Source organism: Argiope bruennichi, chromosome 5 (genome assembly GCF_947563725.1).
Source record: "Argiope bruennichi chromosome 5, qqArgBrue1.1, whole genome shotgun sequence".
NCBI lineage: Eukaryota > Metazoa > Arthropoda > Arachnida > Araneae > Araneidae > Argiope > Argiope bruennichi.
This window is the reverse complement of record NC_079155.1, coordinates 136,693,324-136,837,303: the sequence shown is the minus strand read 5'-3', so window position 1 is coordinate 136,837,303 and position 143,980 is coordinate 136,693,324. Positions and strand designations below refer to the sequence as shown.

The 143,980-nt window shown below is 30.4% G+C and overlaps 1 protein-coding gene and 1 long non-coding RNA gene across 2 annotated transcripts; one reads left to right on the top strand and one right to left on the bottom strand.

Moving 5' to 3' along the window:
• Positions 1-32,254: 32,254 nt before the first annotated feature.
• Positions 32,255-60,730, bottom strand: LOC129968432 (uncharacterized). Its single transcript, XM_056082289.1, has 10 exons — positions 60,700-60,730; positions 59,517-59,569; positions 58,045-58,110; positions 52,433-52,507; positions 48,210-48,231; positions 46,530-46,571; positions 38,460-38,501; positions 38,331-38,356; positions 37,278-37,323; positions 32,255-32,339 (listed from the first exon to the last, which is right to left on the bottom strand). The coding sequence occupies exons 1-10, from the start codon at positions 60,728-60,730 to the stop codon at positions 32,266-32,268; spliced, it is 477 nt and encodes a 158-aa protein (XP_055938264.1). The 3' UTR covers positions 32,255-32,265.
• Positions 60,731-72,154: 11,424 nt separating this feature from the next.
• LOC129969579 (uncharacterized) lies at positions 72,155-141,997 on the top strand. Its single transcript, XR_008784539.1, has 3 exons — positions 72,155-72,264; positions 118,137-118,356; positions 141,789-141,997. It is a non-coding gene; the product is annotated as an uncharacterized LOC129969579 (long non-coding RNA).
• The last annotated feature ends 1,983 nt before the right edge of the window (positions 141,998-143,980 follow it).

Here is a 143,980-nt window from a genome sequence, read left to right as displayed (position 1 = left end):
TCCACATTTTGTCAGGCAACAGACAGAGTGAGTTCATTCGACATTTTGTCAGGCAACAGACAGAGTGAGTTCATTCGACATTTTGTCAGGCAACAGACAGAGATTTAAGACGACATTTTGTCAGGCAACACACAGAGTGACTTCAGACGACATTTTGTCAGGCAACATACAGAGATTTCAGACGACATTTTGTCAGGCAACAGACAAAGTGAGTTCAGTCGACATTTTGTCAGGCAACAAACAGAGATTTCAGACGACATTTTGTCAGGCAACAAACAGAGATTTCAGACGACATTTTGTCAGGCAACAAACAGAGATTTCAGACGACATTTTGTCAGGCAACAAACAGAGATTTCAGACGACATTTTGTCAGGCAACAAACAGAGATTTCAGACGACATTTTGTCAGGCAACAAACAGAGATTTCAGACGACATTTTGTCAGGCAACAAACAGAGATTTCAGACGACATTTTGTCAGGCAACAAACAGAGATTTCAGACGACATTTTGTCAGGCAACAAACAGAGATTTCAGACGACATTTTGTCAGGCAACAGAGAGACAGTTCAGTCCGCATTTTGTCAGGCAACAGAGAGACAGTTCAGTCCGCATTTTGTCAGGCAACAGAGAGACAGTTCAGTCCGCATTTTGTCAGGCAACAGAGAGACAGTTCAGTCCGCATTTTGTCAGGCAACAGAGAGACAGTTCAGACAACATTTTGTCAGGCAACAGAGAGACAGTTCAGACAACATTTTGTCAGGCAACAGAGAGACAGTTCAGACAACATTTTGTCAGGCAACAGAGAGACAGTTCAGACAACATTTTGTCAGGCAACAGAGAGACAGTTCAGTCCGCATTTTGTCAGGCAACAGAGAGACACTTCAGTCCGCATTTTGTCAGGCAACAGTGAGACACTTCAGTCCGCATTTTGTCAGGCAACAGTGAGACACTTCAGTCCGCATTTTGTCAGGCAACAGTGAGACACTTCAGTCCGCATTTTGTCAGGCAACAGTGAGACACTTCAGTCCGCATTTTGTCAGGCAACAGTGAGACACTTCAGTCCGCATTTTGTCAGGCAACAGTGAGACACTTCAGTCCGCATTTTGTCAGGCAACAGTGAGACACTTCAGTCCGCATTTTGTCAGGCAACAGTGAGACACTTCAGTCCGCATTTTGTCAGGCAACAGTGAGACACTTCAGTCCGCATTTTGTCAGGCAACAGTGAGACAGTTCAGTCCACATTTTGGCAGGCAAGACAGTAGGAAATATTTTGTCAGGCATCAGACAGAGATTTCAGTCCATTTTTTTTTTTTTTTGTTTTCTTCAGCATACGTGCAGTTCAAAGAGAAGAAAATAGTCCAATATGGTATACGCCTGAGGACACTGATCTGGATACGCAAAGTTGGTAATTTCTGTGCTGCACTCGCTGAAAGAAGGATTTTTTATTTATTTATCTATTTTTTGCTTTCTTTAGTATACGTGCAGTTTATACAGCAGAAAATAGTCCAATATGGTAAAGGACAGCAGACACTCATCTGGATATGCAAGATTCCCAATTTCTGTGTAGCACTCGCTAAAAGAAGGATCTAGAGATACAAAAACGAAATTCACTTTATAATTGTTCATGTTTTATCCAAACAAGTCAGCTATAAACCTAAAATACTGATTTCATTTTAGTTATAAAATCATTGATTTTACTGATAATTGTTCTTGCAATATAATCTTTATAATAATATTTATTTTGAATCTATTATAATATTCTGCTGTCATTAGGAAATACTATTTATATATTGCAATTTTTGAACATATCTGATAACAAACAATTCAAATTATTTTATATTTTCACAAAGAAATTTAAGTTATTTTTTATTGGAACAAAAGATGAGATCTTAAATTTAAAAATGTATTATTTTAATGGTGCATTGGCAGCTAAAAATTTTTTTTATTAAAAATAATTTTTACATACTTTTTGAAATTTATTTATTTTTTTTATATTTTATAGATCTATTTTATCCAAGAAATATATTTTTGATAAACTATTGAAAAAATAGCTTAAAATATTTTACGGTGTTAAGATGTTATACGATATTATCAGTCTCTTAAATGTTCCTTACATAATTATTCACACAGTTAATTCAATTTATTTTGCAATTTGTTTTCATCTTCATCAAGTTATAAATAATTAACTAAATATTACTAACTAACCTATTATTACTAACTAACCTAATATTAATACCTAATTAAATATTAATAACTTTCCAAAGATAAATAATTTTAAAAAATGTTCTTAATCATTTTCTAGAAATTAATGCCTAAAATTTAAGGGAAGTTTTTGTTTACAGCATTTGAAAAAAAAGCATGTCAAAATAATCAATTTCGTTAAATTTATTTTATTTAAAAGTTTTCTATAAAAAAAGTGAGCTTTCAAAGCTGCCAATGACCATATTGTCACAAAAAAAAATTAAATGCTTTAAAATTAAAAATTTACCTGAATAAAAAATAATTTCCCCCCGCTTTTTTATCGATTTTTTTTCCCAAGATGGTGACGAACAGGTAATGGTGACAGGCCTTTGGTGACGAACAGGTAATGACAAACTAATAGGTGATGAAAAGTCAAACAGACAGGTGACGCAAATCTAAATAAAGGAGGAAAGAAAAATTTCAGAACCACCATAACTTATTTGTTTTCTTGCATGACAAAAATGTAGAGCAATAAATTTTCGGTTGAAAAAGAAAGTTAAGTTGATTTCAGTAATTTAAATACAGAACAAGACAGGAAGGCATTATAGCATTTCAAAGAAAACTTATTTAAAACAAATTTCAAGTGACGGATTTCACCAGTACGTTTCCACAGGTGCTAAATTATTTGGAAGGAAGAAAAAAAAGACCATTGATGAAAAGAAAAAAATGTAAATCGAACTCATTTTTATTTTTACTTTTATGCTTATTTCCCCATATTCGCCATTAGATTTGGATGCCATTTTTAAACTATTGTTCATTGAATTCATAATGCTCGTTTTCCTTTATTTATAGCAAATTTATTTTATTATTGGAAAAATATAAAATTCTATGTAATTTTTAAAAAATGATCAGATAAACATGAAGTATTGAAGTGGATATTTTATATTAAAAGTTTATTACGGGTAAAATATTAAAAAAAAATGAATAAAATCTAATCTTTAAATGAAAAAAAATTAGATAACACGATGATTTAAGTAAAATAACACAATTTTTTTTAAATCAAAATAATGATCTCCGTTGTTGCTTGGCAACCAATGTTGCCATCTTACAAAAATTAAAATGTACAGAAATTAAAAATAAGATGAAAAGGAAAACAGAGGACTCTACACATTTCCTTCCCAGTGAAAACGATTAGGAGACAATCTTTTAAATGGGGTGAAAACTTGACGGTCCTTCCACTGCGTGTGGTATGGTTGCGATTGACCGGCGTTGAAATTTTTCCCAGCGGCTCACACTGGATGTGCAGATCTGGATAATGCATGTGCCTGTGGTTTTCAAGAGACTGCTCATCATTGTCTTTTATGGTAAAACATGGTTTTAGTCTATCAATCGAAATTCTTTTGACAGTTCCATTAATTCCAGTGTCAAAATTCTTCGGTGCTCGGTGTTTGACAGCAAAAGGTCCAAGAAACTGATTGCAAAGATAAAGTGGTCGCGTTATTGTAGACGAAAGCATGCGAGCCATTCAAAAGGTGTTTTGAAACGAATACGATTGTATTGCGATGGGTAGGAGGTTTTGCAGAAGGTTTCGTGATACGGATAATATTTTGTAGCTTTTGCACGAATTCTGAGTGTATGATATTAGGGATCGGGGTGACAAATTCTCTGGGTAAACAGAGGGGACTTTCGTAAAGAAGCTCAGCTGAAGAGTATCCTATATCTTCTTTCAGTGCCGAACGTAATCCGAGAAGAATCAAAGGTAAAGCGTCTATCCAAGATTTGTTTTGTTGTAAGTGACATTTCAAACTTACCTTTATAATCCTGTGTTGTCCCCCAATCAATCCGCTCGATTGCGAATGATATGCTGCTATTCTGAATTTTTGAAAACCAAAGTATTTGCTCAAAGATGAGAAGAGTTTACTTTCAAACTGACCTCCTTGATCAGACGTTATACGCTGTGGTATTCCAAAACGAGAAGTCCAGGTTAAAAATGTGCCCTTTGCAACTGTTTCAGATGATTGATCCGTCATGGGAAGTGCTTCACGTATCTTGAAAAACGATCAGTCATCGTTAGTAATTATCTGAAATCTTGACATGAAGACAAGGGACCAACGATATCAATGTGAACGTTGTGAAAATGTTCTGGTGGGGCCTTGAAGTCTATAAGAGCCGACTTTGTATGTCTTTGAAATTCAGTTGGCATTCAATGCATTCCCTACACCATAACTGACGATCTTTATTGATATTTGGCCATATTAAACTTTTCGTGATTAACTTTTTTTTTTGCGCTTCTAATTCCGGTATGAGATAAGGTATGAATAGAAGAAAATATCTGTCGGCGAAATTTCAAGGGGATGTGTGGGAGGTTACTGTTTGCAGACATCACAATAAATCGATTTGTCGGTGTATGGAATGGGAATCTGAACCATTCTCAACCTTGGGTTGTTTTTTAAAATTGGTAAATCTTTATCTTGAAATTCTGCAATAGTTACGTAATCAATTGGAGATGGTGTAGAAATGGTATGAATTCTGAAAATAGCGTTGATATTATTAAGGGCCCTGTAATCTCCACATGATCTCCAATCAGCTGATTTCTTAAGTGTGAGTTGTAGGGGACTGACAAAGTTTTGATGGTCTACAAAGACCTTGTTGCAACAGAAACTAAAATACAGCTTTTGCTGCTTTTAATTTTTCGGCTGAGAGTCTTCTGACCCTGGCCGCAACTGGGGACCCTTTAGTTTCAATGAGAGGCTCAATATTATGACTTTATTTTATTATTGACGAGTGTTGGCGGCAAAAGATCTGGAAATTGTTTGAGGATTCCTTCGTAAGGACTCTGCACTGCATGAAGCATTAGTGAAACGACACCAATAGAGGACAATGAAGTGAGGACATTAATCAATTTACGATTTTTGCTGTCAACCAAAAAGTGAAAGTGAGACAAGAAGTCAATAAATATTACTGGTTTATTGACATCAGCTATCACAAAAGGCCAATCAAATGATCTTCTCAGTCCCAAATCCAATTTTAGCAACCTTTGCCCATAAGTTTTAATTTTGGTTCCCTTTGCAGTGACGAGTTCCAGCTTTGCAACAGTAATTTTTCTATCGATAATGGTGGATTTATCGGTAATGGAAATTTCTGCACCAGTATCGATTAAAAATTGGCAGACGCTCCCCTCCTCACGAATAAAAAGACAACACATCTCAACCCCTTGGCCCTCTGTCATCTGCGAGCGTCGGGGATTTAGTTTTCCTGTGAGTGAACGTTGGTTTTGTTAGACCAATTGCAAGGATTATTGCATTGGAAAGCCTTATTGCCAAACCTTGAATGACAAAATATACTTTCATTTCCGCTACTACGCCTTTTAATAGAATTACTTCTAGAGAGGGATCTGGACTGTTGACGCCTAGAATAATGTCTTTTATTCAGTTCATTAACTTGTGTGTATGTCTCTGAAATCTGTTCTTGTAGTTAACTAAAACCTTGTTATCTCTTCAGCAAACTACAGCGGTATTCTGATGAAACGTGGATTTTATCTCCCACATTTTAGCGGCCATTGTCGCCAATTTGACTAAATCGTCGCAACTGATGTATAAAATGCTCGAGATTTCCGTGGGTAATCTTTGAAGCCAGAGAGTTTTCAAATATCTTTACTTATTTATCTGAAGCTAAATTCTTCATTTCACATAACTGCGAAGGTTTTCTATCGCCGAATTACACCTCAGTTAATAACTTTTGGGTCTTGCGTTTCGGTTTCAGTGAAGATAATAATCACTAATAATAGTCACGTACTTGTCGTCCCTTGTGGATTGGTCAGAATGTCCGACACTTGTGATAATATTTCAGCGTCAATCGAACTCGCGACATAATCGTATTTCGTTTGATCCGTCGCAATTGCAGCATTTCGAAATTGAGCTTCCAACTGAAGAAACCATATCTTTGGGTTTGGTTTCCAAAACGCTGGGACTTTAATACTAACTCGAGCGATCAATGTTTCGTCTACCATTTTCTATTCTTGAGTTTACGTCAGTTGAGTTTACACGATGACTTAGAAAAAGAACACAATTGATTTTTTTTATCAAAACAATTATCTCCGTTGTTGCTGGGCAACCAATGTTGCCATCTTACAAAAATTTAAATGTACAAAAATTAAAAATAAGATAAAAGAAAACAGAGAACACTACACATATAACACAGTTTTAAATTATTTTTTTATGTGTACTGTTCTGAATATTTTCTATAATTTTTAATGTTTCCATTTGTTAAATCTGGGAAAAATCTTATGACAATTGTTTTTGGAAAAACATTTAAAAGCACTATTCACGACGTGTAGCTTGGAATATCAGAAAATGCAGAGAGGTGAGCCTTAGCACTTTCAATTGAATAATGATCATACAGAAAGCATTTAAAATTGGGAAGCAACATTAAAGTTTTTTCGCTCCAACAATTTAAATAAAATATTTATAACCTATTCGACAAGCCTCCTGCCTACCGTTTTTCAAGAATCGGTTTACGAAAAACAATGCTGATATCTTTCTGTAATTTTTACCCGATATTCAATCCAGAATATCATGTACTATTGAAAAAAAATTTATTTTTAAAATCTTTGCTCAAAGGAAAAAGAAAAAAAAACTTCTGTTGATAAAAAGATATAGCCCAAATTTCAGACATTTCACTCGAAGCTCTCCCGAGTTTTCATGCTCATATGCGCATGAACGACAAGTAAATAAATTTTCCGTTCACGAATTTCGCTTGAATTTAAAAATACAACTCGTTGCGTTTACTTTTGTCATTGCTGTTGCATTTACTTTTGCGAGAGAAGAAGGACTAAAACGTGGAGAAAATCTAATTGTAGATTTTTTTTTTTATGATTACCCTACTTTTCTTCTTCATAGGAGAAAAATAGGCATTCAGTGTTGGACTTCTTAAAAGCTTCATATAATCTGCTGGACAATATTATAGAAGTCAATGAGAGATGTTGATTTCCTATAGCTTACATGTTCGAAATATGAGAAACACATAATGGCCGAGCATGGTTAAAAACGCTGTTTAGTTTGTTTTTTTCGATCGATCTTCATTGCCGAATTTCCATTCAACTTCATCGGTGAAAGTTGTCCAGTCCCTTTGTAACGTTTTCCTCAATGGCAATTGGCATTCCGACCAGCTGTAGAATCACCCGTTTTCAAACACATAGTTAAGTGCATACGAACCGCCAATGGATCCTTTTCATGTCAAGATATCCAGATACTAAACGTTTTTTTTTATGAGCCAGAGGGGTCAGCCACAAAGATGGACCCTTAACAGACACTTCCACAATCAAGTGGACACCATTGAGGAAGCATTGCTGATCAGCTGTTGAGTGATAGGTAACTCAAGTTCACCAATGAGGAAATCTGAGGTGGATATCTCACAGCAATAAAATGCGGTATATGTATTGTTAAGACAGAGATGAGAACAGTGAGAGACTTCGAATAGAATTCGGAGAAATGTCGGTGTCCCGAGAAATTGTTCCTTAATTTGTGAGAAGGTCCGTATGATTGGGTTTATTGTGTTTGGATCCAACCCGATAAAGATCGGTGGATTTCCGGAATGGCCCCTGGAATAGCCGTTTAGAGCTAACAGCCTGTTACCGGTTTTTCTTTTCTCTTTCTTTTGGCGACTTATTTTTCGATTTGATCAAGGAGCTATTTCGTGATTGAACTGTTATTTGATATTTTTAAATAATATTGATCTAGATGAAAACAAATTGCTTTTTTTGAAAATACATACGGCTGTTAATAAATGAATGGTTGTTTCACCTAATACAATGAGGCACCTGTTTAAAAAATTTTTCATTTGATTCGATCACATCAGAGAAAATTTTTACTTTTTCTCCTGGCTTCTTGAAGGTTAGTTTTCGGTTGCTTTTAAGTAACTGAATGTGTGTATACTTCTCCAAATTTCGTTTGATTTGTATACTGATTCGTATATGTTGATGCGACATACTAGTAGTATACCGCAAGAGCAAAGTACAGCAGACTGCCAACTGCTTGTATGTACGGAATATTTATTATTTGGAAATAGCGATCAAGAAAATGGTATTTCATGCCAGAATCCAACATAGTTGATACTACTTTAGTATTTTTCCCATTCTAAATTTGTTTAGTATTTCTTCGGCATAGGATGATTGATCTGATGTTAACGACCCCTTCAATTTTTTTTTTATCAAGTCTAATGGACAATATCCACATCGCCTAATCTCTAAAAATAAACGTTTCGATAAATCAAAACGTTTTTTTTTATTTTTGAAGTCTTTAATTTTTGCCTTCTTTCCAAGGATCGGGAAGTCGTCTTCATGTACTCCAGTCCCCTTTCTTAATTACAATAAATATATGGATCTGCCATGGAACCTTTCAATCCAAATTGTTTTCACCCAAATATTCCAGACTCGATTCTCGTAATATCTTCAAACGACAAATAAGAAGGGCTTCTTTCATTCTCTTTTCAGAACTACCTTCAGGCTGAGTAATATATCTTCAGAGTACCAAGAATCTGTGAAGCAGTAATGTCCATCTGATGCAGCTCAATCTAATTCAATAGCAAATACCATCAGAATTCGAAAAGATTTGATTCGATTTTCATGGCTGTTGAAAATTCATTAAAATAAGTACCAGGAATCTGGAAATAGTCCTTAGTAAATAGTATTGCATTTAAGAAGCTTTCTGCCTCGTCATATTTCCTTCGAAACACCCAGCTACAGCCGACGATTTTGGTGTTTGGGATTAGTTGCCAGGTTTGAATTCGCTTCAAGCTGTCTATTTCCTCATTAATAGTTTCTTTCCAATTTTTAGCATAGAAGGAATCCATAGCTACTTTCAAAAATATAGAATCCTCTTAATTTAATATAGAGGTGTGTTTTTTTTTATTTATTTTTACGATCTCTTTTATATCGTACAATATGTAATCGTCTCAATGCTTTGGCGATTTACGGATTTTATTATTTTATCTAACTTTATTTGTAGCAGTTATACTAGGGAGTCTAATCCATTTCTTCTCCGATTTGATCAACAAGACTCATTGCCTCGTAATATTTCAATTCTTTCTTAATCACTTTCAGAGAGTTCATGTTAGGGGTCTAAAAAGGGATACTCCTTTCATAGACAGGTAGCATAAAACTATTTTTTAGTTTAGTACCCAAGAAGAGTTTTCTTTGTATTTAAAACATGTTATTGAAAATTCACACTTCTGCTGGTAAGAACTTAACTCTTCTCACATTCAACGGCTAAAATCTGTATCCTTTCACGCCTTCCACATACACAATCATCACACATTATTCGGCTTTGGGAACTAATTTCTCCTTAATTTGTGTTCTATTTTGCCTGGAATGTACTTTGTAACCAAATGCTCTTAAGTGCTCAATATCTGATGTTTTAATAATATAAATATTATTAGATTACGATTCAATGCTGTGGTTGGTCATATGTATCTAGCTGTGTTTGTTGCATCAGCTCAGAGATTGTATGGAGCTTCTGACAGAGTGTCATATAGAGAATTCTGTTAATCCTATCGATGTTATTTTGTGTGCAATTCTTGGTACCGTCTTTTGACGAGAAAGACTATGATTTTTCAAATAGTCAGCAAATATTCTAATTATGTACTTTCCGCCGTTGTCACAGTAATAGTTTAATTTTGTTAATATTTTTTTACATTTATTCTGTATAAATCAAATCTTTCTGTCATTTGCCTTTTACATTCCATTCGTTTCACATTTAACATTGGTACGTGCCGACAGTAATCGGCACATCTTGCATGTTCAATTGCCAAAGCATGATAAGTAATCTTATCTGTAACTGTTCTTGTTGTAATATCTCTTCTGTTCTCAGCCTCCATTAAATATATTTATGTATCTCCCCTATGTTAATTTAAATTAAAAGGGATAAAAGAAATTGATTCTTTTTTTTATAGCAGGATAATTTGCCATAAAATAAAGCGTCAAATTTTATGCACTAAAAAAGTAAACAAACTTGTTTTAATAACGCGTGGGAAGCATTTTTTTAATTATAATTTGTACGAAAAATCTAAAAATCCATTTGCAAATCTAAATAGGATGCTTAAACATTTAACAAATATTCAAACAACTAGCATTTGCTTTATAATACCATTTTCTTCACTTGAACTAGACTTATTGTATTTTAAAGCAAAAATGGATGCATCGATATGTTTATTTTAAATTTAAGGTTGTCATTTATATATCAGCAAAAATAAAGTGCAAAAAGAAAAAAAAAATGCTATTTTAGTACAGTTCATATTACCTTTGTTTGATAAAAAAAAAAAAAAAGAAATGTCTCATTTCAACATAACGTTAAAATGTATAGTAAGTGTTGTGGTTAGCAGTTTGTGGATAGGTTCAAGTATTTCTTAATTTCAACTATTTTGCATTACTTGATAAACAATTATATGTAGAGTTATATGCTTCTTTCAAAATATTTGTGCTCATTGTAATTTAAATCTATTTGAATTTTTTCAGAATAAACAATTTTTTTAACAATATATGTTTAAGGGATGACAGTTTGCCTTTTTTTTAGGAAAGACATTATCGCTAGAGAGGGCGCTGATAAGGTGAAATCATCCACATAAGATAAAGATGTTGCACTCACTTCAGCGACGTCCACCCATGGCATCCTGCAAGCTGGCGAGGAGGTCAAAATCTTCCCTCCGGACCGTCACTCGTCCGGCTTGCAGGGCTAAGCTCGATGCGCTGGCGAAGTGCTGGCCAATGTGATCTTCGCCAGCATACTGCATCAACTCAATAGCGTCATTTTCGATTCGCAACTCAGCATTTAGCTCTCCAAGCATTTCTCTTATAATGCGCCTAAATGTAGCTCGTGGAATGTCAAGTCTCTCCCTCACTTCCGGCTCCTAAGATTGAAAAAGGCAGAGTCAAAACTAACTTAATAATTAGCAGAGAATTATAAAAAGGATGTGTTCATGTGTTAGAAGAAACTGAAGAGAGGCAAGTGCCTTCTTACAGAGATATATTTAGTGTATATTTCAGCACACTAAAAAACCATTACATCAGAAGAAAAAAAACTTGGAATATAGCTGTTTAATCATGCCAAAAGATTCAATTTTAAATTATTATTTATGTTTCATTTGTTGTTTTTAATAACCTACATTTTTTAAATCTAGTTCTCACTTGCATATAATTTTAGTTTAATACATATATATAAAAAAATTCTGTATAAAAAAGTTCTCAATTCAGAATATCATATATAACAAAATGCGTTAAAAAAAGTTTTTGAAAATAAATTTTTGTCGCTATTATCAATTTTTTTTCAAAATGTATTATTTGTCAGTAAGGTTATGAATCAATCTACAGTTTTTCTACTATTAAGAGACGACAGAAGTGAACTTAATATATTAATCTTTTAATTAATTTAATTCTATTTTAATAACCTAACCCATTAAATGAATTCATTAAACTCCGAAACTATTTAAGGTAGATTGTCATGAGAAAATGAAAATGGATTTTAGATATTCCCAAATTCTAGTGCACCTGAAAGTAAGCGAATACTCGGTTCTGAAATCCCACATCCCGAAATAATAAAACAGCCTGAATACAAAATCTATGTAAAACCGTAAAACTTCAGTCTGGAATCACAAAAGGGATTCGTATGAATGGGTTTTATTCAAATTGAAAAAACGCCTCCAATGAATTGTTATTGCTGCGCAATCATTGCAGAATTTTTAATCGGGAAGAGGATAATTTAAAAAATGTATAGAACAATGAATTTCTACCAAAATAATGAGATTAACAATCGGAAATTGCCCGTATTTAAAGGTCTTCTCTTTAATTATAATTGCATTTATGCACTAGGTTTTGACAGAAAAGAAAAATCCTTCCATTTCAATATTCCAAATATCATTCATATAGAATAATGAATGACATGAAATTTGCACTTTTCCCGTTAACAGGAAGGGAAACAGGATTTTATTTTTGAAAAGAATGCTACATGTGATGAACATATGAACGAAATAAAGAAAGCGAACTTTTAAATATACCTTGATTTCAATATAAAGTATGCTGCGCTTTGAAACAATGGGTATGAAAGTACTAAAAGCGTTTAAAATATTAAAATTTTGAAACGAATTGCATTTCACTTACTTCTTCGATTTCCAGGCACCTTCTGATGTTTATTCGTGCCTGCCTGGCAGCTGCTCTGGTGGCCTGAAGGAATAATTATCTTCATCAGCAAGATTCAAACATGAGCGCCAAATTTTTAATAAATACCTATTTTTGTGTGTGTGTGTGTGTGTGTGCTTTAGTATGCCCTTATCCTATACTATCCGGCTTAAAAGAGATTAAAATATCAAACAAATTATATGATCCTGTTAATACTGGCATCTAATATGTACTATTTATTATCCGGCATCTAATATGCATTCTAACATTCTCTTTGCTCATTATCTATTGAATTTTTATGCCGTATTTTTAAAAAAAAATACAAGAAGAGTTTCAGTACGAAAACTGCATAAGCAAGAATTCACGAAAACAGCCCACAGACTGAGAATTCCTGATTATGTTTGTTTCGCGCAACCAGATGGCAATAATTTTTGAATAACAGCTTTGAGCAATGTCTCAAAATCATGTTTTTCCAATATTTAACTGCTTGTCGAGAAATGGGTGGATTGTACAGTGACACATTATAAAGACCAATGGAAAATTTCTTCAACATTTCTCAAAACGTAATCCACTGGAAATAATAGGAGTTGAAGTTAGAGTCTTGATTGTACAGGGTGCGGAACAAAAACTCGGACAAAGTTATTACATCATAGAATAGAAATTAATTTTTTTTTAAATTTTTGTTCACATCTTTTTATTTTAGTGGGACAGATGCGTACGGGTCTTAAAAGGCCAATAAAGTATGCGTAGCTCTTTCAAAAAAAGAGGATAGGGAAAGATTAGTCTAGGTTTGATAAAAGGCGAGAAAATGTATTGGTATTTTAACTGAATTTGATGCTTAAACACAAGGAAAAAACTTTTGTCTCAATGTGTGTATGCTGGCTCTGTACACACCAGGCCATCTGCCTATCACATTTGGCAAATATATACTTTGGAGTGTAGGAAAGTGATTTTTTGAATTTTTAATTATAATTTTAATTAATCAAAAATTAAGACAAATATTGACTTTTTTCCGTGATAACTTTCTAAAACTTTACAGTAAAAAAATAGTTTTTACTGGTAAATCATATCAATTTCCTGCATTATTCATTCACAGTCAAAGTATGTTAAATATAGTTCTCAAATGAAAATCAATAAACTTTATAAAGAAAATCCGAAATAGAGATTCCATTCTAAAAAAGGACACCTGAACTTAACTATTACCATCTCAAACGATGCCAACTGTTTTAACCCTTTCTAGGGCCGTGGGAAGTATGCTTCCAACCAAATTTATCAATCTTTGTATGAAATTATGTAGGTTGGTATAAGTTCTGACAAATTTTTTTTAGTAAGTCAGAAACTTAGATGCTTCAGTTCTTTATCTCAGACAAAATGATGTACCTTGATTTGTTACTTAATTATTAATTAACCAAATTAATTAATTGATCAAATTAAATTTATCTAATAAGCTAAATGAATCCCTTTTCTTATTCTAATTTCAAGCCTAAAAATATTTTAACATAATATGACTAGAAAAAAATGGCCCTTTAAAGGGTTAAGATAAGTGGATCATTTAAATGTGCATTTCAGCTAATTAATAGCACACAAGTCAATAAGAGAATTTAACGGTTGATAAATTTCCTATTTTTTGAAATTAAATCTGTTCAAAGCTTTTAAATTTCTGGTAATCAAATAAATAATTCATACACACATGAAATAATAAGCCTGGTATAGTTATAAAAATACATCTTATCTTATATTTAAAAATCTAGTATTCTCGTTTATATGAAAACTTTATATCTTTTCGTTAGTTTAAGTCAGACATAACATTTTTTTGTATTAATATTTTTAAATGTACTGAATTGCATATTCCCTTCACCCAAATATACGTGTGTTACTAGAGAACCAAATAGCTGTATTTTTATTTGCACAAAAGTTGTTTTTAAGTTCAGAAATATATATATATATTTAAAAGAAAGCTCGTTCTCTAAAAACATATTTTAGAGTTAACAGCTCTATCTGAAATTTTATTTGTAAACTTTTCCAAACAAGCAAATTAGATTCATGCAATTTTCTAGCGTAGATTTAGTATAGCATCTATGCGAGTTTTCTGCATTGCAGAAAGCCTATAAAATTAAAAAAAAAAAGTATATTCAAAAGAGATGAAGATTCTGTGAAACATTGTAAAATTACAATTAAGCCCTTTTTTTCAAATATGTTTTCTTTAATAAATCCAAGATTGTTTGGAACAAATTTTTAAAAAAGTATATCTTAGTGAAAATAATATACATTTACGTAAATACAAATTAAAATGATTTCTCTAGAATATATTATGAAAATTAAAACTCGCTGATATACCATGTTTCATGAACTATCAACATTAAATAAAAAGTTATTCTATGTTAAAAGAAATACATTAAATACTAAATGACCTTTAGCTACTACATGTGTTACAAACGGAGTTTATTTTGCTTTTCTTCATTTTGTATCCTTTATCTTCAAATTGTATTTTGTTGTTGTTGTTGTTGTTGTTGTTTGCATTAGGAAAAAGGGGAAGCATTTCTTTGCGCAAATGATATTTAATATTAGCCATGTATAAATTTCATAATAAATGAATGCTGAACAATGGTAAAAATATTTTTATACTTTAAGTATTTAGAACATTTCTGGTGCGAGGTTATTTCGGTAATTTTTAAATATAAAAGTGACACAAGAAATAATTTAAATTATTTTTTTGTGGATAGTAGAAGGAAAACTAAAGAATAATTCTCTGTTAAATATTCCTTCAAATCCAATAGAAAACCACCAAACTTTTAGCCTATGTTGAGAATTAAATTATAACTGTTACATAAGTATTATAATGCAATTCTTTTATTTAGCAATATATAAGTAAGAATTTATTCATTTCATTTTAATAAAACGATTACAAATTTCTATAATGGAAATAGACTTAATATTTAATCAAAGTTTAATGAATTATGAATGAAAGTAAATTACAGTGAATGTACACTTATATAGTTACTTATACACTTATATAGTTATAGAAGTGAATGTACACTTATATAGTTAAGAAATAAAATATTTCTTTAAAAACTTCTTTATGTTACAGCAAGAATTTCTCATGCAATGCAATAACAGAAATCTGACTTTATTTCTTTTAATAAAGAAACTAACGTTCTAAATTCCTTTGCTCTTGAAATCTTATATTGATCTCGACTGGACTTCTGAAAACTATGGGCTCATTTTGAGATAACCAGACTTTTGCCCATAGCAAAATACCTGCAACTTCTGCATTGTTTCCCCGAAAAAAAATCGCTTAAGAACATCCTAATCAATGGGCACATCGAAACATGCCCTTGAAGCCATTTTTATTAAATATGATTAAATTCACAAGAAATTTGAATCTACTATACAGAAGCTGTATTGCCAACAGTCCAAAAAATTATTTAATTAATTCTAATCAAGGGGGGGGGCAAGATTTTTTAAATAGGTAAAGTTGGCAATTGTCAGCTCTTGATAATTTTTAATATTTGTAGAAAGGTATTTAGTTTTATACTTTCATTTAATGATAGAGGGCCCTGCAATCAAATTTATTCAAGTTATAATCAAGTATTGATTAAATTAAATTTAGAACTTTATTCTAGTAATATTCCTAATTACCATTTACAAGTTATTCGTTATGCTATTTTCTAATTCTAAAAAATTGGAAGCTTTACAGTTTAAAAAAATATATTCTCTTCTTTTACAAAATTGTTTAGAGTGTTTACAAAGTTGTCTTTTGTTTTCAATATTTTGCTTAAAATTAATTTTACATTTTAACTGTGCCCTTTTTTTTTTATTTGTACAATATTGATATGGACTTTTTAGAAAGGGACTTTCAACTTCAGTTTTAAAAATGTACTACTTAAAATTGCTGAATTAAAATTAAATTGAAGTCAGTAAAAAAAATTTGGAGGGAAAGGAGGGCTTTGAGATTTTGAGTCAGAGCCCCTGGAAGGTTTAAAACGGCCATGAATTCTTCTGAAATTCGAAATATTTACATTGCTTAAAATATGAGAAAAAACGCATAGTTAAGCATTTCAATAAAGGGGTATTTGTATATTGTTGAAGAGTATTATCAGAACTTTATTCAACACTATTTTTAATGACTTATTGTACATATAAGAACGATCTTTAATAAAATTAAAGTTTCTAAAGAACATATACTACATATATTAATAAAAAAATAATTTTTATTAATTCTGTTTCATTTTTTAATAGTAGATTTGGATTATGATTTAATAAATAGTGCAACTAGAAGAAAATTAAATTTGAATTCAGCTAATATCCCCTAAAAATTTTCGCAGATACAAATGATCAGTTAACCAGCTATTAATATACTTCTGATTTAGTAAGCTGCTTATTTTACGCACCGTATACTTACAATATTTTATATACAAAATGCAAAGACATATAATGAACAAATAATTTATCTTCATAAGAGTACAGATTTAAAAAAATGTAACAACATTTAAATTAAATCCACGATGAATAAACAGAAACGTTTAAATTTGTAATGGCGTTCCACTCTGGAAACTGATTTTTTTTAAAAACTGATATAGCATAGAAACTTAACATCCGCAGTTGGAAGGTTTTCTTACTACGTACGGCATTTCAATAATTGCTTTTGCAACTTTTCCCTCCTTACAAATCATTCCAATACCACTAACCACATTTAATTGTACTTTAAATTTAAGAAATAACTTTTTTAAATGCCTATATTTAAATAACATATATTTTAAAGTTCGAACTTATTGAATTAAATAAACGAATCAAGAAGAAATAAAGCAAAAGCTAATGAAACACAAACTCTTATTTATTTATGTAAAGTAATGCATTTATATCTAAAATCTAGAAGAAATAGCTATTTCGAAGCGGATACACTATTTATATGAAAAGAAATATCATTCCTGAATGATTTTTATCATACATATTTTGAATAAATGCATTGAAAAGAAATTCATCTTTCATAAAAAACAAAGTGGAAATTATTCATATAGAATTAAAACACACGAAATTGATTAATGGACGTATCGTTAAGTATTCGAAATTGTGTCAAACATCATGCTAACTCTTGCCAAATATGACACTTTTAGATAACGTTTAAAATGTTGTAACCTCTTCTAGAACTGACCTCATCAGTGACGCAACCGCATTGTAAACAAGACTATTGATTGACAATTTCATGACTGGTATGCAAAGTGTACTGCACGCAAAAATCATACAACCACCACTTCAGTTGTAACATTTTATAATGTATCTTTTAGTTTATGTACTGATTTTTGGTCTTTTTACAATGCCAAGCAAAAGATATGCTATTTTAAAGTTGGGAAAACGAACAGTATGAAGTCATTCATTTGCTTAATGTGCCTCGGCAAACAGTGTCTGATGCAATCTATCGTTTCAAATAGCTTGGCAATGATGGTAAAAGTACAGGAAGTGAACTAAAACATATGGTGAACAATTTCAGTAGCCGTAGGTTATCAAAAAGCGAGTTCAATGAAATTCGAAGGTTTCTATGAGAAAGATCGCTCTGAACTGAAAAAAAGAGACAGAGCAGAGCAACGAATGGCAAAATCAGAACTTGGTTTGAAGCCTTACTAAGTCCAGAAAGTTCAGCTTCTCACTGAAGAAAACAAACTCGTGCGGCTCGAAAGACGCCGAAAACTTTTGAAACGGGCCGCTTATCAGAACTGAGAGATTCTTTTTTACTAATGAGAAGCTGTTTACCGTCCAAAAAATAATTCTCCAAGAACTATAGGATCTGGTCTATAGACGCACCAAGCACTTCAGCAGTTGGTGAACATCGCAAAAATCCAAAGTCGGTCATGGTCTGGGGTGGAATTTGCGAAAATTGCAAAATCTCTCTGGTTTTTGTAGATGAGGAATCTAAAAAAATTCAAAAAGTGTACCAGTGGGACATTCTAAAAGATATTTCCGTGAGCCGAAACACAAATGTAAAATGTGAGTTTCAACAAAACTCTGCATCAGCTCACAAGGCTAAAGACAGAAGAGTGATGGAAAGAACATTTCTGGACGTGATAACATCTGGAAAATGGGCACAACAAACACAGAATCTCAATACCATGATTAAAGTGTATGGACCATTTTGAAGTCTAAGGCTTTCACTAAAGGACTTAAAAATTTGGTCTCTATAAAGAAATGTCTTCTACCTTTAATCTATCCCGTTTCCTCAGACTTGCGGCCCATTTCTGAAAATTTCAATAAACGTTTGCGCCTCTGCATCACTGCAAAAGCAGGCCACTTTGAAACCAATTAAATTTATTTATCAGTAAAAGTCTACTCATTATCATTTGTTATATTTTGTTAACTTATTAATTTTTATTCAAGTTATATTAAAATTTGTTCGGGTTTTTCTACCACATCCTGTCTACGAGATGCAACTGTATCAATGAGCGTAATCTACCTTTAACAGCCAATTCAAATAAGAAAAAGACAGCCGCTTATATGCAAAGAATCTTTTTATGACGGTAACACGATACAAGGAAACAAAAATGAGAGATTTGTGCTTTAAAAGGTTTAAAAAAGATTCTTGTCCGATGACTTGAATTGAAAAGAGCCCAGGCAAATGCTCAAATATAAGAAATGTCGTGAACAGCATGTCCTTCTAACATGAAAATACTGAAACATTTGCGAGACATTCTTATGAAGAAGGGTTGCTGCTTGATCAAGAACTCTTCAAACCGCTCGGGAGCTTTCAAGGTAAACGAGAATGACAGTCACAGAATTTATAAATGTCATATCAAGTTTTTATTTCCGGAGAGACCACGTGCTCAATTGAAAGCACATAAAATTGCAAAGGAGAAACGTTTCGACTGTCTGCTTTATAATAATGAAAATATTGAAATCTCCACAAGTATAGAAAACTAAGATGAAACTAGCATGTAGTACAAGTGTTTAGATTATTATTTTTATAACATTTATATTTGGAATTCTTTCATACCTAAGATTATTCCTTTTGAATGCTCAATGAATATTTTAAAAGTAGATCAGAACAGCAAATACTGAAAAAGAAATGGAAAAACATTTTTCTGAAGGCAAATAATTAGATTTAGCCTAGGAATATGTTTACCTTTAAAAATGATCATAACATGGAAGAATCTTAAAATTTTACTACTTCAATGAGGAAAAGATGGCATAATGATTGTAAGCCCATTAAGTAATATTTGAATAATATTATGAATATCTGGGAATACCGAACACTGCAAGAAAGATATTGTAAAATATCTGACCAAAGTTTTAAAATCCTAGATTTTCAAAAATATTTTAAGGACTTGTACATAAATATTGATTTTCACGCCAGCTATTATTTGATTTGAAGTATTACATAAAAGAATTCATGTAAAAAAACTATTCTTTACAGTGCTGATTACACTTCTTACTGTAAAATACATGTAATACGGTAAAAACGATATATGAATTCAACGTCTATCGACGTTGCATAAAATGTGTTTGATAATATAATGAAATAAATATACGAGTGCATTAGAAACTAAAATTTGACTTTCAATATTGTAAAAATACATATTTTAAAGACTCCTCAAAATACACAGAAAAAGAAGGAAAGATGAAAAATTTTTAATAAATAAGACAAGGTTATAGTTAAAATGCAATTTTTCAAAATCAAATAATTCTGAAATGAATTTATTCTTTCTTCCAAAAGATAACAGTATACCCCGTTAGAAAAAAAAAAAAAATCTCCACAATATCTTCCACGTTATTCGAAATGCCATAAACTATCACGAAGCATTATTCCGCATCTTGTGCTAAATGGAATCCAAGTATGTGGCACAAAACTATGAAAAAAAATAAATAAATTCTATGTTTATGGAACTTCATGTATGTGTTGAATAACGTACCGAAGTGAATGAGACATTTTAAATATTAAAAGTGCCGCTTAATGCACTGAAAAAGAAATAAATAGTCAAATTAATCTGTGCATTCTGTTATGTTGAATATTCCATTATTCCAAACTAAATTCTAGTAACATTTTTAGTTTTCAAGTTACCGACTCCGAAAATTATTCTGTTCAGTTAAAGCAACAAGACTCCGTTTCACTGAGAACAATTTCATCTCTTATAATTAATACTGAAATTTCCCTGTTTATAAAATAAATCAAAAGTAAAAAAGTACATATTACATAACGCTTTTAATAATTTTTAATGTAACATCCATAATTTGTTATAATAAGCTGAGAAATTCTCTTTTCTTCCCCCCAAAATTTCCAAATTAACAAGAGATCATTACGGAATTAAAATGTCTACTTAAAATTCGATCGGGAAGCGCAGACATTCCCTAAACTTCCGAATTCGGTAACTGATATCATAATCTTGGCCTTTCCAAATCTCAATAATAGGATGTCTAAGATGCTGATTAGCTTGTCCAATTTCGATACTCTAAATAAACTTTTCTATTATAATAAGAATAGCGGCAGGATAAACGAAAAGAATTATAAGGAAATATTACGAGTGTATAAATTTTTTTCTTTTAATTTACATAAAGGAAAATTAAAAATTTTCATTATTATACAAGATTTAATGCAGTATAACATTACCCTATATTTAAAAATTTTACAGCATTAACATTTTACAAGCTCAAAATACTATATAATATACACTGAAGAGCCATAAAAACAGTGTAGCAGGTCGTATGCAAATAATGGAGATGTTCCCCCAATCAGTTTAACGCGATGCGGTCAACAGTGCATATATAAGACAACAGGTATCTGAGGAAGCTATTGCATCGATTCTTGCTGTTACAATGGCAAATTATCAAGATTTAAGTGATTTTCAAACGGGATTAATCGTCGGCGCAAGAGAGATGGGGTACAGCATTTCCGAAGTAGCGATGAAATTTCAATTTTGGCACACGGCTATTTCAACGGTATGCCGCGAATATCAGGCTTCCGGTAAAACTTCAAATCTCCGACAGCGGTGCGGCCGGAAATAGATCTTGACAGAACGAGATCAGCGACGGCTGAAAAGCATCGTTACACGAGATAGACGTTCAACACTTCCTCAGATTGCTGTGGATTTGAATGCAGGCTCATCAAGTGTCAGTGCATGTACTGTGCAACATACGCTAATTGATATCCGTTTTCGCAGACGCAGACCATCTCGTGTATCATTGTTGTTGACTCGGCGGCATAAAGCTCTGCGCCTTGCCTGGGCTCGCCAACATCGTCATTGGACTCTCAATGATTGAAGAAACGTTGTCTGACGAGTCACGTTTCCAATTGTATCGGGCTGACGACCGTGTATGATTATGGGGAAAACCCAATGAATTCTTGGATCCCTTTTGCCTACAATGAACTGTTCAAGCTGGAGGAGGCTCTGTGATGGAATGGGGCGTGTGCAGTTAGCATGAAATGGGACCGTTGATACGTCTACACTCGATCATGACAAGTCAGAGGTACGTGAACGTCTTTTCTGACCACCCGCATCCATTCGTATCATGTGTGCATTCCGTGCATATCATGTGTGGACAATTCCAACAGGATAATGCACCACCCCACCGGTCTACAGTAGCTATCGAATAGTTCTCTTCTAAATTTCATTCCTCTCTTGGCCACCTAATTCCCCTGACATGAACATTATCGAGAATACCTGGGATGTTTTGCAACGTGCTGTCCTTGGGAGACCTCGCGCTCCCATGTCTTTGTGAACTGTTCTGTAGGTGCCTGTTCTGCAGCAGACCTCATGGTGCTACAGAATATCTTCAGAAATTAATTGAATCAATGCCGCGTGCTCGTGGGGCTTCTACACGATATTAGATTGGTGTGCCAGTTTTTCTGGCACTTCAGTGTATACAAGTCTTATATTTAACATTGATTCAATATTGGGGAAAATATGCGACATATTTGCTATTTCTAAAATTATTATTATTATTACTGCACATCTCATTTTTACTGTTGCTTGCTGATAACCTAGAAGCATCAAATACGTCAGCACTAAAACCTTTCAGGAACAAGCGATGCAAATTCAACTCAATTATTCGAAGCAGTTATTTCCTTCTAATGAATCGAAAAGAGACAGAGAAAAAAAAAGAAAAAGAGAGTGTGTAATGAATCCTTGAATTAACGAGGATTTTGATTAGTTTTATTTTTCATCATAGAACTTCCTTGCTATGAAAAAACAATGATTTGTTTGGTTAATTTTTCATAACAAGGATCTTCCTTTCCGAGGCATATAATAGTCCGCAAAGCGAGTCACGAGATTAGAAGGCGCAATAGACAATTGAAAAATGACATCAATACAAGCGGAATTGTTCTTGTTTTAATCCTACGGGGCCAGTTCAATGCACTCCATCCATTGTAGCATAAAGAAAAGTTGATTCATGCATTTCAGAAGTTTGTCTTTGGTCCGATTCTGCACCAAATGTTTCGACATGACTGGTCATTTGCTCAGATTCAGTATCCAAAGTATCAAAATTCCAATGATCTGAATCATGTAATTTCGAGTTATAATTATCAATAGCAGATGTTCGCTAACACCCCTCCCCTTAATATTTACATCTAATTTTAAATCAGTATTAAAAATGGAAATAGAATATGAAACCTAACAACTCATTAATTTGTACAACATTGCCTATTTGCCTATTTATTATAAGTTTTAAGCACTTTTTCTTCTCTACTCTGGTTTACCCTCGATTTTCAGCATTTTTAAGGGTTTTCTTTTCTTTATTCACACACACACACACACACTAGTTTTCTTAAATTTTAAATTAAAAAAAAAGGGATTATAAATTATGAAATTTTGAAACTACATTTTTATTTAAATGTACTACCAAGTTTCAACACTAGTATAGAATTGAAATTCAGGTATCGAATTGGGATTAAAATAGTTACTAGTTTCATAAATTGATTAATAATTATAATCAAAATATTTTGAAAGAGTATTGCTATTGGTAATATGCAAATGTACAAAGTTCCATCCTTATTAAAACGAAACTAATCAAATTAAAAATGTATAATAAAAACTACTCTTACTGTTTGTCGAAGACGCCTAGGTGAAGGTTGCGCTGCTTGTGGACTAGCAGGAAAGAGCTGCCTGCGTGGCCGGGGGGGTGACGCTCTTGGTGATGGAGGCGGAACACTTGTGGGAGACATTTCCGCTGTGAACACACTTTCCGGTGTCCCTACCGGCGTGGATACCCTCAAAGGTTCTGGTTCTGAAACCAGCAACGGTTGTGGTGTTGCTGGGCGTGTCACAATCGGCGGTTGCACAGCCGATTTTTGTTCCAGCTGCAGGATGGTTTGCTAGAATTAATGAGAACAAATTAAAATTTCAGAATTATTATGAAACAGAAGAAATAGAATAGAAGCAATTTAATCTTCAGAGATGAATACTGTCGTAAAGAAACCAACTGCTTTTGCTTAATTAAATGAGTAGGTATGACTATTCGATTAGTTCTGTTTGTTTCTCAGAAATTAGAACTGGATTTCGATTTCATTTCTGTGTTATTCGATTGCAGTTCACAATTAAGCACTCATTAATTCCCTAAAACTAGAAATATGTCCTAGCATAAAATATACTTTAAATGATATATAAATGATTGTGTTTCATGTTTTAATGAATAAATGCATTGATGAAAAATTTGGTGAATTTTACTCGGTCGACTCTTGTTGGAATTTAGTAAAATAACACGGTAACAATTTAATCAAAAATGTATCACTCTTCTATTAAAACTGCACGAAATATCATGATTTGAATTTCATTTTTGAACAATTTAACAATCGCCTGAAGGAAGAGCTTTGAAATGATTGCGGATATTTCTTAAGTCTTTTAAGGTCTCTTTTCCAGATATATTCAAAAGTTCATTATTAGAGAAATTTAGTCTCAATAATGAATCTTTTTTTGATCCAAATGCAAGTTGAACAAGAAATTATATAAATTAAAAACAACAGCGGACAGAAACAAATTTAGACTGCCAGATTTTTTTCAACATTGCCTTTAATGATTTTACGATATAATTGTTTATTTCTCTTAGAGTAATTTTTTCAAACTAGAAGTATACGCTTTATCAACTATGAGATTGGAATTATTTGAAACTAAATTAGAGAAACAGTGCTTGACCACTTGAATGATTTGTCTCCCTCCCACCCCTACCCCCCAATCGGTAAACATCTGTCACCACTTCAGAAGATACATTTTCAAATAAAAAAAATTATTAAACTATGATACGAAACTAAGTACTTTTTTTGTGCATGGCTATATGACAGCACGTAAAATATCAAAGAAAGCTAATCTGAGAACATGTATGAAAAGGATGAAATGATATATTTAATTTGTCGCACTATAATTTAGTATCTACAAGTAAACAAACCAACATAAAAATGAATATTATATTTTAAATGTATAACTAGTCAATACACCAAAAATAAACACACCTAAAAATAATATATCCCATTCTAATAACTTCTCACGATTATTTTATGTAGACGCGTAAGTAAAGAAAACATTTAAGTTTTCATTGTCAGTACCTTCCAAATTTCGTTGTCTGCAATAATTTTCCTTGGAAGTGTTTTTATACATATCTGAACACTTTATTAAAATGTTTAGTCATTATTCCTTTCACTGGAAGTTACCAAGGTTCAATAGACTTTTACAATTCTTTTGGAAAAATGAGTGTCTAAGATATTGTACTATGATATTTTATCAACGATCCAACTAATTCTGGGAATACGATATTCTCCCCATTTGAAATGAATGTCTCTTTGCAGAGACACGAGTTCATCAGAATAAGTCGAGACCGGCACCACATCGGTGCTTATAACTTCGAATCCAGAAGTTGAGTCGCAATCGCTTCACTAGAAGCTTTCAGATTCTAAATACATTCTGTATCTGATGAAATTTCAACTTGAAGAAAATATGCATTCGAAATTCCAATCGTGAAACTTTTCCTGTATAAGAATAGTATGACGTACGAGCTTATCAAACGAGATATAATAAAACCAATTTGATAAGGTTTGAACGAATTCTATAAAAAGACTGTGCGAGGTGCTGAACACGTCAAATATCTTGAAATGACTGACAAACAAGTGACATCAGTTGCGAATTATTCATGAAAGGAAGAATAACCCCCATGAAAGGGATTAAAAGAAATGCATTTCGTTTGCGATAGGAAGAACGAAGAATCCTTCGCGTTTGGTTTCAGATTAAAGTGTGGTCTTTCGTATAATTTGTCAGAATGACTTCAAAAAGATTTAAAAACAAACTGGTGTGAAATTTCCTCACAAAAGCGCAACACGATTTTTTAGGTTACGGCTGGGCTCCCTTCGTTACGTTCTTTCCTGGACTTACGAGTACTAAACTCCATCTTGAAATTATTTTATTTTTATTCATGAAATGATATACATGTTCTCGGTTTTAAATTATGTAAATTATGCAGGAAAAGTGCAGAATGTTTTGCGGCGAAAAGAAGTCAATGGTGGAAATTGTAATTTTCATTTTTCTTATTACATAATTTTATTTAAAAAGTTTGTTGTCATCGAATAGATGCAACAGATAGCTCCTAAATAAAATGTGTGTTCAAAATTTAAATTTGAAGACTGAAACCCATTTATGCATTTTGTAATTTTCTAAATATTGAAATTGTTTAATTCTAAATTTAGACATTGTTTGAAAGCAAGGATTTCATCAATGTATGATTTAAATAAAAGGTTGCATAGCGCATAATTTATCACAAGATTAAACTTGCTTCAGGAGACTTTGCTACACTCATTCACGATACATTGAAGGTAAGAATAACAAATACTGATCTAATGTTGTGGTAATTAGAATACCACACTCACATTTTTAAAGGTATAAAAATATACACTGAAATTTACTAACCTATGTTTTGCACCATAAAATCGATCACGGTAATTACGATTTGCAAAAATAATACCGTATAAAATAAGTACCGTTAAGCACAAAAAAGTACAATACAAATACCGTTACAAAATAAGTACTGTTAAGTACAAAATAAGCACAATACAAATAATATCTCTTAATCTAATAATTTTTTTTTAATTTGTCCATATTACTTTATTCTACAATTCTCTTATTTTTTGATCCAAATCTCACTTTTCTTTTTATTTCTAACATGTACTCTAATAAATTGCTAACTAATTCTCAGACTTCAAGCAAATAAATAAAAATCCCTAATGCCTACGGAATTCCTTTGAAAGATATCCAAGATTCCCTATAATGAATTGACATGTGTTAAAAGGAAACCATATAAATCTCCTAGCAAAAGCACCAATGTAATTTCTCATTTTTAGATTAGGTTCTGAGGTGAACAAACGTATGTCATTGCTTCTGCCCGAGTACAAACCAGGCCCTCTCATGCAAAAATAAATTGAAGTTAAATCCCAAATTTGGTTCTTGTCCGCCACTTATATTAAATCAATACGCAGAGTGTTATTCAAAAACAGAGGGTATAAATGCGAGATTTTAAATTAAAGAGAAGAAATAGAAATGCAGTGCATAACTATATATAAAAATTCGAATATTTATGTAAAATAAAAAATAAATAAATAAAATGTAATGTTTTCTTTAATAATCAAAGGATTTATCGACTGTTGCACTGCAGCATGCATTTCATTGTTATGCTAATATCCGCATCTTTATAAACAGAATTACATCCGATGCAAGAAATTCGTAGAAGATGGTTGAATGTGGAAAGAGATGGTTTCATTCTTGTCATCCTTGCATGCCAGATGGAACTGGCAAGCTTATCGGAACTGCTTTCGAACATACAATGCACAAAAACATACAAAAGCAGAGAAAACACGAGATTTCGAATCTACAGATACGGGGTGTATTTGAAATTTATCTAATCTGCAAAATTAAACTGTTACAACAGTGAATTCAATAATCAGGGACCAGCAATATTTCATCAGGAGAAAAAAAATGGATTTCCGATTTCACTTTGCCGTATAATAAATTGAATTCAGGTTAAATGCATACAATAAAACTTCAAAATCCCCTTTATTCAGTAATGTAACTCATGAGGTTATCTATCAGTTATTGTTAATTAAAAATAAATATTTTAAGTCTATTCCTTTTTTAATAACCCTGTATATTATATATGCATTTTATTTTATTTGAAAGATTGAAGTGAAAAACTTTGTAACTCAAAGCTTAGGGTGGGTGAAAAGTCATGCTGCATTTACTGATACTCGACCCTCCATTTTTACCATTTACCCCCTTAGGGAGATGAGATGATTTAATAGAATTAAAACTTTTTAAATCCTCCGAATATTGTTAATTCATATTGAATTTTATATCTTATATTTTATGTATGAGTATGATAGGATGTTTTTTGAAAATAGTATGTCATTTCTTTATCCCACTTTCAATAAATAATAGATTTTAAGAAAAACTGAGGAGTATTTAGGATTTTAGTAGATGTTTCTTTTCGTTGGCGACACCAGAAAGATTTGAAGAGCATGAAGGAATTTATTATTTGTCATAAATAAGGCGATATCTTATAGTAATAATGTTAATCATTTTTTTTTATCGGTTTCCTTTCGCTTTTCATCAACTGCTCGTGTAAACTTCTGTATCTATTTTTTTCTGTCCTCACATCATCATTTCTAATTTTAACTTTTGAAGTTAAGAAATTCTTTAATGCTTTTTGTAAATAATTAAAAAAATAGAAATAGTCGAATTTAAATATATTATTATACAGTATTAAGTAGGGTTTGACGGTTTTCAAACCCGGTTTTAAAAAACCAGTTTTTTAAAGAAAATTTATCACATTCGAAAACCGGTTTTTAAATTAAGAAAACCGGTTTTAAAAATTCGTATTATTATGTAAAAATTAATTTTGAACTTATTTGATTTGCTATTCATTCTATGTAACGGACAGCAAACATTTTTTCAACGTTGCAAGTTGCGTTGGCCAGTGCTTGTGCACTGCCCAGTTGCGCCTCGAATTCGTCAGTTTATGTTTTTCATGAACATCCCTTTTCACTTTTTTTTCTAGGTGAAACAAAAGTTTGATAAAGTTCATCTCACTTCTCATCGGATGTTTTGTCTATCGGTATGAAGTCGGTGCCAATAGAAACGTCAGCAATTTGACTGGCTCGTTTCGAAGAACGTGTGAATGGAATAAATAATTCCCCGTTTTCTGCTTCCTGATCACAATATTTAATGATATCATTTAAAATTTTCTTCGTACCACTCCTGAAAGCTTTTTTACTACACCAATTGAACTAGCCATATCAATAAGAAATATTCAATTAAAATAAAATTGGAATTTTAAATAAAACACAGGGCGTTAAAATATTCCATATTTTCTTTCGCAACGTTTTAACATAAATTATGTCTTTAGCAAGCATCGGAATTAGATTAAAAAGTGTTTATTTTTTTAAAATTCCTAGAAAATGTATAGATTAGATTATTTTAAATTGCATTAATATTAATAGTTAAAATAATAAAATTGTAAAATAAACTTCGAAAATATTTATTCAATAACTTTAATTTGATTTTTAAATAAAGTTTGAGAAGTTAGTTGGAAGTTCGGGATAATTTCAAAATGTTCGGGATAGACAAGGCAATCTGAAATCATTGTAATAAAATGTTGAGTTGCAAAGGATCATCTACGAGCAATCTACATAATCATTTGAAAGCAGTTCATAAAATAATTGACGGATATAATATAACTGTCTATCCCAAAATAGGGAAAAATATTTTTCCCTATTCAATTTTTTTGGGCAAAAATTCGGAAACCGGCTAAAACCGGTTTTTTTAGAAATATCGAATTTGAAAACCGGTTTTTCAAAAGTCGGTTTTTGTATAAACCCTAGTATTAAGTTATTATTAGAATGTTTTTTTTATTCTCTAGAATTAAAAATGAAATTAAATAACAGTAAAATGATTGTCAATTAAAATTAAACTAAATAACAGTTCAAGAATAGGGATTTCGCAGTGGCCACGTCACGTATTTTTAATGATCACGTATTTTAAATAAGTCTATAAGTAAATGCAGCATTTCTTTACCATAGATTGTATGTTAACTAATTAAACAAATACAAAAATTAGATTACCGAGAGGTGCGATTGAAAGTTTTAAATGGTGAGTGAATGGTTACGAAAGCTCTGGAAGAAGAGTGAGCGAAAGTAACCGAGACTTAAAAGCGCCATGAAAGCAAAACAAGCGAAAATTAAGGAGAGTACCGAAATAAGTGCTTGAAAATTCTATACAGAAATCCGATGGCTTTTAAATGCAGCATGACTTCGTAAAACAGTTGTATATGCTTTTTAATCTTATCGAATTTAATTTTATTCTATAAAATGTAAAAAATGCATATACAAAGGTAATTAAACATTGTTTCGTCATTTGATCTTAATAATCATTAAAACGTTTTCTATTTCAGTTATAATAAAATGGTTAAAAAATTGTGAGCAAACTATATTTTCTGTTATAAATATTATTAAAAACTAGAATTCTGTGAAAATTTTTCATTCGTTAAAAAACGATTTCAAATTTCGACAGTTTATCTTTTTAATAATTCAGGATTGCTCTACGGAAATCTAAAAAAAGTTCTCATTTTTCTGGTTTTCCATTAAATTTTTCAAAAGTTGAATAAAATGAGTATTTTTTTTGTCAGAATTAGCACAGCATGAGATACATGAGTATGAGTTCGGCGCTTACACATTGGACAGTACTCAATGCTTCGAACCCTGAAGTGTAAGTAATTGTCATTTGACTGACGGTATACCGATTCTATTACACAGTCAATTTTTTAAAATGCGGTATTAATATAAGTTTTCATCTACCAATTTAAAGCAGCTTACTTGCAGCGTTGCTATTGTGCCTTGGACATCCTGGTATTTGTGCTTCCAGAATGAAGCCTCGATTTCCAAGGCTTGGATCCTCTAGAATAGCAAAAGATAAGACATCAGAAACATATTAATTTTAAAAAAAATTACAAAGTTTTAAAAATAATTCGTAAATTTCTGGAAATATATCAATTTCAAATTTACATTTAAAATAAAAATTACTACATCTTGTAAAAATGTATGGAAATGGTTCGATATTTCATACTGCTAGAAATCCACAGGAATTAAATTTGCATTCATGCGCAGTTTCATGCAATTGTCTTTTTCATTCAATGAGAGCCGTTTCATTTCTTCTGCAAAGGAGTTTAATAATAATTATTTCAATTCAGAGGAGCGATTCTCGTTGCAGGAAGAATTCAAGAAGTTTTAATCATTCATTAATATCAAATGCATTTTTGTATATGGTTTCACAGTAAACATAAAACTTTTATATTTTTTATTTTATTTATTTTTAGAGATCACACAAATGGCCTCGAGTTTAGTATTTAATCATAATAGTTTCAAATTTAAAAAAAGTTTGAGAGCTTTGCAGAACAGATATAGTGACCTAACTTTCTTTCCAAACTTTCGTATTCGCCATTGGAAGAATATTTGCTCCACGAAATCGGATTTAACTTGCATCAAGTGAACTCTTCAGATCATAATTCAAGTAAAATGAGAATTCCATTTTTATAATGAATTAGAAAATTTTAAGATGACAGAAAATGCTGTTAGCAATTAAAACATCGTCTCGCACTTCCCGTTGCGGTCACTGACGGTTTAATGGACGGGACGATTGAAATTTAAAACGAGAATTTTTTAAATAACAATAAAGAAAATTGTAAACAATGGCTACAATTTTCTTTGCAAAATGGAAAAAGAATTATCTATGAATTGTGAATTTTAAAAAAGTCAGTGGCCCAGTGCTTAATTCGATTGTTACCATATTGAGGCAGGTAAAAATCGGTAAAAGAACCCATTATAAATTAGAAAAAGAATTTCAACGATAGCTACTAAGAAAATAAATTTCTTTTATAATGATAATAAAGATGAAAATGAATATGGAAGATGTAGTGCAGTTTCTTTCCTTTATTACAGAGTGCGAGACATTGGGCGTTCAAGACCAAAGAGACAGGAAGCGATCCATTTTTAGAGATAAATGATCCTATGATTTTTCTTTCCGCGAGAAGTTGATGAAAAATTTTCTCAGCAACTCTTTTTCGAATTTAAGTTATGGGCATTTGATTCGTTATTTGGCTGCAAGAACGTAATATGGAGAAGTGCCATAACAGTCCGATCACAGTTACATTGGTCATTGTCCTTAACAATCCTGATATCAGAAAAAATGTAAATATTTAATATGAAATAACATTTCTTCATCAAAATTAATTTAAAAGTAGTTTAAAAATGATAATTTTAAAGATTAAAACTGCATAAACTAAAATGAGATACGTTATCTACGAAATATATTTAAAATAGTTTTCAACCAAAATAGAAAAAAGGTAAATATCAATGCCATGACAAAATTTTCAAGTACTTTTTTAATAAAAAAATAGCAAATATGAAAGTAAATTAACATATCATTAAATTTCCCATAAATTTTTAAAGATGACAATATATTAAAACCTAATGCCAAAATTTATACCATTTATAGATTTCAATTTTTTTTTTTCATATCTTTACCTTAATCGTTTTTCTTACAGTTCTGTTTATTCTTTTTCGTTTATTCAATTTTCATTTTATGAATACAGGGCTCTTCTTTCTTTCGAATACTAATGAAATTGAATCGATTTGTGGAATTAATTTCTCGTTTTCTCCCTTCTTGAATTATTCGGGAAAATAAAAAATAATCGTCAAATCTGTATTATTATTTGTCTAAAATAATATTTAAAAGTCTGCCGTTTGAGAAAAATTTAGCAAGTATGAATTTTAATAAGATGTGCACGAACCATAACCATATTTTTAAATACTGTTTCTCCAGATCAACAGAAAAAGCTACATTTTATTATGTGATAATCATCCGCTCTAATTACACAAAGAATTCATTTACTTTATTGACGGAATGAAAAAATTTTAGTAAGCAAATTTTAGTGTAAAAAGTTTTATTGCAACATTTATACATACCTGCAACAAATCCGAGTCACCCCCTGGAAAATAAACAAACATTTATAAGTATTTTTTTTAAAAAGCTTTTGAAAATTAAAGAATGACACTAATATACTGGAATTATATAAATATAGGAAAACAATTTCTAAAAGTCAGTAAATGAATGTATTTCCATTAAATGATTTCAGTGAATATTAAATTCCGATAACAAAATTAAAATTATAATTATGTTTTACAACATGCTTTCATCAGTGTACTAAAAAGTACCAAGTACACTAATGAAATTACTCTTATTTTCTGCTTTTAATTTTTTACTTTGTAATTAAATGTTATAAATATTTCGGAATCTTCATTATCAAGTGGCTGATGCATTACATGAAATTTTAATTTGCTAAATTAATTGGTAAATTCTGTAAATTTTAGATAGAATACTGCCATGAAAAATACAAAATTATTACAGATTATAAATATCAGATTTGTAAACCCCAACTCATCAGGAGGCTAAAAAAAATAGAGATTCCAAAATTCTATTGTTATAATCAGAAAAAGGAGAGTTCATTAAAAATAAAGGAGTACAATTTTTCGAATACGTATAATGAATGAGTCATTTTTCTAGGTAAAACTTCTGCACAAACCAACGCCTTGTTCTTAGACTTGAAAAAATTTTACTTATCATTGATTACAAATATTCCGTCTTACCTATGGGATTTGTAAAACGAAAAAGGTGTATTGAATTTATTTCATACTTTTCATTTATAATATATATATATATATATATTCATCGATAAGATGCATATATTCTCTACTCTCTATGTAAGTGCAGCAGTAGCACTTAACATGATTGTAGTGTAGGCTGGTTAAAGTGGCTGCCCGGTAATTCCAGAGCCATCTCGAAGCGACATTAGGAACCAGTGTTCACTCTAAAAACAAGGAAAACTCCATTTCGAAATTGTAAAGTATCATTCATTTAATAAGAAATTTGTGAGCACACTATTGCTTGGAAGACAACGCATGAAATGCGCATTAACACCGTTTTCTTTCACAAGAATTATTGGAATCATTCAGAAATTCAGAGGAACTGACTCGAGACTTTAACGAAAAAATCATGCATTTGAATATTAAAATTAGAATATAAAATAACAATGGTATTCGAATGCGTAACTTTGTGTAATAAGATACTAAGTGCTGAAATAATATCGAAATTGGGCCACAAATAAGCTTTTGCAGTATGTTCCCCTTTGTATTTCCTGTAAAGCTTAAAATAAAAAAAAAATCTACAGGAATGGACATCTTCAACCATCCTGCGTTATTAGAACAGAACTATCAAAATAAAGAGATTCTTGCTGAATGGCATTTTATATTACAGATAAACGTTCAATAATGTTATTATATTCCTGAAGAAACCGCTGTGTTTAAAGAAAGAAAGATTTAGAGAAGAAGTTTTGAAACTTCTTAATTCGTCTTGGCCTATTACTAAATCTAATATTTTTCCAAGTCCCCGGAGTAAAACTTCAATAAATTTTTGATTTCATAAAAACAGTTAATTATTGTCATTTAGGTTAGATTAAACAATAAATATTTCAGGTGGCACAAAAATTTACCGAACAAACTTTAATAAATATGATTAGTTCTGTTTGAGGGTAATCAATGTTTAGGATAGATGAACCATTGATTCCTATTTATTTTCTTAAGGTGTAGAATTAAGATGACATAGTCTCTGCAGTTCTTTTTCTTTATTGATTTTCGAGTGAGACAGCAGCTGCCTATAATTCCACTTGGCGCAACCAAAAAGTAGAAAATTCTCTAAAATTTGACTTTCTATCATTTCTTAAATGACTTGCAAGCGAGCAAGTCAACCCTATTAGTAGAAAATGCCCAACGACGTTATTATGATATCTATGCGATACTGGCGAGTATTCAAAATGTTGGATAACATTGTAAAGATATCGTACAATATCTTCTGCTAATAGGGGAGATCTCCTAGTCCTTTATTATCTCATAATACATTACAACGTTAACTTCAATAAATTTTAAAATCTCTATTCAAATTTTATAATTAAAAGAATGCCAATGAAAGAAGTGTGCTCAACAACAGTTGTATTAACAAGATGTAAATGAGAATCGAAAATAATCCTCATCAACATTGAAATTCATACTCAATTCGAGAGATATACTGTTCGATTAAGACTAGGTTTACTTTACACTGTTTGCAATGTGCTTTTATTCTATCATTTCCTAAAATATTTTTAAATAATTCAAATGAAATTTCGGCCAAATTTACTTTTTTTTTTGTACATATTTTATTTGATATACAGGATGTTCATAGTTAAACGGTCCTATTACAAAGCATACTACAACTATTGTTCAGGAAGTTACGAAATTTAATAGGACCAATGAAAGGATGGGAATTTTATTGATCTAATAATAATTTAGTTCAAAATGTCGTCACCAGAGGACGCTTTAAAATTGCACATTTAGCATTTACGATCAATTCTGAAGTTCTTTACTATAGAAAATGTTTCAAGACGGCAGGCAGCATTTTCATCTACTAATAGAGATCGTAAAATAGTGTTCCACCAGCAATGAGCTCTGGGGATAGAGGTGTCACTTCCACTGCCCTAACAACACCAGGGTTGGCAAGTCTGCTCTATAGAAATGCTAAGAACAAGTCGTGAAATGTCATTTTAACGATTAGATAAAGATGTTTCAAATGCTCCCATAGTCAAAAGCCGCATGGATTGCAATCTAGAGATCAGGGAGGCCACAGATCGCAAAACTGGTGGCTGATGACACGCCTTCAAAAATTACAAAAGAACATCCTAAATCCTACTATCATCCGGCTCAAAAAATCTTTGCGCACTTTTTTCTCCATTCCTAGTTCCAGAATGTCACAACGAAGGTCGCTTATAATCGACATACCCAAGATTTCCCAGTTACCACACGACTCCGTTGCATTTGAGGATTGCAATGAAATCTACAAGATTGAACATGGAGATTCTCAAATTCGGCAGTTGCCAACAGTCATCGAACCCTCCAAATGAAAGCAGGCTTCTTCAATCCAGATGATATTTCAAGGTCATTCTGAAACAACCTCAAAGACAAAAAGAAACTGAAGTATGAACTGATGTCGAGACTTGAAATCGTATGGATGTACCCTGCCGCGCAACATAGCAGTAGAAAAGGCTATCCAATCCTTTTGAAACACGATGGACTTCGTGCTAGCCTGTACTTCAGAAATTGTGCTCTTGCTTTTGGAACATCGAAATAAGCGAACTTCGATATGGTTTCTGCAGGAAAAGGTCCCCCCCCCCTTCTCCAAAATAAACATTAAACGAACTTTTTTCTTTTCAAATTTCAACTCCATTAAAGAATGATTTTCAATGGACATTTTTCGCATCCTATTCCGATTCAGATATTTCAGTAAAGCAACTACTGCTGAATTATCGCTTTGATAAAACAATTCAACTATAAAAAAGAACGTTTATAAATATTTCGGATGAAAATTAATAATCGAAAAGGTTTTCGATCAAGTGAAATTACGATACTTCATTAAAAGACCTAATGCTTCACAGTTGCTTTTGCACGCGAAGATAAATTTCTCAGTGGAAACTCACCTTTTAAGCGAAATCCTCAAAGACACTTTGCTTCTCAAATGTCTTTTTTTTTTCTTGTTAACTATCAAAGTGACTGTATTTTTTAATATAAATTTTATTCGAGAGCAACGAGTTCGATGGCAGTTGCTATCAAAGGTGTACCCTGGGGGGGGGGTTAAGTGTTTATTTATATTCCCTTTAGAGTTTGTATAATTCAATGAATATGAACTCGAGTGACCTATGGATTAAAAAAAGTGGCGAGATCTAATTGAATAATGGATCTTAAATGTGTAATTCCTAAAATAATACCGTCTGGCTGCTAAATTGATTTTTTTTATTCGATCAAATAAATTACCGTCTCTTTCATGTAATGCACAACAGTTTATTATTTTCTTTAAAAAAAAACTTCGTTTGTAGTCAATAACAAAATCTTGTCACTTAATTAAAGACACTTGCTATTTCATATATTTGCAGAGATAGAATTTTATAATAGATGTTCCACTTATTTGTGTAGATCTAGCGATCTGAAATTTTACACGCTTGTGCATTTACGAGAACTATGATAATTACCTTAAGACTAAGAAGTAGAAGATAGGAAAACTTTTAACCGCATTAAAATAAATATGTTTAAAAGATAAAATCAAATTTATTTATATTGCAGTTTTTCTGCAGGTCATTCTATAAACAAGACGTCACATAAAATCTTGCAAATCCCAAAAAACAGGTTAGAAACGAAGCAGAAAATCAAAGCACGCCTTATTATTGTGGAGACATACAATTTTGTTTGGAAAAAAACTGGTCTTGAGTGTGTTTGGTATCACGATAACTCGTTATACCAAAATTATATTTTAATAAATTTTTTGCTTAAAAATTTTTGTTCGTTTCATTTATTATATCGCTGGAAAGTTGTCTGCCTGCCCAACGACTTGATAATTAAATATTCCTATAAAAGATAAGTTTCAAACTTGGCATATGGTTTAAAAAAAAAAAAAACCAAATTTATGAATCAGTGTTAGTTTTTGAAATGTAATGCCAAAGAGTCAACTGTCTACACTGTTGCGCACGTAAAGCTTTTAATAAAAATGTACATAAATGGATCTTGATACGTGGCCTTGACACCCAAATCCTATCTATCGGAGTTCCCACAAGATGAGCGAAAAGATGGGGATAGGAAATACATATTTTATTTCCGTCTCGAAATGGAATGCAAAGCATGCGACGAAGTCGACAAGAAATATTCCCACTATTTTGCTTCCTTTTAAGCAACTGGCGAACGTTACAAGACGTTTTTGCAGTTTTAACTACTTTGCAATAAAAAATTAAACCATTTCTGAAATAAAGGACATCTAGTTGAAACTTTGTATCGCTAAAAACAAGGACACTTACGCAGAGGTGGCCGTTGCTCTGGAACAGCAGAAATGGGATCTGGCAGCTGAAAAAAAAATAAAGATTTAGTTGATTGAAATTAACACATGAACACAAATCTATACATAGTATACGATGAACTCTCCTGAAAGCGTCTGTATGTTTGAACTCGAAAAACAGTTAACTGATATTGGAGATATTTGTACCATTTTGTAGGGCATTTATTGGGGAAGGTTTTAGTATATTGAAGTCCATGGGAAACTAACTTTATGTGGCACTTTCTAGATTACATCCAATTACGTTATATTCAATGATTTCTTTTTAAAAATAAATTTTATGACGACATCCATACTTTGAAACGACCCCTGTGCATCAAGTTTCAATTATTATAAAATTTTTCACACAAATCATTCATTACTTTTTATATCGATTAAAAAATGAAAAATTGCAATTTTAGTTTGTGCAATATTTTACATACTTTTCAAGAACTAAAAGGAATTAAGGAAATAAATATTTATAAAATATCAAAATGTAATGTTCATGGATTAATTGAAACATATTTATTCATTTCCTATATAAAATACTAAACATTTGCCTTTTTTTTTTTTTTTTTTTTTGCAGTAGCAGCACGATATTTTTTTTTTAAATCCAAGATTCATGGCAGTGGCTCAAAAATTAAGAAACTTTGCTCCGAATGTTCACTGCACCCATGAATTTCGAATAAAAGAATTAAAGGAATGCTTCTCCATGATGCATTCCCTTTCTCAAAGGGATTTCTCCCTTTTGCTTATTATGAGTTAGTTCATTGTGTTTTATGCGTCATCCTTTGAACTCTGTTATTAAATTCCATGTATAAAAGCAGTTTATCCTTTTTCTATGTAACAAGACAAAGCAAGCAACGTTTCAGATTTCTTTTTAATTATTTTGATTGTTTTCCATTAGCAGTACCGATCTTAGAAGCTGAACAAGCTCGAATTTAAAAAATACTGTATGTATAAGATATTTTGCAAACTGCCTTTTCATTTTATAAATGGCTGAAACAAAAATATACGGAAGAAAATAAAGCATAGTTACCTGGTCCAGAATCTCCTGTAGTGTTCCTGCAAAAGAGGACAATTTTTAAAAATCGTACTCGCTAAATTTGAGAACAAAAATGAATTGACAATAAAACAAATGAATTGACAAACAAATGAATATGCTTACTTGTGGCTCCCACTACAGGAGGTGACTCTGTGGCTGGGGCATCTAAAATAACAAAATCTTTGAGAATATGCAACAACTACAACAAAAAAAGAATTTTCACAGGAGAATTCTCCCTTAAGAAAGTAGTTATCTTATTAGAAAATAAAGTAGCATCAATAAAGAATCCGATTCAAATTGTAAAGGGACACTAAAAAACGTTTTCTGAAAATTTATTCTGATCGTTCACGTCCATTTATAATATTTATACAAATTATTCGTAAAAATATTTGGTTTTTCAGAATTGAAAAGGAAGTTTTTTGATACACTAACTGGTATTTTCAAAGATAGTAATGGCGTTTATACATTAATAAAATAATAGGATCAGACATTTACTGCTAAAGAAAAAGAATCTTATCAAACAATTACTTATACGCTCGATAAAAAAAAAAATTGTTAATTGTTAAGTTTGAAAGCTTATTTAATCCATGGTTCATTTTTGCTGTGCAACTGTATGAAAAGAAAGAGCTTCATAGGATAGTCCTGTATCATTTCACAGTTATGCACAATAGACATATACTATTTATATCCATTTGATTTTAAATCAATTTAAAATTTGCAACTTGGATCACTCGGTGATTTTGATGTTATAACTGAATGATATTTCATACCTCTATTTGTATATTATTTGTATTTAATTTAATTAACTTGTTACTAAGCTTCATTTAAACTGATATAACTGCATTATATTTTGATGCTTTATTTTAATCTCAAATCTGTTGCATGAGCATAGCTGCAAGCTTGGGGTGATTATTTTTTCCACTAATACATATGTACATATAAACCATATTGACTGATTATTTGTATTAAAATAATTACACAATTATTAAATTTCCTTATTATTTCTAATATGTAGTTCTGTTTTACTATAAATATCCAATTTTTTTATGCCGTGAATAACATTAAATAATCATTGTTAATGAAATAGTGAAACTAAAACGTATGTTTTATTGAAAATGTTAAAATTTTATAAATGTTCAAGTAATAATTGCACGTTTTTATATATTTTAATTTAAATCTAAAAAGAAACTAACATATAATGTAAAAATCAGTAAATGTTAAAGGAAAAAAGATGTTATCTTGACATTCAGACAAAAGTTTCATCCATAAACATTTATTAATGATTTACAATGTGCTCATAACCTAAAAAATAACGTTTTCGTAAAAATTTCGAATATTTGTATTAATTTGTATTAAAGCCAATACATTTAAGATTCCAAAACGGTTTAACTTTTGTTTCTGCAATTTTTAGAAGCAAAGTTACTGGCAGAATTAAAACCAAAAACAAAATTTTTAAAAACTGATTTTAAGTTATAGAAATATTAAAAATGTGACCAAACAGCAGTTTGAGTTATTTATGCTAAAGAACTGTCATTTAACCTTAATTTACTTTGCAATTATCCTGTTACGTTACAATCAGTATCTTACTTTTGCAAAACAATGTTTACCATACAGGACAGTTTTCCTTTACGATGCTCCTCTAAAGAAAAAACTTGCAATCTCACTACTTAATTACAGATTATATATATATAATTGGCATACAGATTGGTAGTTTTTGTACATTTTTGTAGATTCATACAATTTTTCTTATTAATATAACTTTATATCATAATACATTCTTTTTTCTTATCAAAGTATTTGAACATGTACTGGAAAATTAAGAGTTTTTAGATAAATAATTAAAATGTTACTTAAAGAAGTATAACCATTTTTAATTAATGCAAAAAACAAAGTAAAAAACTAAACACGATTTAAAATCAACACATTCAGTTACTGATGTTAAGAAAAAGAAACCATTATGTACGAAGCCAGTATGCTTAGTCTTCAAAGAATGATAATCTAAAAACAAGAAGAAAAAAATTCAGGAAATGAGCGGACCCAATATCGGGAAGCAAAATGGTGCTCAACAGTTTTTGAGTATGCTAAGATTTGCGATATGGAACCAAGAAAGGTATTCTTTCTTTAAAATTCTCCCCAGTCATACGACTCATGTTGGGTACGATTATTTCTAGAAACTAGAAACTAGAGATTAGCTCCCTCCATTTATACCCCTCAGGGGCTCACCTACTAAAGGTGAGTACGGGTGTCCCAATCCCGAGGTGCCCAGGGATCTTTACTCCCTTTACGTTTTATTCTGCACTACGTCTTCTGCTGTCTCCTTTTTTCTTCTTTCCCTCGAGGGTAGGCGAGGGAGCTCTCCACGAGAAGCTGTCGCCGCTCTGTTTGCTTCTTGCTTCTCATGGACAGCAAATACCCCCACGTGTTTGACGTGCGTGGCGACCCATTAGACGGGTGATGCACTGTGGTCCCCGGTGTATCAATCGGCTGGTTGCTGGCCACCTGAGTGGTTAGTTAGCTAGGGATCAAGCGAAGGGGCTACTCCTTGGGCTTGGCGTTAAGGGTGGTCACTGTCCCCGGGGGTAGCTCCCAGCGTATAGGTACCGATTAGCACTAGGGTAAGTACCGAGGTTGGAAATATCCAGAGCCGGTGGCTGCCTTCCCTTGTTGGGCCCCGTGGTGGGCGGTGCCGTCGGGCCCGAATCTTTAGCAATGTCATATGGGCAAACCTAAATCTGCTCCCTTCGGTGGGCAACAAAAGTCAGTAAACTCTTTCATCGCACATTTCGATAAATTTTTCATAATCAAACGTAAATCTACAAATGATGAAACATTTCACAATGTGTCACCATTCCTTGTTGAAAAGGCCATTTCAGGAGCTCTTGGTTCAGTCACTTCAACACGTAAACTTCGTTCTGGAGACTTGCTTGTGGAGGTCGATTCCCGCAAGCAGGCTCAGGAGATACTCAAATTGACATCTCTTTCAACAATTGCTGTCAGTGTTAGTCCTCACACAACACTAAATACCTCAAAGGGTGTTATAACATGCGGCGAATTATTTAACGATACATTAGAAAAAATCACTCATGAATTGAAGCCCGAAGGAGTGACACATGTGCGCCGTATATCTATTCGGCGAGATGGGCAACTTCTTCCGACTAAACATTTTATCCTCACTTTTAACAGACCTAAATTGCCAGAACGCGTCAAAGTCGGCTATATGAAATTGGCCGTAAGACCATACATTCCAAATCCTCTCCGCTGTTTCCAGTGTCAACGATTTGGACACTCGAAATCTAACTGCCGCGGGACACTCACTTGCGCCCGCTGTGCAGAGAAAGGTCACGATAGCCAGCAATGCTCCGCTGAAGAAAAATGCGTGAACTGCAAGGGCAATCATTCATCCTTTTCTCGATCTTGCGAACGATGGATATTGGAGAAACAAATCGTCTCTGTGAAATTTAAAGAGGATATACCATAGCCTGAGGCTAGACGTAAAGTCATTGCTCAGACACCCACACCTGGATTAACCTATGCTTCAGCTGCAAAAAAACAATTTTGCATAAATTGTTCCTGTACCAATTGTGCAAAGAATTCTGGTCAGACCAAACTCCCCGAAAACCCATCCGATTCTGATTCTGAGAATTCAATAACAAATGTCGAAGAATCTGGAAAAAAAGATACATCCAGACCTAAATCAAAAGCTAACAATTCTCTGAAACTGAGGCTTTCCAAACGTGGCCTTTCTGAAAAAGATATACCACCAGTCTTAAAAAAATCATCTTTGAATAGCTCTGTCGCTCTGGGACTTGCGAGTCAGGGCATTGTCCATAAGGATTTGTCATCCATTTTTGGTGGCAGGCCCAAAAGTCCCGACCTCATTGCATTGCATCCATCAGAAGAAGAGGATGAAGATGTGAAAATGAGTTGTGATTTATCATCAACTCAACCTAACGTTCCTACAACTTCTCAAGCGGCAAACTTTTCTTAATGGGTTTTATCCTGTCTTGGAACTGTCGTGGCATTCGGTCGAAATTATTTGAAATCAGAACCATTCTGAATGAATTTCATCCTGCTTGTTTCTGTCTTCAAGAAACTTTCTTGAGGCCAAATATCCCCCTAAAATTACGAGGTTACAATACTGTGCGGAAAGACGCCGATAACCAATCCCATAATTCTGGGGGCGTCTGCATTTTAACGTCCAATTCCGTTCCTAGCACACCTCTCACACTTCATACTGATTTACAGGCTGTGGCAGTTCAAGTGCATCTACGAACACTTGTTACAGTTTGTTGTATTTATTTGCCACCCAATGCTTCAGTCAGACAGCAAGATCTTGATAAGTTAGTGGATCAACTCCCTGCACCATTTATTTTACTCGGGGATTTTAATGGCCATAGTACCTTGTGGGGTTCTGTTAGTACAAATTCCCGTGGGCTACAAATCGAACGGTTTATCACAAATAATTGCCTATGCCTGCTCAATAATGAAGAAAAAACGTACTTTCACCAACCCAAGCGTACTTTCCATAGTTTAGATCTTGCCATATGTTCGCCAGTGCTTTTGCCGGTTCTAAATTTTGCAGTTAAAAATGATCTGCATGATAGTGATCATTTTCCAATTGTAGTTTCCCAAGCTGATAGTGGTAGTGTTATTCAAAGTCCACCTCAATTTTTATTCCAGCGAGCGGATTGGACTGGTTTCACTCAACGAGCAAAAATTACTGAAACTATGATTAACAATGCAGATATCTCGACAGCAGTACAGTGCGTCGTCGACTGCATTATTAAAGCCGCAAACAAAAGTATCCCTAAGTGTTCACCCCGTATACGGAAATTCCGCAGAGCATGGTGGAATCAATCTTGCCATGACAGTTACAAGAAACAGAAGCATCTTTGGAATAAATTTCGCAGGTATCCCACTACGGAAAACCTTGTCGCATTTAAGAGAGCTAAAGCTTATGCACGCCGAATTCGACGGATTAGTCAGAGGGAATCATGGATGAAATACGTTTCATCTATCACATATTCTACGTCTAGTAAAAAATTATGGAGAAAAGTCAAAGCAGCCAATGGAATTTACCCTGAATTTTCACTTCCTGTGTTGAAATCAGGAAATGTAATATCTTCCTCACCTCTGGAAGTTGCTAATATGCTCGGGCGAGCATTTGAAAAAGTCTCCGCTTTTGATTCTTATAGTCCTACATTTCTAGCGACTAAGAATCGAGCGGAAGAAAATTGTTTGAATTTCACGACCCGCAGATATCTTGCATATAATAGTCCTTTTAGGCTGCTTGAGTTAAAAAAAGCTTTGTCTCAGACCCATGATACTAGCCCAGGTCCTGATGGAATCACTTATAATATGCTTCGCCATCTGGATGAAGTCTCACTGTTCAATTTGTTAAAACTGTTTAACAGAATATGGATTGAACAAAAGTTTCCATCAAAATGGCATGAGGCTATAGTGATTCCAATCCTTAAACCCGGAAAAGATCCTGCCAACCCTCTGAATTATAGGCCAATCGTTCTGACTAGTTGTATGTGCAAAACTCTCGAGCGTATGGTCAATGCCCGACTAATGTTTGAATTGGAGAAACATGGATATATTTCGCCGTTACAGAGTGGCTTCCGACGAGGACGCTCAACTTTTGATAACATCGTCCTTCTGGAAACAGAAATTCGAAATGCCTTTGTTCGCAGGAACCACCTTGTGTCTATCTTTTTCGACATTGAAAAGGCCTATGACCGAACGTGGCGTTATGGTATTCTTCATAAACTTTTTAATTTGGATTTTAGAGGAAATCTTCCAATTTTTATTCGGAACTTTTTAACATCTCGAATTTTTCGTGTACGTGTCGGTAATTTTTATTCTGAACCTTTTATACAAGCGGAAGGAGTACCTCAAGGAAGTGTCCTCAGCGTCACACTATTCATCACTCATTTCAGTGAAATTATTTGTCAGCTTCCTCCATCTGTTCAAGGGACGCTTTATGTGGACGATCTGCAGATTTCAGCTCAAGGCTGTAATATGCGTTTTATTGAACGGCAGTTGCAGAATGCCGTGAACAAATTAGTTTCCTGGTGTGAAAAGAACGGGCACACTCTTTCTCCAGAAAAGAGTCGTTGTGTACATTTCTGCCGGAAGCGAAGCATGCATCCAGACCCTGTAATTAATATTCGAGGAAACACCATTCCCGTTGTTGATGATGTGCGATTTTTGGGAATAATTTTTGATAGGAAGCTCACTTTCCTTCCACATGTTCTTCATATTCGGAAGAAGTGTGAAAAATCCTTGAATATCCTAAAAGTTTTGTCTAATACTTCTTGGGGTGCTGATCGCCCATCACTTCTCCGAATTTATCAGGCCGTCATTTTATCCCGCATTGATTACGGGTGCATGGTGTATGGTTCTGCACGCCCTTCTGTTCTGCTCAGGCTTGACACGGTGCATCATTCTGCACTGAGAATTTGCTCTGGGGCTTTCCGCACATCACCCATAGAAAGCTTATATGCTATCTGCAATCAAATGCCTCTAGGTCTGCGACGTCAGAAATTAACAGCACAATATTATTTCCGAATACAATCGGTTCCGAAACATCCTGTTAGTCACTTGTCTCTCCCGAGTGGTCTTCGGAGACTATATGATGCACGGCCCTCTCACATTCTTCCGTTTAGTGAGAGTAAAACTTCTACTGAATGATTCGGGACTTACTGATACTACAATTCAACCTATTAATTTCTTTTATTTCCCACCTTGGGATACTCCAAATTTCTCATTTTTGAACCCATTTACGGGATTTGACAAATCCGCAACAGCCCCTATTATCTTTCAGAAGCTTTTTAAAGATCATCGCAGCCAGTATTATTCGTACACAGAAGTATTTACTGATGGGTCAAAATCTAATAGTCATGTTGGTAGTGGTGTTGTTTTACCTACTCAGACATACAGCTATAATTTACCCACATCATTCTCTGTTTTGACTGCTGAATTGGTTGCAATAATATACGCCCTTGAAGTGATTTCAACTTCTTGTACACGCACCTTTTGCATCTACACTGACAGCAAGAGTGCTTTGGAATCTCTTTCCAATTTTAGTTATTTAATGCATCCGGTTGCTTTGGAAATCCTGGTTTTTCTTCAATCCCTTGAAAACAAAGGGTTCAAAATTCTATTCTGCTGGGTTCCGAGCCATGTAGGAATACCGGGAAATGAGAGGGCTGATGCTGCAGCAAAAGCGGCAAGCTCTCTTCTTCAGCGAGAACTTCCACATAGCGATGCAAAGACATTTTTTGCACGCCATGTCAGCATGTTGTGGCAACGATCTTGGGATCAGCAGATTTCCAATAAGCTATATTCTATCCAACCAATGATTCGCTTATGGTCTACCATCCCTGTGCGTGGGCTTGATGTAAAATTAATTCGGCTCCGCATCGGTCATACCCGCTTCAGTCACAAACACCTTTTATTTGGTGAACCACATCCAACATGTACGACATGCCAGACAGTCTTAAGTGTACGTCATATTTTAATCGATTGTCCTGCTTTTAATCATCATCGGTTACGGTTTTTTAATGCAGTTTCTATAGACATGCGTGATCTACTGGGTGAGAAACCTCACTCTAATATTTTTAAATTTCTACAGACAATTGGTTTGTTGCATTTTATTTAAGTTTTGTACAGTTTGTAATCTTTATTTCGAGTGTCGGTAATTAATGAAATTCTACTTTTTTCTTGAATGTTTATTAAAAACTTTTTTAATGCAACGGCTTGCGATTAGAATTTTTAATCTTGTCTAGTTTTTAATCATAATAACTTTCTTTGAAATCTTCGCAATGCTTCTTACCATTTGATTGGCGCAGCATAACCAAAATTGGGTTTTGCGCCATAAAACCTCAAACACTCACTCACCCTCCATTTATATCTCAATTCTATGGTGCCTTATACCTTCTGCTTTTAAAGGAGTTCCAGTTTTGACTGTGCAAATTTGAGCGAATTTTACTACAGGGAAACGGTAAAATGAGAGAGTTTTGTGTTATAGAAGAATTACGTTTAAAAAACATTTAAAACCTGCGCAATTCTTTTGCATCTTGCTTTGAGGAACTCAATAGTAGAGTCACTTAACAAATCTTGAAAGGGGAAAATAATCTTTGGAAATTAATTATTTGCAAGAAAAATATATTGGATAATCAAACTTACCTGATACCCAGGGCCCCTGAAAGACCGCGCTGGCGGACGGTCCTAGATCAAGAAAAGAATTATTACTCACACTGAAAATAACAGAAAAATATAGATTACGCTACAGCAAATGCGATTATGCAGAGTAACAATAATCGCCGCTTTATTACATTTGCCATAACAGATATATTTAATGTATAAAAAATGCGTAGGGTTTCTTTTCGTTAAAATAATATATAGCATCTCAAAATTTACAACTACTATAGGTGATTTGGAATGTAATTAGGAATTCTGAACAGGTATTTTGATCAAAGTAACAAATGCTAAATGAATAATGTTGGTCATTTTTTATTAAAAGCCATATTTACCTTGTGACTGTGCAGAAGTATTATTTTCATTTAATTTAACTTCCTGGCCATGAAAAAAAATATACATTTGTAAAATATTGATATTTATTGAATTAAATACTTTCACGTATGAAAACTCTTTTCGGCATAACTAGCCGAAATATGTAGGTTCGATTACAAATATTTTGCATTCGTAAATAACACTGTTATTTCTAAAACAGATTTTTTTTTATTGCGTCTTATGTTGATTTTCATTTCTCTCTCTCTCTGTAACAAGCTAAGATATTCCTTTTTTCCCGCTCTCTATCATTTCTAGAGCGATAACAAGAATGCCTTCTTATGGCTGTTTATTACTATTGAGTCCCATTTCTATTTACCAAAGTATCATTCTCTTTTTTTTTTTTTTTTTTTTTCCCTTTCCAAAATTCTTAGTGACCAAAAACTTCAATAATTTTGGAAAAAAAAAAAAAAAAAAAAAAAATCAAAGGAACTCCACATGAAGAATTATTTAATTAATGTCATTGACTGTTATGCATACAGAATAAAAAATGTGCATTCCTCTAAATAAAGGAGGAAGTTTTTTTTAAAAATGTTCAAAGAAAAAAAAAGAGATTTATTCTTAATTTTATAAGTGGAAAAAACACGCGAATGCGGGTTTTAACGAAACAAAACTGGTTTGAGTTCGATAGAAAATATTACTGGAAATTGCGCTTAGCATTAATTTTTATAAACTTTTCAAAATTAAAAAATTTTTTTAGGTAATTAAGTTATTTTTTAAAAAAAGAACTCTTATCTTTATGATAATATATAAATATATTTTGTGCAATAATTATTTCAGATTTCTTTTTTGGATGAAATTCTACTAAATGCAAAAATTTTTATCGTTTCATTAAATGTCTTAAAAAATTTGTAATATTTTACCGTTGAAACTAGTTGATAGAGAGCGATATATAAATTAAGCGTTGATATAGAAGTGGACAGCAGTAGGGCACACACAAATACCATACTGCAGCCCATTTAGAAAGATATGTTATAATAGACAAATAGACGTTTATTTATCGCATTATTTGCAAATAGGTTTTATATATGGAAAAAAATGGGCTAAAAAAGGAAGGAAACTGAAAAATTTATGGAAAAACCGATGAAAACATTTCTTACACTTATTTCAATATGTGTCCAAAATATAATTTAATTATTTATGGGTGCGGAAAATAAATATGGAGATATTAAAAGCAATTTTTTTTAAATTAGCAAAATTGATAACAGGATAACTTGTCAAATTTATATTCGATTCAACTCTGCGTGTGTTCCGAAAAGGGCTGAAAAACCTAACAAAGCAAGATGGGGATCTTACCTAGCTGTCCCAACACGGGAGGCTGCAACAAAAAAGAAAAAAATTATCAGATACTCAAAAACAAAACATATGAATTATAAAATTAAACTCTTATATGAATTATATTCCGAGCTAAAAATTTAAATAGATTATTCATCTGTTTAATAATGAAAAAATATTTTATAGATCATTTTGAAAGCTGCACAAAAAAAAAAAAGAATTGCTTCAAATAAAAACCTAATTGCAATCAAGAATTGCAAATTGCATTTATAGGATTGCAACTATTTTTATAAACATTCTGCAAAAATTATTTCACTTTACAATTGATACACAAAGGGCTCATATTTTGCAATCAAAGAAAAGGCTATTTATTTAAACTTGTTTATGTGCTAAAAATTTTTTTATAAAAGTCCCCATGAAATGAAACTGCCGTATTTCCGATTATTATAATATTGTATATAATCGTAAATAGAATAGAAAAATTCAGGCATTCGATTGGCTATTTCGTATTTTTTAGATGCACAAGTCCGATACGAATTCCTAGCACGTGCAAAAACGAAGAACTCCAAATAATTTGCGAAATATTTATTGGCGTTCCCTTTTATGAGTGAAATCACTTTTTACTTAATCTATACTTATAATAAAGCTCAATGTGTGTGTGTGTGTGTGTGTGTGTGTGTTGGCGCTCTACAGGCCAGACCGTTTGACATACAGCTACCAAATTTGGTACATGTATACCTTGGAGGTTGGGAATGTGCACCTGGGGTTTCTTTTTTCGAATTTTTAATTCGAATTTTAATTATTAATTAAAAACTAACTTTCCCGCCAAAAAAATCTTCCATTTTCCCCACCGCCAACTTTTTCGCCAAAAAAATCTTCCATTATCCCCAGCGCCAAACGAGAAAGGCTTCAGTTTTTTTTCTCCCAACAGTAATGAGGCTAGGGTTAAAATTTTTCGGCGGATTATTTCAATCGGTTCTGTTTATTTTCTTAATGTTTGATGCATGTAAAATTAAACATTGTTAATGAATCAATCTTTCAGATTCATTCTGAAGTACTTTTGAATTAAAATAAAACAGAATAAAGGAAATTAAAAATTTCTAATCCGCATAGCCTTACCCCAACTGGCGTAGAAAAAATCACGTATTAGCGTTACGTAACCGGCGAAGAAAATACACGCATGCGCATTCTGTTCTGATTGTTGCCATGACAACGTTATCAATGGATGATTTAAATTATTTTAGGGTTAGTTGCATGCTTTAGTAAGTAAATTGTATTTATGTTAGTTATATATTTTTTGTATATGCTTATAGTTTTAAGTACATCGTTTTTTAAGTAGTTTTTTTAAAACCTGTTTTCAACCGTTTATTTTAAACGATTCGTTTTATTTTCTTAGTGTTTGATGCATTTAAATTTAAACATTGTTAATTAATCGATCATAATGAATCTAAGAAAATTTTGTTGACCAACTCTTGAGATATTACATAAATTTAAAAAGATATTCTTTAGTGCCCATAAAGTTTAAACGCTGAGTGACTCTATTTTCAGTAATCAGATTATAAAAAAATGCTTTGTTTCAGTAAAAAATATTATTATATTAATTGAAGATAAATTCTTTCCACTTTAATTTAAAGCATAAATTCTACAGGTGCTAACAGAAAATGAGAGAGATACATATTACGTTATGACTGAAGGCCTTTATAATATTATGAATGAATTATATGATAATCAAAATTTGAAGTTTTAAAATATTTTGATGAAGAAGCTATTAAAGTAGAAATTGCATAAAATATTTAATTATTAAAATTTTAACGAACATTAAGATTGGCGAACCGGCTGGTCGCCAAAGGCGGCTAGTATGTAAATAAATGATGGAACAGATCAAATAAAAATAAAATAAAAGTGTACTTGAATGTCAAAATAAACTTCTTGGAAAACAAACCTTTGTTAGAATTTCTTTTGGTAAACAAATGTTTTATTACAAGATAAAAATGAATTTCATTCGAATGTTTGAGTGTGTGTTATTACTTTTTTTAAAGATTTAATGTTTACAGAGCAGGCAGGATTAAAAATGACTTTAAATACTTGCGTTTAATTTGTTTTATCTCAGTTATATAATTAATACCGATTTATAAATTTGTTCTTGTATCTTTTGAAAAATTACGGACTTTTAAGAGCGAATATAAAAATTAAAGCAACATTTATTTTTAGACTTTTAAGTATAAATTATTATGTTTTTGATAACTTGCATTTGGTCGTATTATTACGATTTATATGTTTTACTGATTTTGTTACTCCATTTATACATTTGCTTGATGAATGCTACATTTCAATGCCTAGTTAATTTAATCAAAAAGTTTCTATTTAATAATGGAAAAATCCTTAAAGCTAGTTACTTCTGAAAGGACTTTCTCTGAAATAATTATCCTCGTAAATATACATCGTAATATTATACCTATACTAATATATGTATACTTATTATTTCCTGCGTTCAAATTTCTATTCATTTATTAGAAGCAGCAAAATAAGTGATGAATCGCTATCTTAACTACACATTGATGTAAATTAAAGATGTATATATGTGGTATATTAACTCCACGAGAGGGCGCTCTGCGTTCTTCCGGTGATAGCCAGCAGTCGGAGGGCAGAGTTCAGAGTTCACTGGACAGGGGGAGAGAACTGACGTCCGCCGAGAAAGGTGCGACCGGAAATCGAGAAGACGTGAAACTCTGAAAAAGGGCCGAAACTGGAATTCTTGCGAAGAAGAATTCCTCTGCAAATGCCTGTGTACCACACATAGGTGGGAAAGGTCCTTTAAACAATATCAACTGTCCATCTTCATGTAATATAAATTCCTTCTTTATTATCAGATTCTCATTTGTAAAATTCATCATTTGTTAATCAAGAATAAAAAGATTAAGCTAATCCAAGTGGACTGATGCATTAAAACACACATATACAACTGGGTGATGTTATGCAATTTGAATTCCGTGTTTATAGCATGCTTATATAATGCATAAAGGTCTTCATGTACTGAAATCTTTTGCAATTAAGAAGCAGTGTTCTACACAAAATGGTCGTCAAAGCATAGAAGAATACCGATTTTCTATTTATCGTCGAATGAAATGCTCTAATTTTTTTTCTACTCATAAAATCAAGAAGTTAATTGTTTAACGTCTGTTTTTGAGTGGTAAGCATTGAGGTTAGGAATAGCACATACGATAAAGAAATACAAAATTACAGCTCAAAAAGAATTTTTTCCCCTCTATTTCTCAATTACTTCACTCATGAATGATACTTTACATTTTACTATTTTGAGCGTAATGGTGACTCGGACTCGGTGTGATTTAAACAACATTTTCAGTACTCTTTAATAATTCTTTGGGAAAAAGAATCCAACTTCTCTCAGCAATGTTCATAGGTAATATTCTCATTCTATTGTCATGCATTCTGTAGGAATTGATTTCAACATGTAAATTGCAACATTACAGATACTTTTGAAGTGTCACAAGGAAAAGACCCGAGGTCAGGAGAATGCTAAACTTTGCCCTTATAAATATGGAAAATATTCCTTAACGAAAAATATTCAATACTTCCCTTTTTAATCAAGGTATATTAACTAAAATAGATACTCACGGGGAATTTATTCATAACGACGCTTAAGGGTTTAACCCTTTGGGTACATTTGACGTATCAGAATGTTCCGTATTTTTTTTTTCTTTCTATAATTCTAATTAGCTTAAGTCAACTCAGTATCAAGCATAAGTATATATTCTGAATAAGAAAAAAAAAAACGAATCCTTACGTAAAAGCCACTGCCTTCACGTGTTGAAATAATTAAATGCGCTTCAAATAAGTGTGTAGTCAAAGAATTAGAGTTATACGAACTCTGCTGACGATCTTTTACGAGTATCTTAGAACGCGTTGTCTTTTAGTATATATTTTTATTCACTTTAAAACAATATTTTTAGTTTTCACATACGATGTTCTACAGATAAAGTTCTATGGCTCTTTTTTTCCGCCCACGATTGTGCAATAAATATTTTAAAAAATAGCCATGAATGTAAAGTACGAATTAAAATTCACTTAGAAAAAGAAACATCGATATATTCTGGTCCCAAGAAGTAATGCAGTAAGAGACATTCTCATGAATTAATGAAAAACAAAGGACGAAATAGCAATATGCAGAAACTGAAAAGCAAAAGATCTAGCATGGTTACTTAGGAGAAGGCGGAAAGTCTTACCTCAGCTCGAACCTCCTCACGTGTGGTTCTTCTCTGCTCCTCAAATCCAATTGGTGGAGCCTCTCTTTGTGCTCCCTGTAAGAATAATATGCCATTTAGTGATAATTTCCTCAATTTTTTAACCCACCATGAAGTGAGTACATGAAAATCCGTATCCCACTTTCTTTCCAATTTCGGTTATCCCATTTGTTATTTTTTTTTATTATTTTGCTCAAGATTCCCCAAAAAATTCGGGATATCCAATTTTTATTTTGAAATTTATAAAAATGCATACTATTAAATCCATTGCTTCTATATTACATAATTAATCGTAAAACAAAGTACAGCAGTGCCATTCTCATCAAGTATGGAACACAAAATATTACTGAAAGGATTTGACCTTTTCATTCAGTGGCAATAATTATTGCCCCTTATGCATTGCATTGATTTATGTGTCACTAAATATTTCGCTGTTTACACAAAAAGCGTAAAGCGTTTGCATAACCTTTTTCCTGAGAAAGAATATTTCTTTCATTTACCATTTCAAATTGGTAAACGTTGCCTGTATACACATTATAAAAGTTGCATTCTTAATAATTTAATTTTACAAAATTTGAAGAAACTTGGCAACTCGGACTGACTGAGGGAGAACAAACTTTTGATGTTGATACTTAGATTAGTATACATGATTTTCTAAACAAGAATTTAAATATGCGTCGCCTTTAATTTTCAGAAACGTTTCAGATTTTAGCTTATAACCTCAGCAAACAGTCGTCAGCAATAAATGTCTGAAAAATGTATTTGAAAATCGGATTTCAAAACTCATTAAATCCGGTTCTTTCGCAATTTATTGTGGCAAAATTATTATATAATAAATATTTATTGTGGCAGTAAAAGTGAATATTTGAGAGAAAAAAAAAGTACTTCAGTTTTCTTTTACTCCTCTTTCGAAAGTTTTAAAACTTTTTCATTCTTTTTATTGTGCCGTGGTAATCCAAACAGCAATATTCAGCAATCTTTCCATTTAACCTTAAGATGCATTTAAACTTAAAGCTCAAGATGCAGCTGAATTTAAAATTGAATTGAATTTTGATAAACGACACTAAATACCATTTCATTAGATGAATAGAATGGATACGGTCGCAAAAAATAATCTCATTTTTATTCAGAATCACATTTTCACAAAATTGCGAATCTAACCAGCAGCACAATGCGACGAGTTATAAAGCTCACAGATTACGTGCGTGGTTCGAAGAGCACCGGGACGAGTTTACCGTACTCCCTTGGCCAGCAAATTCCCCGGACTTGAACCCAATCGAGTATCTGTGGTATCATCGCGATAGGCTTGTTCGCTCCATGGATCCTCACCGCGTAACCTAGAGCAGCTGGCCACGGCAAGGAACTGGCATGGTTCAACATCTCAGTGAACACCTTGAGGAATCTAAGTGACTTTCTGCACGTTTCGTAGCTGTCTTGCGAATCATTAATGTGACTGGACCATGTAGATATAATTTTTGTACATTTACAAAAAGCAAAAAATGCATTCTTCGGTTTTATTCCATCGATATTCCAAAAAATTGAACAAATTCATATAAGTCAGATCTTTAACATGGATATTCATTTTCAAATAATATAGAAAGTTGCAATTGGAAATTTAAGCATAGTTTTCAAAGCTTAAGCATAAATTAAACATAAGTTTTCAAAATATTTTTTGAATTCGCTTCAATTTTAGACATTTTAATGACACTCAGAAATTTTAATTGTGAACTAGCTAGTACCCGGTGTGTTCCTGCCGCAGAAGAAATAATTTTGAAATCGTTTGAATCATTATCTTATTTGATTAGGAAAGATAGAAATAATGATATTTCTTTTCTTTTCGACAGTGAATACATTTATAGAAATTGAATGATATATAAAGGAGAAGTATAAATAATATTTATTCCATTTTTTAAACTTTATTTTCCGAGTGTCTTAAGATAAACAGTATTTATTTTTCCCCATCTTCAGCTAAAAAAAATAAATTTTGTGGCCGTCCGACTCGTGAGCATGCAACATACAACTTGCCATGTGAAAAACATGGATTTTCTAGGGTTAAAGCAGGTGAAATTTTTCAAGTGAAATTTTACTTCATTGGTAGAAAAATAATTCGCATAATGGCATTTTACGCCAATGAATTTATCAGCCTTTATTTAAAAGAAGATATTTTGTTTTCAGGTATGAGCGATTGTGAATCAGATAGAAAATTCATTAAGATAAGAAGTACTTTTGATTTTCAATTGATTTCAACAATATGTTTATAAGATCAATAGAATAAGCAAGTTTAGGATTTGAAATTACAGAATACCTTAGGTATTGAGGTTGGAATAAAGGTTGATTCACAAAAGGAAATTCAATTGACTTCCGGTTTTAAAAAACGCATACGGAAGATATTTATGGCGCTGAAGCCATTCACTGAAATTTTATATATAATTTTTTTTATTCGCTAGAATTAAATTCTTATTTTGTCGTATGCGAAATATACAACACTATGCATTGTAATGGGCTAATAATTTGTCTCCGTGAATTAAGAGAATCTTCATGTTTTGGAATTCCAAGAAGCAAAAAACTTATTTGGAACTATATCCGCTTGTCTGTGAAAACGGAAATTCAAAAATAGTACTGGTTAGAGTTGTGAAAATTAGTATTATGTCTTATATATGACATCTGATATATGGTTTTATCATAAAACTTAAAGATCTGTTTCAAATTTTGGGTCACTTCATTGGCCAATGGTTGACTACCTGTCTGTCAATTCCCGAGCGTTCAAATGAGATTGCTCAGAAATGCAACAATCGAGACGCATGAAATTTGGCATGCAGTTTTGGCACTAAAATGGTACTCCTGCGTCGATTTTCTAATCCAAGAGTTAATGTCTAAAAGCAATAAGAAATTCATTTTTACTTCATAAAGTAACTAAAATATCAATTTTTGAATATTTTCAATAAGAATATTCATCTGCAATATAGTCACAATTTGAATACGGCCACGGAAGGTAATCACTTGTAGAAAGCATTAAAGGGAAAAAAAAGAAACAAAGTAACTATTAATTTGCATACGGGCTTTGTTATATTGCATCTCCCAGTTTGAATTCTATTACTGGAACCAAAACCCACAGAAAGAAGTGCGGGTACTCAAATAGCAGAACTGTATGATATATAAACTACGAATTATCAGATTTTAAGAAAAAATATATACTTCTTTTACGGCTGTATAATTTTCGTCCTTTTTAAAAATTTTATTTTAATCATCATTACGCAATGAGATGTGTTAAAACAAGGTATTGAATGTCTAGTTTACACGAGAATGATATTTGCATTACTATTTCTAATCACACATTAAATTAACGTAAAAGAATAAGGGTGCAGATTTTTAGCTATATAAAATGATAGATTCATTAATAGATCGCTGATTCAGCCTTGAGAGGAATACAAAAACTAATGCATTTGAAAGAGGAAAAAAAATCCACGTCCGAGTCGGATTAGAGGAAAATTCTAAAACCGGTTTAATGGACTCCACTTATAATTTGCATGAGAATCTTTACTTGTTTATCTATATTCCAAATTTATAAAACGAAACTGTTTAAAAATGTGGTTATCAGTCGAAAGCACGCGGTCTTGTTACTGCGACGGAAAAAAGTAAAGATAAAAATTCTTTTATTTCAATCTTTGTGATAATTGTTTGACTACCATTTCACTTAGATTTAATGATTTAATTCCTTAAAGTTAAACTTTCTTAATTTGCGTATTTCCGAAAAAATTATATAATCAACTTTAAAGTCTGATAAGATTGTGATTACAATCAATAGAGTACCTTAATCATAAAACGGCATTCTCTTTCATTTACGGTTAGTATTACTTTACTATTTGGAAAACAGAAACTTGTAACAATCTTTGAGGGCTTTTTATAAACAAGACAACTTTTATCGGCCTTATTTCAAATCCTTATGTTAACTGAAATCGGAAGTATATAGATTATATGATTAATGCTTAAATTCTACATAAAAATTCTTAAATTTACATTACTTGCCCAATTATTTATTGATTATCAATATTTAGAAAAATTAAATATGAATGATTCGATAAAATTCACTATCTAGCAACATTAGTAGTTTTCCTTCGAATAAGAATTTCTTGTAAACATTTCACACCTTTTACATCAACTTATGAAATATATTTACTTTTGATAAAAGTAAATTCAATTTTATATAAAATCATCCGATTTGGAAATTATCTAGTGATTTTGTAATACGTAAAATTCCCCATTATGATATGCAGATCTATAGAAAATTAGAAATAACAGCCCTACAACAAGCAGCATGTCACATTGTTGTTACCAATCAACGATGGGAAGTTTGCAGTTGCATTTTTTGAAAATGTTTCAAAAACTTTTACAGATATGCATGTAATTTTAGGAATTCGATGTTTAAATATTCCAGCTTTGCTTTCCCATAAAATGAATTGTAACGTCAGAAAATTTACCACAATAGTGTTTAAAATTTTTTTAAAAATAGTAATTTTTTTTAATTTGTAAATTTTATTCACTCATTAATGAATAAAATTATGCTCTTTAAATGAGCCACCCTTCCATAAAAAAATCAGAAATAATTTCCAAGGTATATGCGATATTTTTTTTTTATTCATTTTAAATTAGACGTGTCATTTTTCGAAACTTCGTAACTCCAGAAAGTTTCAGCAGATGCTGGTGAGAATCTGTGGTGACAAACTTCGTGACAAGTTATTGATTGAGTTAAAATGATTGGTAGGCGCAATGGGAAAATTTCGAGATATTAACCATTTTAATTAGTCAATGTGTCAATCCAAACAAATTTGTCAACTTGGGCCAATTTCATCGAAACCAGTTTTATGAAGATGCGATAATAAAGAGCAAAGTTACAGATGTTTCCCATTATTTTTTTTATTGGCCACTATATATTGGACTATATACCACTATATATTCTTCCATCATGGTGAGAATTAAGAGAAATTACGAATTTAGAGATTTAATGAAATCATAGCAGAATTACTTTTTAAGATTCTCAATGTTTATATCTTTATGCAGTTTGTGTAGATGTCTTCTAACGCTTAAATTATTCCCCATAAAGTTCCCGAAAGATGCAGTAAAATATTTAAGCATTAAATCCAGAGACACGGAACGAAATTTAAAATAGCACTACAGTAACTTTTAATCCATACAAGATAATGTTCCATACTTACACACTTTCATTCTTGCCAATTATTGTAAATTTTAATTTATTCAAGATTAATTAATTCGAGATTTTTCAATACGAGGTTGTTTTACTTTATAGTTAAATTAACACATTATTTTGAATCATAATTTACAGCCTTAGTAAAATACTAGGCTGCAATATTTTTATGATCATGAACTTCTTGTGAACAATTTTAATTCGAGCTGATGCATACAAAGAAAGCAAATTTTAGAGTGCCAAATTTTATTTAATTTTCTGGTATTGTAAAACTTCTTCCAGCACTTTCAACAGGAAAATGACAAAGCTATTCATGTAGAGAAATCCGCTTTAGTATTTTTATGTCCGTTTATAGGATCAAGAATAAAAAGTACGAGAGCAAGAAACATACCCGGGCTGGTCTTGGTCGACCACCTGTGCCCGTTCGCCTCCTCAAAAATCGCCTGATGTCATAAGGCTGAAAATAAAAAGATAAATATATTATTACAGTTTTAAACATTCGAATTAAGCAAATCACAACAACACACGAAGAAAACTACAATCTGATTAAATGTTAATCGATTGGTGATCGATTTAAAAAAATGGTAATTGTTTTTTTGAACTGGTAATTAGTTCAAAAAATTGCTTCTCTATGGTTTTTGAATGACAGGATGCTTACCAAAATTCAGGTATAAAGACAAAGGGAAATAAAGGACCAACTACATGAATTGAAAAATTAAAAGCGTTCAACTTGTATTTGTTATTGAAGGGAATTCATCCTAAATTCATGGCTAATAAAGTTTAGAATTGCAAGATTTATTAAACTGAAAAAGTTGAAGAAAAAGATTTTCAAGCGATTTCATACTTAAATTATAGGCCACAAAACATTCAAGGAAAGGACTCAAATATTATTTTGGCACACTAGATGTTTTGGAAAGATACATTGTGACATAAATTAAAGTTTGAAAGAATTTGTTTTTCAATTTTGGAAATTAAGGCATTTAGTTAAGCAAAGGAAAAAAAAAATTAACCAATCGGATGTGTTGCGAATATTTAAAATCGATCAGCAAGAAACTATCGAAATTTCTTGAAAATTAAAATAGGTCACACTGTACAATCCGGTGACACTACGTTGGTGACCTCCAAAAAAACTATCTGATCTAAACATAACCAAAACGATCTACCGAAGCCAAACAAAAGAATCCCGATTAGACATGTGAACAGAATAGTGTTAAAATTTGGTTTCTATGGACCATTTTTGTAAGCATTCATAAAACTCCATTCAGCAACTAGCTTATTCGCCCAGATTACTGACTTTTTTAGGCCTTTAAATGGTTTCTGAAATGCGATTAAAGACATTTCTTCTTGTTATTTGTTAATACTGAAAAGCATGTATTCAATTGAATCACTTTACTGCAAAGCTATAAGTGTATATATAAGTATATCAATCTGATAATATATAACCCGATTATAAATTCATATATAAATCTGATGATCTGTCCCGACTATCATGAATTGCAAATATTTTTAACGAGTTCTCTTAACCCTTTCTAGGGCCATGGAAAGTAAGCTTCCCACCAAATTTATCAATCTTTGTATGAAATTATGTAGGTTGGAAGTTCTGACACATTTTTTTAGTAGGACAGAATTTTAGATGCTTCAGTTCTTTATCTCAGACAAAATGGTGCGCCTTTATTTGTTACTTTATTAATGAACCAAATTAATTAATGAAATTAAATTTATCTAATAAGCTAAATGAATCCCTTTTCTTATTCTAATTTCAAGCCTAAAAATATTTTAACATAATATGACTAGAAAAAAATGGCCCTTTAAAGGGTTCAAGTGGAGAAGGGGATAAGCATAATAAAATTGGCTTCGACTTACCGCATGTCTGGACCGTTGTGGATCTTCTTCGGAAGATTCTCTTCTGTCCCCCTCTGCAAAGACAAGAATTCTATAAGGAATACCAGAAATATTAACACAAATTTTTAATCGTGTCTGTTAAATTACTAAATCAAAAGTTCTTTTATTCTTCAGTTTACTATTGTTTATCTCGAATCAGATGGAAAGGTTCTCATGCCACACTCGATTCACTTTCTCATTATGGTGCGACGCCACTAATGGTTCGATTCATTTAATTAACGATTTCTTAGTGAAAGCCCATATGAACCGAGTCTACCAAGATGTGTGCAAGGTCTGAAACTAGCCATCGGTGATAAAGCCAAACTTTTGACTGTTGAAACCCTATGGAGCAACCGCTCCCAAAAGAGAACGCTTAAACACGATGCCATTCCCGTGCGATCCCTGATACACAGAGGTGCTCCGCTCATCCGAGAGTAATTTAAAACCCTTGTTTAAATACACACAAAAGCTAGTAAAGGGTGAAAATATCGCCCGATCTCCTGAATGGGCCATCCTGTTCATAGGAGGAGCGTGGTTGAATTTTCATCTCCTTACAACTTATTATTGAAGAGTGAACGATGATTCAAATTAGAGCTATCATTTCGTCATATTAAACAATTTCAGATGGCAATTTTTTTGGACTTCTTTTTATCCCTTAGGAGAGAAAACCGCTTCGAACGATTTTGATTGTTATCAATTACAGACACCTCAAGAAAATCTAGGAATCACAGGATTGAGAAAAGGTGAAAATTCATTTAATTTTATCTTTCATGATGTGACGTTTTTATTTTTGATGAGGTTTTGATGAGGGTTTTTATTTTTTTAAGTATTGTTTTTATTAGAAGATTTTATCCCCCAAAAACTTAAAAATTAATAATAGTTTTTTTCTTTTTCAAAGCTACGCAGACAGAACTTGCTTCAAGACATTCCATTGTTCAGATTTTGATAACGCATCAATACTTATTTTTGCTAAACCGATATAGCAGATCGTCAATAGAATTTAAATGAATTTGTGGAAAGATTTCACAGCGTAAGACAAGAAAAAAAAACTGTGGTAGATAATTATATATAATAACGCAAGACAACTTTCAGAAGTGAAAAAAAAATCATGCAAAAATATTTAAAAAAATGAGAAGTGAAATTGAAAGAAATGAAGGTGACTTACGTCCATTTCCATCATTTTTGTCGGAACTCATCTGAAAGACAAAATATTTTGTTTAAGGAATAAATATATATTCAGTCAGATACATTAAGTTCGAAATATCTTAGTTTATTAGAAACTAAATTTATGATAAACAGAAATGGAGAAGAATAATTATAATGATATTTTGCATTCAAAATTTGCATTACACTTTTTTTTCCTGCCAAATTTTGTGCCCGATAAACGTTTTCGAATTTCATAAGCACAATTCACCAGTCTCTGAACCAGAAATATTTAGATTTTGCTTTCAAATATTTGAACGAAAAATATTTTAAATTAATTCAACTGAAGGAATAAAAATTTGTTTTACATTAAAGCATACCTGCAAATATTTCTTTAGTAATTTCTACTTCACCTAACTTTCAATTCAGTTGAGGCATTTAGTCTGGCTTATTCATTAGGAATTCGTGTTTCAGATATTAAAATAAAATTCTATCACAGATAACCAGGGCAGTGATATCCTCGAAACCTTCTCGCATACTCCCTAAAGAAGGTATTATGCCTATCATAACGCATACCCTGTGAAAGGGCGTAAAAGAAAGGGCGAGTGCTCAAATATTGAATCCCATATACGTCAGTTGTGAGCTTCGTGCTAGAGTATCGGTACTTGTATAATAATTAAATGGCGAAAGAATAATTTCAGAGTACTGACATTTGGCTTGCATCTAGAATGCGATGACTGGACATTTTAGTGACGATTAATCATTAGCAATACAATACAAGTGCCAGAAAGCTGAATGTTTCCGAACCGATTGAAACCAAAACTTGGCACAGAGCTAAAATTGTAGTCGCACGATCACACAAATTTCCTTTAAGTAATTGCGTTAGCATACAGACGAATGAAAAGAAAGATGGATGGATTTCTTTCAAAGTTTTATACCTCCCAACATTTTATATTTAACTTGGATACCAAATTTTATCTATCTAGCTCTTTACCCTTTCCTAAATATCACATTCATTTGCAATCGGACAGCTGGTCAAACAGACTTTGAATGAATTTCATTATAAATTTTTCAGAAATCTACAAATGTGACGAACATTCAATGATGATATTCATCTTCACCGAATGCTTTTCATCACAAATTTCATCCATATAGCTCATTCATTTTGAATTATAGTGTTTACCGGTACTTGTATAGATATATTTTACAATTTCAAATTAAGGACAATTCAAATATGCGCTTTCTCAATTCTTGCAAGTCTGAATATTGAGTTCGAATATTTGTAATGATTACAGTATTTTCAAAAATTGTATATTTCACATGCGAGAAAGTAAAAATGAACTTCACTAAAATAAATAGGTTTATTTCGGTATAGTTGAGGTCCTAATATTTTTTTCTATAACTGTCAATTTCGAATCGTTTGAATACGTAAATGTATGAATTTAAATGAGCAAATATGTTTACATGAAGATGGTATTGTAAAATCTCGGTTCTCTAAAATGGCCTATACATTGAGTACAAATATGTTCGTATTCACATAGAATCTATTTCAAAAAGGTCCTCCATAAAGTTGTTAGCAAATTTAAAAGGCAGGTCATACTTGAAGAAGCACATCATTTTTGCTATTGAACATGAAAGGATAAAATGTACAATGCATATTTTAATACAATGAAAATTTCCAATGTCGCAACAACAATTAATCTCTATAAAAAATTTGAAACCTAGACAGTTTCAAGTCTTTGAACACTCCGGAGACTGCTTTCCTACTTGCCATTGTAAAAGACATGCTGTAATGCCATTATTTATCGATTTTGAAATGCTCTTGTGCATGTATGTTCGGTTAAACATGGATTGCATCATTTACCTGCCATTTTTTTCTATTACAATTCAGTTAGAAAGAGGCCCCTCCCTCGCAGCGTAGCAACCACCTTTTGCATTTAATCTCAAGCTATATTTTAAAATTATTCCAATACAGCTTGTTTTTGTAAATTGTGGTTGCTTACACATGTAAATGACTTGTTGGGGTACTGGCTAGTTAAAAGCTATAACATTTGTTGGAAACATGTGGCAAGTCGGATTGCAAAAGATACAGCCAAGTCGAAAATTCAGAACCAGTTTGAATTTTTGGCGAAATAATATACTTCCTAGAAGATTTAACAATTGAAAACTTATCATTGCGATTTTATTCTGCAGAATTTGTGTGCTCGTTCTCGATACCTTAATGACGGCGAGATGTTCTAGTGATCTGTGAATCACGGTACAAGGGAAAAATTCTGTCTTTCGTCAATTTTGAATCTTATCCTTTACAATTTTTCACTCTTCAGAATTCTGTATAAAGAGGAATTCTTTAACTTACAAACTAGGAATTTTTTTTTTGGGGGGGGGGGGAGGCATGTTGCACACTTTTTTCAAATTAAGTCGTATATATCCAACATTTACGAATTTCGTGATATTATATATAATTTAAAAAATTGATTGTGGGTAGTTTTCGTTAATTTAGAAGGAAAAGCAGTTTTTCTACTTATACACGAAATTACGTTTCACGTATAAACATTCAGATTTTTTTTTTAAAAATTTTCTATTTAATTCTTGATTGTAATAAAAATAATAAAATTTCCAATATCAAAGTTTTGAAAAAATTGTTATAATATATTAAAGTTCTGAAATTTTTTCCCATCTTAAGTATTGTCGAATTCGACAAATGCGTCATTATTATCTAAACGATATTGAAGCAATGTAAGGAACGGCAAATAGATTTACCGCTTCATGTCCTCCGATTTATTTTGCGTCCTAAGAACCTGATTCTATGAATCGTGAAGTATTTGTAAAATGCAATATAATGCGTCATTTTTATGCCTTCTAATACGAGTTTTCCATTAAAAGATGCGTGATCCTTTCTTTTGAAAGAGAACGTGTTAACTCGTTTTCGTAAACGATCTGTTAATATAAGTGATGTGCAAAACCTATTGTCCTTTAACGTGTAGAAAACAGTTTACATTGATGATCAAATTTTTGGGAATATCTTCAATTTCGTATAATATTATTTTTATCATAAAACGGAAAAAGCAATCACTTCAAAGGAGAACTTCAATTTTATTGTCAAAAAAATCCTTAAATTTCGAACCACTGAAAATTCCTTTGATTTTCGGCTAATTCAATCCTTGATTCAATCAGCCGTTGCATTTTGAGAACATCGTTTTTTTTTTTATATAAATCAGGAAATTCGCAGAAAGAATAACGGCCAAAAAATATTGAATTAATAAAATACGACGACATTTAACCGTTTGCATTCAAATGTCTTCTCTCAGTCCTCATTCAAGATGGCGCATCATTGACATTTTATTTAATTAGAATTGTTATAAATACCTACAGAATGTTAAAAAGATGAGTTTCCCTAAAAATTAAATCTACAATAAAACATTTGTATGTATTTATTTTTTGGTCTAATAAACAGATCCATGAATTAAATGAATAATTATGCATCAAATTATCTTACCGAATGCAAAGGGTTAAAGGTATTAGAATGCTCAGTTTCGAAGCCCTTTTTGAAAGGGCAAAACAACCATCCTTCGATACTTTAGCTTACTTACACAAAATAACACTTTACAAAGAGTGAATTTTCTCAGTGGTATCAGCGGAGGACGGGGCGCAGGGTGGGGGGGGGGAGTAATAAAGCCTGCAAATCAACTATCAGCTTAAAAATATTTCATTACTTCCCAATATTATTCGTGTATAATGCTGCTACTAATACATTTTTACTATGTAATATAATATGGAAAATCCGAGTATCATCCTTTTCAGTGCAATTCTCTGAGTCATTTTAAGTAGGAACACTTCAGAATTAAAAATTTGTAATTCTTAAGCATAGATCTCACTTTTATGATGAAATTGTATAACAAATTTCACTTATACAGAGAGATGCGTCTTTGAATTACGTTCGCATACACACGACTTCTCTTAGACGCATTTTGTATAAACAGCATATCGAATTTCATTAGTATAACTGAAAATACATCGGTTCATTTTCATACACATAATTAAAAAATGCAATTTTTGAGCTCGTGTGGGGGAGGGAGAATGATATAAACGTCGTATACTTATCGAAATATGGAAGTCGATATTTTCGCCATAACAATATTTTCCTTTTTTGTTTTTGAAAATGAAAACATCGTTTGAAATGCATATAAACCAACATGTACCAAGCATTGCTCGGAGAATTCCACGTGTTAAAGCTCGATGATTTTGTGTAAGGACTTGGTAAAAAAATGCATTCAAATGGCAATCAAAGAACAAAAATATTTCAGGAAATTCTAAAATTCCTCTGAATTCATTATCAATAATTAAACTAAAATATTTTAGAGAGCGATTTAAAAATTATTAGAATTATTGTTTTATTTTTAATTTTAAAATAACACAAAAATTCTCTTAATTATTCTATTTCATTCGATTGCACTTTTTAGACGAATACACCGAAACAACGCGCAACTCTTAATGGAGTTAATCCCTGCATTAGATAAACTAGTTTTGTAAACTTGAAAATTTTACCAGAGTAGTTGTTATGGTCGATATCTTCCAAACTATTGGGAATTTTCACAAGTGTGCAAGTGTTGGTCCTTAGTAAAATCGAATTTAATTCCTGCACAGATTTAAAAAGGAAACGCCGCAATGCACTTCGGGGTATTTTGAACTTTTTGCACTGACAGAGGTGCAAATGAAGAGTTATTTTTCAGCCTTTAGTACAAAAGTGTTGCGCAGACGCATATTTCCTTTGACGTAAGGGCTCACTGCAAAGCTTTATATAAAAATATTTTTTTCTTTTAAATCGTAAAGTGATTTATTTATTTATTTTGAAAAAAAATTTGCTGTAATTTTTTGCAATATTATATGCGCTTGCTTTTAACTATCAAGATTATAAATTAACTTTAGTGCAGTGAAAATGGATGTTGACTGAGAATGTTTGAGTTGCCTTTACGTAACAGGCTTTTTAATGTACGTACATATCCGATTTTCAAAAAAAATTTTTTAAAAAAAAATAGAAAGTTTAAGTTGCATAATTACTCTGATTATAATGAGTTCTAGCATGGTATCTTAAATGATCCTTTCGAGTACAAAACATAATTAGTTGTGGGGAAAAAAGTCAAAAATTGTCGGTTTTGTATTAACGCGACTTTGTTTGCAGGTGAATATGAAATTTTCGACTTTGTTTCGATCTCAATTTAGTATTATTGAGATTTTTCTCAATTTAACATTCTGTTGGAGGAGTTTTTCGAACCTCAAACTAAGAATTGTTTCCCATCCACAGAGAACGAGGCGGTTCTCTGGTTTAGCCACTTCATTGTTTGAAAAAAGCGTAGCTAGAAGAATCGAATTTGATGACCTAATTCAAAATTTGCTGAATGAAAAGACAAAAAATACAGGTGGATAGAGCCTTGAAGACGAAAGGTAGGCAAATGAGTTTTCATTAAACTATATAATAACGGTAATCATAAACTTGGTCATTAACTATTATTCTGAAAATAGATTTGACATTGAACATTTAATCTGGCTTATTAATAAAAAGACGTTATTCTTATTCATAAAAAATTTGTTTCACAAAATAATTAACACTATATCCTCTAATTAATTGCATAAAAAATAGTTTCTTCTATAAATTTTATTTTATACTAGTCCAGAACCTACAGCTATGTCATTGCTTTATTTGCAAGAAGGAAAAAAAAAAGATTTTCCTTTAACAGTTTTTGTATCTTCAGTATAAAGTCTCCATGCAAGCACTTAGCAATTATTCAATAATAAAAAAGACATGCTATAACGGTAATTTTTAAAATTTATTATAGTCCTTACACAATTCATTGTATTTTAATAGCAATTTCAGAATTGTAAGAATAGAAAAAAATTGCATACAAATGTGATACAAATTTGTACAAATAAAAGGATATTTCAAGCTAAACAGTTTTCTTGCAAACACTTATCTATATACTTATAATAAAGCTCTATGTGTGTGCGCGCGCCCTCGCTCTACAGGTCAGACCGTTCGACCAACAGCCACCAAATTTGGCATGTGTATGCTTTGAAGGCTGGGAATGGGAAACCTCGGAGCAATTTTTGAATTTTTAATTAGAATTTTAATTAAACATTAAGCGCAATTTCAGTGTTTTTCTGCAATAATGTCCGAAAATATTACAGCACAAAATTTTTGCATCAAATTAATGTTCAAAAGATTATCTTTGTAATAATACCAATAAATTAATAAATAAATAATAAAATAAATACCAACTTATAAATTAAGTTTCGATTTTCAACGAATTTTTTTAATATATTTCTCACGAAATAATAATAAAACTTAATCTGGAAAGGGAATGGGAAAAAATAAGGGGAAAATTCTTAAGGGTAAAATTAGCTTTTATCAACGTGTTGCTATCACATTGAGAAATAAATCCACAATTATTGCAAATTAAACATACAAAAGTGCAATTTTCAGCACATATCTGTATGAAGTGAAAAAAATTTGAATTATAATATTTTCTAAAAAATAAAAATGGAGGAAAAGTTTTTTTATGATCTTTTACAACATCTAGATTATTAATTCAATTGAAACCGTTTAATTTAAGGTAAACATAGTTCAATGTATAAATAATAATAACAATAATCATCGCCCATCAGCTAATTTGGGGCATACATCTATTAACAAAATGGTCTAAATCGACTAATTTTTGCAACTTGAGTCAATAAATGCTTCGATGGATTACAAATTTTAAATTTTTACATAGGCCATCTGCCCTTTGAATCATATTTAACAAAATATACTTTAGATACCAATATTTTAAATAAAAATTATTGAACTCCAATCAACTAAATAAATCACTTTTCGATAAAAATTTGCAATTTCAGGCCACTTCATCGACCGTCTTAAAGAAGAAACACTAATCTTCTGCCAGTGTTTCTCAACAGTGATTGGCCTATGATTATGAAAATGTTGATTGTTCTAAAATTGATATATAGAAATTTCATAAATCAGTCAAATTTGATAGCAGAAGATAGAAATGTTTATTTATCTATTTAAACGTCAAAGTGTAAAGAATACTTGGCAGAATATAATTTCTTAATACAAAAGGACTGTAAAATTTAAACGTATTTATGAAAAAATTATAAAGTTTATTGAAAGAAATAAAATATATTTTTATTTATATCATTTAAATATTTTGAAAGTAGAATTTTACGGTGAATCAGAAATTTTTGTTGAATAACTCTTTAAAATACATAAATTACGAAAACTATTCTGCAGTGACGACTTCAATGCCGAAAGGCTCTGCTTTCATATAAAAAAAAAATACAAGGTTTCAGTAAAAAAAAAAAAAAGGTTTTATATATTACAGTAATCCCGATTAAATATAGATATTCAGACCACTAGCTCGTTCATTATGTTTTGTCACTTTTACAATTTTATTATTTTTAAGTAATGAAATGAGCAATGAATAATTTAATACATCTACATTCTGAAATTCTCAATCTAAATTCAATAATTCTAAAACTTTCATTGCATCTAATTACCTTCCAACTGCAAATAATCTAATAAAAGAAGGAATGGAATATCAATGGCTGTAGAACTATTTATAAACTTCCATTTAAACAGTCAACAAAATAAATCTTGAATGAGGAGACTCATTGAGAGCATAAGTAGAGTTGCGTCACATTGATGACGCGGAATACAACTAATGAAGCGTTGGGAAGAAGATACTGGAATTATAAATCATTCAATACTATAATTTAAAAGTGAATTATTGTGGCAAATACGAAATTACTTTTCGGGGGCCAAATCGCGAAATTGGAAATGTTAATCATCGACTGATACAGATAAAATAAAATGCCTTAAATTTCTTGACATAGTCAAGTTTAAATTACTTTCTGATAATCTGAAGCTTTTCTGTATTATATATATAACATATAAACGAGTAATAATATATATAAAAGAGTAATAATATAAACGATAAATATATAAAACATAATAAACGAGCTATATATAGAATCTTTGAAGTTTTTCGGTTTTTATACGAAATGGAACTATTTATACATTAAGGAAAAAATTTTAAACAAAATTAATGCAAGAAACCTTTTTGTTTTTAAAGCAGAAAATTCCAATAAGCAAAAAGACACAAATATCAACAAATATTTAAAACAGATACGCAAATCGCAGTAGTCTAAAGGACTCAATAAAGTTTATTAAAAATTAAGAACACCAAGAAACACCAAATAAGTTAATATCCATATATATCTTAACTAATATTTATTTCGTGCAGTTTCTCGGTGCTTTATTGTTTTTAGTTCAAAAACGCGTGTCGATCTCGCATTAAACAGAGGTCGGAGGAGCTTTTTAATATGCCATCAGATATGAATGAAGGGAAATTATTTTACAAGAGAGAGCACTAATTTACTAGAAATCTAAGAGCAAGTTGACCGGAGGGATGTAGTGCATTGATTTGACTGGAATTACCATTTGAAATCAAAACACATAACCGATTATACGGTAATACCGATAAATAAGAATCGGACTGCGGTTTGTTATATCAATAAAAATTATAAACCTACGATTCCGCACGATGCTAAAAAATGCAAAATATCCTTTTAATCAATTGGCACTTAATGGCATGCATCATCATATAAAAACTGGAAATCGAGGAATACTACATTTCAAATATTACATTAACATGAAAAAATGAACTACTTAAAATTGTAAGTTCGAATCAGTTAAAAGCCTTTTAGCTAAACATAGTTGTTCTGAATTACGAAATGGAAAGTAACAAAAATCTACAAAACTATCATTCAGATATAAATATGGAGTATGGATAGCTAATTTCATATCTTGATGAAACTTATTTTGTGAATGAAGGGTGGTTAAATTTTACTTACTTTTACAAATTTTCAAAAATGATGGAATTCGAATTAATTCAAAAATAGCATTAATATAGCACAAAGAATTATAGTAAGAGCACAAACGAACAAAGTCGATTTGCAATAACGAGAATCTTCAAAGTATAAACTTTTTATTCGATTAGAGTAACCCTAACATGAGTAGGGGCATCTTTATTTAATTTTCATCGCCTTGGCTATGATCACATGGCGATAAGAATATGTTTGGAAAAGGCTTTGTTTTCATAGTCTTCGATGGAACTGCACAATCATCAAAATTTGTGATTCATCTGTCTATGAATTCAATAGATTAACACCTGCTTTCTACTATTTCTTTTCGGTTATCAAAGTAAGAAACGTTTGCTAAAATAAATGTTTTATAAATTTTCATCTGCTCTCTTTCATTTCGGAGACATAGTACACGGTTGAACAGTAAATAATTTCTGACTCACAAAATCCAACAATTACAACTTTCGACGATTTTAAAATGGCTACAGTAATTTAAATTTATCAGCTTTAAAATTGCATTTATAATTGTTTCACATGTTAAAAATTAAATTGTCTTTATCATTCAAGTATTAGTTGAATGCACATTTATTTTTGTATAAAAAACGTATAACTTAAATTAGATACATTTGCAAATTGATAGTTTGAAATTAAAAAAAATATCCGAGGTTGAATCCTGACTTCCCGATTTCTAAACGACTACTTCAGCTACAATTCTGATTAGCCACTGAATTGTTAATTTAAGTAATTTTGAAAAATACCCAATCATATTTGTTATTTTCCTACTTAAAAGCCAACCTTCAAATTTTGGGAGAATAAATATTTGTTTTTGCATAAAAAGAAGAGTTAACGAATTACAAATAATTTTGCAAAAAAAAAAAAAAAGTTTTTTTGGTTTTTTTTAAATTTACCGGCGATACAGACCTCTTGGCGACTACTGTACTAATCGGCTGCTCAGCGTTGGCGACGATTTAATTGTATGTAAGCTAATACAAAAGTTTGCAGTTTATTTTCTAAAAATCGTTTCGCTATTGCGCTTTAATATTTTTATCCTTATATTACAGCTCATCCCGAACTCAATTTTTCAGCCCATGCCCTCCCCTTGTTAGATGTGCAACTCAACATTGGAGATCCAGCTTGGACCGATAGAGTTCGGAATGCTAACCATGCTATAACCATACAAAACCGCCTTGTTTTGAATACGATCAAAAGAAGCAATTAGGAAATAAAAAATATTACAACTTTTTTCAATCAAAGCAAAGTAGTAAATGCTAACCAAATTAATCTTCTTTCCTCAATTGATGTGTCAGAGGTAAGAGGCCGCGGTGGCCTGGTGGTAAGGTCTCGGCTTGTGAAAAGTAGGGTTTCAGGTTCGAGACCCGATTCTACCAAAGAACCGTTGTATGAGGGGGTCTGTTTCACGTTAAATCCGTCATGCCAAACTTCCTCCCACTGGTGTGGTGTGGTGTGGAGAGGGGGGGGGTGCTAGCTCAGGAGTCGTCCTCGTCATTTGACCATGGTTCAAAATTACGAGATCCGTCCCAAAATAGCCCTAGTGTTGCTTTACAACGGGACGTTAATATAACTAAACTAAAGTGTCAGAGGTAAGGAGTTGAACAGTTTCGGGCAGACAACAGGATTTTTGGCTATTTCATGTACTATTTCGAAAAGTCGATCGTGAAACTTGAAATAGTTGATCCGAGAAAATTGTTTATGATGTTTACCAACGTTTGAAAAATTCTAGTTCTTGAATAAAAAGTATTGGAATTCGCTAAAGGCAATAATTTCAAAAGGGAAGAAAAAAGGATATGTTAGAATTTTCGTGATTTTATTTTAAATTGCTTAAAATTGTAAAGGTCAACATTTTCTATATAAATTGCTACTTTAAAAGATAGTGTATTTAAGTGTTGATTTTTTTTTTTTTTTTCGAAAGAGAAAAATCTTTGTTTTGAGTGTTTTTCTGAAAAGTACGCAATTTGAACCGGAATTTAAGTTTATTAATTTCAAACATCATTATCTCACATTCACATGCAAATTTCCATCCAAAATACGAAAAATACAGGCAAAAGAAATCGCTGCTACTACATAGAAACGAAGTCTTTTCGGTGGTTCGAATCCAATTCATAATTGCAGTATTTTCTGCGTTCTTCAACCGTCATGCCCGAACCGGGATTCGAACCCGGGACGCCCAGATCAGGGGGAAGATGCATTATCCCTATGCCAGGACGCCGGCTTTTGAAAACTTAAAATTCCAAAATAAATGTTCCATCGAATTATCTTTTAACAGAAAAACTTTCTAAACGGATTAAAAAAAATCGGAGTTTTCATTGTTTTCCAATTCATTTACGAATAATAACTTTCAGGATTAAAAAATAAATAAAAAAAGAGAGGGAGAGAGGGCAATTCCGATCTGAGATCCACTTTGTTTAGCATTTTTCAAACCACCTGCTTGTTTTTAGTCTTCTTTGCTTTCTATTTCCCAGAGTCGGCGTCAAAAATTATCATAAATGCGCGCGCATCACATGGGCAGTTGAATCTTGAAACTTTTTTTTAGTTCGTCGTTCGATGGGAAAGCAAACTGTCAGCGATTCTGTGTTTTATAAAATGGATTATACATTTCAACTTAATAATTTCGTATATAGGCTGACGTTGCTGTTATTTTAACAAAATTCATTCGGTAAGTTTCTTTGCTTTTTTTATGCGTCGGTACTTTTTTGTTTCTTGATTCACTCTTAAAAAAATTATCGTTACGAGCTGTATATTTGTTTCTATGAGCATTTGTTGTAAGTTAAAATTTGAATTGATGTAGTTTATTTTAGTTAAGTTTGATACGTTACTAGTTGTTTGCAGAATGTGTTTTTTTTTTTGCATATAAAGTGTCTACATTGATTTCGATTATTATTTGCCTGATTTAAAGGATTGCATGTAATTCGTAATTAGAATGTTTTAATGACCTAAAAATTTTGGATTGATAATAATGGTCTGAGGAAAATGATTAATATTTCTTGCAGAATTTGTTGAAAGTATTGAGATTAAATGAAACGCATAACGCTTTATCGCTTCGCGCTTTTTTAAGAATTTTATAATTTTTTGGCCTGAGTGAAGATTAGTGTGCACCAGCCGATTGTCGCCAATATTGCAACCCATCGGATCCCTCTTATAGCAACCGTACTGCTGTTTTGTTTACTACTTTTTGCAATGGTTGAGTTGTACTTAAACTACAATTAAATTATGAAAAATGTTAAATTAAAAATATTAAAAAAATATCGATTAAAGATTTTACTTTTGTTCTTTATTATAATTAAAATTTATTAAATAAAGAAATTTAAGCTTATAATTAAAAGTTATTTTCTTCTTTCTTTTTTGAATGTGAATACGAACAGAAAATATTTATTCTTTTGCAATTTTTAATTGTCAGTATTCGCTTTAAAAAAATCGTCTGCATTCTCACTTTCAAAGACAGCTGCAAATGGAATTCTTCGCAGTTCTCGTAATTCTTTTGGTGTTATAACGGTTGGTTCCCTTCATAATTTGTTATGTCGGGATTATTTTGAACCTGTAGAATGGATGAAGGGCGAGTTAAATATGCATACATATATATTTTACGAGTTAATGAAATTAGGAAAGGATGCTTGTTTGAAATTTTGTATTGAGAATGGTTTGATATCGAACCGGCAGAATGGATGGAAGCTGAGTGGAATATATTTTTTTACAAGTTGATGAAGGTGGAGAAAGTATGTTTGTTTGAAATTTTGTATGGAGAATGTTCCGATTGCTTATTTCTCCTTTTTTCTTTTCTCTTGGTTATGTACTGTTTCTGTTTTCCACACAGTCTTTATGTTCAATGTGCTAGCGAAGCTACTAGGTTCCCGCTCCCGCTGCTAGTGAAGCCGTAGGATGTTTTTTTAAGTTAAAAAATCCTGCCCGGTGCCTTCAACAGATGCCGAAGGCACCGGGCAGGATTCCCTCTGAAATCCGTTCGTACAACATCCTTCATTCTTTCTTTTCAATTGATTATGTACAGTTCATGTTTTCCACACAGTCCTTATGTTCAATGTGCTAGCGAAGCTACTAGGTTCCCGCTCCCGCTGCTAGCGAAGCCGTAGGATGTTTTTTTAAGTTAAAAAATTCTGCCCGGTGCCATCTACAGATGCCTTCGGCATCTGTAGATGGCACCGGGCAGTATGAAAAAAAAAAAAAAATGCTTATCAGTAAAAAGTTCTAATTAGATGGCGGGAAATAGTAACCGTAACTGTTCTGAGGAAGTATTTGTTTATTTTGTCCGCCATCTTTATTGGCGACTTGGCATTGTTGGCGCAGCTGTGTGCACACTAAAATTCACTTTTACCAATTTTTTTTTTTTTGATATTTTGATATTTTGAAAATGTTAAAAAATCTGATTTCAAATTTTGATGATGTATTTGAAGCTTCCATATCAGATTTATTTATTTCATGTTCGTAAAGATGACATTTTCGTAATAAATCTTGACCTTAATCCTACAGGTGTGAAATTTCGAATCCACATTTCTATTGATGAATTGCACTACAATTACAGTTACTAGCATTTACAGAATTTTATTTTGGACTTAAGAAAATAACCTTCTGCTGTAAATTGGTGTTAAAGTTCATAGGATCACATTTTTTTTTATGTCATTGTTTTCGAGACTTGGGAATGATCGAAAATTTATAGCTTTAATGCATGGAGCTCTTTTTAAAGAATTATCGCGTAAGTTTTTAAGTTAACTAAATAATTAATAAGTTAATAACATTTTTGCATTTGGTCTTTCAATCACTTTTTTTATCGGTATAGTTTGGTGAACACACAGTTTCAAATTTTACTTAAAATCAATCAAAAGCTCGGCTAATCAGTGTGAATTTACCGTCTTATTTAAAAACAGAAATAAAATTATATTCAACGAATTTTGATAATTTTTATAAAAGATTATGAAAAGAAATTGATTGAAATTTGTTTATGTATGTAAATTTTATTTATACTAATTTAATATATTATAAAATATTTGAAATGCCAGCCATGCTGTTTGAAGAAAAACGACTTATTAATTATTAAAGCACTTTTTATCAAATATAATTAGTAAAATAAAAGGTCATTAATCCTGGAGCATTAATAGTAAATGAATTGATTACTAGCATTTACAGAATTATTTTTCAATCACAACAATAATATCCAATAAGAAAATCTAGACTCAGTTTTTAAAAGAATATATTTCACTATACTAATTACCGACTTATAACAAGGTAACTATTTTAGTAAATGCTACTCTTATTAGGTTATGTGCTTTTATTTTTAAATTGTTTTAGACTCGTGAGAGGCTATTGTAATTCTTGTATTGAATATGTTATCAATTCTTATTAAATGTTTATTTTTAATTAAATTCAACGTAATTTTTAAAAACTTTTGCTTTATTGGTAAACGACACCATACGAGATTAGCCTCTAAAACTACCTAATTTTACAAATATTTTTGAATAGTATGTGCTCATTCGGAAGAGCCGTTTTAATATTTTAATTATTTTTAATTAAAATTATCTTCAATTTTATCATTATTCCACAATATTTCTAAAGATTATATTGACACAAACTTTTTAAAGTTTTAAAAATTAGTTTTTTTGTGATATAAATTTCTGAGCATTTTTTCCTGTAATTTTAATACATGTATTTTTTTAAATAATTACGTGCATTAAAATAGATTAATTGGTAGATTCCGAATTGCATAATTGCTGCGGCAATAAACTCAAATCGTGTCGAAATGAATAAAAATCTCTAGTCGATTTAGAATGCAAATTTGAAACAAAATCAGAGTAAAAAAATCAGTTGGTTGTAGATAATTAACAAAATTCATATGAAATTCAGATTTAAACGAATAAATAAAAATATTTAATAAATCGTTTCTTTAGTGTGGTCATATTAGTGTGACTGTCTTCTTACGTACTGTGGAAGTTGGAGAAATTGAGAGAGAATAAACTTTACCATTCATCAAAAACTTAAGAAAATTACTATAATGTTCTTTTAAAAGTAAATCATGTAAATCATTTACGAAATATTTTAGTAATGAACTTCTCCAGAATTTAATACCGTTTTTTGAAATAGTGGCAATACAAATTCAGGCAGATTGCAAAATATGAATGCGCTCTTTCAATGAAAGTGAAATGATAAATGAAAGAAGCAGTTAATATCGTAAGCTAATATAAACGATTTTTTTTTCCTAAATATTTATAAACAGGAATTTTATATATAAATTTAAAATCGCAGCTAGTGAATCCATCAAGTTCATTGAATAATGGAACAACGAAACAGGCAATTTATATTCGAACAGTGAATGGAATAATAGGCAAGTTAATTCGAACAATGCGATCAAATGGAATAATAGGCAATTTAATGGCATCCAAAAATATTCTCAAAAAGTTGTTAAAATTGGAAACATTGTTCAACTATCTATCATTGAAGAGAACTTTTTTGTCACACTATCTTTAAATTAAAAAAAAGAAAAAATGTTACACTGTTATTTTTGTGTAGTAATGTTTTCAGAAGTTCAGAAGTCTAAGACAAGAGATTTCTATTAATTTGATTCATTAAAACTGAAATTAAAAAAAATTGCTTTAAGGTGTAACTTCCTGCCATCCAAAATCGATTAGTGTCAAGTTTGATTAAATTTGGTCAAATAGTTGGATCTAATATGCCAGTGGATTGACATATACAGTTTCTCCTTTAGTATTAAGATAAATTATATACTAAATATGGATTGCGTTTCATCTAAAAGACATGATAGTGATATCACATTAAAATGTTTAATTTTTTTAAAATTATGCCAAAAATTTATGAAATTTTGTTAAAAATGTCTAAGAAATGTTTATATTAATTCTTTAAATCACTTAAAAAGGGCTTGAATAATAAATTCGAACTGTTTTATCTCTGAAAGTTTTGAACTGTGCTAATATTTTTAGAAGCATTTTTTTAAAAGAATCTAAGAATCTCTAAACTGAATCGAATATTTTTTTCTGTCAGTGATTTAAAATTTCGATTTCTCAGAATATTCATTATTGGAGCTTCGCGACTAGGTTTGAAACTCCATTCCACTGAAGAACTGTCGTGTAAGTCTGGTCTGTATTCAAATAAGCGGAATCAAATGCCACACCGCTGAAGTGACGCGGAAGTTTGGAGAAACGAGTGCATTCTCAGAATCCATTCTAGTCATTTGACCACGGTTTGAATTTATGAGGTCCATCTCAAAATGATGCTCAAATTCATTTAAAACGAGTGTAAATATCTGTAAAACCCAACTAGATCTCTTTATTCATCCTATGTATCGTATCTATTAAATAGAAAATATGGTCGTAGACTCCATGTACTGCCATTGATAAGATGTGGGAAGTTATGATATAATATTTGACTGCAATTTCCGATAAAGCATTTAATAATTATATTGCACAAAAGTAGCATTTAAAATTTGTGAATGCATCAAAACGAGATTCAGGGATTTTGTATCGACTACAATTTTGTACCTCTAGTTAATAAGTTAATTTTGTATCTTGTGATAAATTCAATTTAGTTGGTTTTAAGGTTTTTACTTATTTCCTGATCACATTTCTTACAGAAATAAAAAATAAAAAATGTTGTCAAAAATTGAGTTAGAAAAAAATAGGATGCGATGCATGACCCTTTAGAATTTCTTTGGGCTTCTCTTGTAAAATGTTCTAATTGCCTTTTCGGTAGTTTATATACAATTTTACAAATTGTACATCAATATGTGACTGTTTACAATCAATAATTTGATTTTAGAAGCAGTTTGGAGTATTAATGCTTGTGTATTTTAATTGTTCTGATATTTTTTATTCGGTTCTTGCAACTGATTCGTGTTAATAGAAAGCTTCAAGCGATCACTAGTTCTTAATAATCAGCAACATTTATCATAAACGTGTGAATTATATTAGATGAATTTTCATTTTTAGTAATCGTTCCGAGAACATCAAATATAAAATATATCGAATAATCAAATAGACTAAATCTTTTCATTTTATTTTCTTGATTTCAGATTTCAGTGTAACTTAAATATTTGTTCATTTGTATAAGTTTTGTTTATTTAGTACGAATGAATTTTTCAAACTAACTATGACAGAAGGTTGGAACCTATTCTAAGTAACATTCATGAAGTTATAAACAAAGGCTGACATAAATTTGACTGGAAAAGCAGTCACCTTTATGGTAAATGTGTTTTTTATGTATTTCTAGTTTCATGGACTTCCTTGAGAGAATTGCATCTGTAAATTTATTTCTTATTTGTGGAGTTTTTTTTTCTTAGTGCATAGTTGGATAATAGCACATATCAAGTCATTAAAAGTAGTTCATTTGGATTGCATTTTAACAGCTTTGAAAGTTTTCAAGAATAAGTGCAAAATTGCTATCTTGCTCGTGTATTTTTTAATCATGAAAAAAATTGGGGGGGGGGGGGGAGGTGAGAACAAATGAACATTTTTAGCACCTTAAGGTATTTTTTCTAGCTTTCTTTTTCCAGGTATTGTTTTTAAAATAACTAACCAATAATCAAGTTGAAATCATTATTTATTATAATTGTTAAAGATTAATTCTAATAATGGTAAGTAACCCTTAATGGTTAATATTTTTTTAGATATTTAGGTAAGTATCCTTGTTTTTACAAACTTTATAATGTACTTTTAAACACCTGTGCATTTTGAAGGCCCAATTCTTGACGGCTCAGTATAAAATATTTAGCAAACATGAATGTCCGTTCATTTTCGAAGAATAATTTTAACTCCACTTTTTTAACAGTAGCGGATCTTGAATATTGTATTAGAGCAACAAATTTTAACATAAACTGCAAATCCCTAGCGTCAAAATTTACATCTGTACAGTTAAACGTTTTAAACATTTTATAAATTCCTGTTTGGAAAATTATTTGGAAGATTTAAAAAATCCATTTTCATGAGTTTTCACTTCTCGACATTTTTTAAATAAAGATTTAAAAAAATCTTTTAGTATACGAAATGAAAAATATTAAATTGTCAGATCTTTTTAAACAGCAATTATATTATTAGGTGTAAGTGGAAAAATGAAATATTTTATAGCTGCTCTTGTAAAACACCAGGAGTTTATTAAGTTTCTTTTATGTCTTTCACATGGGGTTGTCGCTTAAAGTGTGTTCACAAAATTATGGTGTGTTTTTCTTGGGCTTTTCGCAACTTAACGTCTTCGACTGGCATCCATATATTTTCTTTTAAGTGAATGAAGTAACTTTTCCTGTTCACTTTTCAATCCTTTCTTTTATGATACTTTTTCTATTTCTCCGCGATAGCTTATTTGAGCTTAAATTAAATGAAAATTCTATTAACATAGCATATCAAATATGACCATTTGATTAATGTTTTAAAACTCTGAAATTTTGTAAAATATTTTTATTAAATCTTGATAAAAGCAGTCTTCAGTATAACGTGTCAATCTCAAACGCGGTTCAAATTTGTAATTGCGTAAGTTGTTAATAAAATGTTTTTAATTGTGTAAATAAGAACAATGAAGATGACCAGAGATAAATATTTTACATTGCAGACAATATAAGAGAAAGTGCTAAATTTGTGCGTAATGAACGTTTGCTTATCTCTTTGTAATGGAATTGGTGGCTCTCAAATTTATTAATCGAACTTTCAAGTTACCAGAGAGTAGGTAATTCCAATATAAAAGAATTGAATTCGGTATTACCCATAAATTATTGGTATTTTATATCACAGCTTGTCTAAAAGTAATGAGTTAGATTCTAAATTTTAATCATTTTTAGTCATTGTCTGAATCTATGCATTAATCCAAATACTCCTAGTGTTGCTTTAAAACGGGACGTTAATATAATTAAACAAACCATGTCTTAATCTAATAATAAAACTATTGGGTTAAATATAATAAATAATAATAAAATCCAATAATAAAACTATTGGATTATTGGAAAAAATTAGTAATTGATATTAAATATTATTTGTTACTTACGTTTTAACTTGAACATATATTTATTTATATTTTATTAAAATGCTGAAATTTTAATAATGATTGAATAGTAGAAGTTTTAAATGTTTTATTTGATATATAACTAAAGCATTTAAAATGCATTCGTTTTTGATTTGAAAATATTTTTATGATGCTATTAATTATGTAGTACAAAATGTAAAGATTGGAAAAAACCTAGCATTGTAAACTAATATTAAAACTGGTTCTGGCTATGCGAAAACAGTTTTTTTTTTTTTTTTTTTTGCTTCTTATGAGAATCCTGCTATTTACTTTACAGTATAATACATTGATTTTATTAGAAACTTAAATTTAAAAATATCAACTAAACACTCTATTCTAACAATTTTTATAAATTCTAAATGCTGGTATGGATATAATATATGTACCTTTTTTTTTTTTTTTTTTTTTTGCAAGTTGCTTGTGAGTTATGTTGTCGATATCTAGACTCGGAAGTTTGCAAATTCGTGCCATCGGTATATTCTAAAATGCTATACAATATTTTAAATCAATTCTGCAATATCATATGAGAATCTTGAATCTGTAGATTTTTTTGATCTAATACGATTGTTTAGGAAGTCTTAAGATATTTTAATGCTTATTTTAGGTATAATATATATGCATATGCTTTTTATTTCATTTTAGCACGTTCATAAAATTATTTTCTACATTGTTAAATTCAAACTTAAAAATATTTAACCTCTTAATGCACTGGAATTACTTTATGAATCTTGGAATGCAATAGCAGTAACTGTTAAAACGTCGCGAAACTTGATTTTTGTCCTTTTAACTTCATATTCATAGAATCGAAGATACGCCACATATTTCCTCAATGGTCATGGCTCGGACTCTGACAGTTTAGAAAACCAAATTTAAGGTTCGCCCTTTAACTCTTTAAAATCCAAGCACTTTTCAAGTGGCACTCCCTTTAACATCCAGACTTTCTCAGCGGGTCTCTGAAAGACATGGACTCTTCCTAGCTGAGGGGCAGTTACCCCCCGCACTCTGAAGTAATAAAACTGTCGACGCTCTACCTTGAATAATTGCCTTGCGGTTTTCGGCAACGAGATTCATTTTCCATCAGCTTAAGAGTTTTATTCTAATGTATTTATATTTTTTAGTGTGAAATGTTTCGCTCATCATCTTTGTGGAGTATTTTTTTTTTTTTTTTACAAAAAATTTGAAATTTATTCTATAATTTAGAAAATAGTTTTTTTGTTTTTTTTTTGTAAGTTTCATGTTAGGCTTCCAAACCATTTAAATAAAAACTGGCTTTACTAGCAATTTCAAAAACCTCTTTATGTTTCATTTACTTCTCAATAGGCTTTTACATTTTTTGTTGCCAAAATTAAATATGTCATATATTACCATGTAAAAAATTTTTACATAGTAATGTAAAACATACATTATACATATATCAATGCAATTAGTACATTTTTTTACATAGTATAGATGTCAATGCTTTTCAGTGATAAACAAGATAATGTTTTAAATCTTCATTTAATACCGAAATAAAAACAATCGTTGGATAAAAAAAATGTTATTGCTCTTTTTGAAAGATGTTTCGAAAATATGTTCTTTCGCCACTCAGCTAAGATTTTTTTTTTTTTTTTTTTATTGTCTTTGGCATTTTTTTTAGTATAAACGATTATCTTTATTGAATTTTTAAATTTAAAATATTATTTTTCATTTTCGATAGTGATACTAAGAGAAAAGTTTTAGAACTTTAATTAAATTTTTAAAGAAGTTTTCACATTTTTTTCCCCCAAAACCTTACGCATTCTTGCTTTTACATTAAATAATCGAAAAAGAATGTAGGGTGAATATAAATTCCAAAAATATCTTTATTTTGCCACTCATTTTTACTAATCTTTTAAAATATAACTATTAAAAATTTTTTCTTACCAAGGGAATATATTACGTCAAACGTTATATATCTCATCTATCGAATTGTTTCGATAGATGAGATAACATATTTTTAAAACTTCATTTAATAATGAAATACAAAAATTTATGAAATAAAATTCGGGGGAAAAATTACTCAGTGAAATATATTTCGAAAATACATTCCTTCAGTTTTCAGCCAGAACATTTTACTAAAACATTATTCTTCATAAACTAAATATGAAGATTTAACACATTTAAAATTACATTAATCATAAATATTACTTTTTTAGTATGAACTGTCATGTTGAATTTTTCAAGCTGAATTTCTGATTTTAAAATGTTATGTGAAGTTTTCTATAGTATTGTTAAGACAAGATAAATTTTTGAACGAAAGCTTCATATTAAACTTCCACAAATTTACACACGAGGGAATCATTTGCAAATTTTTGATAATATATACATTATATAACATTTTTTACTCCTCATCTCTATCTCTCTCGTTCACCTGACACTCGTTAGTTTCTTCTGCTTCTTTGCTTAGAATAAATGAGAGATCAGCTAAAGTATCATTTTTTGGCCAACCATCATCTTCGCTAATAGATCACTGTCACTTTCATCAGAATCAAGTAAAATTGCTTTAATTTCTTCAGTGTGTTCACGATTTCTTTTACTCATAATGAAGAAATAATAAGCGTTTCAACAGAAAAATTACTTTGATAATCCTAACACCCGATTCACAGTACATAAAATAAAGAGTAGAAATTCTCAACTGAAGAGAAATTTTCAGAATGGCATTCTAAAAAGGAACTCAGTATTTATATAACTTATCTCACTCTTTGAAGAGGGCGATAAAGAATACTCCCAATCTTTTTTTTTTTTTTTGTCTTTTAATTCTATTTTAAAAGCGGTAGTTTGTACACGGCCTCAGAATTTCCGACAGTCCTTTGATGAAAGAATAAGATGCTTGGAGTGTAAAACGACTTCCTTTCATAGTAACAAGTGTCGCTACCCATTTTGTGAGAAAACTACGATGTGAATAGGCCGCATTGACAATGCAATGGTTTGTCTTTATATCATTACAATAGTCTTACTACTGAAAAGGGCTTCTGATGCTTGTCCGAAAAATAAACAACGTGTCGGTATCCTTATATAACATTCATCGTTACCAGAGAACTTCAGTGGAACATTTCTTTTATAAATGGCTATAAAATCTTTCCAATTTTGAGCTAACAACACGTGAAAATAGAAACTAAAACCCTTTCAAAATACAAAATGTACGCCAACAACCTATTTAGTGAATTCCTCCTCAACCCCTACCACCCTAAGGCAGAGGGGAAACTACTGTGAAAAAGCCGCGATTGTCGAAGATAACGAGGACCTCATTGAGTGTTCAGTAGAGTAGCCTCTTTTAATACACATCTCCCCTAAAACGGCTAACAGCCGCTCCAAACCGCCCCGCTGGAATCGAGAGGGTTAATCTCTCAAAATCAAAGTAGTTACGGTTTGAAATCTACTGTGCATTATCTATTTATCATATTGTTTATATTTGCAAGAATATCAACCATATTCATTAATTCAAATAGAATGAGTAATTGTGATTTTAAATTTTGAAACAACCTATTTTTAGATTGTAATTTTTGGAAAAATTTATTTTGTTTCAATATTGCTTTTAAAAAAACTTAGTTAAAAGAATATTAATTTAAACACTATGTATTTTTTTTTTCATCTAAACGATTTAAAAGAAAATGAACGAACAACAGTTATTGTTATAGATTATGAATCACCTGTATTGAATATGGAATGCATTTGTTAAAAACAATCTATTTAAAATTTAAGTCAAATATGACGTTAACTGCGACATTTGTAAGATATTAGACCAAAAGAAATTGCCTTCAAAATGCAAAGGTTTTTGAATTCTGAATTTTGTAATTATAGCTTTGTATGTTTTTATAATGAAATTATATTTATAAATATACATTTATGCACTCGTGAATGTTTTAATGCAATTGCTTAACTGTGCATGTTCAATGTTGAGGGAGTTCTATCCCTCTGATTCATGTCTCGATTCGACTTCTGACTCCGCCCCATCACTATCGTTCTTCGAGCGTTTCGGGGGATTCACCCACCACGACATTCCTTGTGACTGGGAACGAATCCTACAATGCTCGGCAGACCACAGTTTCTGTTCTTGCATCTCCGCTCAGCAAATGAAATGTGATGAATATTCATTGCATACATTTGCAGGGAATTGAACGGTATAGATTATTTCTCCCCTGCAGTCTTGGCCAAGAGTGGTGAAACATACACGATGGGGGGGGGGGTAACTCAGAGGCGGCGGCAGAAGATAGTCTACGGTGGGGGGGGGGCACGTAAATCCAACAAGAGGGCAAGCCTATTTTCTCTTATTTCTCTTTAAAATAATTCATAATAATTCAATTTAGTTAAAGGACATTAAATATTATTTGGCATTTTTTTTTTAAATTCAGATACTCAGATTCTTTTCTGCGGAAAATCTGCGGACCTGACGTCGTTGTCCAAAAAACGCCAACCAAAAATTATCGGTGATATCAAACGTCCAACCAAAGATTATCGATAAAAGCGACATCCTATTGATTTGCCAGCTTATCAATTTGCCAAATGTAGTCTAACCTCTTAAACCTTATTCGGATGTTTCGATTGTATACAGTATATTAACTTTAAGATGGTTTTTAAATTGTTATAATCGTTAATACTCAGCTCTCCATAACCATTCTGAAATGATGGAACTCTTAAATTTCTCGCAGACGGGGAGAGGGAAGTGGTTGCCAACAGAGTAAATGCCCCCTTGCTAATGCCGCCTCTATGTTAACTTAAAGCCAGTTTAACTTAATAATAATGGGATCGGGTTTAACTACTGTTTAACAATGAAATGTGTATCATAGGCGATAAATATGCAATCGCCCGAATTGTTTAAAATCGTGGGGGGGGGGGGGCGGATGCAGGCATTTTGTTGTTCCAATAATAATTATAACCCCCTCATTAAAAACTAGCAAATTTAGTGAGATATTTAGCAGAACTTTTGACTTATCATTGTTAATTTTTTAAATAGCTTCGTGGCAATACATAGATTAATTTTTTGCCATCCAAACAACTCAGCTTTCACTAATTTTCGTGTTCAATTCAGAAGTCAATAGCTCAGTTTTATATGCATATTTTCTTAAAATTTCAGAACTGAATTATTCTAAAGACAGATATTTTGTTGAATAAAAAATATTTCGAGTTATTTTCTTTCAAAGGTTATATTTTAGATATTGACCCTCATCATTCGGATGCTTATCCCTCATTTTCGCAGGTTGTAATGTAATTCAGTCAGTATTTTACTGCATCCCGTTATTTTTTATCTTCATGTGCTTATCTTTTTTACTGTTACAGATTTGAATCGTATCATATCATTATCGGGTGCCATATAACAGCAGTTCCATTCTTTAAAAAATTGAATTTGTTAGCAAACGCAGCATTTAAATAGTGATTTTAAAAATGCGGCAGTAAGAAGGTTAAAGCTATATCAGATCAAAAGAACGAACTTTTATTATGAAGAAATAATAAATTTCAAACAAATGTAATTTAAAAAATTATTTTATAAGACTTGTAAAATTGAATATGCCATAACCAATTAATAATTAAGATTCAAATAATTATTCTCAACTTTATTTTATGATTTTAGGGATTTAGTGTTAACAAACATTATAGCCCTAATATTTTATAGTTCATGGAATTTATTCTTTTGACGAATTTATTTACAATGATGTATATTTTTAATAGACCTACCTGCATTCTGCCCCCCCCCCCCCATCATTCCTGAAACTCAGCAATTCTAATCATTTGCCTAATTGAAAATCCGAATACTCGAAAAGGTATTGTACTAGAGCTTTAGAAAATTTATGACTTAGTATCAGAAGCTCTACTTCATTCATTTGTTATAAATAGTACATATCAGATTGCACCCTATTTAAAATAGCCTTCAACGTATTGGATAATTGTGGCTTTAATTAATATGATTTCAAAATGAATTCGGATTCAAAATTAATATTATAAAAGAACAAATTTTTGAATTTTAAACCGGCAGTTAATATTATCATTGATAAAAATGCGATGTCTTTCATCTTTAAGTACACAAGTCTTACTAGTGTACGAATGTGAATCACTTAATTAAGCTTTTATGTAGTTAAAGCACAATATTTGCCTGAAGAGGTCGGTAAACATGAAGCATATCAAATCTTATCACGCTTGTGTAAGAATGAAATGCTCACAAAAGTTTCCAGCTCTGGATTAAACACTTGATTATAAAATGGATTCAGATGTGGTTTTCATAGGTTGTGGAAAGGCTGCACCAACAGATTTTCGTTCTTTTAGAGGGAATGGAGTGTTAAAAATTCACCATCTTGCCAAGACTGTAGTTCCTGCATATGCTTTTTTTAGTGCTTGAATAAAATTTATATATTTTAAACAGATACAGTCTTCAGAAATTTTTTGTTGTACAATGAAGTTATGAAGCCAATTAAACTATAAAAAGCCTGAAAACTCGCATCTCATTTCCATTCGTACTTGAAATGTTGTGAATTTTATTGTGTTCCATATTTCGAGTAGCAAAAATTTTGAGTGATGAGAAAAAAAATGAGTTGAAGCTTTTTCAGTAAAAAAAAAGTTTGAAAAGACGAATAAATAGGAATGTCATTGCGTTTCTTAATCTGTCTCAGAACTAGCATTAGTTAAGCACTGGTTTTTACTTGTAAAATTTGGAGTTATTGCCTTTAAATAATACATCCTAATTAATACAATGCTCATGTTAGGGATAGCAATGACTCATCTCGATCGAATAAACGAATAACTTTTAAAAGAAATTGATTTTAGCGTATTGGGCGAGTCAGTATTGGAATTTCAATAACAGAAAGTTGCTGTAATGTGTATCAACAAAATATTATAGCCAACAGCTAGAGAGGTTGAAATATTTTATAGTAAATATTATAATCATTTGTAAAGAATTTTTGGGAAGTCTGAATTAAAATGAACCAAATCATTCGGTTTGAAATGAAGCATTGGAATTTTTCGGAAATTCATTCCATTCAGGTATTTGCGCTTGATATAATATGTACACATAGTTATTTCGTGGGAATTTGATAGTTGAATGATGTTTTCTCATGACATCTAAAATACCATAATCGAGTCACATCGTGCAGTTTGAAATTAATAGAATACGGAAAATGGATGCCAACTATTTTATTCACTTTTTAAATATTCATTTCAATCAGTTTTGAATAAAAACTTAAAATCTTCAAGTTACAAAGCAAAAAATGAGATTATAAAATATCGTTCTTTACGTTTGCCATTTATGTTATCTCATAGCAGTTCTGATTCATTTGTTACCATTCTAACAATGTATTTCGTATTGACGATTCAAAGCTTCATTTATACGTTTTCCTTTTTATAAATTTTCAGCTTTAATCTTGCTTCTCCTCGACTACTAAAGGAGAAATCTTTAATTCAATAATCGTAGACCAAATTGTCTAGTATTAATGTAAAAGATAATAAAGAAAAATGTAAAATTGCACCACTTTTATTCTAAGGACACTGCAGAATCTACTGAAAAACCTGGAACTCATTTTGTTTATCAGAACTCCAGTAAAAAAATATTAAATGCATTTATTCGATTTATTCTATTCAGTTTTACTTCTAAACACGGTATTAATATAAACATATTATTCTTAATACTTAGTAAGAATGTCAGACGATTAAGTTTTTTAAATCAAACGCTTATTTGTATGCATTTAAATCTCATGCAATAAGAACATAATAATTAATAAGCAAGATAAGCAATTTAAGTATGAATTTTCACTTTTATTAGCTTAACTATTTAATTTTAAAACCTATTCTCAATGCCAACTTGTAACATATTAGTATTATCTTAAAAATTCTTTATAATATATTAGAGTATCTTTATATATCAAAATATATTAGTAGTTAGTCTTTGTATTAATAAAATTAAATGCTTAATAATCAAAGTTAATTAAGCGTTTTAGTTTATACCAATCCGTTAAACGATGTACAGTATTTTATTGAAATTAGAAAACTGGTTTTCTTTCTGAAATTTAGAACATGGTAAAAAACAAACTTTATTTATTTTTTAATTAACGATTTGTTTGATTTTAAATAACGTAATTTGAAAAAATGTTTCTGGAAATAGCACAGAATTGAAATAACTAATCTCTCTCAGGTAACAATGCTAAGCTTTTTGAGCAATAATGTTTTAATCTATACTTATAATGAAGCTCAATGTGTGTGTGTGTGTGTTGGCGCTCTACAGGCCAGACCGTTTGACATACAGCTACCAAATTTGGTACATGTATACCTTGGAGGTTGGGAATGTGCACCTGGGGTTTCTTTTTTCGAATTTTTAATTAGAATTTTAATTATTAATTAAAAACTAACTTTCCCGCCAAAAAAATTTTCCATTTTCCCCACCGCCAACTTTTTCGCCAAAAAAAATCTTCCATTATCCCCAGCGCCAAACGTGAAAGGCTTCAGTTTTTTTTCTCCCAACAGTAATGAGGCTAGGGTTAAAATTTTTCGGCGGATTATTTCAATCGGTTCTGTTTATTTTCTTAATGTTTGATGCATTTAAAATTAAACATTGTTAATGAATCAATCTTTCAGATTCATTCTGAAGTACTTTTGAATTAAAATAAAACAGAATAAAGGAAATTAACAATTTCTAATCCGCATAGCGTTACCCCAACTGGCGTAGAAAAAATCACGTATTTGCGTTACGTAACCGGCGAAGAAAATTCACGCATGCGCATTCTGTTCTGATTGTTGCCATGACAACGTTATCAATGGATGATTTAAATTATTTTTGGGTTAGTTGCATGCGTTTGTAAGTAAATTGTATTTATGTTAGTTATATATTTTTTGTATATGCTTATAGTTTTAAGTACATCGTTTTTTAAGTAGTTTTTTTAAAACCTGTTTTCAACCGTTTATTTTAAACGATTCGTTTTATTTTCTTAGTGTTTGATGCATTTAAATTTAAACATTGTTAATTAATCGATCTGCTCATAATGAATCTAAGAAAATTTTGTTGACCAACTCTTGAGATATTACATAAATTAAAAAAGATATTCTTTAGTGCCCATAAAGTTTAAACGCTGAGTGACTCTATTTTCAGTAATCAGATTATAAAAAAAGGCTTTGTTTCAGTAAAAAATATTATTATATTAATTGAAGATAAATTCTTTCCACTTTAATTTAAAGCATAAATTCTACGGGTGCTAACAGAAAATGAGAGAGATACATATTACGTTATGACTGAAGGCCTTTATAATATTATGAATGAATTATATGATAATCAAAATTTGAAGTTTTAAAATATTTTGATGAAGAAGCTATTAAAGTAGAAATTGCATAAAATATTTAATTATTAAAATTTTAACGAACATTAAGATTGGTGAACCGGCTGGTCGCCAAAGGCGGCTAGTAATAAATAAAATAAAATGATAAAAACTGAATATTATTAATTATCAATATGCTTCAAAATTTAATAGATGTAAGACCATCACTGGTCATTAATTAAATTAATCAAAATTATATAACAGTTAAATTATCAATGAGAATGCACAATATTTTTGATCATTCATGCTTATTATTAAATTAGGTGATGATATGTCTAATATACAATGTTTATTAGTGTCTTGTAAATTTTTTTTAATAAGATTATGAAAGCACTCAGTTCAAATAAAATGTATTAAATGAGATCTTATAGCAGGAATATTAATCGTTTTCTGCTTATTTAATGTAACACGTAGATTTTTTAAAGTAAAATTTTCTAAATTATATAAATTAGAAATTAACTAAATTTAAAATGATAGTGTGAAAAAAAATTAAATTACGAAAAATTTTGAAATTTTTTTCAAAAATATTGAAAAATCATTTAAAACTCTTTTAAATATATGTAGGATTTTTTTTAATATGGTGAAATATTGAAAAATAAAATTCCTTGCATTATTTCAAAAAATATAAATTTTTGAAGTGGCTGTGCATTGACTTCTCAATCTAACGAATAGTCAAATATGTGCCAGCTGACAAGTTAGAAATATATATATTGACTTCGAAAGTATTCCAATATTTTCACTTTTTTCAGTTACGACAGTAAAATACATTATTAACCTTCTGACGTTGTACTAAATATTGATTTACATTTAGAATCACTGTTATCTACAACTAAATTTTTTCAAGCCTCGTGTAATATTTTAGATGATATCATTAAATTGAGTCTTTAAAAAATCTTTAAAATTATTGTCTATATTCTTACACAAAAACTTGGTCTAAATTCTTAGTTTAAAATAGTGGGCGATGTTTATTTGTTTTATTTATGTACAGAACCTGCCTATTCGAAGTTATATTAGAGAAAAATCGAATCAAATTCATGAAAATCATGGCGGAATGGTTTAATTAATGAATATGACAAAGTTTTAATCAAAATGCATTATTTGGATTCTTATTTTTTGATACGTTTATATGTTTTTAATTCTTTGATATAGAGGTTATTCTCTCTGATCTGAAGTTTGAGATTAAAACAAAATCTTACCTCGTTTCGGAAACTCTTACATGCATTGCAATTTTGAATTCGTATTTTTTATAGCCTGCATAGCTCCTGTTTTTTGTGCTATCTCCTCGGGGTATAATAATTTAGACATGTTCATTGGATGGATACGTGAAATAATGTGTTGTGTAGAAGATAAAATATATAAATTTTATTTATATATTTTAAGCTTTGTTTCCATTCTGATAAATTAATATTTTGATGCTTTAGTTGACGAGCTTCAAAAATTTTCGTATTTCTTCAATCGATAAAATCCTTCTGCGTTAGATGGAAATTTAAATCTGTCCGGAATAAAACGAATAAATTATAATTTTTTGGTTAAAGTTCAGTAAAGTAAATTCAGTTTTTCTGCCCCACTGAATCTTTTGATGTTAAATAAAAATATTGAAGAGAAATAAACGTTGCTTCTTGTTTTCTTGAAAATGTAAATCTAAGGGATCTTCTGTTCTCTTTAGTAGATGCTTTAAACTGGAGTTTGAAATGGGAATTGTTTTAGATTTTGTTTTAGATGTTATGCCTTCGTGAAAATTGTTTTTCTTTGGTGTATAATTGTCAGGCATCGAGATGATGATTTGTAAGGCCTTGTCACTTAATGATAATGTTTTATTCCTTTGCTTGAATTATGTGCACATTTTTCGAAATGATGTCGTTGCAAAGTTTAAACATGCAACCATAATCACTTTGGTTTTTTAAATTTTATTTTTGATTTAATTCATTTCTTGCGTTTACTTCAGTTCTTTTTTGCCATTGAACAACATGAGCTCGAAAGTAATGCTCCGTTCATTTACAATTCGATTTGCTGTTCAACAGAAAATGTTCTTGTAGTGATCTAGATTCTTTTTCCATTTCAGAATATTTATCAAAGTGAACATTTTGTATTTCCCAAAATTGTAGGGATAAAATTTCAAACATTTTCAGAAGTATTGAAATGTATGGCACTTGAATGGAATAGGTTATACTGATATGAGGTTAAAACCCACGATGAAAACGATTATGGAAAAGTATAATTCTTTCATAAGATTTTTTACATAATATCTTATTCCAGATGTTAATATATTTTTGTAGTTCAAAAACTATGACAATAACTTCTGTTCTAGCTTCGAAATTTAAGTCTTTCAAAAATGCTTCAATTAGGTATGATGCAATGCGAAACTTTCAAAAGAATTTCTTATACAACGTTCGTTTCTTATCTAAACTAATTTTTAGTATGGATATATAGGCGAATTTCTGAGATTATTCTCAAGAGTAATTTGATTTTTCTGGAAATAGATTAATTGTGTATGCTGCCATTTTTGTTATTAATCTTTCCAGATGTTATGCTGTGAAAATTAGATAAAGATGTTTTAAAAATAACTGTTACCCCCAATTTAAAAAAAAATGCGATACTATTTTTCTTTGTGACATATCTATTGTTACCACCCACCTTCATTTTTAAGATAATTTTAAAGGTCGAATTCTACCTTTAAATTTGAAAGCATTAATGTGATGTCTTTTTAAAAATGTTATAATTATTCATGTTTAACTAGTCGAAAATCAGAATCGGTTTTATTTTTAAAAAACTGAAGGAACTCACACATGAATGTTACTAAATGATGTGCAAAATGATCAATGAGTTATAAATATCAGTTATTATGCGCAACTAAATTTAAGTGCAAAGAAAAACCCCTAAAATTGGTAACGTCCGATATTAAAATGCATGAATCATCAATTTAAATATATAAATAGTTAAAATGGGTCGTTCACGTTTTTATAGCAAATCCTTGAAAAAATTCTTTCCGTTTTTCGCAGTTTTAAAGTAACGCCTTACACGCTCACTGATATGTACCATACAGGCTTTGATCTGCGATTCGTTTTTGCACTTGCATGCATATAAATGATACCTTATAATGTCATAAACGAAAAAAAAAATTAGATCTCTAAATAATTTTCAGCGGACTATAAAGATAGATATTCTTTACAGGGTGAATTAGACGCCGAAAGTATTAAATGCATTTAAAACTAATTTATTGTTTCAGAAACAAAAAGAAGTTTCACATTGAGGGGGAATTAAAATCCTAAATTTTTTTAAATACCTAGATATGTGCAAAAGCAGATATTTGCGATTTCTTGACATTTTCGCTTCTGGCACTTCTTACATTTATCATCCTTAATGAATAAAATGAATTAAGCCACTAATATTTAATTTTTAATTTAAAAATATAATTTTTAAAATTATTTTACCTGGATATCTTACTTTTATTCATTTGAATTACTGTTAACTGGAAAGCACCATTTAGTGGAGTATTTTTGTATCCAGTAGAATGTCCATCAGTAATGCGTTTGGAAAATCTTATTTCTGTCTGTATTCAAACCTCTCATTGTCCCAGATTAGCTGAGAGAGTTCCGTTTTCCGATTCAATCTCTGCTTTTCCTTATTTTCCCTTATATCTAGAGTTTCCCCCTAATGATATTGAAAAGATCTTACCGTTTTATAGTGTAAATAACCCGAATAACAGTAGAAAATTCGAAAAGATAATTTTCAAGCATAGCCATTAACAGATATAAAAGCGTATTTTGACTAAGTGGAAAACTAAATAGATAACATGGTTCGCCTGAAATCCGACAAAGATTGAATACCTAACAAAATTCAAATAAAATGTACAGTTTTTCAATTTTATTATGGAAATTAAGATCATAATGAATAATTTAGGTCTCAAGTTCATCACTAAAGACTCGGTCCATTCCAAACCAAAATTTCGCGATCTTTAAAAAGAAAATTCTAAGAAAAGGTGTTTTCTGTTTTATTCCAAGAAACCTTTCTCAACATTTCCTTGGGAGTCTCTTGGGGGGAGAAGAAACTAGTTTTAGCTTCAATATTCATTTCATATATAAACCGGGTAAAAACGATATCGGATAGCAAAATATTAAGGATTGCGCATTGATAACAAAAATAAGTATTGAACTTAATAGAAATAGACTAGTACATTATCGACTTTCATAAGTCCTAGGTCCGAAATCTAATTTCTGACATATGTGGACATGGTGACCTTGGACGTCAGGTTTAACATCCACACCTACCTTCAAATCGTTGTGTTTGGAGGGGAATTTGCTCAGGTATCGTCCACGGCATCTGTTCACGATGTAGAATTACGAAATTTATTTCAAAATAATCCTTGTGTTCTTATGTAGGATATTATTATAAAGAAGAGCAGCAATTTCTCACTCCATCAAGACAATTTAAAAAAAATGCTAATAGTTCAATGATGAATGGTAGCATTGTTTCCCTTGAATTCAAGCGTATCTTTAAAAAGAAATAAACGTGCCTAAATGATCGGAACCGCTATATAATTATAATATATTTACTCAAAAAGACTTGCGAGCAACCTTTATTTTTCTTCATAGCTTTAATCTAAAAATGAAGAATCTTGTCAATACTGCAACCAATTACTAAAAGTCATGATTACTGTATAAAATATGGCGCATCTATATTTACTTTTAATTTTTATGGCTTCTTTTTCAACCATAAAATATATTTTAATCAAATTTTATTAGAACAATTTCCCAACTACCGACCGATCGAAGTTATTGACTTCACGATACATGTTTTCCGTGAAACAGATAAAAAAAATAAGTCGAAGGCTATTCTAAGCAAGGAAATCTTACAAGGCTGCCAATGAATCTAAATATGTAATAGCAATTGCCTCCGTTGTGATTTTAGTGCAAAACTAAAACATTTCCATATTTGAAAAAAAAATACGCAATTTAGTTTCTCATTAGTATGTTAATTCCATCACTTGATCGAACAAAGGTAATTCTCTTCTAATATCTAAATGACATCTTTTCAATTTGCCGTGTTTTCAAATCGCATTAGCAACGAAATCTTAAAAATATCAAATGTCGATGGGTTAATCATGAAAATACTGTAACTATTAGTTAACATGACTCATTTGTTAATTAAAGAAACGGTTCTGTTGTAAGTTTCGTCATATTTTCTTCAGTACATTAATGATTCTGCTCATGTGTATGTCAACCATTGATCAAATTTCTACAAATATAATTCTGCGATTTTCTAGCATCATATTTTTTTACAAGAAACTTAGATGACAGGATTTATACAACTAGAAAGGACGTATTATTTCATTGTAGTTTTAACGATTCTTGCCTGTCTAAATTCCTTTTCTGGTTTACTCATCAAGCATAGTAATGTTTTCTTAAAATTTTAATGCTAAGATGAATCTCGATATAGAAATTATTTTTTAACAGAACATTTTTTCGTCAATTGTTAATTTATAAAAATTTAAAGTCTAAAAAATCTGGATGGGACTCAATGATTTATATTATTACAATGATATATATTTAATATTTGGATGAATCTCAAAAATGAAATATGTGTAAATAATATACTTAAAGTATTCCTTTGTTAGTGATTTCATCTTCCCGAAATTTTATAGGCTGAAGTAATTCGCTGATGTGGATTATAAGAATTATTAACATTCATTTCCATGAAAATATCTCATTGAACGTATAATGGAACGTATTCGTATTTGATTTAAGAAAACGTTCGAAATTGTGGGAAATCTTATCATTATCAAGTTAACTAATGATAATCTTGAGCAATTTTTTTTGTACTTCTATTAGTTTTTCTATTTTAATTTGTGATCCTTACAAAATTTGGCTTAACTTCCAACAATTTATTCAATTTAGAATGTTCATCTGTTTTGTAACATTTTTGCAGTGAACTTCAGTATTTAATGCTAAACAAAGGCTATTTTACTATAATGGACTGTCTTCAAATTCATGTAATAGAATTGAAATTTTCTATGCTTATAAAATTTTTGACTGCCTTATTTTGAATTTGTGAGCAATTTTGTCGAGATGGATATAACGGAAATGTCTTGAAAATTAAATATGGTACATTTAATGCTGATGATAAATAGATCTCTTCAGTCATTACAGCAATAGGAAATACAATTTTAAGTCACAGGAGACATCCTTAAATATAGGAATATAAAATTGCGGAAATGAATAGTGTGACAAAAATATGATTAGTAAGCTTAGGTGAGATTTTATTTTTGGTTTAAAATATCGGTTTCGAATTTATTGCAAAAAAAATGTGTTATCCTGAAAATTTTTCTCTATGATCACAATTTCATTTTTATGGATTATGGGAATGAATTAGCTCAAATATGAAATCTAAATTGCTAAAGAAAACAAATGTTTATTTGTTTGCTGCATTATTTCATTTTATAAGTACAAGCAGGTATGTTAAGACTTCATGAAATTGATTAAATATTCTTACAGCACATTAAAGAAGTTATTGATTGCTATTTATTATTATTAATTATGACTCGGTTAATAATAATTATAAATAATTCTATGCATTTTTAAAATTAATAATTGAAATTAGGACATTTGTCTCATGAAATGAATGCTAGTTTGCTCATGAAGTAGTAATAATTACGAAAGTTTACTTTTAAGAACTTTAAAAAGTGATTTTAGATATTAATATTTAAAATTAGTAATTGGATATAAAAATGCTAAAGAAACTTCTGATCTAATTTTTTAATTTTTTTTATTAAATGTTTTCTTGTATCTAATATTTTTTATTTGAAATTATTTTTTACTTAATGTACTTTGCACTATTAAATGTATATTGCACCAATTAAATGCATATTGTAAATGTATATTCCATAATTATTTGATCTAGAAATGCAAACTTATTGTAAATTTGAAAGTGGAAAAAATTATCAAAGTGTTTGTATCGATGAATGATATAAATTATATGTGTATGTTATGTGCGAAGCTTTACGTTTATAGTTTCTGCAATATTTTATGTTCGTTGAATTAGAGAATGTTATATGTATTAATTATATTACTGATTATATAATTATATTATGTGTAATTATTTTTCCTCGTACCATTGAGACTCCAAAAATATTATTTATAAAGGAAATTAAATTTACATTATAGTTTTTTTTGCACCAGTGCATTAAGCATTTCTATGAAGTTTCCGAAACATTGTCTTGAAATAAAAACTATTGTTTATCATAATTATACAAATAATATACAAAGGATATTTATCAAATGTGATTATTCCCCAGTAAAAAAAGATGTTTTTTTTGGAAATTATGTTTATTTTATAGAAGGTGTTTGGTGATAAATAATTTTTTAAAATAAAAATGGCATTTCTAATAATTCAGATAACCAAATTTTAAGTTAAATACATGTGAAATGAATATAGTACTTTATATTTCTCTTTTAAAAATTGCAGCATCAAAATTGTTTCTGTATATTTCAAATGTTCAATTAAATGTACAAATTAGTTTCTGTTCTGCAATTGTATATATAACACTAAACTTATGATTTTTGCAAGTAGTAGTAAAACGATTATTGGAAAAGAACTCTCATTACTGTAAAGTTCTTCTTTGACTGCATCAGTGTACCTTACCAGTTATTCACCTACGGTAATGGAAATAAATTTGTCATGGTTACCAGTTAATTGTGACATGAACTGAACCTACGCCGCTAATGTTTTGTATTGATGCGTAGAAGTGATGCGCATGAGCATAATGTTTCAAAATTACCAGCTTTTCCACAAGTGAGCACGAACGAATATGCAACTAAGAAGAGAAGGAAGGAAAAAACAAACACGATTTCGAATGTTATTCAGTACCACAAATACTACTTTCTTTACTTTCTTGTCTTCTCTTCAACTTATAATGCATTATGTGAGAAGGTTAGTGATATCAGATATATGAATTGGTGAAGGCTTTATTGGTTAATGGAATGTCCCCCCATTATAAACTATATATCGAATATGTCGTGATCAAGTGATGATGGCTGTTGCAAGGGGAAAAAACCTCTTCCTTCGATTAACCATTGCAAGTAAAAAAAAAAAAAACTTGCCTTTGATGAACTGTTGCAAATAAAAAAAAAACTTGCCTTTGATGAACTGTTGCAAATAAAAAAAAAAACTTGCCTTTGATGAACTGTTGCAAATAAAAAAAAAAAAACTTGCCTTTGAGTTGTTGCAAGTGAAAAAAAAAAAAAAAAAACCTCTTGCCTTCGATGAACTGTTTTAAGTGAAAAAAAAAAAAAAAAAAAAAAACCTCTTGCCTTCGATGAACTGTTTTAAGTGAAAAAAAAAAAAAAAAAAAAAAAACCTCTTGCCTTCGATGAACTGTTGCAAGTGAAAAAAAAAAAAAAAAAAAACAACCCTCTTGCCTTCGATGAATTGTTGCAAGTGAAGAAAAAAAAAACCTCTTGCCTTCGATGAATTGTTGCAAGAGAAAAAAAAAAACCCTCTTGCCTTCAATGAATTGTTGCAACTGAAAAAGAAAAAAAAACTCTTGCCTTCGCTGAACTGTTGCAAGTGAAAAACTGTTGGCTCTAATAAACTGTTGCAAATAAAAAAAAATCTTGCAAGAAGAAACTAAAAAAAAAAAAAAATCTTGCAAGAAGAAACTAAAAAAAAAAAAAAATCTTGCAAGAAGAAACTAAAAAAAAAAAAAAAAAATTTTGCGAGAAGAAACTAAAAAAAAAAAAAAATCTTGCAAGAAGAAACTAAAAAATCTTTGTCTACAATTAAAAATAAATCCTCTTGTACAGCTGCAAAAAAAAAAAAAAAAAAAAAAAAAAAGTAAGATTACTTTAATGTAAAGGAAAGAAACTGCTGCATGAATAAAATCTACTGCAGATAAGTTTCCAGGCTCAAGACTGATTCTTCACAGTTAAATCTTCTCTTAATTCATCTGGGAACTCTAAAAGCCATCCTCTCAGGTCAACATCCATAATCTATTTCTACGTGTATGTAGAAATAAATCGGCCTTCTTTCACCAGCAGATGATCAGTCTTAAAATTACAAGTTTGAACTTCTCAACTAGTTGACGAAATTGCCTGTAAATTAGAATCCTTTAAGCGGAAACGGCGAGAAAAAACTATTCTTGAAAAGAAAGACGGGCAATTTGGTGGGAGGCAACTGTTAATGCCACATCTTTCTGCTATTCATTAGTCGAATGCATTGTATCGACCACTGAACGTTTGTGAAGTGAAATGATTCTGAACGCTTAAAATTGCGTTATCAAAACGAAAGCGTTGCATCGAAAATTTATTTATGCATCCGTTGAAAATGCTATTTTTCAATCTCTTCAAAAAATATATGTTCCATCATTACGGACAAATTAATCGCACTTTTCCATGCTTGTGGAGTGGACTTGGCACACTAGCAGTCTCATAAAGTAGTTCTTCTTTTTGCATTATTTAGTTGAATGCTGCAGTGTTCAACCTAGTATTGTAGACTGTAAAAGATGTTTTCTGTGAACATTGCTTCTTCGAATAATTTTGCTCTGCTTGTATAAATATTGCTGATTTATGTGCTATAATGACCATATCATATATTCATAGTATTTATACTTGTTGACCATATTATATATTTATGATGTTGCAATTTCGGATGAATACTATGTGTAATAGCGTAATAATGATTTTTATAAAATAATTTGCTATAAACTCGTAATAAAAAAAATATTTTTAGCATAGAATTAGTATGAAATTGAAAGAAAATGTTCGTTAAAATATTCTTAATATTGGGAGATAATACTTGAAAAATGCAGTTGTATTGCGCTGGTGCAACAAATAACTCCGATGTCTGTTTAATTCGAAAAGAATCTGTTTTACATAATGAACATTTCAGCAAATGTTTTTCTTAAAATGAAAAAAAAAAATCATTTTATGATACTTTCTTTGATAAATTTTATATATTTTTAAGTAATCATTTAAAAAAATCTAGTATGTAATATTAAAATCATTAATTAAATATTTTTTTAACTGTTCACAAAGTTAACCGACTTTTTACTACGTATATCTGCTCAAGTCATAATCTATAAAACCTATTCCAGCCGATTTATACTTTGGAATTTTAATTCGTTTCCAAAACTTACCATTTAGGGGAAATGCAAGATATTAAGAATCTTTGCATGTTTTGGAGTCTCAGTCTCAAATCAACATTAATTTCAAACATGTGCAAGTGACATGAACATCTTTTAATGTTGCCTGTTCAAACGGACTGCATGGGACAGGCCAGAATTTTAGGCTTGTTTATAATCTTGCATTTAAAATATTTCCTTTTAATAAAACAGGAAATACTTTAATTGATATCGAAGTTTATTCTATTCGAATTATATTGAAATTTATTAATTCTATTAACATTCATTTTCATAGAAGGCTTCTAATAAAATTAAAAAAAGAAACTTCTAGATATTTCAGAAAATTTCTCTTTTCCTGAATTTCATTGTTTTTTCATTATGTATTTCCTGCAAGTCAGAAATACGTTTAGAAATCTATAAAAATATTTGAATGAAAAGTTGCATTGAAAATTAAAATCATGCAGGACAGCTAAACTAAAATAAAAACATTATTCCTAGAAATCTGACCACATTATTTCCCATTTTATTGTAAATGGTAATGATTTGTGTTCAGATTAATGAAATATTATTTATTAAAATTCATATATTAACCCTATATTGCATAATTATTTACATTATTTAAAATTTTTCATTCATTTATATTTTTATTATGATTTAAAAAATTTGTTACATTTTAAATTAGGTGTAGGGAATCTTATATATAAAGAAATCTTAGTTTAATTTATAAGAATTTAAGTTCGTTTTGATTTAAAAAATTAATTTTAAATAACTAAGCCGACAAGTTAATATTTGCAATGTATTCTAACTATCCATTTACATTTGTTTACACAGTTGTGATTGAAAAAATAAATTGTGCAATATGGGGTAAAACTTTGCCACGTTACTTGTGGAAGAATCTAATATAAATGTAGTTATTTCGTAGCTGTTATTGTGCATTTCTAACTTGTATTTATGATGTTTAAGGGGGAAATGAGAAATATTCAAAAAATATAAAAAAAAGAAAGAAAAAAATTTAAAAAAAGAGAAAAAAAAAGAAAGAAAATTAAAAAAAAAATGGAAGAAAAAAAAGAAAGAATTTAAAAAAAATGAAAGAAAAAAAAAAGAAATTGAAAGAAAAGAAAAGAAAGAAAAAAGAAATTTAAAAAAATGCAAAAGAAAAAAAAATGCAAAAAAAAAAATGATCATTAGAAAAAGAAAATAAAAAATGAAAAAGAAAATTCCATTCCCTCTTCTTTAAAATGCTTATACTTGTAACCAGTGTATTTTGATATTTCCTTTATGTTTCATAAATCTTGTGCTTAGTTTATAAAACATACTATATATTTATATTCTTTTTATAACAATTTTAAGTTCATGACGCTTGTAGCACATTGACTGCCACGCAAATTTTGCGGAAATGGATGTAAAAATATTGAATCACTCTTTATAATTACTATAATCTGAAGACTATGATAAGACTATTATAATCGAATCGGAAGACTATGTATTTCAACATGTTCAAATGATCTAATGTATGGAAACCTGACTTACAATGTTTTTTATGCTAAAATTGTGATATTTTTTTTTATTGCTATTTGAAATGATAATTCTTTGTTTAATGAAATGGTGCAAATATACAAGTATTCATTGTTGGATTTTGAGGTATTAAGGGCAATCAATCTATTAATTGTTTGAACCAAAAATCAATCATTTCAGTTTTCAATAATTAATGCGATTTTTACAATTTAAACTGTCTAAACAGTGATTCGGGAAAAAATTGCCTTTATTGCATATTTTTAATGTTTTGTTATATAGCGTTATTTTTTTGCACATGATGCAGTGTGTGCACTTTCTTTAAATATATAAATTTTATTATTAGTAATACTTTTACAATAATTAAAAACTGAAAAAATACTGATGTGCTAAATTTTATTAAACGAAATAATTTAACTTTTAAAGGCATCACTATTATAAAAATGTCTAGTTTGGAATGATAGGAAGTTTTTTGTTACTAAATTTTATTATCAATATGACATTAAGCTTTCAGAACTTTTTGAGCAAACTGGATTTTCTGTAAATTAACAATATTTATTAAATTATTATATATGTGACACGAATCTATTATTTTTGTTTGATAATGTGCTGTAAGTAATAATAAACTGTTCTCTTCAGTCTTATTTGACAAAGATAAGGCTGAATTGTATTACTGTTCGTTTCAGTATTCTGAGACGACTATTATTCGATGATTCTATCTCACTAAGGGGTTAGACGCAAAATGATGTGCGCATTTGCAGAATTTACTTTGTTAAATATCATCCTCCTTTCTTTTCACCTCTATTTTGTCGAATTAAACCCATCCTAACGCATGCGCAAAAGCACGGAGGATTTTAGAATTCGTTGGTAAACAATGTTTTTATCTGAAAGGCGACTTAAAACAAACTAGCTGTTTATAATCATAAATTTAAAGAAGTTTATCGATCATAATTGTAGAAAAAATCTCATGAATTTAATAATATTCAGGATTTTTCAAAGCTTGGATAAATCTATTTTCTAATAAAATTTAAAAACCTTCGAACGTCAAATATTTAATCTATTGTTTTAAATATCGCAGGAATTTTTCAGTTTAATTCACTGCAAAAATGTGATATGTGTGCCAATTGCTTGAGACTACCGTTAATACAACTAACCTTCTTTCTGTTTTTTAAATTCATATTGCGAAATTATTAGTCACTAATTAACCAAATTTTCCATCGAAATATTATTTTGCTATAGTAGATTTGAATGATAGAATAATACTTAAAATGAGTCCCATCTTAATATTTGCGATTACTTCTTGTTCTATTTTAATCAGTTTCTTTCGCGCTGTATATTGAAGAGCAAAATTTGCGAAAAAATCATTATTCATCTTTTTTAATGCAAGACCAGGTGCGAATCAATTGTGAATTAGACAAATAATTGACTTGAAACTTCTTAATAATCTTCAAAATTTAAAAAACCCACAAAAAAAACCTTGAAAATTCCTTTAAAGGTTTAAAAAAAGTTTTTTTTAATAATATAAATTACCTGTCTGTAGTTGAATACACAACCGGATAAGTGATATGAATTTTTGTAATTGAATTGTCGAAATGTGGTTTTTACCGTATTTGCATAGTTGAAAGTTTACATCTTAGATTACTAAAGCATTGACTTCCATACTATTCTTGTACATGACTATATTGATTAAGTTGCCAAGATTTGCGTAATTGAGAATTTTATTTTAGTATTTTCCTGATTAGCCCATGGAATAATTTCAGAATTTGGATATTCTATTGCCAATTTAATCCACTACTTATTGTGCATTATGTTATATACCTAACAATGTTTTATCGCATGAAAGCTGAAGCCAGTTAAATTTGTTTTTGTTCTTTGATCGCATACATCTCTTTTGCAATATAATACAGTGCCTAATTAAAAAAAAAATGTTGTTCTGATTCAAACAATTTTCTTCAGATTACTCGCAATAAAAATATTTAATCGAAAATCTTTATTGTTCGGAATGGTTTTTTTTATTTTAATTGGATCACAACTGAATTGCAGTTGATGATTTAATTATTCATTGGCAGACGATTTGGTTTTTTTATTCGACTTCGTTGCAGGAACTAAATGATAGTTTCGCACTTAAATGGTGCTCACAAATTTAAATTAATAAATAGTTTTTCATTAGTCGAAATGGATGCTCTTTTAGTTGCTTAAAGCATTTGCGACTCCATTTATAATATGAAATGCTTAAATTAGAATAGGAAGATATTTTAAAACATGTAATTGTGCTAAACTTGTAGTATCGAAGTTGGACATAAGGAAAAAAATTGAGTAAATACAACGAAGATATATTTTTGGGGGGATGTTTCAGCGAAACGTTAATTATTAGGCCTAAATATGCACGAGTCTGCCTATAATTGTGCGGAAATTTTTTAAGAGAATGATACATTTCGAAATAAGGCTGTTTTTAGTATTTTTATCTTAAAATTCTTCGGAAATTCTGAACTATTTCATATTATCCTTTCTACAGATTACGAGTGTTCAATATTCAACATTAATAGTACTTAAATTTAGCAAAGTAATTCATATATATTTTTAAAAGTTTTTTCTGTTGCTGCCTTGTATGAACTTAACGAAAAAAGTCAATTTTTTTAGATTTACAATATACTTAAAAAGTACAAGTTGGTTTCTTGTTCTAAAAACTTTTTCATCTCATGAATTTTAGAAATGAAATTTCAGTTATTAAATCATTGATAATTTGCAGAAATTTACATTCAAAATAGTGTTTAAAAATTTTACAGAATCCTAAATATAAAATTTGTAATAGAATAGTTTATATCTATTATAATAACCTGTATTCTCTCATACATGAAATTTGAATCCAGTAAAAACAATAAACCGTGAATGTAGCTTTTGAATTCCGAATGCTTCGATGTATTGCAGTTCCACAATTCATATATTGAAGTGTTTTAACGTATAAATTTAACCGTTAATTTATTTTTTGCTCATAATTTTTAAATCTATCAATAATAAAGAGAGCATGGGGGAAGCAGTTTCTCTTCAAATAGGTAAACGTATTTTATTTTGCTGTCCTAACTTCTATCTACTTGGCATGCTAACAATACGAAGACTTGCTCCCCATCATATGGTTTGAAATAATTTTCGAAATGCACTGCACCATATACATGAGGCTGCTAGTATGTTTTCTCGAACAATTCGAAAATAGTGAAGGCGATAAAAGTTGATCAATGATAAATATTTTTAATGTTATTGTATAAATAAAATTCTTGCTAATATATACGAAAATTTTCCTACGCGAACATTATAATTCTATTTTTTTTTTTGTTCAATCCCAGTTCTGCTATTGAGTGAAAACGAATAAGAAACGCAGGAGAAATAATCCAGAAAATTTATTTTAATGATTTTTTTAGGTTAAAAATTATTGATTTCTTAATTAAAACACCTCAAAGAAAGACTTGAGTGTATCGGATTCAAAATCTAATTTCCATTAGTTTATTGCTAAATTATTCAAAATTGAGAGGTAAGCTCATGTTATATAAAAATGAAGAACTAAGCAATGCTGTTTAAGTTATGAATATAAAAAAATGAATTATCCAGCAAGATAAAAATATTTTATTTATTGAAATTTTTAAAAACTATAATCCATAATTTTTTGTTTCTGTGAGAATATTTGATCAAATTATGGAAATACGAGACACGTATCAAAGTTACTAATTGTACCCAAAATTAGTAAAGATATTTACCAATTTTTGTGTTTTCCGCGGCTTTTCATCATTCATTTCGAGGAAATTTTCCTCAAATAACTCATTCTCCTTCATTCAAAATTAAAGATTGCATATTTTAGGAAAATAAAATGCTGTTAAAAGCCACAAAAAAGACTGACTTCACAAAATATGAAACGACCTCGTGATTAAATTTGAACTTCTCTTAATGTTTAAAATAAAATTCAAATTCTTGTTTGAATATCACTTACGAAATTCCACTGCTTGGCAAGAGCTATGCAAAGTATCTTATTTTCTAAATATTTTTAAAAATAGAATAATAAAAATAGTTTACACTCGCTTTAAATGATATACGATTATTATTTTTTTTTCATTTTGAAATCTTATTAAAATCTGAAGATCTGAACTGAAGTATTTGAACTTATGTTCATGGTTTAGTTTAGCATTTTATCTATAGGGAAATGCGAGGAAGTGCCAATTTATTTTGGAGGATGAAACACAAACAATTTGGATATTTGGATGAATTATTCGGCTTGAGACAGAAGATAACCAAAGGTTATTCCTGAGTGCCTGATCAAGTGTGGTTTTAGGTTACCAGCACTACAAAAGTAAAGATTCAACAATTTCTGTCTGTGCCTTTTTGAGAAAACTGTTGTTTTTCTATAGTTTTGGAAAATAAATAAGACATTGAATGTATGTTAGAGAAAGTTTCTTGCTTCATATTTCCATGTTCAATGTTTACACGTTTGAAGTCCTGCATTTATCTAGAGAATTTCATCAATGACAAATTGTTTCTGTCATTCTTCTTTCAACCAACTAAAATTCAGCTAGACAATTGTCACTTAACGCAATATAGAAGAACCATTTATTTAGCATGTAAATCAAATGGAAGAATTTTTTTCAAGTGTGACTTGCTCACTCAAAATTGAAATTTCTTTTGAAAATGGTATGACGAATGCTTTCCAAAAACATTTCTCATCTTATAAACTTGGGTAACTTTTTTAGTTATTCAAATACTTTCTCTTGAGTTGTTATATTCTATTTAATATTTGTCAGGTTACAATCAAGCAGCAATCTGAAGTCTGCATCATTGCTAATAGTTAAGAAAATTTTTTATTCCCACATATGGAAAGAAATTCTGTTTCTCAGGCTCTTCTGTGTTGTTTATAAATGCATCCATTCATAATTTAGATTCAATATTTATGTGAATACTTTTTTTGATTCACAATGGTAGAACAGGTAATGGTTCTCTTATTCTATTAACTGCTTTCGAGCTCATGTTTTCAAATGCGATAGATTTTTCTCTCGTTTTCTTGGTCGATTTAGACTTTGTCACTATTTTTTCACATTGATATTAGTACAAAATGCCTGTTTACAAAAAAAAAAAAAAAAAAATGTTTGTAGATTTTCTGTGTTGGATAATTTACTTTAGCTCGGAATATGATCCATTTTAGAGGTCAGATGACATTTTTCAGGTACTTCAATTATTCATTTACCATATGCGTAGAATTCCAAAAGGAATATTCATTTTGCAGTGCTTAGGAAATAATTGCCTTCTATCAAAACTTTGTTTTGTTATTTTCAAATATTTGCTCCATTGTTAATGTTTTCCGTAATGTATATTTTTATATTTATACGTTTTACAGTAATTTAAAATAAAGGAAACACCTCTATTTCTAGGTTGTGGAGAACCGTCTCATAGAATGTGTCATTTAATTAGAATTATCTCAAAGAAATAATTCTGATCATCGATTTGAGATAAAATGACTGAAAATTAAATAGCATTTATGATTTTCTGAATGGCTTAGGAAAATAAAAAATTTCATTTCTACAGAAATAAAATATTTTTTCTTTCAATATTTCGCTCTCGCTTTAGCGTTGTCATTAAAATCATGAGCTCGAAATACCGTTTCTCTAAATATCCGTCTTACATATGTGCCAGATGCATGTTCATAACGTAATTTTGAAGGATTAGATGTATTTTTTTTTTCGACTGTTAAAATTTGTTAGTGCCCTCATAATGAATTATTTTACGTTTTGACTGTTTCTTATTTAACATCTGAGTTTTACAGTTATTAACTGAATTGCGTGCGTGAAAGTTCGTCTTTTGTGGATTTTACTGACTGTTCGTTCTTCTCTTTTCTCCATCTATATCCCATCGAAAAACAAAAGGAACTTTTACTGTGAAATTAACTTCTCACAAATCGCCGCTTCGGATTTGGACGTATGAAAATACTGGAAAATTGGGCTGTACATTTAACATGCTTCGAGGGAAAATTAACTAGCGTTTCAGGTGCACTTGATTTGTTTCCTAGTCAGTCGAATCCATTAAGATATTTTACCACTCTGAAAATGGGTTTTTAATTAATCTGAGATTTAATATTAAATTTTCATGTAACTGTACCCGACGCGTATGAATTAAATAATTTTTCTGTTAATATTGTTCGCAAAATATAATTGTTAGCTTGTGTTTATTTTTATTTCAAGCTTTTTAGAAAGTTGAATTACCGAGTGCTTTCATAATTAAATATTATTGATTTATAAATATTGTAATAATTTTATTTTGGGAGATTAAATTGTAATAAATGTGAAAAACAATTATTCAATTTTCAATTTCTCTTGAAAACCGATAATGGAATGTTTACTTGGTAATGGAATGTTTTATCGATAATGAAATGAATACTCCTGAAATGTTAAGTTTCGTTGAAAATTTAACCAGCACTCTCAAATGAGGAATAATTTTCCTCATTATAATAAAATATCCTCATAATAATAATCATGCTTTTATTTCCCTATTAAAATACGTATGACATTTACAGTTTAAATTTTTTTTCCGTATATATTAATCGTATACTAAGAAACAATTTAAAATTTCTGTGGTAAAAACCAGCACAGAATGTTAAATATAAATCAAAATAATTTTGTATTGTATGTTAGTGTAATTCACATTGTGATAGTGGGTACCATGGTTATTTTTGAATAAAGAGATATTTTTAATATCTTATCCTTCTGATCTCAAAAATAATCTGGAGATAAAAATTTCGAAAATTCTTTTAAAGCTTAAATTTTACATAGAAACAGAAACTGTTTCTAACCTTTTAATATTAATCTTGATCTTAATATTATACGTTTTCGGTTTCCTTCGTCATACTTTGGGATGTACAGTAGAAAAAGGTAATAAAACAATCTAACGGGCAATTGGTTTATAGATTTTAATTCCGAATGAAAATGATAAGTTGAAGAAGCATAAATTTCTGAGTAATGCAGGATTATACGCTAAGAATAATATCTCTCAATAATAAGCTGTAAAGAAAATGTTGAATTAATTTTTTTCTGTATAAAGATTTAGAAAGTTTACATAAAATGATTAATGGTTATAAATTTATTATATTGATACAAAAAAAAAAAAACCCTTTTCATAGTTCTGTAACATTAGTTCAATTTTCACTTCTTGGATATCTGACCTGCCAATATCTGATTACACTAAAAAACGCAAACATTAGTTCTGTGGAGCAACAATTAAATAAGGTATTTAATTCGTTTTTTATTAGTCTAGCACTAGGAATACTGATGCCGGTTTATTTTAAAAAGAAATCCTGATTTAAAAAAAAATAATACATGCTAGCAACATCTTAAAATAGAAAGTTAAATATGATTTTTATTTTATTTTCACTTCAGGTCAGTTAAAAAGAAGCTTGGTCTAAAATCAAATCAAATCAAATTAGATATTTATGAATGATGTTTCGCCATATTCAAAATATCCATAGACCGCAATGGCCTGGTGGTAAGATCTTGTTTTCGGGACTAAAGGGTTCCAGGTTCGAGACCCGATTACACCTAAGTGCAGTCATATAACTGAGTTTGGACAATAGTTCTCCCGCTGGTTTGGAAATTTCTAGATGTGGGGTGCCAGATCAAGTGTAAACCTCATCATCTCGCCTTGATTTAAAATGACGAGGTACGTCCCATAATAGCCCTAGTGTTGCTTTAAAACGAGACGTTAATATATGTAAACCAAACCAAACTCAAAGTACCCATTGGCTTCTTTTCGAATTTGTGAAATGAAACAAAATTCTAAAATCATAGGTATACCCAAGTGATAAACTTATGCTTAATATTCTGAAGAGGAATTTTGCTGCTTAAATCCTATTTACTTCTCATAATAGATTTTATTGCAATATTTTATTTATTGATGCCTTGTATTGTTATCTCTGGTGTGGCGACACATTTTCAATGTAGGCCCAAAGCTCAAGCGGAATTCTCCACAACAATTTAGCAAATGAATGAAAATAATACTTTAGCGTCTTGTCAAAGTAGCCTCGATTGGAGCTGAATTCCTAACATCGCCACGCCTGGGAATATCATTATCTTTTGTTAAATCAATGTGAATTTATCAAGCACTAAAGCAAGCCATAATAATCTGTTAAATAATTTTGGAATTGGTTTGTGTAGTTGTCAGTGGCGTAGAGAGTCGACTATTATCTTTTTGCCCCTTCCCTTTTCATATTTGCCTTGGCTCAATTAATGTAATGAGCGGAATGATCTGCACAGTTCACCATGAATGTTCAATCATTACCAGGCAGGGAATAATATGCTCTCGCTTAATGTCAACTGCCGTTACACATTCCTTGAGCATATTACGAAAAATGTCCCAAGATTTAGGGCCAAAACGATTATCGTACTAATTAAATAGATCATATTTTTGAGTATAGTTCGACCTTTTGCCTTATTATTATACAGAATTTATAAAACCATTAAAAAAGAATGGGAGAAAAGAACTGTTATACAGCAAAACTCGCCGATACATGCCATTTATTTAATGAACATCCTTAATGAATAAAGTTTGAAACATAGTCGTGTCTGACGCAATAGTAAATATACTATAGTCAGTGGCAACTCAAGCTCTCAGTGCAGTGAAAAGTCGCATCTCATTACGCTCCGGTAAATATCCGGCACATATAGTATCCTCTCCTCTGTCCATCTTGCAGAATTGCAAAATCCATCACTAATAGTTTTATAGTCATTAAATTGGTTATCTATAAACGTTTTTCAGTAATCTCAAATATATCAGATCAGTGAAGGATTAGTGATGCTTTTTATGCGAAATATTATGTAGAAAAATTTACTATATTTGATGAGTATTACAAAATATAATACAAGTACGTTATTGGCTTCGTTACAAGACCACTGAAATTTGTATGCAATGACTAGTTTTCCATTTATAGCTTTCCATTTGTGTTTTTGAAAGCCCGAGAGGGACCTGGTTATAAGAAATAACAATATTTATAATTTGTCGAAACTACATCACACTTTATCCGGGTCTCTCTATTCTGGATTGAACATTCGGTTATGTCTCATGCAAACAACGGAATCGTAATAACCCTATTTAAATTTGATATATTTAAAATATAATAGAATCATATACTGAACCATTTAATTGAAATTTAGAACCTTTAATTTCACTCAACAGGAGTGCATAGAAAGTATAATAATGGAATTTTATATGAATTAGTTGTAAAAAATGGATATTGGTTTTCAGGCTGAAATGTGGGGATATATAAGCACAATTAGCATTTTAATATTTTTGTACAATTTTTCTATTATTGCACTTCATGATGCTAAAGGGATAATTTCGCTATAAATGATCATATATCTCTCAAATAATATTCTCAGTCGAAATCTCAGCAGTATGTAGAAACGCCACATCAGTCACACAATATTATGAAATACAAAGAGATGAAAAATATTAAACTAATGACCAACAAGGACAACTATTGAAATAATTAAACGTGACAACTATTGAAATAATTAAACGTCAATCACCATTGACCCTTTTAAGACTAATGTATTAAGCCTTAAATGATTCATTAACTGCTTTCATAATTGAAGACTAAAAGGGATGAAGTAATAAAAGCTAAAAAGTTGGGGATCGCAACACGTAAGCAAATCACATTAGTGACGTCTGTATAATTAGTTTAACTAAATTTAAATGAAGAAGACTATCATTTACTGTTCACGTTTACAAACACAAGAACGACGTCAGTACTTTACTTTATTCGTTTTATTTTTTTCTTCTTGAGAAATGTTTAGAATAATTTTATTCATTTATTATTTTTAATTCTCAGCTCTTTGCCACTGACTATAAATTGTCTTCACGACGCTTTTTTAAACAAATGCACCATTCAGATACAACCGGGCAGTAATCCTTCCTTTCTCTCTACGGCACTGACCGTTAGCCTAAAAAAAATATCGTTCAAATACAATCCATTTGTACGCAATAAACATTCATCACATTTCATTTGATAAGCGGGGATGCACGAACAGAAACTGTGGCTTGCCGAACATTGTGGGATTCGTTCCCGGTCGCAAGGAATGTCGTGTCGGGTGAATCCCTCGAAACGCTCGAAGAACGATGGTGATGAGGCGGAGCCAGAAGTCGAATCGAGACGCTGATCAAAGGGGGTGGAACCTCTCAGCATTCTACATGTACAGTTCGGTAACTGTGTTAAAAATTCATCGCTTGCATATGTATATTTAGAATATAATTTTATTATAAACATTTGAATTGTGATTACAAGATTTTGTCAATAATGTACAGTAGACTCTCCTACAACGAGATTAACAAACCGCGTATTAATGACTACACGTTATGAGCAACTTGGTACTCTTTTTGTAAATGAATTTGTCTGACAGGGCGGTTCCTTGTAATGAAACTTCTTAACTTCGTTGTAGAAGAGTCTACTATATAATGTACGATTCATAAATTTAGAAGGTAGGTTTTGTAATAGGAAATCAACTATCATTTAGCTTAGTTCCTTATTTCAAAGCTACCTTAGATGAAAAAAATTAATACTGTTATAATGAAAATGTTCAAGGTACATTTTCTCGGTAAGTTTGATTATATTTTCTTTAATCCATCGTGCCCTACTTTCATTAAACATTCTCATAGTGCTTTCCTTTCTATATCCTTTCCGTTTACAATAAAAATCAAGAAAACTGCTCTGGCTTAAAATATTTCATTAAAATTAACGGATGAACTTTATTTAAACTGAATTACTTTTTAAGTTGTTAATTAATGTTTTTGCATTTTTAATTTTTCGCATTTGTTATTGGGACTAAATTTTCGGGTTAAAACAATAAGGCTTGTGATAAGTTCAGAGAAGCCTGATCTAATGTTTTAAATGAAAACTATTTTATTTAGCCAATAACAATAATGGAAGTAGCTCAATAGGTAAATAAAAGTATATTTATTAATGAATTTGATTGACTAATATTTCATCAAGGCCAAATGTGTGAGTTTAAAGTGTCATTTTCTTTAAGAAATATATGGCTATAAAATTAAGTCATAATGTTGAGAGAGTTTTTATGTTGTGAGAACGCCGTTACTGTTACCTTCAACTTTTTAATTTTCTACTTAATTTATTTTTAATTAAAATATCTATAATCCTATCCATAAATCCGTCATTTTCTACTAGTGTTATTTAATGTAAGAGAATATTTTTGCTGTTACCCTTTTTAGACTGAATATAATGAATTTTCATAATGTTTTGAATAATCAATTATAATTTGCAAAATTCCTAATGATGCGTAATCGTTATTCAAATCACCACATCCACGCATCAATCGTCACGTAGAAATATCAGATGAAAGTTCACGGGGGAAAAAAATGCGGACAAATCGGAACTGGATTATCAAAATGGTAAACTACTGCTTAGGAGCCCCCCCCCCCCCTGACTTTCGGGAGGCTGAAAACCTCAGATTTTTTCTTTAGTATTTTCAGAGTATTCTAATTATGTACCGTAATTTATGTTATGAGAATCGCGCATCACTCTCATAATCATGCATCATCTTTTAAGAATCTGCCCCCCCCCCCAAAAAAAAATCATTTACAGACTTGTGCGAATTTAGTTTTTTCCGTATTTGGTTCACTTACAAACAACAGAATATATTTTGTTGTAGAATATATAAATTTTCAAATATTTAATTATTTCACTATTTTGTTTAAAATTATTTCTACATTTTTTATACGGGGTTAATTGAATCTCATTATATTGAAAATGAGTTCTGAAGTTAAAGGATTTATTTCGTTTAGTCAAATTTGTTAAACTTGTAGGCTATAATGGCGTTTCTGATATGTACATCGAATGATTGAATTTTTAGTAAATAAATCAATGTGTTACGTCATTTAAAACGCCAAAATCGCTTATTAATGTGTCTCAATATCTCAAGTGTCCTTCTTTATTATGGAGATTTAAATAACAATGTCTCAAATATGTATCATCTAATTAGGAGGTCAAATAAATACATAAATGCAAAGTTTAATGGCTGTTTATAATATTAAATTTAAAATCAATAATAAAATAAAATCTGATTTTGGTTCTTTGGAAGGAAACTTGCATTGTCTAAGGGCTCCTACACATTTGAATTCGGCCCTGTTACGAGTATATAATCTAAGTTAAAATAATTAGTATAAAAAATGTGTGGGATTGCGATTTTTTTCTAAATGCCAGTAAGAAAGAATTCGAAGTTGTCATTATTTGATGATACCGGCGAACAATGAAAGAATGAGAATTTTATTGTATTAAAAGATTCAAAGAAAATGGTTTTATAAACCAATTCAATGGAAGCATTGCTCGCAAACTTTAATTAGGTGATTAATTAAATGGTGATGATTAGGTGATTAAATGATGATGAATGATGATTAGGTGATTTAATTACTCAATAAATATAGAATGGGTAATTTTCTTCTACAAATAGTGAATGCGAATACATTGTGCAGATTCGAATTGATAACATAATTCGAGGAATTTAAAGCGCCTAATTTTCATAAGTATTTCCACTCAGATTTAGAAGTACGCAGAAATTCGAGTACGTAGGTTTTTGTTCTTTTTATTTGGCATCACTAATTTGCTATAAGTTATCATATTTATGAAAAAAATTCATATTTCAATATTTCTTTTATAGTTTGCGTTTGTTTTTAAATGACATTACAAATAAATTAATAGTAGACACATGACTGCTAGCAAATATCAAATTGGAAATTCTTTCCTTTCTATTTATAATTAGTTTTTATAATGTATAGTAAAAAAGCATAATATTTTTGTTATACTAAGTATAGAAAAAGTAATGTTATTGTGGCGAGTTGGTATAAGCGGGGATAGAACCTGGGACCTTGTGGTTCGCAGCCCAGTAACATAACCGCAATACAAAAACAACTGCTCGTGTAGCGTAGCTGTTAACTGGCTTATAAGCTATTCACTACATTATTTTAAATTATCCCGAGTTTTTGATGCATCTCCACGTTTTATTTTGACTTCCTTGTGGCCTAATATATCATTTTTGGAATGTTATTTGTCTGTGAACAAAATCACTCAAAACTTCATCGAGCAAAGTGAATGAAATTAGACATCTAAGTTCTATCAAGAGAGTTTAAATACTAATCCAGTTTTGGATCAAATCTGTCTGGGATTGGTAGTCTATCGATCTGTGTATTTGTGGATGTAATAATTCAAAAACATACGAGAGTAATTTTGTTTGGTTTATGAACTTATTCAAAATTGTAAATGTTGGTAAAATTTTGGGGCCAGTCAATCAAAAGGAAAGAGTCCAAATGCGCTCTCAATGAAGATAAACACAAAATGCATCATATTTTTTACGTGTAATAGACAGTGTTCCAGCTTTGTATTCCCATAGAAAATTATAATCTTTATTTGGGTATCCTATCTACTAATGAATTTGATATGCCAAAGGGAAAAGGAATTACTGAAAAATTGAAAATTTCTACAGCCATAAATTACGCAAGTATTGGGAATGTTGAATATCTAGGATGTGACAATAGGCACCTGGTCTACCCAACGACCAGCCTACCCGAAAGAGTGTAAGACCTTGAAGGTTGCAGGGGAGAGAACCATTATTTATTGAAGGGCTTACAGTCAATGTCAAAACATTTAGAAGGCAATGATTTCGCTGACATTATAGAAGCAATGAAAGAACTTAAAAAGGTAACGACCGAGTACACTTTACTCTTCTCACAGCTTAAAAAAACTAAAAACCACAAACACTGTTATGGAAAAACTGGACATACTCATGAAAGCATTCGATAACCCAAGTCAACCTGTCATTAACTAGTTTTCTCCTGCAATAGCCTTCGCATAGTCTACTGGAATGCAAATGGCATTAACAATAAAATAATTGACCTTCGTCATTTTGTAAATAAGTATAACCCTGATGTAATCCTACTGCAAGAAACCCACCTTAGGCCACAAAGAAAAATTTTCCTGGCAAACTGTTTCTCATATTACAGTTACAGAGCTAACCAGGCTGGCGGCGGTACTGCAATTTTATTTAAAAACGGTTTATCTCACAGTGAGGTAGGTCCCCCCACCTTTACTACAACATGCAGAAGCAAGCTTGGTAAAATTAAATTTCAAAAATCAAGATCCAATAACCCTAATCTCTATTTATATCCCCCCTAGTGCAGATAATTAAAATTTTATTTTCGCCATTGCAAACCTGATGCAAACAGGACCTAATCAAATAATTTGCGGAGACTTTCAAGCTCACCACGTTAGTTGGGATTGTAAGCATAACTGCCCAAAAGGTAATTCCCTAAAATCATTCGCCCTTCAGGCCGGATTAGACATTATAGCACCCCCCCCCCCACACACACACACACTAGATTTAGACACCAGTCAGCCAATACAATAGACCTCACCTTCAAGACTTCCTGTACCCATATGAAATTCACTCCTTACCTGAACTTAGCTCTGATCATAATCCCATCTTACTAATTTTTTTTCATTAAATATTCCCTGCCCAATAATCTTACTAAACAAACTGGAATAATTTTAAATTAAGCATCAGTCAATCAGAAACCCCAAACATCGATGAATTTACAAACCCAGATAAACTTGATTATTTTGTTAACATCTTCGAATCGCAAATTATTAACAAAAAAAAATCTACCGTCACGCCCCATTATAAATAGTCAAAATTTAATTCACCCCAAAATTAGAGACCTTATTAGGGATAGAAACTTTGCCAGGAAAAATTTTTAAAAAATCAGAGACCCAGTCTTCAAGAGACTAATGAACCAACTTAATAAGGAAATTTAAAAACTTAACAATAAAACCCAAAACAATGAATTTATAAACACAGATGACGGATCAATCTGGAAACTTGTCAAAACTTTTAAACGTAAAATACAAAAAATTCCGGCCCTTAAAGGCCCTGCTAGTATTGCAATAACTGATAAAGAAAAAGCAAACTGCTTGGCGGCTAGCCTTGAAAAACAATTTAAACTTAATGAATTGAGCGATTTCACCACACAACATAATGTAAATAATATAGTCAAAAGTTTTCTCGACTCACTGCCACAAAAATTTATTGATAAACCCCTTCTCTCAACTGATGAATTAAAAGATCATATTAAAAAAAATCTTAATATCAAAAACGCCCCTGGCCTTGACAATATTAACAACAAAATGTTAAAAACACTTCCGGACAATTACTTAAAATTTTTAATATAATTCATTGTATTCTCAAATTAGGACATTTTCCCATGTTATGGAAAACAGCTGCAGTTATCCCCATATTGAAATCTGGAAAAGACCCAACTGATCCCTGCAGTTATAGACCCATATCCCTACTCCCCTCTGTCAGCAAAATTGCTGAACAGATAATTCTCAATAGATTAAATAATTACCTAGAAGAACATAATATACTAACACCAGAACAATTTGGATTTCGTCGTAACCTATCTACAACCCACCAATTAATTAGAGCAGTAGAATTCATTGAGGAAGGTTTTGAAAATAAACAAAAAACGGCAGCATTTTCCCTTGACATTCAGAAAGCTTCTGACAGAGTGTGGCAAGATTGCCTTATTTACAAGCTAAATAATTACAACATACCCCCACACCTTATCAAAATTATAATTTCTTACCTTAGTGATAGATCCTTCAAAATCAAAATAAACAATGAATTTTTTATGTAATACCTATTCTTGCAGGTGTACCTGAAGAATCTAATATAGGGCCAATTTTATTTTCCTTGTTTATTAATGATATCCCCAAGCAATTTAACACTATGCTGTGTATGTACGCCGATAACACTGCAATACTAGGTAGAAACAAAAATCCAAATTTCATCACCATAGCTTTAAACAGACATATTAAATCTTTTGAGGACTGGTTCGTTTAATGGGAAATTGAAATAAATGCTAGTAAAACTGAAGCTATAGTTTTTAATAAAAGTAACTGTAAAAAGAATCCCCCACCCTCAGTCAAAATTAAAAATCAAATTGCCCCGTGGTCTAATGAATGCAAATATTTAGGCGTTATCCTAGATAGGAAATTAAGTTGGAATCCCCACTTTATTTACACAGCTAAAAAGTTTCGAGACCTAACTCGTAAATTTTATCCATTAATTTCTCGAAACTCCAAAATGAGTAGACAAAATACACTGCCTACTTAAGTCCAGTATTAACTTATGGATGCCCTGTGTAAGGATATGCTGCCAAGGCTAATTTTAGACTTATTGAACGCCAGCAAAATAACTTAATTAGAAATTTCTGCAATAAGAAATACTTCATGCCCAATACAAATATGTACAGATGCCTAGACTGTCCCCTTCTTAAAAAATTTATTAAAAAACTAGCTACTAACTTCTTTAAAAACATAGATAAGAATGAAAATGCCTACATATAAACCAACTGCAAACTCTAGAAGACCTCGTAATATACTACTTTAATTTATCTCACCCCTCTAGTTTTTTCTTCCTAACTTTTATTATTTCAAACTCAAATTAAACTGTATCTCAATAGCCAATTCTAGCTCACACGCAGTAAAAACTCACTAAGCCCAACGGCAGCGTACCCCGGCACACTCATCCTTTCACCAGAAAATCACGAGTCCCGACACTCGCCATCTCCAAATCTCCAAATCTCGTGGAAGACGGCCACGGCAAAATATTGATTATAAAGCTCTGTGAAGTTTCTCCTTACCGGGGATAATCCCCTGCCGGGCTAGGAAATCCGTCACCCAACCATTGCCAAAACATGGGCGATAAATAAGGGTTCGTATATTTTATAGTTCATTTGACTAAAATGGAATATTTAAACTAAATAGTTAGCAAACCAATTCTGGGTTCAGGAGACTAAGTTCAAAAGTACGTACAGAAAGCAATAACACACATAAGCATTAAAAAAATCACAATGCTTCCAAAAGATGGAAGACGCAGTATCAAACAAGCACCTGGTGGTCACTAGTGGATTGATTAGCATTTTAGAAATCTATGTGGAAGCAATGATAATCCAATTTTTTTTAGTAAGTCTAATAATCAGTGCCATATATTTATAGATACATTAATACATGATTTATAATAGCTATTTATTTTCTGGACGCTTTCGAAAGTTTTATTTAACTTAGCTTTCTTTTTGGAGATGGTGAGCTTCATTATGCTTATTTCTTTCATTATTTCTTGTTATAATTTGATTTTTGAAATCCTGGACATTTTTTTAATATAAGAAATAAATTGAATGTATAAAAATCACGAGTATTATAAGCATTTTCATTATTTGCTAATCTGTAATACCAATTTCAACGTTTTTTTTCCCAAAATATTTCACGGATGTATACTTGAGCTAAACTCGCCTCAAAATACCAATAAAGAAAAACATGCGGTATGCATTTATTTTGTCACTCCAAAGAACTGATAACTGATTAGTCGTGCAAAAGCTTTAAGATATTATATATTTTTGAATTATTAAACTTTTTTTATCTTGTACGAGAAATATTGGTGCAGGTGAATGATAATGTTACTAATTCTTCCTTTTCAATTCTAAAATATGGTTTGTACGGAGGTTTGTATGCTGGAAGTTGGAGGCTGACTCAAGACTAAGAACACCTAAGTTAACCAACAATTCCTCGGAAAAGTATTCTCAGTGCGCATATGTTTCATCATGGTGGAAAATATCTGGCTGCCTTAATTTCCTGTTGATGCCACATTAAACCTTAACTTTCATCTTGCTACATCATTGGACAAACTTTCTTCGTCTACGAATGAGCCGAAAAAGTTCCAAGGTAAAGAATTTTCATAATTCTAAATTTTTTCTCTTTTTTATTTTTAATTTTAAATTATTGGTGTTCTACGATGGGTTCTTGTATAACTCGCATACTGATAAATATGTGAAAAAATTTGATTCTCATACAGTAGAATAAATTGTCCTATATTAAGCTTAAAATTTATCACATTTTTTTAGGTTTTATTGTTTTACCTATCATATTTAACGTTTTAATTTGTACTTTTATAAATAAATTTTTATTAAAATTGGCAGTTACAAATACATTAGTCACCTTTAAAGAACAATTGGTTCGCGAAAAGTAATGCTTCTGATATTTTCAAATAAATATTTATGTGCCGTTGTCTCTTAATAAACTTTAGTAAAATACTTTTAAGCTTCAAAGTTCTATTCATATAACTCGTACTATTATAGAAGTCTTACGATATTTAGAACATTGTACTATATATTATCTCTCTAATTTTCTGTTGACTTACGCAAGATTTAAATTTAAAATGGAAGAGATAAAACCTCAATAAATACTTACTTTTCCCCTGAATTGAAATATATTTTTTTTAAACATAACAGAAAATGTAATCTTTCAGCGCTATAATCTTATGTGTACCACACAATATTTTTTAAAAAAATGTATGAATATTTCCAAGAATTATTCAAAAAAATCTTTTCTGATTCAATTTAAAATTCACTTTTATCTTCAATCAATAAATGTATTTCTGAAAATAATTATGATGTCCAAATTTTGTACAGTTCTTTTTTCCTATAAATCCTATTCAATAAAATTATCTTGGTAGTCTAATGTTTCAATTATCTGAGATTAAATCTTAACGAGTTACAGAATTTTTATTATCAGTATTTTAGAACAATCAACGATGAAATTTTTTAGGCAATCAGTCTTGGTGAAAGTTCAAACCCTGAATGGTGTATTTTTTATCAAGACTGTGGAGGGAGAGATCTTAAATCACGCGTTTTTATAGAATAGACATTCAAATTTTCATAACTCAATACGTTTTAATTGCAAAAGCGTGAAACTTTTTTTAAGACTAGCCGCCTTTGGCGACCAGCCGGTTCACCAATCTCAATGTTCGTTAATATTTTAATAATTAAATATTTTATGCAATTCCTATTTTAATAGCTTCTTCATCAAAATATTTTAAAACTTCAAATTTTGATAGTCATATAATTTACTCATAATATTATAAAGGCCTTCTGTCATAACGTAACATGTATCTCTTTAATTTTCTGTTAGCTCCCGTAGAATTTATGCTTTAAATTAAGGTGAAAAGAATTAATCTGCAGTTAATATCATATTTTTTACTAAAACAAAGCATTTTTTTATAATATGATTACTGATAACAGAGTCACTGAGCGTTTAAACTTTATGGGCACTAAAGAATATCTTTCTTAATTTATGTAATATCTCAAGAATTTGTCAACAAAATTTTCTGAAATTCATCATGAGCAGATCTAATAATTAACAATGTTTCATTTTAAATGCATCAAATACTAAGAAAATAAAACGAATCGTTTAAAATAATCGGTCGAAAACATGTTAAAAAACTACTTAAATATGATGTACTTAAAACTATAAGCATATACAAAATATATACATATGTATAACTAACATAAATACAATTTAATTACAAAATCATACAACTAACCTAAAAATAATTTAAATCAAGTCCACATCCGTTGATAATAGTTGTCAACAATCGGAACACAATGCGCATGCGTGAATTTTCATCGCCAGTTATGGTAACGCAAATGTGTGAATTTTTCGACGCCAGTTGGGGGGGGGGCTTAACACTATGCAGATTCGACATATTTAATTTCCTTTATTCTGTTTTATTTTAATTCAAAAGTACTTCAGAATGAATCTGAAAGATTGATTAATTAAGAATGTTTGATTTTAAATGCATCAAACATTAAGAAAATAAACTGAATCGTTTGAAATAATTGGTCGAAAAATATTAAGTCTAGCCTCATTAGCGTGGAGAAAAACTGAAGTCTTACTCATTTGGCGGTGGGGAAAATAATGATTTTTTTGGCGGGAAAGTTAGTTTTTAATAGTAATTAAAATTCTAATTTTAAAAAAAGGGACGCCAGGTGCACATTCCCTACCTATAAGGTATACATATACCAAATTTGGTAGCTGTAGGTCAAACGGTCTGGCCTGTAGAGCGCCAACACACACACACACACACACACATTGAGCATTATATAAATATAGATATTAGTATCTCAAGAATATTTTATTAAACAGGACCCACAAAATAGAGGATCTGTATAAAAACTTAAAATTCGTAATTCATCAAAACATTTATTGATGTAAACTGGAAAGGTATGATTATTAATTTCATTTATCATACTTTTTATCAGATAGTAGTTCCAAGCCAAACTCGGACTTCAAAGAAAGGATACTAATACAGTTAAAATTTGTAAACTAAAAATGATAAACATAGTTAAATGAACTTTTAATAGTATATTTATTGCAATTATAAACACAAATAACAAAAATCATAACTTAATCCAGTTTAAGCAAAAATTATGGCAAAAAATAAAACAAAACAGAAAAATGTCAAACCAAACTGGGACAGATAAGATTTAAAAAGCTAGTTAATATTTCAAATTATTAATAATTTTGTATGCAAGTCCTTGTTTTTTATAACCATTTTAAGATGTTTAGGTATAGATTGCACTAATTTTTCACAAAAATTAATATTTTCTCATTCATGCAAGAATACTGTTTTCAATTCATCTTTACAGGAAACAGCGTGTTCCTTCTTACTTTTCTTAAGGTATTCCAATAAATTTTCGATGGAATTTATATCGAAGCTTTAGGGTGGAGTATCCATGACGTAAGGACAATTATATAGAATTCAGAAACGATAAGTTTTGTTTCGGATCATTATTCTGATAAAATCACCACTTGTTACCAAGAGAAAGTTTCCGCATACAATGTTGTAAATTTTTCTTTAAAATGTCGAAGTATATATTCTAAACCAATCTCACTTCAATAAAATGCAGGGTTCCTTGGCCATTAGCTGAAATTGAGCCCCAGACCACTACCTATCCACCACCATGCTTTTTTTTTTTTTTTTTTGAGAAATTCCTTGTTTAATTGAGACGTAAGGCTTGCCATTCAATCTAAAAATCTCGAATTTGTTTTCACCAGAAAATAAGTTATTTTTCCAATAAGAAAAATCTCTGTTTTCACGTTCCTTGCGAATTTAAGTTCTTATTTTGTAAATTTTAAGTTTTAGTCTGATTTCAATTACTTATGAAAGGTTTTTGTCTGGATTTTTTTCAATTCCTACTATTAGTTCACACTCACCCTATATATATATATATATATATATATATATATATATATATATATATATATATATATATATATATAATATATTGTTCAAATTTTCAATCGTTAATAAAATACTTTTTATTCATCCACTCAAGTTCAAATACGTTTTTTAAAACTTGTAGTGGATGACACTTGATGTTAATACAGTTTATTAAAAATATTAATTAATTAAATTTGTCCAATAATTTCTATTTGGTCACCGAAGTCGCCAAATGGTCGCCAAGCTCTGAGATTCTTGACGCGAAACCCGATTATAAATAATATAAGATATACAGGGTGTTTATAAAGTCCCGGACCCATTTTGATGTTTAATAACTCATAAAATAATAAAGATAGATTAAAATTAATAACATAAATGGTTAAATAGACTCAAAAAGTTTCATGACCCTTGTCAATCAACTTCCACGTGTGCCCCCTTCCTCGCACGGAGAATATCAAGTCGATAGTCAATTTCACGCCAGGTAGCGACAAGCATGTCGGCATCCACAGAGCCATTTGCGCATATTATGGCGATTAACAATGCCAGAAACATGAAAGGATGCTTCATTGGAGAACATTATGCTCTTCAGAAAATCAGCAGCATCTTCTATCCTCCTTAGCATATCTGTTGCAAAGGCCATCCTCCTAGGCCTATCGTTCGGTTCCAAAACTTGAACAATTTGAACTTTGTATGCATGCAGTCTTAATTTTTTCTTAACCTTGTTCACCGTCGAAATTGGCATATCCAATTCTGTTGCCTCTGATCTCACAGATATTCTAGGATTGTGTAAAAATGTCTCTCTGACACGCTCAACATCAAAATCACTTGTGCAAGGGCGTCTGGAACGTTTCTTATCTTCGATACTTCCAATTTCTAGAAAATTCTTTTTCCACCGCAAGATGCTGTTTTTGGATGGAGGTTCTTTTTGGTAAATTCTTCTGAAATTTCTCTGTGCTTGCACTATCGGTTTCATTTCTATGAACCACCATAAAATCTGTCCTTTCTCTTGTGGTGTACGCATTCTCCTTAATATCCACTCGAATAAAACATCACATACAAAAGTACTACATAGAACAAACACATCAAAAGTAAACATAACATTGCAATAGTTGCCAAAAACAAAAGAGAAAAATGCAATTAATAAGCAGACAATATTTAGAAAAGTACAGATATTTAGACTGGAAAATGAAATTTTCTGAAACTAACCACACGTGCAGACGATATTTACAAAAGTAAAAATATTCAAACCTGAAAAGGAAAATATATGAGTTATTCCATCAATAAATGCCATAAGTTTGTTTATATCTTTATTATTTTACGAGTTATTAAACATCAAAATGGGTCCGGGACTTTATAAACACCCTGTATATAAATAATATAAGAAAATAAGTAAGAATTCAATTAAAAAAATTTTGCTATTTAATATTGTAATTCTGTCATATATATATACACATTATTATGAATTGTAATTATTTAATAAAAAGAAACTAAAATAGTAAAAAAAAAAAAAAAAAAAAATTGTTGACCTAAGTAGGAATTGACTTAAAAAAATTATATATTACTTGTTTCCACTGAGATCTGCCTTATGGCGCACATTTTTTTTATTGTTGATGGGCTAAATTTTTTTCCCAATTCTTTTCCTAATAGATAGGTTTGGTACACTAAAAAAAATGGATTTACTTTTACTTTTCTGATTAAATATTGATCAATTGCTTCTTTGTAAATCTTATTCTGAGTTGTCTTAGGCTTATTTTCCAACTGATTATTGGTTTTAAAGCGTTTTATGATGTCGTTAACCTTGAATGACTTCTGTTGGCAATCTGATATTTTTGGCACATACTTTCCATCTTTTAGTATGCTTAATAACCAATTTTCTTAACTCAATGCTCGCTTAGCCTCTTTGCCTTAATATTTTAATTAAATTAATATTTACTTGCACAGTCAATGAGAATAACACAATTGAGAAATTCCTCGGATCAATTATAACGTTAACCATAAAGGCGGCAGAAATTTTCATCCAGGATTGCAACTTTTTGGTGCTTAATTGCGAGATGTCCGAGTTTGGTTTTGCGGACTCTTTTTTCCCAAATTTTACTTTTATGTTGAAATTGTCAATTATAATTTATGAATTGGCGCTGTTTGGATTTGTTTTTAGCCGTAAAATAAACTCGGTTTCAAAACCTTTTCGCGTTTTTTTCTAATTCATTCATTCATATCCTGGCAGAGAAAGTTATTTTCCTACGGTGTCCGAGTTTGGCTTGTAGCGACTGCATATTGCCAATTAATAAAGTTTTAGAAATGAGCTGCCTAGCCCTGATTAGAGCAGAATTCTGCATATGTCAAATTATGTATGCCTTAAATATAACAGAACAGAATAGAATGAATGACGTAGCCATTTTTAAACGTCGCAGAAAACTTTTTATCATTCTTATTTTTTAATAGAAGATATCATATTTCATATTTATTTCATTTTTTACAAGCACGTGCTGTAAATGGCGCTTTTATCGGTTTAGTTTGCAGTAAACATTAATTTAATCTTTCTTTTTTAGTTTCTGTCAACGTGATGGCAACGCACTGATGAAAGCTGACTTTTCCCTATGCATGCCCAAAAATGAAATGTTATTTTTATTTTGCGCGAAATAAATTGAAAAATATGGTTAAAATATAATTTTTAAATTCATTAAAAAATTGAAATTTCATTTATAAGTTAAAACATTGGTATTATTAAAAAGATAATTTTTTGAGTTTTAACTTGATATAAAAACCCTTTTTATACAATAATATTTTCGGAAGTTGTAAAAACGTCAACGGAAGTTGTCAAGTAAAACTCAAAGGTAGGGGGCCAAATTTGGTAGCTGTAAGTATTTCCTGCCGAGTGCCAACACACACACACACAGTTCTTTATTATAAGTACTAGCCTCCTTTGGCGATCTACTGCTTCGAAACTATTAATGCTCACTAAAAGTTTCAATTAAATATATTATGTAACTTGTCTCTTTATAGCTTCTGCAGCAAAATATTTTAAGGCTTCAAATTTTCATGTTCCTATAATTCAATTACACTATCATGGAGACCTTAAACCGTCCTGTACTTGTACTATGTAACTCTTTTATTTCTGTGAGCTAATAAAAACTTATTTTTTTTAATAGCTCACAGAAAATAAAAATAAAAAGTAAAAATTTCAGCTATAGGTTTTAAAACATTAATTCAAATTTAATTGCAATTTATTCATTTGCACTTTAATATAAACAAATTTTTCTTAAACTAAACTTTAAAAAAAAAAAAAAATGAGTTCCGAAAATAGTCTCCACTACAGAATTATTTTCATAATTTATGTAACATCTCAAAGAATTATTCAACAGAAAACTTTCAGATTCCTCATAAAATTAAATTTTTAGTTTTACTATCAAAAGAATTTGAATGGCACCAATAATACTATTTTATTTTGTTTCGGTCTATAAATATGCTTAAAAAATTATGAAATTATTGATTTAGATAATTGGAATGCAACTCTTTTTTAAAATATTAGCATCTTCAGAATATTTTGTTAAATACGAATCATAAACCATAGGATCTAGAAAAAAAATTTTTAAATTCGTAATTCTTCAGTGCATTTATTGAATCAATTTACATAAAACATAATGATTTATAAATAAATATCGTTAAGCTTTTTCTTATATTTATATTTTAGAAAATAAATATAAGGATATTACTTTCATATTTTATATGTATTTCTTTTCATAACAAATACTTGCTGAAAATTACTTATTTAAATTTAATTTGTGGTAATAATTGACAAACTCAAATTAAAAATAAGTCATTGTGATGGCAGTAAGTGGATGAAACAACTTTTTGCGATCGCGCCTAATGTGCTCGTGCTGGTTAATTTTTATTTTTGGAAAATAAATTGTTGAAAGATATAGTTAAAATAGACATATAAATCGATAAAATCTTCTAGCAATCGAAAGAGACATATTTGAACTAGCACTAATTCTTTCAATAATTTATGATCTATACAATGCGATTACATAGTTTGAGGAACATACCACACCCCTCTTGGAATAAAAAAACCGTTGAATTTCTGTTGGTATTATTAGGTTTATCATTAAATTTCGAAGTTGAAGAGATTGGACATTAGAGTGGAACGAAAATGACCTCAATTTTTTAGATTTTAGTTTGGTAATAGCGCGGAAAAGGTGTCTTTTGGATTAAAAAAACAATATTTAAAAATTTGGCTGCAATGTTACATTATCTTGAGATGCCGCAAAAAATTTGAAATCTGTAAAAAAAAATTGGAAAAAAAAGGGGGGGGATTTTTAAAAAGAGCCTTTAAAATTTTTACTTTTGTAATAGTGTGGAAAAGTTGCCTTTTAGGTTCAAAAACTATATTTAAAAATTTGCCTGCAATATTACATTATCTTCAGACGCTGCGAAGAGCTTGCAATTTACAAAAAGAAATAAAAAATGAAGTTTTTAAAAAGGGCCTTAAAATTTTTTTCTTAGATTTTAGTTTGGTAATAGTGCGGAAAAGTTTCTTTTTAGATTCAAAAAGAATTTTAAAAAATTCTTATTGCAATACAACAATATTTGAAGGTGTCGCAAAGAACTTAAAGTTTGTAAAAAAATTAAGATTATAACGTTAATAAAATATTTTTATGGATTTTTCGTTCATATAATGTTATAAAAGATTTTAAATACATGTATAAGCATTATAATTAAAAAAATATTAATTACAAAGTATAATAATTATAAGATATTTTTTATGTCCAATTTTGCGTTCCTCACTTCTGTATCCTTAATGATTACAAATGTTACAGCTGCAAAATGTTTGTTTCTATTTCATTGCAACATTAAACTGTTTTAAATTTTGACAAAGCCGGGGAAAGTCGATAACCGAGTCCCCTATACTATTTGGTTCAGCTTTGGATGCCTTCTGTATAAAGTTTTAACTTAAACCTCGCAGGCACTTGGTAGTTTTATCTTTTCTTGTCTGTTCGATGGATCTGGTTGGCTTGCCTCATTTTGCAAAGAACACCTTTGTTCTTCAGCGTTGTCATTGTCGTCAGTAATCGTTTCTGATACAGTAGTATTGTTTGCCCGTTCATGATTAAACTTAACTATTCTCTGTAATTCTTTACTCTTTCTTGCTTCTTTCTTCCTCAAAGTGCTTGTGGTAGCAATATCATTATTGCCTATAGCGATTTTCCTTGTTGCAGCATTGATCGTTTAGAATCTTTTATTCCATAACTGGCACTTTTTTTTTCTTTTATACAAGTCAGCAATATCAAATAAACGTCTAGTTTCTTCTCTAAATTCTGTGAGGTTGGAATTAAACTGACCTGAACATATTCTGCTTTTAGACTTCATCATGCTAAATACAGGAATTTATTAATCTTTTATCATTTGTGAAATTCTTTTGCTAGAAGCAACTGGTGTAGAAGCTCTTGACTATATTTGTTCTATTATGGGAACTAAAGTGTCCCACATTTCGCTTACAAAAGGATCCTTCTCTGAAGCAATTTGAAGTTATGTCTAATATAACAATAGTGCTAGTTTCGTCAATAGTGTGTTCATCTTCAAGCAAATAATTTCCCAAAAATAGAACACTCCGATATTTGTCTGAGCCATTTCTACTCACAGCAAAGCGCACAAGCACAAACCAACAAATCGGCTACTTTAATCAGTTACACAATAGACGGAGGAGAGAAGTCAACTGAACTGAAAACGGCATACTGATTTGAAGGCTCTATGGTTATATATATATATATATATATATATAATATAATATTGCAAAATAATAAGCTTTTCGGCTGACTAAAATAATTTATAGGAATCATATTAATAATTTTAAAAACAGCTGCTGGTTAATTCTCAGGAGAAAAAAAAGCATCTTTTCAATAAGAAAATGTTGATAACTACTGAAATTCCTTCAAATCTGAAATATATTACTTCATTTTCTAGCTTACTTACTGTCAGATTTAACTATACATAATCCAATGTACCGGATACGACATTTAAATGCAACATCTAAACGGCTACATAAAAAAAATAATACGAAAATAATAAAAAGGCGTTAGAAATTTTTAAAAAATGAATATAATTTCTAAATAATTCTTTTTCAATATTTCACAATATGCATTGTATGGTCACTTACATTTAACAAAAAAAAAAAAAAAAAAAAAAAAAAAAAAATGCAAACATTCTGTCTCTGACATTCAGCATAGTCAATTCCGCATTTTTGAAAGCTTATCCTCAATTTTTGTTCATTTGTATATAACTAAAAAATTTTTAAAAGTTTGAGAGATTCAATTAAATAACTTGGTAGGAACGCTATTTTTTTTCAAAATAGAAATTATGATTACTCCTATATAACCATGAATTGAAGAAAAATAGTTGTAAAATATATTGTTACACAAATGCTAATACTCATTAAAAAGCATTTTTTAAAAGTTTTTATGAAAGTAGTAACCAACTTAATTTTATAATTCAAATTTATGGTTGCTAAATTTAATTAGCTTGTTCTTGACCGCTTTCGCAAGAGTGCATATGTAACTTCAAATTCTATTGGACATGTAACATTTACTACTGTTCTAAAAACCTTATACTATTCCGCTTTTTATGCAATGCATCTCTTTTAATTTTCAGTAATCTCGACAAAAATGGAAACTTGAAAAGCGAAAGTGTTTAAATTTCAATTAATACAAAAACTTTCTCATTCAGCGTTGTCTATGCGCATTACAGATAACATTCTTATCTAATTTTAATTGATTTCGCTAACATTGATCCTTATACATCCAATTATTTATTACATTAAGGAGTAACAGGATTTAAAAATGGATACACTTTATAAAAATTACAACGCTATAACTTCCGAAAATATTAAAGCACAAAATTAATTTTTGCATCAAGATAAAACTCAAAAAAGTTTCTTTTTAATGATATCAATGCTTTAATCTACAAATTAAGTTTCGATGTTTAACAAGCTTTTAAAGAAATATTTTAACTATATTTTTCAACAATGTATTTTGCACAAATTAAAAATAAAAGTTAATCCGCAAGAGCACGTCAATGGGAAAAAATTAGCTTTTATCAAATTGTTGCCATCACATTGACAGAAGTTCAAATTAAAAAAATAAATCAGCTATTATTGTAAATGAAATATATAAAAGTGTAAATTTCAGCAAGTGTCTGTATGAAGCGAAGAAATTTGAAACATATTTTCTAAGAAAAGTAAATGGACGAAAAGATTTCTATGACCTTTTACAATATCTATATTATTAATATATGAAACAATTAAATTTAAGGCAAACATGGTTTAATATATCTATAGGATAATCATTGTAATTAGCGCTCATCAGTTAATTTTAATCGGGGGCACGTATCTACTAACAAAATGGTCTAAATGAACTAAACAATTACATTTTATGTTACTTGAGTCAATAAATGCTCCGATGAATTAAGAATTTTAAATTTTTACATAGGTTCTTTACATTACCCTTTGTAATCCTTTTACATGTTTACCCTTTTACATTAACCTTTGAATCTTATTTAACATTTTTTTGAGGCATCAATATTTTAACACTTAGCACTTCGATCTCTCCTCTCAGAAGCCATTCAAGGCAGTGCATCATTTCGGCGTTTTATTTAATTATTTTATGAAATTTTGACTGGTAAAAATACTTAAGAGTGGTAAAAATATGTAGATTAATTTTTAGGGAAAATTCATATACATTAATTTTTCGGAGCAATGAACAAGTTCTTATTCGGCAAATATTTATGCATTTAATTACTTTTCGGAGCGCTAAGGGTTAAATAAAAATTTTTGAAGTTCAATTAACTAAATCATTCATTAAAACTAAATAATTTATGAAATTTGAATATTACTCTTCTATAAAAATTGGCGGCGATTTTAGAACACTTTATAGTCCGTTTCAAAGAAGATACGCCAATCTTTTACCAGGATTTCTCAACAGTGATTGGCTTATGATTATGAAAATATTGATTTTTCTAATATTGATATGTAAAAACTGACAGATTTGATCTCAGAAGATAGAAAGTTTATTTTTTGAACTTGAGTTAAGAGTTGAAGTGTCAAGAGTATTTCGCAGAATAAGACTCCTTAGGACAAAAGGACTGTGTAAAATTTAAACTTCATAATTTTTTCATAAGAACATTTATTGACTGAAGTAAAAAAAAAAATCATTTGCATTTTTTAAATGTTTTGAAAGTAAGAAATAAAAACTGAATTTTACGATGAATTAGAGAAATTTTTGTTGAGTAATTCTTTGATGTTGTATAAATTACAAAAATTATTCTGCATTGCATATACAACTTCAATGCTGAGCGACTGTACGTTCAACTTTCATATTCAAAAAAAGATGTGCTTGGTTTCAGTAAAAAAAGTTTTTATATTAATTGCAGTTTAACATTTCCACTCTAATTTAATGTGCAAATCAGAAATTAGTAAGTAATACAGTGAACAGAACTGTTTAAGGCCTACATAATAGTATGACTGAATTATATAACTATCAAAATCTGAAACTTTGATAGCTAAATATTTTGCAGAAAAAGCTATTAAAAGATTAAGTTACATAAAATAAATTTGAAAATTTTAGAGATCTTTTATACTGATGAACTGCTGATCACCAAAGGTGGCTAGTCTCTTAATAAAGATATTGCTAAGTGAACTATTGTAATATATATACATATACATTTTTTCCCTTTTTATGAGTATAGATAATGGCGATTTTCAAGAAAATTCATTCAGAAATATGTGATTGTTTAAATATTAGTGAATAAAATAGCTATAAATTCTCTTATATCTTACTTCTTTTTAAACGCATTTAATTCCGCTATTTATTTTTCTGATAAAAACAGTCTTACTTTTCTATTAATAATAGAATTAATTATTATTTATTGCAAGATATATGAATAAGATAAATGTATGTAGAAGATCTCATAAATTCAAGATCAAATAAATTTTTTTCAAAAATTATCACCATTCCATTATCACCAATTAGCCCGATCGGAAATGCAGCTATTCAAAACTAAAAACCGTCACCCCTCTAGATGCGCGCCAAGTTTTCTTGCCAAAGGTCCGAATCCCAGTAAACCTACAATGCAACAGGGGTAGGGAATAATTTATACAGCGCAAATGCTCCATTCCCTCAATAACAACCGCTCCGGCGACAACTCTGTGACATGCTTGTGCAATAGTAAAATTGTTTTTATACTTTTATTCATATGACAATGCCTATTGAAAGCTTTTTATTTCATAATAGAGGCACGCGAAAATCCTTAAAGTTACAAAAAGTGAGTGTTTTTATGAAACTGTAACGTCCTTGCGGCACCTCAAGATATACTCCAATATTTTTCATATTTATAATTTATTTTATATACACAAAAAGGCAACTTTCTCGCGCTGTTACAAATTAAAAATCAAAAATTGATTTTTTTTTTTTTTTTTTTTTTTTTGTTCCACCTAATTGGACAGCATTAATACACCACCATTATTATTTACATAATTAGTTCTAAACTTATGCACAAAAGTTAAAATAATTGGCAAAAGCGCCATGATCTAGTTATAATTTTCGTTGCATGTATTATTGAAGAATATTTTTTTCGCGTTTGATTGTCCTTTTTTTTTAACTCAACCAGATTTTTTTTTTATTCTCGGTAATTTGAATAATTTTAATAATCTGCAGTTATGTCACATAATCGATATTTAAGTGTACCCCTTTTTTTGTTCGTTACTTATTTATCTCGGAAAATGGATAAAAGAAAATTTACATTCATCTTTATTATGACTAAAGTGTGTGTGTTGACGCTCTACAGATCAGACCGTTTGACCCCAGACTCAACAAACTTGGCTCATGTATACTTGCAGATCAGGAATGTGCACCTCGGAGCGATTTTTTAAATTTTTTATTAGAATTTTAATTAACTAAAAATCAGACGAAATTTCAGTGTTTTTCCTCGATAACTTCCGAAAATATTACAGCATAAAACTGATTTTTACGTTATCTTTAATTTCAAAAAAATAATCATATGAATGATACCATGATTTTTAACCTATAAATTAAGTTTTTGTTTTTGATGGATTTAAAAAAAAAAAAAATGTTAAAACTGACCGAAAGAATGGGGGAAAAAAATCAACTAGTTCTGCAAATTAAAACTAGAAATGTGAAAACTTGGAAATGTTTTAGCTCATGTCTGCATGAAATGAAATAAATATAAAATAAGACATTTTCTAAAAAATAAATGCAAGAAAATGTATGTATCGTTTTAAAATAGCTATATTTTTTATTCAGTAAATTAGTTTTATTTAAAGCAAATATGGTTTTATAATTTTTATAGGATATCCACTCTAATTACGATCCGACATTCCTGGGTGTTTTTGACGTAGTTGACCAAGATATACTTTCCTAAAACGTGATCTAAAATCCTGGGTCAGTTTTTTTTACGAAACCTTACTCTAGAATTCACTTAAATCTAAATTTATAGTGTTATATGAAGATTTTCCGTTTAAAAACAAATTAGGTGTCAACGGAATCAAATCATTTGGGTCCTCCGAAATATATATTAATGGAAGAGAATTTATCACCGCTTCACAATCACACAGAATAATTAGAAGTTCTTCATATGTTAGAACCGCACGCCCTAAAGTATGCTTCAATAACTCTTTAATTACTCGTACTAATCTCTCCCACCATGCAGCAGTTGGGAGATTGAATTTCCATTCAATAAGTTTAATATCCGTCTCTCGCATGATATTTTTCCCAATCTAGATTTTTCAACTCGCTATTGGTGCCAACGAAGTTGGTTCTGTTATCTGTGCATATAGTTTCTGTTCTGGTACGACGGGCTATTAAATCGCCTTAAAGAAAGCATAAATCACTCGGTGGACAATGAACTCACTAGAACGTATGAGTGTAACTCTTACATCATTTTCTTATACAGTTCGAACAAACACACATACGAGCTTTTAGAAGCATCAACAAAAACATTAAGTTCAGAGGTTTCGTTTATAGCAATATATCGAGGCACAGTACATTTTTAACAAACGCATTTCCTTTAACCACTTAATAAATTTATTTACAATAGTTTTGGGCAATTCTGAATTCCAAGGCAGTTTTAACTTCTAAGTTTCTTGCAATAATAATTTGGGCGGCAATGTACTGGAGATAACAACCCATTTACGTCAAAAACTTTTTGAACTGTTGGCAAAATGAACCGTTGAGTAATATTTGTTCCACACGTTAAAACCTCAGAATTTGTTACATCTCAAAGTATCTTTGTTTAAATTTCATATCATGCCCAAAACGAAAGCATCTCCTGTATGTTGAAAAACATATTTACATGCTACATTGCTTTGCCAACCTCGCAAGTTAAAACAACCTTTTGACAATACCTTTTTAGCTGTATCAATGAAATTTTCTTCTTCATTTACATTATGTACACCAGATAAACAGTTGTCAACATAAAATGAACACTTCAATTTCTCTACAACATCACTATACTAAAATGGTGCTTTACCCAATAAATGTTTTATGGATGCGTTTAATAGGAAAGGAGAAGAATTTAAACCAAAAACGATTCGGCAATGCCTATAGACCAATTCTCCCTTCTTACTAGGAAAAAAGAATCGAAGATAGTCTCTATCTTTTGGGTCTACAGATAACATTACAAAAAGTTTTCTCTATATCTGCACTCAATCCTATCGGATTAAGTCTAAACCTGTCTAAAATATTAGGTATTACTTTAAAAAGATTTATACCTTTATATAAACATTGGTTTACTGAATGTTTACCCTTTTCACAAGCCGACCCGTCAAAACCGGGACGATACTTGGTAGTTTCGCTTTGAAGTTTTACATCGGGTCTATGCGACAAATAATGACATTTATTCTTTTTTAATTCCTCTTCTGACGCACATTCTATAATACCCAGATTTTCCCAATCCTCAAAAACTTTTTGATAATCTCTGAGAAAGCCATTGCTCTCAGCCTGTTTAATTACTTTATGTCTAACCCAAGTTAAACCTTTATTATCAGATAAATTTGCTGTGTCATGTTTCCACGGAAGCTCCAACTTATACCTTTTGTTTGGAAGAATTGTTAACTTCTGCTGGAAATAATTTGAATCAAAATTGTCTCTCGTGTTTTCATTAAAGAAGGGGTCGGTTATTCCTAAAATATCCAGTTTCCACAATTCTTTAACACTAACACTCCTTACATGCAACGACGATATCGTTAACATAGTATTTTTAACGTTCGAATTGAATTTTCCGATTACCGTCCATCCTAGTTCAGTTTCTATAGCCGTTAATCCAGAATCTAACTCAATTAAATTCCCAGTTAATAATTTTCCTATATTATCAGCCCCAATCAAGGGCCCGATTTCGGTTTCTCTACAGTTCAGATCCGATAAAATAATTCTTTTATCTTTCAACTCGCTCAGAATGCGCTTATCCTCAATTTTAGAAATAAATCCATAAATTTTCTTTTCCGAAAGTACTTCAAAGCTACATGCAAAAGAGCGTTTTAAACCACTAACCTCAATAGAAAACACACTGTGATGTTTAGGCTTCGTTTCGCTCCCCCCCCCCCGAACAGAGAATGAATTATAGTTTCTTCTTTGAGCGGAGTGGCCTTCAAACTACTCGTAACACTTTCGCTGATATAGCTATTTTCACACGTGGAATCAGTGAGAACTCGAACCTTCATTTCCTGTCCTTTGATCCCTAAGAAAACGGGTTGTAAGACAATTGCGTACCAGTCATAAAACTGTCAATCAATAGTCTCGTCTACAATGCGGTTGTGTTACCGATAAGGGTCAGTTCTAGAAGAGGTTACAACATTTTAAACGTTATCTAAAAGTGTCATATTTGGCAAGAGTTAGCATGATGTTTGACACAATTTCGAATACTTAACAATTTCATGCGTTTTAATACTATATGAATAATTTCCAATTTGCTTTTTATGAAAGATGGATTGCATTTTAATGAATTTTTTTCAAAAATGTATGATAAAAATCATTGAGGAATGATATTTCTTCTCATATAAATAGTGTATCACTTCGAAATAATAATCATTTCTTCTAGATTTTAGATATAAATGCATTACTTTACATAAATATAACGTTTTGCATTAAACGAAAGAGTTTGCGTTTGTTTTTGCTTTATTTCTTCTTGCTTCGTTTATTTAATTCAATAATTTCGAACATTAAAATATATGTTATTTAAGAAAAGGCACTTAAAAAAGTTGTTTATTAAATTTAAAGTACAATTAAATGAGGTTAGTGGTATTGGAATGATTTGTAAGGAGGGAAAAGTTGCATAAGCAATTCTTGAAATGCCGTAAGTAGTAAGAAAAGCTTCCAACTACGGATGTTGTTTCCATGCTATATCAGTTGGTTTTTTTTTTTAAATCACTTTCCAGAGTAGAACACCATTACAAATTTAATCTTTTCTGTTTATCATCGTAGATTTAATTTAAATGTTACATTTTTTTAAAATCTGTACTTTGATAAAGATAAATTATTGGTTCATTATATGGTTTTGCATTTTGTATATGAAATATTGTAAGTATACGGTGCATAAAATAAACAGCTTACTAAATCAGAAGTATATTAATATTTTGCTAACTGATCATTTGTATCTACGAAATCTTGTAGAAGATATTAACTGAATTCAAATTTAATTTTCTTCTAGTTGCACTTTTATTAAACCAAAATCCAAATCTACTCTTAAAAAGTAAAATAGAATTAAGAAAAATGATTTTTACATTAATATATGTTATATGTTCTTCAGAAACCTTAATTTTATTAAAAATTGTTCTTATATGTACAATAAATCATTAAAAGTAGTGTTGAATGAAGTTCTGGTAATACATTCTTCAACAATATACATCTAGACCTTTATTGAAATGTTTACCGATTAGCTATGCGTTTTTTTCCATATTTTAAACAATGTAATTATTTCTAAGTTCAGAAAAATTCATGACCATTTTAAACCTTCCAGGGGCTCTGAGATATTGCAAATCTCAAAGCCCCGTTTTCTCTCCAAATTTTTTTTATTGATTTTAATTTAATTTTTATTCAACAATTTTAATAGTAAATTTTGAAAACTGAATCGCAAGTCTCTTTCTAAGAAGTCCATTTCAATATTGTACAAATAAAAAAAGTGCAAAGTCAAACCGTAAAATTAATTTTGATCAAAATATCGAAAAGAAAAGACAACTTTCTATAACACTTTAAACAATATTGTAAAAGGAGGGAATATATTTTTTTAAAACTGTAAAGCTCCAAATTTTTTAGAATTATAAAATAGCATAACGAATAACTTGTAAATGGTACTTAGGGATATTACTAGAATAAAGTTCCAAAATTAATTTAATCAATACTTGATTATGATTTCAATAAATTTGAGTGCAGGCCCCTCTGTCATTAAATGAAAGCATAAAACCAAATACCTTTCTACAACTACTAAAAATTATCAAGAGCTGAGGGTATTTTTCTTTGCTTTTTTTTTTTTTTTACTTCTCATTCTTTGTTAAGATTTGTCACTTAATCAGACTCGCCATATTTAAATACTTCTTCATCCAACTAGAATTTTATGCCAACTTACCTACATATGCATTTTGCGATGAATATTTATCATAAATATTCTTTATAAGCTTCTTATGCATTCTGCTTTCAAAATTTACATCATCAATGGAAAAATAAGAGAATGCAGCGTTTCAAATTTATCTAAATTTGTAACAATGTTACAAAAGATAAAAGAAATCACACTGAGAATATTTTTAAAAATAGTGAAAAATGCTTTCTTACGTATTATTACTCCATTTTCAGTTGTAATGTTCCATTAAAATATTCTGAGTTTTATTTTTAATTCATAAAATAAGGACTGTTTTAGTAACTTAAATAACAAACTACTTGATAACATACGCACACACACACACACAAAGGAGGGGGGGAAGGGTGAGAATGGAAAAAAATTAACTTTTAACACGGAAGAATATACTTTAAATTTTACAGATATCACCAAATTTTTCGTTTAAAATTATTCAAAAATTAAAGTGTCGAATATTCAGACTAGGCGAAGGAAAGTCATTAAATGTTCTAAAGAACAAGATTCTTAGGTGCCCGTCTCATTACTACATTTTTTCTCCCGAGCAACCAGAACTTCCTCAGGTAAACAGGATTCCACCAAAGGCATTAAAAAATCTTCATACTTTTCTTGGGTTCGTCCAAGTAAGTCTCTCTAATGTCATTTTACCTTCAAATTCGTCGTACGAGGAGAGCAAATGGATTTTCGCTCTTCCAACATCATTCTTCATAACTAAACTTAAGTTATCGAAAATAAATTTGTACAAGCAAATCTTCGCGTCCATATCTCTCCTTTTTGTTGTTGAATGGCCTTAGGATAGTTGTCTGCCGTTGCAGGAAAACTTAAAACTAATCGTTGTGTATCGATTTCGGTCCTATGGACTGCCATAAGTGTTGCATCTTATCTTACTTTTATCATTATGAATTTTCTGGAATTGACTCCAGAAGTCCAAAAAGTCTAGCTTCGCCGCTAAATTTTTCAATTTTAGTCAGTTTAAAACTTCACCTTTTAGTTTCGGTTGGAATAGCAGCTTCTTGTAATTTCAAATCCACTCGGGAACAAATTTCAATATAACGGTCTCTGTAGTTTTCTGCTTCTTTCATATCATACAAATACAGTTGCTCGGCTTCTTTCGTTTCCAAGAATTGTACAGAAACTTGATTCTGACAAGTGTCGAGTCTCCATCCATAATTCTACATGTCGTGTTATCCATAATTTGTACTTTCAAAATCGAAAGTAGGTTCAAATCAATCGGTTCTTTCATAAGCTCGGTTTCAATCTTTTTTAGGCCAAGTTAAAATGCTGTTCTCAGCCTTTTTGTGATTTTAAAGCACTTAAATCTATTATTCAGTTCAAAGAATTCAAAATCCAATAGTTCAAAATCCAGGTGTTCAGAATGGAACTTTCGGATTCAGTTTCACTTCCAACACAACAACCCGTCCAGCCGAGGATACCACAATTATGTAAGGAACAAAATCAAATCTCAATTCTGCAAGCTGCATATACCAGATACCGGGTTGTTGTTGGAAAATAATTCAGTTTTCAATTAGCAAAATAAAGCATATTTATTTAGAGCAAACGCCGAGCTTACACTCTAGATTGCTTCGTTAATATTATTTTAATAAAATTTTTATGTTTTTGTCTTCAAAAAATTTTCTGCTTCTCAAATTAATTCTTATGTTCATCGAAGACAGCAAGAAATCGCAATGCAAAATTCAGTGATTTCTGTTCATTAATTTCGGAGGTATACAGTTAAATTCAAGAATATTTGTTAGTGCTGATGTTAATTCTCATTTCTAGAGTCTTTGCAGTTTAACATATAAATTGAGGGGAGGGGGCGTTGAGTCGCTAAAAGTTTGATAGAAATAAAGTTCTTTATTTTAAATTGATATTGAATATTTATATAATTATTAATTCAAAAAGTACAGAAGCAACGGGCAATCGATTAAGCTAACGGCTTTAATAGGGTTAATATTCGAACAAAATAGTTCTGTGTAATAATGAGATGAAATTTGTTAGGATTGCAAAAAGTTTCTCGAAATCTTTAATTTTTTAATTTTTTTTTACAAGGTAGGTTCAACTTAATGAGACTATAAAAATATAAATAAATAGCAAAGCGAAAGTATTCAAATAATAATTATATTAAAGAGAATTAATTCTTGTTTTAAATTTTGATGCAATGCTTTTTCGAAAATGAAATATAAATTAGAAGACCTTTAAATTTCTTTTTATTAGTGATTTTGTTTAGTTAAAAAGATTTCAATCTAAATGCTGTATTAAAAATTGTCCGGACTTATTTCCATTTTTATGAATATAAACTTTATTAATGAAGCATGAATTGTTTTAAGCTTTAGTAATACAATTTATTTTTCATAATAAAGACGGCTTCAAGCAAATCACCTAATCATAATTTTTCAGCTGTCTCTATCTCCCCTACCCCATCCGAGTTAATCTATACTTATAATAACGCTCAATGTGTGTGTGTGTGTGTGTGTGTGTGTGTGTGTGTGTGTGCGTGTGTGTGTGTGTGTGTGTGTGTTGGCGCTCTACAGGCCAGGTCATTTGACATACAGCTACCAAATTTGGTACATGTATACCTTAGAGGTCGGGAATGTGCACCTGGGGTCCCTTTTTTTGAATTTTTAATTAGAATTTTAATTATTAATTAAAAACTAACTTTCCCGCCAAAAAAATCTTCCATTTTCCCCACCGCCAACTTTCCCGAAAAAAAAATCTTCCATTTTCCCCACCGCCAAATGAGTAAGACTTCAGCATTTTTTTCTCCCAACAGTAATGAGGCTAGGGTTAATATTTTTCGGCGGATTATTTCAAACGATTCTGTTTATTTTCTTAATGTTTTATGCATTTAAAATTAAACATTGTTAATTAATCCATGTTTCAGATTCATTCTGAAGTACTTTTGAATTAAAATAACACAGAATAAAGGAAATTAAAAATGTCTAATCTGCATAGCGTTACCCCAACTGGCGTAGAAAAATTCACGCATTTGCGTTACCCAACTGGCGAAGAAAATTCACGCATGCGCATTGTTCTGATTGTTGTCATGACAACCACTATCAACCGATGATTTAAATTATTTTTAGGTTAGTTACATGCTTCTGTAAGTAAATCGTATTTATGTTAGTTATATATTTTTTGTATATGCTTATAGTTTTAAGTACATCGTTTTTTAAGAAGTTTTTTTAAACCTGTTTTCGACCGATTATTTTAAACGATTAATTTTATTTTCTTAGTGTTTGATGCATTTAAAATGAAACATTGTTAATGAATCGATGTGTTCATGATGAATCTGAGAAAATTTTGTTGACAAATTCTTGAGATATTACATAAATTAAGAAATATATTCTTTGGTGTCCATAAAGTTTAAACGCTCAGTGACTCTGTTATCAGTAATATTATTAAAAAAAATGCTTTGTTTCAGTAAAAAATATTATTATATTAATTGCAGATTAATCATTTACACTTTACAGAAAATTAGAGAGATACATATTACGCTATGACTGAAGGCCTTTATAATATTATGAGTGAATTATATGACTATCAAAATTTGAAGTTTTAAAATATTTTGATGAATAATGTATTAAAGTTTGAATTGCGTAAAATATTTAATGGTACGACCGGAGTTTAACCCCCTGCGTGCGCAATTTTTACAAATCGCCAACAACGGTCTTGCGAAATGTTCAAAAGCAAAGGAGCAGATGTTCAATTACAGTGCATAATATAGATTGCCAGCTTTGGCGCGTTATCGCAACTGGTCGAAGAAGGGGGTTAAACTCCGGTTCAACCTATTTAATTATTAAAATTTAAATGAACATTAAGATTGGCGAACCGGCTGGTCGCCAAAGGCTGCTAGTATATCATAAAACACTGAAAACATCAACAGCTCCTTATATGATAAAAATAAAATAATAGTAAAAATTTTCTCCAATTTTTCTTGCCGATTCTAACATCTCCTATTGAATCAAATTATAGTAAATAATGATTTTATTCGTGTGTTACAGTGTAAACACGAATACGTACTTTTAAAATTTCAATATTTTAATGTTTCAGTCGCAGATGATTTTATTTAAACTGATCATATTTATTTGATATCGCCTTCCAATTACAAAGATTTTTTTTTCTTTTTTAACTTAGTCAGTATTTCTAAAACTATCCCCTCAATTCACAGAATGTTTTTGGATATGAAATTAGTTCATTTCATTTATAAATCCTCGTATAAAACAATAAACAAATAAATGGGAATTTTGAATAAATTATCGTAATATGAAAAGTATCAGCATAATTAATATATTATGTAAAATTTTAAAGGGCAGTTTCTTTTATTAAGCAATCTAATTTAAACAATCTGCCGTTAATGATAAGTTTCCTTATTGAAAATGCAAATTCGAACTTATATAAAAATCAAATTATAAATTGCTCCCTTACATAGTTAATTAATTCGGAAACTGACTTACTGCTTGAATTAGAAAATGAATCTGAATTAATTTTAGCTATTGAAATGTATCAGGATATTCGCATTATTTTTAACCAACATTCAAAGAACATTTAATATAAATGATGGATCGTCAGGTAATTGATTCAATCGTGTTTTATGTAATTTACGTGATTTCCTTGGGACAATTAAATAGCGAAATCCAGGTTGTTATATTTGGTGAGATGCCGTATAAAGAGATTTAGTTAATATTTCCCCCTTGTTTTCATTTCATATGCAAAATTTAAGAAGTACAAAAAATGCTTTGGGGAAAAAAAAAAAAAAAAAAAAACCCTTTTTTGTATAAATACGTATTGAGGTAAACTCTTGAGCTTTTTCTTCTAACATATATCGGATTATTTTGCTTCTAAATATCTAAAATTTCATGTTATGAGGTTCGTTAAATCATTTAAAAATTAACAATTAGTTTCATCATTGGAGTATTTGAAAGTATGAAAATTTAATACCGTAAATGAATTAATTAAACTTTTAAGTTGTTTGGGTCCAAATCTTTCTTTGTCGTCGTTAAACTGTTAGTAAATACGATTTGCGTTTTGGGGAGAAAAATTGTATTAAATGCTACATTACCTTCTCTTATTGCAAAGTCTTTCTTAAATACATGTAATAATTTCTAATTAATCTTCGTCCAAAAAATATTTTCTTGTCTCGAACTCTGCAACGTCTACGGCAACTAAGTTGCGCTGACTATTTTCTTACTAAATCAAAACGCTATGTCGGCAAACTCCCTTTCTAAAACTACATAAGTTCTGAATAATTTTTCAGTCTCTTTTTCTTGCTTACTATATTTCTAATCTGTAGCTGCTTTGTGCCTGATGATGCTTTTAAAAACAAACATTGATGATAATTTTTTTAAAAAAATTGAACTAATTCTTAAAATTACGTTGTTGTTAAAATACGAATTGTATAATCCGCGCCTGTTTCGCCAAAGAATACTTTTACTTATATATTATTAATAATTTTTTGTTTTATTTTTAGGAATCTTCTGTTTCACATTAGGCTGATGGCCGAGGGAAATAAATACGAGACCTCCTCTTTAGACTGTCCTTCGACCCTTCACGAAGAGCAACAGTTTCGCCTTGATATTGCTCTATTTCAATATCCAAGAGTGTACACTAAACTGCAATGGTTAGTCTTGATGATTCTGGAAAGTTTCAAGTCTGCCGTTCTTGAACAACAATGGACAAAATAACCAGACATCATAAGCTTGTGCTGTACCTTTAACATATGGTTATGTATACAGATAAACAGCATGTTACTTGAAGAAAGAAAGAGCTTATGTCTGAAAGAAATACATTTACCAATGAAACAGCAATGTTTAGTCTGCATAAGAGTGCTGGACTGGTGGTCGAAGTACGGCTTGCCCATTTTCTAAAATTCGTTTAGTGTCCGCTTCATGCAATATTCAAAATTTTCCTTTTAATTTGCCACCTAAAACCTTGGTTTGCATTACGCAAACAAAAAAGTTTGGATAAATAACTTGAAAAAAAAAAAGATATTATGGAGAAAAAAAAATGCGAAATCTATTTCCTGCCGTCATTTGTTAATAGTATGCCTTCATTTTACATTCCTTTTGTGACCATGTGAACTAATTTGCTGTAGTTGATGCTTTTACATTTTTCATTTTCACTGTAATATGTCATATTATTGAAAAGTAATGGAAAATATAAGTCTTAACAGCTATCATCTGAGACATCGAAATGTCGAACTATTGCCAGTTTTGGACGTTAATATGAGGAAATTAGTCATTGACAATTATTTAGATTTCTGTTGTATAAAAACTTTTTCTGGTTCTAGATCCTCAGTATTTGACTTTTTTTTCCACCAAGGACGTTACATTTTTATGAACTTTATAAATTATGGTTTGAATTTGATTCACTGTAAAAAGTAGCTCAAGCTATAGAAAATACTATTATTATTGTAATTTTTGTTATATTTTTAATGATGTAAATGTTTTTTTTTTTTCAGCAACTAGAAAATCATCATCTGATGATAACTGAATAATATTGATTTAGTTCTCCCACAAAAGAAAAGGGAGTTTTTAAAGTAACCAAAAAAGGCTGAAGGGACCCTAATCAATCGCATCCAGAAGCCAAAAATTTTATGAGCTGGCATGCGACTGCTTAGTGGTCAGAAAAGTAGGTTGTGTTATTTCTCTTTTTTTTAAAAAACTGAAGAACAAAAACTAACCACTTGGCTGATCTTCCACAGCCTCTATTAAATTTAAGCTTTCCAAAATTTAATATTTCGTATCATTATTCCTTATTAAAAACTCTTGGAAGTGTTTTTGTGAACAAGAACTTCTTTACCTATACGATTTGCTATAAATGTGCCGAGTGTGCTAAAAAAAAATGTTGAGAAAGTGTACTCGGAAATTTCATAATGTTAAAATTCAGTTCAGTTAAATAATTAAGAATACCCATTTTGTTTCCTTCATGAAAATATTTCAAGTATTTAACTAAAATTTCCTCCTTTTATCATAACGTTATCAAATTTTTCTGCCGCTGATCGAACTACGAAAAACGCAGAAGAAAGGTGGTGGCAAAAACAAAAGATAATGTATGTGTTTTGCTAATTTGCTTTGAAGCAGGGAAGGAGTTAGCAAATTTTGCTATTGTGTGCTTAAATTTTGAGTTAAACAGTTGCTTAGAAATGGTTAGTATCGGAGGGAAAATCACGATAATGGCAACTGCTGTAAATGTTTGTTGAATAATAAGGTTGCTGTGGTGAATTGTTGGGTGAAGAAATTTAGCAAAATTCTACAGGAAAGACAATTCAAATATGTATGAATATAATATGACTCAACTTAGAGCTATATTTCGCTGCATATTCTGAGAATTAGGCTGCATTTTTAATCAGTTTGTCGAATATGGTAAATGTAATTGCTGAGTTTTAATGAGCTTTGGTTGTATGTTTAGTATCGACTTTTGCTTTTAGAATTTGCAATGTGAATGGTTTCTGATTAAATTTTTGTAGATGTAAAGTGTAGTAAATCTATGTAGTGGGTTTAAAGATGGGTTCAGGGCTTTTATTATTATTATTATTATTTATTATAATAATAATAAGTGCTCTTATTTTAGTTGCATCATATTGGAATATCTGTGAAACCATATCGTTTTCGGGTTAAAATAATTGGAAATTATTGTTCATATTGATCAAAAATTGTAGAT

Bases quoted from the DNA above. Each gene is read 5' to 3' on its own strand.
- LOC129968432 (XM_056082289.1), bottom strand. From the start codon at position 60,730: ATGAGTTCCGACAAAAATGATGGAAATGGAC. The intron at 52,508-58,044 runs GTATGTTTCTTG...TTATTCTTACAG, and splicing joins GTCGACCAAGACCAGCCCGG to GGAGCACAAAGAGAGGCTCC. The intron at 38,502-46,529 runs GTAAGTTTGATT...TTGTTATTTTAG, and splicing joins TCAGGGGCCCTGGGTATCAG to ATGCCCCAGCCACAGAGTCA.